Source organism: Micrasema longulum, unplaced genomic scaffold, assembly GCF_059751315.1.
Source record: "Micrasema longulum isolate JH-2025_06_02 unplaced genomic scaffold, ASM5975131v1 h1tg000266l, whole genome shotgun sequence".
NCBI lineage: Eukaryota > Metazoa > Arthropoda > Insecta > Trichoptera > Brachycentridae > Micrasema > Micrasema longulum.
The window spans coordinates 1-122,736 of NW_028277470.1; the positions used below are offsets into that span (position 1 = coordinate 1).

At 30.8% G+C, this 122,736-nt stretch overlaps 1 long non-coding RNA gene across 1 annotated transcript; it reads right to left on the bottom strand.

The window, feature by feature from the left end:
- Positions 1-43,214: 43,214 nt before the first annotated feature.
- LOC148283046 (uncharacterized) lies at positions 43,215-110,146 on the bottom strand. Its single transcript, XR_015821946.1, has 3 exons — positions 110,000-110,146; positions 74,589-74,798; positions 43,215-45,213 (listed from the first exon to the last, which is right to left on the bottom strand). It is a non-coding gene; the product is annotated as an uncharacterized LOC148283046 (long non-coding RNA).
- Between the last annotated feature and the right edge of the window lie 12,590 nt (positions 110,147-122,736).

Genomic DNA, 122,736 nt, shown 5'->3' on the forward strand with positions numbered 1-122,736 from the left:
TATTACTATGAAGGACATAGGCTGTTGTGATATAAGTAAATACAGTTTTTGCTACCATTTGTGTTTGCAATACGGTCATGAGGATAAATGAAAGTATCCGACAAAGGCCCTCCGTGTAATTTGTCAAACTTATTGTGAAAGGGGCAGTGAAAGTAGTAGAGTTAAATTCAACTAAAATTGCCATATATAAAATTGAATATTTAAATATCGATATATTAGTAAATATACAGAAATGCACCAATGTTTGCGGATAATGGTTTGATAATGATTTTGACCTACGGAATGTTGAAATAAGACAGCGGATACACAAGTGGAAACGAAATTATGGATGGTACACCTACATTCAATTAGATACTTACCATGCGCGGTCCTCCCATAGAACGCACGGAACCATTGCTTCTCCTAAATAATAGTTTAATAGCCCCAAAAATATGTAATAAGTATGGTGATTAATAAGTATGGTGATTAATAAGTATGGTGATTGAACTCTTAATTATTTAGTACCTAGCGTTTTTAATTTATTGCCAAAAGAACTTAAATTTAACACACAATGTAACAAGAGCAAAACAGGAAAGTGGCTACTCAATCAAAAGTGTATATTTGAATAGTTTTAAAACTAGCTTATGTGTACATATTTTATTTTTATTTTTTTAAATATTTTCTTTCTTGTATTTGGGGAAAAAAATAAAGAAAAAAAAACCAGTTTATTTATAACTATATAACTGATCTCTTCGGCTGTTAATTATAGATGTAAATTTATTGTTTTTTATAAATTTAGGTAATATGATAAAAGTTAGTATTAAAATAAATCTCCACCAACAAGCCACAGAAAGTGGCATGGTGGGATTTTTGTTTTAAAAAAAATAAAAAAATAATTCATGTATCAAAAGTGTACAAATGTATATCAATGTAAATAAAAATATTTTTTTTTGTCAAATAATGTTTAAAATATATTATGTTTCATAAATTACAAGAAAATTTTATCTATTTTAGTTTCACTGCATTTTATAATAAAATGTAATATGACGCCACAAAATACTTTGCAGCTATTTATAGTACCTAGGTAGTATCTTGTAAAGTTGGTTGATTTGTTATTACAATTTATTAGATATGTAAAGTTATTATTATTATTTCTGATCATATGTGTAAAGTATTCAATTTGTTTTTGATTTCTTAGGGGCAGTGCATATTATTATGTACCAATTACCGATATCTATATTGCTTCCTAGTCAGAAACCCCACCGTACGTGTGTTACCTACCTACTACCTAGATACCTATATAATTTAAAAATTAATATTCATTATTGCATTTCGCATTTTTTATTTTTTTTTTTGTCAATTTTACATTTTTATTGTTTTATCTTATGCCAGTATTTTTCTAATTGAAGTTCATGGAAGAAAAATAATTTTATGGCGCAATATATTGTATAATATCTATTAGAAAGAATTTCATGGTGTATCTAATATTTTATGTCATGCGTTTCTAATAAGTAACTTGATTCCGGAAAGCGCCAACGTTCAAGAGGACACAACTTGATTTTTTTACTTTATAATTATTTTTGATTGTTAATTTTCAAAGATGTACACAAATCCCTACAAATAGTAATAATTATCGTTAATATCTGAGGAATTTAATTTTTCGTTTTCAAGTATTTTCCAAAAGATATTTTAAAAAACCTAACTGAAAATCCAAATCGTTAATGATACCTATCCCTGTAGGCTGATGAAAATTGAGGATACTCGTATGATACGATTTTTCCATTTTAAAACGCCGTTCTTTCAAAATCATGCTATTAAAAAATAAATTACCCACAGTAAATGAACATTAAAAAAAAATTATTATTTTCCGTTTTATTTAACTTTTATTTAATTTCACAATACGCCCAAGGGACATTTACAATATATACAGGTAGTGGTGACCAACTGAAATAAGATTTTCAACCGAAACCGAGTTTCGGCTTCTGCTATTGTTTCGGCTGAAACCGAAACTTATTTAAATAAGTTAGGAATCACTTCAAAACGCCCACAATCAGTCGTTTTTATTGATAAACAGGAGATCATTAAAAAAAGTGTTAAATAGAATACATAAATATAAATTTAATCATTAAATTAGTTCATTTTTAGCGCTTTTTGATTCGTTGTTTGTTGTTACGTTATACAGCGTGTATGGTAAACCTTGTCATATCTAAAACTGTCCCCGAAAACCTTCCGAAAAACCCTGTCACGTCACATTAAAAAAATAATTTAGATTCGTAGGTTTTCACGGCCTTCAGAATACAGATAGTGTTTTTCTGGGTTATTATGCCGTGTTTGTGGGCTTTGTATTGCCGACGTTTCGGAGCACATTGCAGTGTCCATCTTCAGGGCTGAATGTCTGTCTGTCCCATTCAGCCCTGAAGATGGACACTGCAATGTGCTCCGAAACGTCGGCAATACAAAGCCCACAAACACGGCATAATAACCCAGAAAAACACTATCTGTAAATAATTTAGAATCGACAATGTTTTGATTATGTCCAAATGTTTGCAGACAGACTGGATTTCTTCCCTGGGTAGTTATTTAGATCTAAATTTGTTGCAACAGAATCTCACCCGCATGATAAAGGTTTTTATTTATTTATTTTATTTTTTATTTTGTTTATTAAGAAAAACAACAGCAATACAAAGAAATATACACAACATAATAAAAAAAACATAAAATAAAGCCAAATCAGTTTTTCACATAAATACAATTATAAAAATCCTGTTCAGTTAAATATAATTTATAGAAGTGCATGTGTGCGAGTTTTTTTTTGTGTGTGAGGATGCGTGTGTAAAAAAGTGGAGTGTGGTTTTGGTAGGTATGTGAATATGTGTGTGATTGTATATGGGTGTGAGGGTAGGTTTAAGGACAGGGTAAGTGTGTATTTGATATGAGTGAATAGAAACAATTTAAAATTATAATGTAAAAATATAAATATATATTTTTTTATAACGAAACATAATTTTTATCAAATAATAGTTTTTTAATTTTGGTTTTAAAAGTGAGTTTACTGTAATTAAATATGTCTATGTTATTGAAAAATAAATTATAATTACGCGTCAAGCGAATCAGAGGAGAGTTCTGAGCATAGTTGGTGCGAACTGTGGGTACATGGAAAAGAGATAGATTCGTGTGACGGGTGCGGTAGCTAGGTACGTTAAGGGCCAACTCAGAAACCAGAACAGGACTATCAAGACGTCCATTAAGAATGTCATGTAAAATACCCATACCTAATAACAAACGACGATCCTCAAGACTAAGTATATTATGTTTATGACAAGAAGTTTTATAGTTAAGGTCCGTAAATCTGGATCTCCAATTGAGATGTCTCAAAAATGTTTTCTGAATATTTTCAAGCTCTATCTCTTTAGTTCTTTTACTTCACAAAAGTCAGCAGACGGAAGAGTTGAGGAAATGTGGATGCTTAAACAAAGGCAGAATGGTGAATGTTACACAGTGTGTAAGGTGGCCACTCAAACCAGCCAATGACAGGTCATAAGCCCTGAAAATGCCTAAACTGTCATATTCTCTTCTCAAAAATGTTTTCCTTTTCTGTTGCAACAAATTTAGAATCGTTTTCAAACAAAAAAATAATAATTTTAAAACCGAATGGTTGCTTACTTCTGCAGGGGTAAGCAATCATTTGGTTTTTTTAAATTTTGACACGCTTCGAAATTTAAAAAAAAAAATGTTTATGTCATCTTGCTCATATTGATCATTACGTTCATTACGTTTTCGCATGTGACAGGGTTTGCCATACACGCTGTAAATAATATAACTTATGTATATATTATGTAACAGTTCTCCAATGTATGCTATAGGTATTTATTAACTATAAAAGAATTACAAAAACATGAAATATTTTAGAACTACTAACTGTAGTCCACAAATCACAAAATCAGTCTAGTTTAAATATTTTGTGAATGGCAATACAATAACTAATTATTTGAATGGACAACAATCGTATATCTCTAACTGTGCTAATGATATAAATGAATGGTTACCTTATCATGTAACGTATCAGTTCATGATTTACCTTTTCGTTCTAATTCTCAAGACACTCTCTTAATACCCATCCACAATTTCTCTTTCTTCTCTAACTCATATAGTGTCCATGCGGCTCGACTGTGGAATCATCTCCCATCCACCATCAAAGATGTTACTACAGTATCTCTGTTTAAATCACGTCTGAAGAAACATCTCATTTCTCTTCCTTAATCTCTCCTCTTTTCTCCTTTCCTCTTTCTTCCCTTTTCCCATTAAGTAATAGTTTTGATTTAAGGTAATTTATAAACAAATATGTTTATTCTTATTTTTATATATCTTTAGCTTTTAAATCTTTATTTTCTATTGAATATGTTTATTGGTTGGTTGGAAGAAATTGCCATTTGGTAATAAGCCCGCCTATGTACAAATAATATTATGTACAAAAAGTTAAATAAATAAATAGATCACATACATTTTATTTACGCCTAAAAATAAATTGGTATTCGTTTTATTTTGGGACATTTAATATATTTTTTAATAAATATATATATTTGGGAAACATACGTAAAAAAAACACATTTAAAAAGCCTGTTTGTAAAAAATATTTAAAACGGTGGTGGAAATATTCGAAACTTCTGTTCTGTTTGACTCGTGCGGATGCTAATAATGTAATCCGACACATCCCGACCGCAGGTTTTGCTGAACCGAAGTTTCGGACAATTTCTGAACGAAACTGAAATCCCGGCCGAAACTAGCCGAAAGCAAAACTTTGGTCGGTTACTAATAGGTAGGTATATTTATATTGTATATGATTCATATAACCGAATATAAAAACTGTTTTCCTCGGGAGGCAAAATTGATAGTAAATAGTGGATTTTTGGTGCCGGTCCTGATGTGTGGGAGCGAAGTATGGAATTGGAAAAACAAGAATGAAAGTAGGCTGAATGCTGTCGAAATGCGATCTCTCAGGTGAATATGCGATAAAACAATGTAATGAAATTTCGAGATCCGTGCACTATGTATGGCTGAAATAAGCGCTATCGACATGTCAAAAGTCAGAATAATCGGCGTGCGTGCATGAGAAGATGTATGAATGTAGAGGAAGCGAGGTCTATGTCCAAAGACAGAGTGATATGGTTTTATATTCTCTCTGCCTACCTTTACGGAGAAACGGCGTGACGGTTTGTTTTCCTTTTTTGTTTTTGACCTACAGATTAGGTACGCCTCTTGAAAATTAGACTCAACTCAAATACCAACACTGGTAAACATACAAAGGCAAAGTCTTTAAGTAAAATTTGTTCTAATGATGTTTTTTGATGTTTACTCAGTGAAAACCAAATGCCGCCAATATAACGCCTGCATAACACCTATTCTCTCACATGGATGCGAATCGTGGCACCTCACTAGGGCCCAAAACAGCAAAATTCTGAGTTTTGAGAATAGGTGTCTCAGAAGAATCTTGGGTGTGGGGTAGTTTGACTTTGTGAGGAATGAAGTAATAAGAGAACGGACGCAGCAAACCCTGGTGACAACTGTCGTCAATCTGTCTGTCTCTAGGTCATATACTGCGAATACCTCCTGAGAGCCGTATCTACGCTTGCCTAGTTTACAAGGCATCCGGTTCTCGACGTCCTGGACGTCCACTGCTACTGTTCGTCGGCAGTTTGTGTCAGAACTTCGGGACGAGGACCTGATTTGGGAGGACGCAAAGGAGTTGGCAGCCAATAGAGATGCATGGAGGCTTTTTGTGGATACCATATGCTCCAACTAGGAAGCGGACATGAAATGATTATGAATGATGTTTTTTTTATGTATATACGAGTATTTTATCATGTAAACAATAAATTAAAATAAATAAAAAAGTACGAAATCAATAAGTGTTATTCTAGAAATTAATATCTGAATATTTTAGAGTTTTCTTCGCACAGCTTATTATATTTCAGCAAGAACGAATATAAATAAAATTAAAATAAAATTATATATTATATTTACTTCTACGATATCACAATTGCAAAAGATGATTGTAAAAGAAAATTGCAAAGACGCATAAACTCCATTTTATCATCCGTCATAAAACTTGTGCGTCATATAACCCCCCATTCGCCATTGGTCGAGAGGCTATCAATGGTAAAACTACCCTTCGAGAATGTCAACCTCCATCAAACTGGGGTTAGCCTTCCTTATTTCATTTCCCTGAGAAGGGATGGTAAAAATACATATAAAACTTCTTCCCAAATTACTTATTCCCACACTAAGCAACCCCCGTAAATGTCCTGAAATTTTACGACCGTAATCCTGTACATTGAAAGAGGTTATTGCGATTTTCATACTCATCGCATATGTCGTCAATATTACTCCACGAGTGTGAAAAAGACGGAGTTCGTTACAAATTTTGTTTCGCTGTGGAAGGGAATTTCTTTCATACAATTTATTTTATCTCGATACGCGGAGTACAATATGTCTGCGTACACAGCTAAATGTACAGCAGTAAAAACGAGTTTTATTAGTACCTACCCTTAGTAATTCGCCCTTCTAGGGGATGATCGTTATAGGTCCCTGAAATTTAGGGTGTTGGGAGTTGTTTGTAATATTTATAGAAAAAACGTTATAAGTATAAATACAGAAAAAACACGTTATAACGATTTGCAGTTATGATGTAACAACTTATATTTATATATAAGTTATTAATTTAAAATACTTGGTACACTTTCACTTATTTGTTCAACCAATTAGAGCTTTCACCTTCTAATGGGCATCTTCAGACTGGTGAATATTATACAGTTAAAGGATAATTTATATAAAACCAAATATTATCTCATTCTATTATCGTAGGTACATTTAAAAATAAGTTGAAAGTGATAAAATACGCAATATTTCAATGGAACAGATTGGGACAAATTATTGAAACAGGTGTAGATACTGTAAGAGAGGATTCTATTCTATCAAAAACATTTATTGTTTTATTACAATGTACTGGGTCTAACTCAGGGGACTAATAAGGGTGAGTTTTTTAATTATATCTGTTGATTTATTAAAATTCTTTTGCTTTTATTTTTTATCCTATTTATTACTAAAATTTCTAATCTATCTAACTTTGGACCTTTATGTCCTACATGTCAAATTTTTATGTTTTTTGATTGGTCAGAATTATGTTTAAACTCATTTAAATGAGATGTACACAAATGTGCACAAAAACAAGTAAACGGAAGTGCACCAAGTATTTTTAATTAATAACTTAAATGTAAATATAAGTTATTACATCATTACAATGGAATTTATTCAAGAAAAAAAAGATTTGCAGTTAGTTTTCATATTTATTTGTAATTAGCTTTTACCCGCTACTTCGCTCACTTGGCATTAGGGAGAAATTATTTAGAGGATTAATTAGTTTTGTCGTTTATCAATAAGAATTTTCCCGATGGAATGATATATTTTATCGGGATTAAAAGTAGCTTGATATTCCAAAAACCGCTATGAAAGAAATACGATGATCTGTTAGTTTGTGATGACGTAGCGTCCTTATTATGTTCACAAATCCAAAATACAAAGCTAAAATGAAAAGCAAATCAAACTAACCATAGATAAAGCAAGTTAATTACTTTCAATTTGATTCTTTTTGACATCCCACCTTTTTTCCCCTTTTTAGGGCTTTCTACCAAAACATGATAACATCGGCCGAAAACAAGTTGTATTGATATATAATACAAATTATAATAAACATATCTAATAACAACACAAGCAGGAAGGAATTACAATATTTAAATTATTGAAAAAGCATATAAAATGTTAGGTTTTATTATACGCGTATCTCAGCCTTTTAAAAATGATCTAACAATAAAAAATCTTTATTATAGTTATGTAAGAACCCATCTTGAATTTGCGTCTATCATTTGGAATCCATAATACATTACTTATATTGACAGGCTGGAGAAAGTACAAAACAAATTTTTTAAACATTTGAATTTCCGATGCTCTCTTATATTTCCAAATCATGACTTATCTGCACGTTTTCACAAACTGATTAACCTTGAAAAAAGGAGAACATCAATAGACCTCACATTCCTTTACAAAATTATTAACAGTCTAGCTGATTCGTCCCAGCTCCTAAATAAAATTCAAATTAACTGTCCATCACGTGCCCTACGAAAGCACCCAACCTTTCGAATACCTAGTGTCAATACGAACTATTTGTCAGAATTCGTTTTTACACAGATCGTGTTCCACTTTTAACAGCTTTTTTAACCATCTAGATATCTATCATACAGGATTACAATTATTTAAAAATAGTGTATTGAAAACTTTTGAATAAAACTCCCGTTAATCCCCTTTTCTCTTACATCACTTCAATTTACATGCATTAATATTATTATTATAAATCAAATTTCTCTTTTGAAATTTGTATTACTACTAAAATCGCTTTAATGAAATTTTATCGACTTCTCTTGGTTTAAAATTTTCTCTATATTGCTTTTTCAAATTTTAAAGATTACTTGCTATACTTGTTATTCTTTCGTTATTCATTCTTTTTTCTCTGCTACATTGGCATGTATTTATACTTTTAAACTACTTTTGATTACTTATATTATATATGTATATAAAATCAATATATTGCTGCTCTTACTATAATGTGTCATTAATTTTGAAGATGTTTTTTAAATTGACTTAAACTTATTGTCTTATATTTCACTTAAAGATTCTTCTCATCGTTTCTTTGAATTCCTTAAAATATGTATGTGTATATTTATGTTTTTCCTTTTTTTTTAAAAATGTTATTACTATTTTATTTTATTTTTACATCTGAGCATGTTTTTCATTCTTTATTTAAATTCTTAACTTTTAATTACTCTTACAAATTTTCTTCATTTATAATATTATTTCCATTTGTAAATACTCACTACAAACTACAAACTTTAAAATATTTTTTTCACTTAAATTTTAATTTTTAACAACTTTCATTTTTTTTTTCCTTATCTTTTTTATACTTTCATAATTGACCTTACATATTATTGCTTTATAATATGGAAACTTCACTGGTCCATTAGAGTTAAGACTAATTGTTTAAAATATTAAACTTTTTAACTGTACTGTATGTTTCCTAAATAAAAGAAAATAAAAATAATAAAAAAATAATGTATATATGAACACAAACAATCCCACCTTACCACCAACTTATTTTTGGATAATGTTGCTCTTTGTTACTACATTCCTCTAGAATTAAGAATAGTCCAGAAATCGCATACGCGTCTCAAACAGAAGGCGACTAAACTACTAGAGTAGGTTTACGTTTTGACCCATAGTTTCTTCGTAGACGTCGCTCAGTACGCAACTCCCGATTTTAATTCAACTATGCCGGGTTGTGTCGTTTTAAAGTGTAGAAATACTGCTGGGATCTTAAGCTAGGGTTTCCTAGGACAGCGGTGCCCGTATTTTAACGGCCGTAGTGAACGGCGATGCGGTGGATAACCGTCGTAACGGTGACTAGAGTGTGGTTTCCTAGAAAAACGGTGTTATCAACACCATTTAACACCGTTTTATGTGTAAGTAGCAAATACATTACTTCAAAATTGAGTTATTTTTCCATCTGTCAGATTGTCAAAGAAAACAAAATAGACATTTCGTTAGTGTTGCCAGGGTAGTAATTTTTTACCCTACTTTGATCATCTAACGAGAGAAAATTGGATCTCGGATTAAATAACGCCGTGGTGGACATTTGACCGACATTATCTTTAAAACAACAAATATTATTTAACATGATATAAAAATATCCGTTTTATGTCAAATAAAATTTGGTTTATATTTTAAGTTCTAAGTTCGTTAATTCAATTACTCTTATTAAATGACCCTTTACTTATCTTCTTTGTTGTGTCAATCAATATTTCCGCGTCCACAATAATTTTTTTGCGAAATCAACAAATTATTTTTTTTACCTTACATTTGTGTTATGATTATATTTTTTCCCATCTTGCAACATTACGCGGCGACTTTGAGAATGCGAGCGGCGATAGTGGGGGGATTTTCGGACACAGTTTGATGTATCAAAATTTGATTCTACGCTCCTTCTGGACTATTTTTAATTCTATGTATATTCCATTATTTTTGTGTATTTCTTAATTTTCGGGTTGAAAGGTAAGTGACTTGTTTTACTTCACGTCTCTCCGGCTATCTCTGTACCAATCGTCAACAAGTCAATCGGTCGCTCCGACGAGACGTGAAGGACATACAAACAAACAAACAAACACACTTTCGCATTTATAATATTAGTATGGATAGTGGCCCTTTTATAGGTCTTGTCGGGTATATAGATCTGGTGGCTTTCAAAAATAATTACAAGGCTTTATAAAGTTATAAAATCTTTTCAGCGAAATGATTATATCCAATCAATTTTATTCCAGTCGGTGAAGAATTTTCTGACCACTTTCCCTTAATCCAATGAAGGCGGTATAAAAAAGGAGATGAGGGATGGGGATAAAGGGTTTTTTTTATACCTACCCACATATAATGTGATTCTGGATTACCTTCTTTTAGCACAAAGATCCCGAAGCTACCATTTTACAAAAAGCTTCTTCGGGTAGCTTTTCTCGTTCGGCAATGAGCTATTATTTTTCCTTGCATGTGGACACCGCCAAAGAGACTCGGAAGTCCCCAGATGCAGTATGCGGTGGGAAAGCTGTAAGATTGTATAAATATTCGAGATACCTATAAATAGAAAAAATAAGCGGGATCGATGAGTGGATCAAGCCAAATAGGTAAAAATTTGTGTCATGATTGTGAAATTTTGTCTACAAGTCTATATGTTATTATTATATTTTTATGATTATTTTAGTTTATATTGCTTATTATCTTTACGATGATAATAAGGTTAATTAGATTAATTACGTGTTTATTATTTTATTATGTTAACTATGTTAAATAACTAATTTAAGGCATTTTTCATTATAATTATTGTTAAATGTTTCCCTCGGCACGGGACACCCCACCCCAGTGAGGGAACATTTTTATGTATAAAAAATAATTTAAAAAATGTAAATGTATAAATAAATAAAATAAAACAAGGATAGGTCCTAGTATTCACCATTGGAATAGTAAAAAAAAGACTTTGTCTAATTTAAGCTCTTTTCATGCAAAAATTCACACAAAAATATAATATAAAACTAGAATAAAAATAAATACTAGACAACAAATTAGAATACCTATTATTAATATTATAAACATTGACTTTCTGGTTAAATTTGTGTTCCAGTCCTGGGACTATGAAATATTCTAGTGTAAAACACCTTTATAAATAAATATTACAAGCCAACCATGTCGGGAATTGAACTTTCATGGTAGCAAACGTTCGCTATAATAAATTCTTCTTGTATCTGGCGTATTCTCGTATTTTCTCCCTGGATTATGGCACTGGAGCAGTGCTTTTTTTAGACACTAGATTTTTTCTATTGGCCTGTCTATTGTTTTGTTTTTTGATAAATTGTTTCTTATGGTAGTTAAGACCATTAAAAAACATACAAATATTTCCATTCTAATACTTGTTCTTTAAAAAAACAATCAAAGTGGTTTAGTTTTAGGGTGCGAAAAATGGGACAGCAAAACGGCGTTTTTGTCAGTTTTAGTGAGGCATAATTAGTCCGACATGCAGTTGTCTTTTTCATTCTGTATCGGAAAAGCATTTGCGATCGAGTGAGTAAATCAAATAACTAACCATCAAAATTCTCAGCCACTATTCCTCTTAAGCGTCTTATCACCTTACCTTCCACGTAACAAAAACGATCCAGATCCGCTGTGATTGCCCTACCAATGCAGTGGTGCGGATAGGAAAATTACGATGACGACTAAAAGTATTATGCACAGTTCCATTTTTGTTCAGCCAGAAGTTTATGGTATCTAAGTCATTTGGATGTTGAATACGAACTTTTTTGGTACATAAAAATGGCATTGTTATTTTTCTATCTCAAACAATAACATATTTATTGCGGATTAGTGAACACAATGCTGTTGTGAAAATACGGGGTAGGTGGAATTACTCAAACAATAAAAAACAACCCATTCACAGAAACTTGTTTTTTTCATTATTATTCAAACAAGCAAAAAACGATCGTTGTTATTTTCTGACAAAGGAAATCGCGTTTTTTATGTGCTAGGATAAACATTTATGTCGGTCTCGTTATATCGGAAGAATTCGCCATGCTAGGCGAAAAGCTTCGAGGCGTAAAACCGATCATCTTGACTGGCATAAGATGGTCAAGATACGCTGCGGATAAGACAATGATGATGAAGGAATTAACGCAAAACTTCAATTTTTGGGACCAAGTTGGAAATAATTCAATATTGGGAAAATGGAAATCTATATTTATTTTTTAACTTGTGGTGAAGCGGGATTCGAACCTCTGACATCTGGATCCATGAGTCTGTGATACTAGCCACGGGACCATAACTCGGTTCGGTCCATAATAATTGTATTTCTAATTAGTTGGATAAGTTTTATGTGACATGGATTTCGATAGAAAAATAAAGTTACCTTGCATGTTTATTTAAAAAGGGGGCTCAGTGGTTTTTTGTCAATAGACTGTCTAATTTTATTTTTTTTTTTACTAATTTTTACTAATTAACTATTAAACTTATTTTTTGTCAGGCCAATTAAAAAAAAATTATTATGCATCGCATGCATTTTTTAAGGTTTTCTAATTTTGAAATTACTCCTCCCGCGTGGGTACAAGTTGTCGTCGGTGAGTTGTCCTGACACTCCTGACTGATGAGTTGGTCTCCCGGAAACCGGAAATCTATCATAATCATCGGTTGATTCGGAAGAACTTTTGATGAAGTTTAAAGAAGCTAATTTTTATTAAAATCTGTATATTTACATCGTCAGACTGAATGTCAGTCACGACGAAACTGGGTGACTGGGAAAAATTATAAATAAAAGTGGAATAAAACACCAAGAAATGTCAGTAAAAAAACGCTTCTTTTACAAATTGACCTATCAAATTTAAACAGCAGTCATGTTAACTTGATTTGGCTATGGTGAAAAATGTTGAGGCAACTGGGCCCCGATTACAATGGGAAATTAACAATTATCTTCAATTTTATCTTTAAAGTAAAATTAAGTTTTCTGTATGAAAAGCAGAATACGAATACAATGTTTTCATCTAAGCATGTTCAATCATAGGTTACCGACGAAGATACTTTAAATGTTTATGCAAATATACTCATTTTAGTACACAAACATCGGTTTTTTTTTTTACATACAGTCGAAGATAACTCTGTTAACTTCCCATTGCAATCGGAGCTCTGATCTGATTCCCTAGACGACCAGACGCCCTAGACTATACGACGCCTAGGCAAATTATGTTATTTTTTGCGGCAATTTCTATATAAAATGGTACATTTTGTCTAATGGTCTTAACTAATCTGAAAGAGAAGCAATAAATCACACAATTTCCGTCTTCTGGATAAACTTTCCAAATCAAGTGTACCTACCAAACATTAAAATGTCATAGCTTAAAATTTCAAACGGAATAGACAGCTTTAAATAGTAAACATTTCCCCCGTAACTCATATCTCGGGCTAGTCAAAACCTTGGACAAGTACTTCGGATTCGAGGGCTAATGTAAATTATTATGAATTGAAAATTATTACGCACGTGTGTAGCAACAAAACAAGACTTAAAAGCGCTGATTATGCAATAGAAAAATCAATTTTTTGGCGTAGTTTGATATTCTTTTAACAAATAATAAAAGCCACTAAACTGTGTGTTGGTTTTTCAAATACACAGGTTTTTAAAACAAAAATTTAATAGAAATTACATACAAACATTTCCTTTTTTTTCTTAATGTAACATGGCGTTTCAGTTCCGCTCCGTCTGGATATTTTTAGCACGGCATTTTAAAAGTTAAAGGATTTTTATTTCAAGAAATATTTTCTGTTATTATTTATTACTACCGTACATTCACGGAGACTGGACCGCTGCGCTGTGCACGCGCAAACCACGAGCCCACTGCGTGATATTGCATGATTGGCTTACTTCACATTACTGAAAAAATCTACACGGCATGATAAAATACAATACAGTGCATCGATATTTATAATTTACCAATTATTTAATGCCTGGCAAACGCAATAAGCAGTATACCATGAAACCGACTAATCTCCAGTCGATTTCCTTTTGCAGATTTTTTACCTGAGAGTACTCGCTAAATGTAAATGATGGTTTTGATAAAATATCATTCAAATCTCCTTTGTTAAGTTTGACTATATTTGAATTGGTTGTGGTCCCGTGGCTAGTGTTGCGGACTCACGGATCAGAGGTCCGAGTTTTGAACCCCATTCTAACCCAACTTAATTTCTATCTTCTAATAGTTAGTTATTTATAACTCGTTGAAAATGGTCACCAAAATTGAAATGTTTGGGTAAATTATAAAAACGCTAATATTTTTTTTTAAATATACATATATATACTAACCGGGGCATTTTTATTGATATTTTAATTAAAGCCATTAACTTTGAAGTTTTATAATATGGTGAAGTTGATATATTTCGTCTGTCTTTATATAAATATAGGTTAAGTATTTAAAAGGTTATAAATTAATTTGAATAAAATTTCTTAATATTGTTCTTTATTTACTATTTTGTTTTCTCATGTATCTCTATAATAATGTGTAAACTTATATGTATGTGTGTATGTTTTCATATGTAAATTCATTAAATATTTTTCTTTGTACCCTATACCTATGTTGGTACATTTCCTGATTTTTACTTATTATTGTATCTTTTAGCTTTTCTTATGTTATCTTTAATTTTAGCTTAATTTACATACTTATGTTTCACTGCTGCACTTGAATGTAATTTTTAATATACGTAAAAGCCCGTAGGGAGTGTAAATTAATAAATTAAAAAATAAAAAAAACGTAAAATATATATATTATCTAATTTAAATAGGTACTAACGAATCGAATAAATGTCAATCCACTATAATTTTACCGTGCCGTTTAGATTAAGATGATATGTGTGAAATAGGCTATTCTCCTTTGGGTATCACGCGGCTGGTTTGTTTATTTGAAAATTCTTGTAATAATGAACAGACTTTAGAAAATAATTTTAAGTGATATTTTAATCAAACCAAAAGGTTAAACTACAAAATTTGTCTTACTGTAAACAGAGTCGTTCGGGTGATGTTTCACAATTTTATCATAAATTGTATATTAGCGGGCTTATTGCCAAATGGCAATTTCTTCCAACTAACCAATAAAACAAAAGTTTTATTTATATAATTTAAGTTACAAAACGTATTCAATAGAAAAAAAACAATAAGCGAAATATATGAAATATAATATTTGACAATATTTGTATATAAATTACCTTAAATCGATATTTGTACTTAACGGGTATCTCGTATTTAACTCTTGCGTGGCTGTGACGTCACACTAGTCGACATAGGACACAAGACTTGATATATCTCTCCTATTTTTTGAAATGCTGAACTTGTATTTTTTGTAACCGTCAAAAGGACATTTTCACACCGGATTTGAAAAGTAAAATTTGTATAACTATGCTGGTTGTTAATACAAAACACATTTATCTTTGCTAGGCGAAGAATGAATGTCCGCTAATTCGTCAACACATCTGCATAAGAGAGAGCACGAGACAGAACTCATAACAAGGAAAACAGAGACACTGTTCTTTGGCGGATTTTGTGTAATGTGTAAACATATTAAGTCTTCAGTCGGTTGATGACAGGGCTAAATTATATGTTTATTTACATAAATTATGAAAAAGGAGTTACAAAAAAGTATACCTGCATGTTTTTTTTCTTTCAAATGTCTGAACTTCATAATATTCCATATTTTACTAGTGGTATCATGATGTAACATCACCGCGAGCGAAAGGATTATTTACCACAGTCTTTTAAGGGTTGAAACGGCGATCTACATCTAACAACGCAACCTTGTCACTGGTGAAAATTATGGACCAAAGTGGAAAAATACAGCATTTTTGTTATCATGAAACTCCGGTAGAGACACTTAAACCATTAAACGAAACTACATTATTATTTGTAAGGCATTTTCTTTTTGTAAATCTTTCTATAAATATTACTCCAGGAAGATAATTTTAGTGGGCAGACGCCATCGGGCTATAAATTTGGAAAGTATATCGTATTATTAATGGGTCGTTCTCGCAAATATTTGCAATCAACTTTATCAAACTTTCCTCGAAAGGCACCCCACAGGATCGTAAAGTATATGATTTTTTGTCAATTTTATTACGAAAATTCTCATTAGCTATCTCATACAAACAGCCCGAAATGAGCTTTTTATGTTTATTGGGAACGTGTTTCCGGAAATTTGAGTTTTATTACAAAGGGCGGAAACCTTTAATTCTTTCGCGATATTGTATCTATAAAGATAAGTGTTCGGTTTGTACATATATATTGTATATAATTCATTTTGCAAAAACATCCGAGTAAAATGCAAATAACGATGGCCGTGAAAAACTTTTTGTGCAGTGATACTTTGCGTTTTTTGTTTATTGGCCAGAATTGTTTACTAAGATAAACTTCTGTGTCCAGGTGGATGAAAAATACCGTTCTATATGAGAAATAGAACCAGAACCCTTAAACGAGTGTTTTCTACTTGATGGCTGTTCTCAGGTAAAAATATTGAATATGGAATTAGAGTGGAGCTAAGTCCGCCTCATTTTGTAGTAGTTAGTTCTTTCGCCTACCATTTTTAAAGTCCTGGTTTCAATTCCTGGCAGGGTGAACGCTAAATATTGCTTTTAAAGGTTGATTACCCTGCAATATTTTATTGCTCCTGGACTGGCATCTGAAACGTGTGACCGATCACCTTACCACCATGTGATAGAAGATCGAAATACGTTGCATACTCGTTTATTCATTTTGATATTTTTTTTATTATTTTCATTTTTTATTTGTATATCATATAACACAAAGTATTTTACAATTAAAATACGTTGAATTACATTCCCAGGAGTTACATCAACTCAATTCGGGACATAAATAATATTAACATTTAAAAAATAACACATAATGAGAACAACAAAGAAACAAAGCAAGTTTAGCACCTTTATAACTAAATATAGCCCTACAATATATACGCAAAAAACCTTTTCTTACACAAGCAGAATAAATATATTAAAAAAACGCTTTTAAGAATAAAAAAAAATAGTGAATCTGCTAAGGGAGATAAGGCCATTAACATCACTTGCCATGCAGATGATGCTGCCATAGTGATAATGAGAACATATCCATCTCAGTTAGGAAACATCTGGATGCCAAAGAAATGTCATATAGTACAACGAACACATGATTATTGAAAACATAATTCGGATATACAAAACGTGTGTCAGACCAAATCAAGGTGTATTCAACAGAGATGAGAATAGATAGAGAGAAAATAAAAAATACGAAAAACCAAGTAGAAAAACTAAATAGAAAAACTAAATAGAAAAACCCAATAACTGCTCAGAACGTCAGAGATGAAAGTACTAAAGGCAATTGCAGGGAAACCTAAAAGAGGCAGAATCCAGAGTCAAGAAGAATATATTTTTTAGTACACATTTTTGACCAACTCTTCTTTTTACCAGACTTTTTTTTTATGGTTGAAAGACATTGCTTTTAGCAAAAAGTTCGTCAAAGTACTTATTCTTTGTCCTTAAAGATTTAAATAAATATTCAAAAACACATAAAAATATCTAATAAACATGTCACCTTGAGCTATATCGGGAAATGTCTACTTTAGTATTTGTTTTGCTTATTATTTTCTTACTTGAAGCCAATTACAGGAGGAATGTACTTTGTCTAAGGAAAGGGACCATTGATATTGCATAGATTTATATACTATTAAGCGTGTTGTCCAGATGCCCTTTGAAATATATGTATGTTCATGTAACAATATTTAATATTGCTATTATTTAATTATGTACGTGCTTCCACTTTCCATTATGTTGTATCCCAACTCAACACAGCGGCCTTGGCCTCATAGAGTTTGGGATACGTTATTATTGTATTTTTTGTAATGTGTATGTATTTGTGTGAATAAATAAATAAATGTAAATAGATTTAGTTGAAGAGAAGACAATTAATATATAAATATCGCACCTACGTCTCATATCGGCACGTAACGCGTCGGCGTCGGCGTCGGTTACGGTCAGGTCGGTGCAAAGCGTCGGTCTGACGCAGTCGGTGAGAAAATTCGCCAATAGATTATTTTTTTTATTTTTTTTACACACCAATTAGATTTTTAGGCAAACACAGAAAATGAAATCTTTTATACGTATCTTTAATCACAGCATTGGGTACTCAAACTCGTTTTGTATAATTATTTCATATATGTACCTAAGTTAAATGAATGCATTATATAAAATATATAGGTAAGTCTGATATCTGAGGCAAGTATAATTTTTTAGATAGTTTGGTCAGGTAGAACGAATGGACGACGAAAGAATGGTAAAACAAGTACATATGTTGAAAATGAACGGTAACGTGAGACGAGGACGACCAAAGAATACGTGGCATGATCAGATAAACCAAAATCTTAAGTCTGGTCATGTCAAAAGCAGACAGAACCGAAGGGCATGTATGACAAGATGTATGAATGTGAAAGAAGCTAGGAATGTATGCCAGGATAGACGTAGGTAAGTAAAATAAAATATTATTTTGTATTATTGAAAAAAAAAGATAAATATTCTTTGGAAATTACATTGATTAATTGATTTAAGGATTTTAGTAATTAGCTTTTTCTTGAAACTAGTTTATTGCGGTTTGGAAGAAATTGTTGTATTCAATTCTGTAATGAAATGAACAAAGATAATAAAAAGTACAGTCAGGAATACAATATATATATAAGAAAGAAGTAAAAAATTACATCTATAATTTTTCTTTATGTAACACTGATTGAAAACATCGTTAATATCTTTTTTGTAATTTATATATGTTATTTTAAAAACATTATTGATTAAAATAAAATAATCTATTGTAAGACGTCACTCCCCAATATGTACTCAAGAATTGTTTATTTCTTTTACGTAATGGGAAACGTTAATGTAAATATATGTATTTGATTAATGAAAAAAATTGTATTTAGTTGTAATATTGTATTTTAATTTGTTATTAATAAATAAAAAAATACAAAAAAATAAGCCTTTGTGTATTATTATCATAAACAAATTTTTATAATACTAATATGTATGTAATATATCTTAAGTTAGCTTATATTACAATAACATTATTTTTGGAATATAATGTCTAGTCTAGTTCTCGTAAGACTGTCCCGGTTTTGACGGAATTATGTTTTTCTGTGAGTCACTTTGTGGTTATACTTTGTTATACTTTATTCTTCCGTTTTCAGCTGAACCTTTTATTGTAATATGGATTCTTTAATTTCCCTAGATAAGAAAAATCAGCCCTTTATTTATTAACACCGCGCTGTTTCGTTAAGACGATTGCGTAATATTTAACTGCCTACTTTTGTACTGTAAATACTATAAAATATACCCATAACTGTGTTTTTCTCCATTAATGATGGTTGTTGGAAAACAACGCTTTATGTTTAGAAACATATTTAAGAAGATGAGAACACGAGATCCCTATATTTCAAAAACCAAGGCAATATCAGAATTGTTCCTACAAATTGGTATCGGAGTTGTCACAACAAAATAAAACTATGTATGAGTATTAAAAATCGCATAGCATTACTCCTATGAATAAAAAAAGACAGAAGACAAAAACTATTTATTGATCTGACGTATCAGGGTTAAAAATATTTATTATAGAGAGGGTACGGGGCGTGACGATGCGCAACTCATGGGTTCTTCAGTTAGTTGTTAATAATTATAATATAATAGTATATTAACAAAAATAACAATGACTTTATCTACTACATACACACTTAGGTAATAGATTTTTCTGGATCATGTCTAGTCTGCCTAACTAGGTACAACCTGTTTTAAGGCAGACATTTTTATGCAAAAATAAACAATAACATTATTACCTACTAGTTAATTTATTATACAGTTATATTTATTTATTTAACTTTTTGCACATAATGTTATTTGTACATTGCCGGGCTTATTGCCAAATGGCAGTTTCTTCAAACCAATCAATAAAATAAAAGTTTTATTTTTATAATTCAAGTCACAGAACATATTTAGTAGAAAAAAGAAAAAAAAAAGCAAAAGTTACATAAAAATAAAAATAAACGTATTGGTTTATAAATTACCTTAAATCGAAACTATTACTCAATGGGAAGAAGGAAAAAAGAGGAAATAGGAAAAAAGGAAAGGAGGAGAGAATAAGGAAGAGAAAGGAGATGTTTCTTCAGACGTGATTTAAACAGAGATAATGTAGTAACATCTTTGATGGTGGATGGGAGATGATTCCACAGTCGAGCCGCACGGACACTATATGAGTAAGAGAAAAAAGAGGAATTGTGGATGGGTATTAAGAGAGTGCCTTGAGAATTAGAACGAAGAGGTAAACCATGAACTGATAAGCGTTGAAATTTTTCACGCAGGTACATAGGAGCGTTAGGACAATATCAATTTATATCATTTATTATTTAAGAATGTATTTTGAGTAAATTTTCCGATTTTTCTCGACCCAAACCCAGTAAACAATTAAAAAAAATTGAATCCGGGTCATGGTCTTGCAATATTTGGGTAACATATTCAATATTTCGGGGTCCAGAAACCTGAAAGTTCTTTGTCCGAATTCACAGTTTGTGATAGACCCCATGACCCATCCTCTAGTTTGACTTCTGGTAGTGTGGGAGTGTTCCTTTTGGGATTTAGTAGAATAATTTGCTTTCACAAACATTATTATTCTAAAAATATATAATTGCCTTATATCTAAGATCTCAAATTCCTCAAATAACTTGATGCTGGGGCACCTAAATAGCTTTTTGAAAAATATTTTAACTATAAAATTTTTATTTTTTAACTTCACAAACGTCAACAGATGGAAGAATCTGTTAAAAAGAGATGTTAGGAGATGTTAGGAAGAGATGTTATAAATATGGGCAGAATGGTGAATGTAGCACAGTGGCCACATAAACCAGCCAATGACAGGTCATACGAAAAGCTCTCGAATGGTTATTAAAAAAACCACCAGAGAGATGGGTTATTGCAAAAATATTATCAGATTGTCGTTCGGGCGTTCAAGCTATAACCGATACTCGGTCGGTAAATCCATTCATTGTAGATATTCAGAGTAAAATAAAGCATCTAAAAATAAAAGGGGTGAACATTCAAATATGCTGGATAAGAGGACATGCTGGTATCGTAGGAAATGAGAGAGCGGATAAACGAGCAAGAGCCGCAACTTGTAAAAGAACGGCACCTTTCTTCTCAGAATTTCCCCTTAGCTTTGCTAAACGCTGTATTAAACAAAATACGCAGCAGCGTTGGGAGGATCATTACCGCGCTTCTTCTACAGGTAAAATCACTAAAATGTTTTTCCCAACGCTGGCTGATGCAGCAAACTTCCGTCATCATCACCAAAGTACTTTCGAAACGACCCAAATTTTTACCGGACACGGAGTTATGAGAAGTTATCTATATAGGTTTAAATTAAGAAATGATGACTATTGTCCATGCGATGATATTTCTTCACAGAGTATCGAACATCTGTTATTTCAGTGCCCATTTTTCAGTTTGCAACGGCATAATCTTGAAGCAGAATGCCGGAAAGATGGAATATCCTTAACATATATCCACACTGTAGTTAAAAGTAGTTATCACGCGCCATTGTTCTTGAACTTTGCAACAATGGTGATTGGACTCATAAAGGTAATAAACCAAAATCAGTGATCGAACATCCCATTTCCAAGACAAACAAAAACGATTTTTTCCGAGTACCTTAGCCTTGTACATGACACGTCAGGCTACTAAATACAGGGGTCCAAATATAAAAAAATATGTCAATATTAACAGCTCCCTAGGGGGTTGAATCCAGTCCTTGTCTACAAAAAATTGTACAAACTCAAAACATTGATAATCCGTTTTAATTTTGGCATCTAGTAGGTATACATTTTCTTATAATTTAGGTACCATTTTTTTGTAAGCAAGAGTTTTTTAAGTCTGCAATACACCTAACATGTCAGAAACTAAATATATATATTAATGTGTCTTATAGGCCTATGAGGTATCATATTTATTTTAGATATATTAATATATCAAGTAATAAGTCAAATTCGCACATCAACCTAATTTTTTGTTTTGAACACCATGTTGTAAACAGGACATAAATTATATTGTTTTGGTATTTGTTACAATCAATATAGTGTAAAGTTTCCACAAACCAAGTTTTGTAAAATTTACATCGAAATGAAACGTAAAAATTGCGTTTTTCAAAAAAAAAAATATAAAAGCGCCATTTATTAATAATTAGTTTCATATTTTCGTTTAGAGTCACCTTAATAATCGTTGCAAGCAATTATCATACTTAAGTAGGTTCCCCTCTTTTTCGATCAGTACCTTTTTTTCAGAAATAAAATTAAGGATAGGAAATTGCTTTTATATATGGCGTACATAAAAGTTAACCGCCATTTCGGAAAATTTAAGTTTCTCCGATATCGAATTACGATATTCCCACAGTAAACTTCGTAAGGGTGACATGTTATATAAGGGTGGGCTAGAATTATTTATGGCAAGAGATAGTGGAGAGAGGTTTCGTTTCGCCCTCCAATAAAACTCTTCATAGCGGATCGGCCATTGCAAAAGGGGCGGACATTTTGTTAACAGACCCTCGCACGTGGGAGAAATGCCCAAAATAAAGAAGGGTATTATTTGCACTCAATATTTCTGTGGTTTAGATCTAAAAGGGCCAATGACAGATTCAATTATTATCTTGCTAACGTTTTGTATAGAATCGATGTCAATTGAACAAATTATAAAACTATTTTATATACTCATACGTATGTGGTAATGTTTTTTTATTGATAATCGTTATCAAATACGTCAAATAGTTCGTTATAACGCCACAAAGTGGCTGAAAAACTACACTCCTGTAATATTTCAATTTACGAAATTGGAGCTTTTTAATCCAAGCCACAGATAAATACTTAATACTGGATGGAAAATATTAGATAGCACAGATTTTACTTGATAAATATTGACTTTTCAAAGAAATTTAACAGAATGATATTGTCGTTTATTTTGCTATCGGAAAAACACACCTAGGTATCCTTTAAACTATTTAGGTAGTTAGATTAAAGAAGGAGCCATCTGTAATTTTTTTGTTTTTTTGGTTTTCAACAGTTTTAATAAAACAGTTCAATAAAAACACATAGAAAGAAAAACGACACCAATATTTAAAAAGGTAATTAATTTTATTGAAAACCGGACAAAACACTAAAATATTTTAGTGTGTAGATTGAATTAAAGTCTTATTTCAGCTCTCATAAACATTTTTGAAAATTACAAATGGTCACTTCTGCCACCTGACTACCAAATTATTGTAGTCATGAGGAATGCACTTTTAAACTACCTTCATTAATCATCGCCGTTGGGAATCTTGAGCTGTATTTTGAAAAATTACAAATTAGGTAGGTACATACTCGATTATCGGTAAACTCGTGAAATTATCGTAATGTTCTTGGTTGCTAATGTTCTTTGTTGCATTTTTTGTTGCTAGTATTTCATTTTTGTACTTTCTCTCACATTGACCTAAATATTAATATTTTTAGTCATTAAGATAATATAAACACAAAGCGCACACTGCATAACAATTCATAATCGCTATCGGAATAATATGAAAGACCACGAAAACCCAATTAATTAAATATTTTTATTTTAATCTGTCAGAGGCCCAAGGTTGGCTTTCCGGGAACTTGTTTCTTATTTTTAACACCGTTTTTTCCGACTAACTGAAAGTGGCTTCAAGTTAAATGTAAGTATGGGAAATCATTCTCACGAGAGCATTAAAAATTCAAAAAATGCATCACAATTCTGTACTCACCAAATGTATACAATAACCATAGTTACCAAAACAAATAAATCTTTTTCTTATTCTATTTATATTTTGTAATATCAATTCATTCAAAATGAACTTGAATGAGTAATAAACAAAGAAGAGACCTCCACTGACACTAAAACTTTACACCATAACTTTTATAAAACATACCCTGTGGTTATTTAAATCAATCAAATTAAAAACTGAGAACTGCACCTGGCGTTTCATAAATAGTTTTGTAAATATTCGTAAACGGTAATAAATTCATCACGTTAGTAACACGTCCAAATATTGGACGTTTCTGTTGCACGGCTCATTTAGAAATAAGTCGAGGCGTGGTAAAACCAGAAATCTGTAAAATCACAAGCATCCTGAATACTTTTATTTCCTCATTCTGTTAACATTTTAATGGATCTATAAAATTAAGTTCCATTCAATACTAACTGCGTGTCTTAAGCCATAAAACATAAAAGGTCGAGCATAGATAGATCTATGAAAACATCCGAAGTCTTTTGCCTAAAACGGATAGCCACTCAAAATTTAATTTAAAAATAAATCAACTTCCTTTCCTTAATAACAAAGATACTCGCTATGGTAATAAGTATATAAATATGTATCATGGGGTGGTGGAAGAAAGGGTTTAAATGAGTATATATTTTTTTAACTAAATAGCTGGCAAACAAATGACTTAAAAAAAAAAAAAACGAAAATACTAAACTTACTTATAAGCCCAGGCAAATTAGACCAAAAAAAGGTGAGAGAGAGAAAAAAGTCTGGAGTTTTGAAACTTAGCATGATTGTTTGTTGGTATCTACTGCATAACATACTAAAAGTACCCAAGGGTGGGGTGTCCGCTAAGGAGGGGGGGAGGGAAAAAATGGGGGGTGGATATCGGGTAACGATGGAACACTGGAGCCCCTATCAACAAAGGACCATGAACACATTTTTTTAGATATGTGCGTCTGGTTTTGGAGGACGAAGTGGGTGTCGAAAAAGCGGGAAGTCATAATATTAAGTAGAGTAATATTATTATTGTATTTTCAAAAAGTATGGTTAATTTCAAAACTATATTCTGAAAAAAAAGGATTCTATTTTAAAATTCAATTGATACATATTGAATGAATAATGTGCAACGAGACCCTTATAACACGATACACCACAAAATGCAGTGAATATGAGGTAATGTCAATAATCAAACAAGGTAGGTATGACAATACGCGCACGTTAGTTCAAAATGAACAAACAAATACATATTATATGCACCTACATAAAATGTTAACAAGAATAACCTATAAGTTTGATATAAATGATTCGAATGATAAAAATCAGGTGTCACAAACAATTATATAATTTATATTATGTCATAATCTAAAAACACGAACGACTTTTGCTCGGAAAAATTTCTCTTCTATGGTCCCAAGAGTGTTCAAGGTCCTGAATGAACATATTAAGTTCATGAAAACTTTAGAACAAAAGAGTTATATAAAAAAATTGCAACCGTTGGAAAAAAAATTAGCCCACCGTTTACTGATTATTTCAAATCCGTGTACAATGCATCTCACGATTCTTTCACATTTTTGCAGCCGAATACCGTGAGCCCAAGTATAGGTAGATTTACTCTTTTATCGTCTAGTATTCTCAAAAAATGCAAATCATTGAATATCAGGAAGGGTGCTGGCCTAGATGGCCTATCTCCTCTTTTTATAAAAAATGGGTCCGAATCTTTGTGTCTAACACTTTATAACATATTTAATAAATCTATTGATTCCGGTATTTTACCATTATTATGGAAAACTGCACACAATGTCGTCTCTCCAATATTTAGGATGTCAGAAACTATAGACCAATTGCAAAATTGTCATGCCTTAATTAAAGTAGGTATAAAGTGATATTTTTAATTGAATCGGAATTCACTTCGTAACACTTCATTATAAATTATTATGAAAATAAAATGTTAACACTCTCTTAGTCGAGCGATGTCTTCCCACACATTAAATCTTAGACTTACTTATTGCAACTTCCACTTATGTGCTAAATTTTAAGAAATAAATTCGACTTAATGTTCTGCCCATGTTTTCATATCTGTACTTAAGATAACCATCCATTCATATGCCAACACCTTAGATAAGAATAAAACCCCCCTGCTCTAAGTTTCACTGATTAATCTGTTTATTTTTTGTTTAGATTCGATGACATTGTGAACAATATTCTGTGTTCATTATATTAGTTTTATATCACCCGTCGATGGGAGGAGTGCTCTCCCGAAACTATAGTTGTGTTCTTGTAAAATAATAAAATGGTGTAACACTGATAACAAAGTTTTATTTTCATAATAAGGTATAAAGTGTTTTATTAATAATAAGTTTAAAAACAAAAGTCTAGTAATAATATAGGTATGTGTGACCGGGCGGGTAAAGAATATAGTTCTGTGTGTAAAATAGAACCAGAACTCTGAACGAATGTTTTCGAATTTAAAACATGCCATTATAGTTTATAGGTATATGTAAATAGCTTGATACCAAAGTTAAATTTACTAGTTAGGAAATATAAAACACAATCGTTTCTGTGAATGATTTTTTTTTAGTATACAGTATTCATATTGATTTTCTTAATCATCGTATTCTTGGTGAATCCGGCGAGGCAATACTCCATAATAGTTTTTTTTCCACTTCATTGTTAAAATTTAACGATCTTTTGTTAACAAAAAAGGGTAAATGAATATGTACGTAAAAAAGGCTTTATTCACGGGAAGCTCACATTCGGCACCTACTTTTTTGTTGATCTAAAATAATATAAGACGTGAGTTCAAAATTTTAGAAGTATTTGTAAGAAAATTTAAATGTATAGTGCCTAAACGTATTTCATCGGAAATACTTCAATAAACTTATTTTGAGCAAAAGATTTACAGCTTTGGTTGGCGCATTAGCTTACCATCCCAAATACTTGTCAGCAGATGGGAAATAAAAGATATGGAGGGGAGTTATGAAAAATACATCACTACACCTACATTAATTGATAAAAAACCTTTCTTTGATATATTCTTGCAACAGGCGGGAATCGAACCCGCGACGCCAGCTTCATGGATAATCGTCTTACCAACCGCGCCACGGCGCCTGTCGGCGTGAGTGAGTGAAATATTGGTTTTGAACTTGGAGTAATAAGATGCTTCTGGCTTCTAGAGTCGCCTATACGGACAAAAACCATTCTACGATTTTTGACTAAGAAGTTACCTAAAGTTTACAGCAATACAACGGGCCGTAGTTACTCGGGTCGAGAGTTGCAAGCGCAAACCAAAACCGTCCTTTATACATTTGTTAAACTAAAACCAAACTAAAAATTTGGAACGCTTTTGTTCAATGTAATATAGCCAAAAGGCTTCTCTAGTGAATTATTACTGTGAGGTTTAAAAAAAAATCATCTTATAGTCTCGTGGTTAGTATCGTAGACTCACAGATCAAAGGTCCGAGGTTCACCCTCCCCTCTACAATAAATTGACTTCTATTTTCTAATAGTGAGTTATTTACAACTCGTTGAAAAAGTTCACCAAAATTGAAATATTCGGGTAAATCATAAAAACTCAAATGTATCTTTCAAAAAAATGTTTCTAGAGTTTTAGACTGCAATGTTTCACTGTCCCTAGACTGACACTTGAAGCATGAGACTGATCATCTTGCCTTGCGTAACAGACAATCAAGATGCTATGTTCCGAGGCAGTGCCCTATGCACCTCTGGGTGCGGAAAGGGAAATGATGATGACATATACCTAAGATGCACCTTCAAAGGGACCTTTTAATTCACAGTAACATAACGAACGTTAGGATATTCTTGAATATTTATTTATATTTCTAACTTTATCATAAAATTATTAAATATGTAGGTAATCCTAAACGCAAGTAGATAAGTAAAACGGGTTTAAATTTGAAAAATACTTTTACGGATCTTTGTGACTCACATCTTAAAATCCCTGGCCATGTTTGTTGAATGATTTATGTATATTTTAAGTATAAAAGTAGACATTTTAAATGTTGTCAAATTACAAACATGGTTGGAATAGTCATATATAATCCGCGGTTAAGGCTTTCTCAACAATGCGTTTATAAATGTGATTTATTCCTGTGAAATAAATACGAAAGTGTCATGATATCACAATAATGTGTACAGTACGAGTATATTAATATTTCATACTCGATTTTTTAAAAAATATTTTTATTTTTAAGCACTCTTTATACCACATATGTATATGTAAATGGCAGAAATGCCGAATATAAATAAACAAATAAATAAAATAAATAAAATAAATAAAATGAATAAAATGAATAAAATGAATAAAATGAATAAAATGAATAAAATGAATCAAATGAATAAAATGAATAAAATGAATAAAATGAATAAAATGAATAAAATGAATAAAATGAATAAAATGAATAAAATGAATAAAATGAATAAAATGAATAAAATGAATAAAATGAATAAAATGAATAAAATGAATAAAATGAATAAAATGAATAAAATGAATATAATGAATAAAATGAATAAAATGAATAAAATGAATAAAATGAATAAAATGAATAAAATGAATAAAATGAATAAAATGAATAAAATGAATAAAATGAATAAAATGAATAAAATGAATAAAATGAATAAAATGAATAAAATGAATAAAATGAATCAAATGAATCAAATGAATAAAATGAATCAAATGAATAAAATGAATAAAATGAATAAAATGAAAAAAAATAAAAAAAAATGAAATAAATGAAATAAAAGGAAAAAAATGAAATAAATGAAATAAATGAAATAAATGAAATAAATGAAATAAATGAAATAAATGAAATAAATGAAATAAATGAAATAAATGAAATAAATGAAATAAATGAAATAAATGAAATAAATGAAATAAATGAAATAAATGAAATAAATGAAATAAATGAAATAAATGAAATAAATGAAATAAATGAAATAAATGAAATAAATGAAATAAATGAAATAAATGAAATAAATGAAATAAATGAAATAAATGAAATAAATGAAATAAATGAAATAAATGAAATAAATGAAATAAATGAAATAAATGAAATAAATGAAATAAATGAAATAAATGAAATAAATGAAATAAATGAAATAAATGAAATAAATGAAATAAATGAAATAAATGAAATAAATGAAATAAATGAAATAAATGAAATAAATGAAATAAATGAAATAAATGAAATAAATGAAATAAATGAAATAAATGAAATAAATGAAATAAATGAAATAAATGAAATAAATGAAATAAATGAAATAAATGAAATAAATGAAATAAATGAAATAAATGAAATAAATGAAATAAATGAAATAAATGAAATAAATTAAATAAATTAAATAAAATAAATAAATGAAATAAAATAAATAAATGTATATACTGGTAAGTAAAAGTTAATCGATATCTTTATTAGGAGAATTTAAAATATTTTTATTCAAAACGATATACGTAAATATACTAAGATTTATTATAATGCGCCTTGGTTACAAAAAATTATTTCAATTAGCAAGAAAAATAATTTAGCAAGTAGGAAAATTCACGAATGTGGGAATCATGATTTAACAGATGGAAAAATAGAAAAAGATGTTGAAGAGAAAGAGAATGCGAGAAACAAAATGAACGACGCACTAAGTACAGTAATAGGGAAATATCACATACTACGAATACCGACAAAAATATGATGGATTTAGAATAATTCATTGTACTTTCAAAATCAATATGGATATTTTGATATACGCCACTAGAAAACTACGACATGTTTGACCTTGATAGTTGTGATGTCAAGATTCGTGACAATGTTTTTAACAAATTTGAATGGTCGGGAACAAAAAAACATGAATCGTTACGTATTAAGCTAGGGTTTCCTAGGACAGCGGTGCCCGTAGTTTAACGGCCGTAGTGAACGGTGATGCAGTGGACAGCCGTCGTAACGGTGACTAGAGTGTGGTTTCCTAGGAAAACGGTATTATCAACACCATTTAACACCGTTTACCTCGGAAACCACTCTCTAGTCGACGTTACGACGGCTGTCCACTGCATCACCGTTCACTACGGCCGTTAAACTACGGGCACCGCTGTCCTAGGAAACCCTAGCTTTAGGGGCGTGGCCAATGGAATCACCGTTTTTGCGGGAATTCAAAATTACAAATTTAAAAATGTTCATGCAAATATACTGACCGTGTCAGTTTTTCTTTATAGATAGTCGAATATAACTCTGTTAACTTTGTAATCGGGGCCCTGTTATTCTTCCTACGGACTTACTCTTAAATATGAGGAAAAAATCAAATAAAAAACTAATTTCTGGTTGTAGATCACTATTTCAATAAACTTTGGTATTCTATTTGCCAAGAATCTCTAATTCGAAGTTCTTCAAAAACCTGGAATCTCAAAATAACTTACGTACTTTCCACTACTCCAGGAGGTGAACAAACAAACCTAGTGCAGATTTACAACTCAAGAATTCAGATTTAAAGGCTTAATTGTCATTCATTTTTTTTAATTCTCGCAGTAATAAATAGCAAGGACCAGCGGGTTCATTGTGTTTATTACATCTGGCCGGCAATAAATCATTAACCCCTTTTCTGCAACCGGCAACTTTGTGGCATTTAAAATATGTTTGCAATAAAATAAACTACAACCTTAACATATCCAAATGCAATAAATACCAACCCATGTGAATATTCCTTCTTTGCAATTCTATGTAAATCAACGTATATACACTGGAGCTTCTTTTAAAATGAGGGATACGTTCGACACAGTACCGTACCATATATTATATACCCCATCGCCGTCAGAATAGGGAAACTAAGATCGAGGGTGACGTACAAATTAACTTTATGCGGTATATCAGGGCCAGACCACGCAACTTCAGAGGAACATTCCTCATGGAAAACTTTTTAAAAATCCTAATCATTTTTTTTTCATAAAATTGACTTTTTTATAATTTTTTTTGGGATTTAAAAATGGAGAAAATCTTCTATGTATCAGACTAACGTCCCTTCTACAAACCTCTCCCTCTCCCCTACCCAGCTGCTTTACTAGTCCGCGTTCGGTGCGTATCGTTTCGTTGGTCAAAAACGATTTTAATCGTTTTATTTTTTGAATAAAAATCCTATTTTCCAAAAAAAATATTAGGATATTTTTTAAATTGCACGATAAAAAACGCTCCTCTAAAGTTTTGTGGTATGTCCCTGAAAAACCGTGTATTTACTGAGTCACACTGACGATGATAGAGAGTTGAAACCTGTAAATGCAAATTCTAAATAACGCGAACCTTTTGTACACAAAGAATCATTTTTAAAAAAGTTCAAAATTAAGTTATTAATTAATTTTGAATTAAGGTTAATTAACCATTAATTTTAGCTTAAAACTTGTTTTTGCAATGTTCGGATCTGAAAAGAGGCCGCAAGACCATTAAAACGGATCCGGGTGTGAGAACCGTGTAAACAAAAACCTTGTAAAAATATCTAGTACAAAAAAAAACAATTCTGGGTAGGTTTCTTTGCATAAAAATCAGTATTCATGAAAACTGTAAACAAAATTGATTTGCCTTTTTATAAACAGGTCGTCAATATTTTTTCTGATAATAATTGTTATAGAATGCATGTCTATGGATCTATATATCTTTCTTTTAAACTATTGATTTAAAGTTCATATTTTTTTATGAATCAATAACATTTTTTTATTATCGTGTATTCTTACTATTAATTGTATTATTTTTATGAATGTACGTATATAATTATATACCGTGCACTTTAGGCATTTGTATTTTTTTTTACAACTTTTAAGTATAATCTTGAACTTATGTTTGAGCACCCGATGACAAATTGCTTGAAAAGCGGTTTGTCGGGAATACTATTTTTTATGATTTAAAAAAAATTCTTTCTGAATATTCTATTTCTGAATTAGGACTAGTATGAAAAAAAACATGAAGTGTTAAAAACATTTAGACGTGGTCCAAGAATAAAACCTTTAGCGACGCAAGAACTTACACATAGGATAATTTTATATTGAAGGGTTGTAGGTACTGTCCTCGCTAGCTATAAATTCATCTAGGCAGTGGAATTAGGAGGCGCGCGCAGCTTTCCTTCCTTAAATGGGGTGATAATTTCGGAATAAGGGACGATCAATAAATAAATGAAACTCTCTTCACGACTGCTATCCTTTTAAGCTTATTTTTTTCTTGATTTACCTAATTATAAAGCTTTCTGGTGAAAGAATTTTACTAATAAAACGAATAACAATTAAAATTACATAAAAAATTGAGATCGCTAAAATCGCTTTTATTTTGTTTGGAAAAATTGACATAGGTAGGTTTCAAATGTACCTAGGTACGTATAGAAAACGTTTTACTTGCATAATATCCTTACAAATTTATAAACATCTAGATGAACTGATAATAAAATGTCACTCACATTACATTTTTGGACGTACAAATAATATTTATTATGTTTTTTCGATTAAAATAAAGAATATTTAAAACCTTAACGTATAAATCTCCAAAGATGTTAAAATATTGAATAGGTACTTACATACATTATTATGTAAGATGAATATGTATGTGTTAACATTATTTATGAAATAATTATGTAAAAAAGCTGTGTTATTTAAATTTTGAAAATAAGCTTGCTTATATTCCCCTTTTATTTTCTCATATAATCAATCTTAGCTTTGCCGCAAACCAATTCATCTTAAAGGATTGAAACCAGAGAGAGAGATAAGAAATCGCAAACCAGCGGTTTATTATCAAAAACGTTTACTTATCAACCAATTTTTAAACATATCCCATAAATATTCACAATATGAAAAAATAAATATATAGCCAGGAGAAAGATAAGAATTTATAAAGCATGCGTAAGATCAATAATGACCTATAGCATTTTAAAAAAGGCAGACACAGTCAGAATCAAACAAGTATTAAGGACTTCTGAAATGAAGACACTAAAAATGTACTAATAACAGAGATAAGTGGTGTTGAGAATATGGTAATATGAATTAGATAGTGAAGGAGGGACAAATAAAGTCATAAACAAATAATGTACACCACCAGAGTCTTTTTTATTGCACCATATAATCTTACAATCTTATATAGAATCGTCCTAGTGGAAAACCTCCCAAAATATGGAAAACAGCTGGAAATTTACATCACAGGTGGAAATTCACAACCCTCTGGAAAATAGAGCACGTAGGACTGTAGCAAGGAAAAATAAAAAGAAGATCATAAATTAGATAGACAAACTTAACTTTACGATTATTGGGAACAAAACAATTAAAATTTTATTTTAAATTCTGCTATTTTGAGATTCAGATATCAAACAAAAAACGGCTTATAACCTTTAAAATTTTTTTAGGCCCAGGATATTCTATGTTGTAATTTAAAATTACAACATAGAATATCCAGGCTTAAAAACAATCGCAGATACCAATGGATTTCATTGGTATGGAAAATTTATTATTTTATTTATTTGCATACATACGTTTGCTATACATTATTTGAGACATAAGTCCCAACTCCATGGGACTAAAAGTCTTGTGTTGAGATGAGATAAGTTGACACAGACAAATGAGTAATCACCACAAATATAGGATCAGAAACATAAAAAATATTTTGTTTTTAAATCCATATATTTAAATACATATATATATGGCACATCAATATGGTAAACAGTCAACTCAAACATTCAGAAAATCATCAAGGAGTTTCCTACTCAAATCCCTCCCATTAAGGAAAATCCAGTCTTTAACTACTTTCTTTAAAATAGTTGATTCAATATTTCATTGCGTTTTCTTATTTACTATCCGAAGCATGCGACAATTATTCATCCTGCCTAACAGTTATGCAAAGTAGTGCTTTTCATAAAAACTTTTCAAGGAAGATTACATAAATATTTTTGTAGGTAGGAAAATAATTTGTTGAAATTTTGTAATAAATAATCATAATACCTACTACTGTAAGTAGAGAGGATAAAACGCCACATGCGTCTTTCCTGATTTACATACACCAGCTTTATCCATATTCGCGCATTTTATAATGTTCAATATTGTCTCTGTTTTTAGTCATTTATATAATTGTTTGGTTTTCCGGAGCAGGATTCTTCTTCTATTTTGACAGGAGTCTCTTTATGTACTTTTTGTCTTTTTCAATATGTATGTACGTCTTAAATTTTAGTTTGTGATGTGTGTATTCTTTTAAATAAATTATTTTAATTGAATAGAATTTGACATGAAATGACTAGCTTAATATGTAAACATAACTCAAAATTCAATTGATCCTCAATTTAAGGTAGGTACTCGTTAAATATTCAAACGTTATTTTATAAAAAATATCTCGCGTGCTAAATGTTGATGATTTCTGGCTTTTGTGATAACTCAAGCCCCTCTTTGTATTTTATTCGTTCTTTGTAAAAATAGTTCTGCACGAGTGTAAATGTTTCAAGGAAATGCCGCTAGATGGTCGGTAAAAGTAAAAAAATGGTTTTATTATTTTCAGGGTTCGAGTCTTTGCTTTCAGTAAGCTTATAGCGCTTTTCCCTAGATGGTGCTTTGTAAAGCTCCGGCGGGTTCCAAAGAACTTAGTGATTGATACCAAAAATGTTTACGGGCTATATTTTTTAATACTATACACATTGTTAAAAATGTACGATATGCATTTTTTATTCTTGAGATCTAAATATACATACTTATGTAGTAGATACTACAGCAAGGATAGCGTTTTATTTAAGTATAAATCTAGTTAGATGTTTTGTCTACAAAATCGTATGCACTGCATTTTGTAATTACCAACCGTATTATATGGGACTCATTGTACATCATTCATTCAATATGTACTATATTATTTTAATTTAATTTTAAAATACAATGCTATTTTCAGAAAACGTTCTTTAATTTATTTAAAATACAATCAAAGCATCATAATATTACGTCTTATCTAAAATATTTATAAAAAGTTTTCGAATGTTGGTATACACGTTTAAAAAAAATCAAACTTTTTACCCGGATTTCTCCTTTACCCTACCCGTTATAAATACACGTTTTTAAATAATTATTTTAGCACCCTCCCTCGATCATTCACATACGCACATACATCCTCACATTCACATACACCCTCACATTCACATACATACAAATGAATACGAGCGTCGCACAAATACAAACTCAACTCTCTCCGTGTGAAAATATTATACTTATTAGATAAACAGTGAATTTTTTAACTAGCTCTGGTATCGTTAATATATTTCCATATATTTTTTATATACATGCTGTGAAAATCCCGAAATAAAAAGGTTAGCACTTTGGGCTACTAATTAAAATGACAGGTATTTCTGTTTATGCTACTGTTTTTTAGCAAAACATAACAGTTCTCTTGAATGATACATTTTTAAATTTTATTATTGATTTCATTTTATATTATTGATTTTATTAAATTTATAAACACGAAAAAATAAAAAAAATTGATATGAATAAGTCACTCAGATACAAAATAATATTAAAATCCCTAAATTCCACACAAGTCATGGTCAAAATAGGTTTGTCTTCAAAGGAGTCAAAAAGTACAATAATCTCCCCAATGAACTAAAAACTATTAAAACTAATATATCTAAATTCAAAGTAAATCTAAATAAATTTTTAAAAAAACTAAGGTGCACTGCAGTTTGTGAATTTTCCTGTGTATTAGATATTTTCTTATGGATAAAAGAAATCTAAAATTAAAAATTATTTATTTTTTAAAAAATACATATTTTTAGGCTTTTAAGGCAGTGTTCATGTGGGTAAATAATAAATAATTCATTAAATTGTTAAATAAAAAGCAAGGTAAAATAATGTGTTTTAATGGAATTGGAATGGAAAAAAACCCACTTCCTTTTCTAATAAATGTCTTCTTCTTTTAAAAAAGCTAGCGATAGATGTTTTTACTAAAATTATGGGCAATTTATTTTATTTCTGTCAAGCTTATGCATAACTATAATGCTGGCAAGGTACAGATAAATATGTTATTTTAGTAAATTATGTAACAAGAATATTATGGAGCGAAAAAACTACGTTTGAGAGACAACGTATGTTTATAAATACTTGTATAATACTTATGAAATTCCCACTTAGGTAGGTCTATTTTTTTTACAAGTGTATCGTTTTGGGTAGGTTGATTCTGGATCGAAACTCTGTATAATATATAAAGGGGATAATAATTTTACAGCTGAAACAGCAACTTAAGATTCTTTTTACATCTAAAAAGTAACACTTGAGGATTATGGCTTCTCGTTTACGTTCTAAAACTGCCATAAATTTCAAAATTTATGGCTATTGAAGCGATATTTCAAAAACAGATGGTGCCAAAATCTAAGTGGGGAGATTAAAACGAGAAGAAATCAGAAATAAGGATTTTGAAAGGAAAGTTGTATTTAAATACTTAATAATATTATACTGAGACCAAAAAAAAATTACGAGACTTATTTTAAAACCGAATTGCATACATATGATTCAATATCATATTTGGTATATACATAAATGATTAGAAGGGAAAAAAAAAACTGGTTGAAACAAATTAGCATAGAAAAAATTTTAAAATATATTTTTATAAAATGCCAAAACAAAACGCTTTACAATCTGTTTTAGAGGATGTTATTCTTGTAAAGAGGACTTTGAAATCAATTTTGTTTATGTTTTACATTAGTTTTTCATACTGAAATAATTATTTTTCTTCCACTTTCCATTTTGTTGTATCCCAACTGAACGCTGGGCTTTAAGTCTCGTTGAGTTTGGGAAACGTTACTATTTGATTTTAAAATTTTATGATTTTAATGTTTATTTTAATTATTTGTATATTTATGTTTATTGACTACGCCTTTGTGGAATTTTCATTTTATTCCATTTTTTATATGCTTTGTAATGTCAATATATCTGTGGGAGTCATAGTCCATTGATCAATAATTTCATCTGAAATATCGGGCAACGACCGATGAAGAATGTAATTATTTTATATTGAGATGAATACATTATATTCTGCAAGATTAACAGAACTGCCCATAAAACGTCCATCTACATAAGAACAACGTCCTACAGTACATTCACTTCATGGAGAAATGAAGAACAAATGAAAGCGGCCTATAAAGAGACCACGAGGCGTGGTAACGCTCAGTCAGTTCAAGCAAGTCAATCCAAAGAGACAACCTAAAGAGTCAGCTCAACCAAGTCAGCTCAACGCAGTTACTCAGTTCCAGGATGTAGTCCAAATTCAGTCAGTTCAACTCCTCATGGCCGTTACGCTCGAGCTCCACAGCAAAGTGTCGTTTCTTATTCGCCATGTAATAAATACGCGTTAAACATCAACCTCTTATCTTCTGTCAATCTCCAACTGCGGTACGAGCTCGAACCCCCAACCACCAGAAATCCTACATATCTGTGTCTTGGGTCTGAAAGGGAAAATGTCAAAGTTCGTTTTTCCTTGCCAAAATTGTGTAGAGGGTTGATGTCAATTGAAAAATATACAGATATAACTATAAATACATACATTTGTAATAGCGTTTTTTTTAAATAATAATTTCAATCACTTTAAACAGTTTATTATAACATTACCCGGAAGAATGACTAGACAGGTGCCACCGTTTTGCAGCAATAATTCACGGACAGAGTTTACTTGAAATGCCGTATTGAACAGACTTCATGAACTCGGCAATAGTTATTCCCACGTATCGGATATATTTAGCGTAGGGTATTGTACCTATAAAACAAACCTTTTGAACTTTTTGAAGATGGTGTATGGTAATTATATTTATTTATTTATGCATTTCATAATATATACAATTTTTTATTCACTGTGCCCAGCTGTATGAAACAGTACTTATTATTTTCTTGTTATATTACTTTAAAATATTTTATTATTTAATTAGATTTTTAGATTTATTCTTGAATTGTTTTAACTTTCTGCTGAATATGTTGCATAATTTTTAGGTTAATTTTGTAAAATATAAATCTTGTATTATGTTTAGGTTTAATTATTTTAATAAATTTTGGGAAAAAGGAAATTTATGTTTTAAAAAAAATATATGTATTAAGCCAAATATGTTAGTATTGTAAATTTTTGTTAAAGGCAGATTTGCCGTTTATGTTAATAAAATAAAAATAAAATTACAAAATAGCAGTAAATTTATTATCCGCGTATGTAATGTTGTAACTTACGACATTGGCCCTTTTAGGCCCAAGCCACAGATATATACGTAAGAAAAAATCAATAAATGTAATATATATATATTTGAATATATATATATACATAAAAAAATAGGCGTCAACCTGAGAATAGCTATTGAGTCGGAAACACTCTTCCAGAATTGTGGTTCTATTTCACTCATTGTATTCTCAATCAAACAGATAACCATGGATTGAGTATAAACTTGCACCTATTAATAACAACACTAATATAGGTTTTATACAAAATATCACATAAGGCACATTAAAACCACAATAGATTATTATCTACTTAAGTTAAAATGCACACTTAATATTTATATTCAGTCAGATAAAGTTGATTAATATTCGTCTAATTCGAAATGCTGCGGGCATTATAGACTTTAAAAATGAGCCTATTCATTTTAAAGTGTTGAACAATGCTGACTAATAAAAAGCATGAAATAATACATATATACCACTCTAATTCAAATTTAACTAACCTTATCTAATGTGACTTGAAACATTATTAACAGATAAAATTGATTACAAACGATTAAATTAAGATAGTTTGGTTTTACAATTTAAAATATAGACTATTATTGTTACCAATTCTCGTATGGGTTCAATAGCGCATACATGTATACTTAATTAATTTATTATATATGAACACTTTATATACTTACATTGAAGGTTCATATACATGTAACTGCGGGTATAAGGCAATTTCTTCCCACTTACCCAGACCCTTTTCCTTAAAAAAAATATGTAAAATATAAGCATATTGCTAACACATGTTTTCAATACTAAACAGCACTATTTGAACGAATGATATTTCTCGTGTTCAATGTTGACCTTTGCATAGATTAAAATTATCAATAAATCTAATGATGCTACAATGTCCGTACAATGTTTGAATATTTGGACTGAGCAGTATGACTATCATAATCCATTGGATGTACTATACCTAGACTTTGAAAAAGCATTCGATCGTGTTCCAATTAAACGACTAGTCCAGAAGTTGGAGCACTTGGGTATCCGTGGTAAACTACCAAGATGGATTGAAGCTTTCTTGAATAGCCTATCTTTCAAGTAAAAATAGGCAACATCTTATCTACAGAACATAACGTACTTAGCGGCGTTCCGCAAAGTTCAGTTCCTGGCCCGACATTCTTTATCCTATACATTAATGATCTCAAAATAGTCACAAAATCTCAATTGAGTATCTTTGCAGATGACAATAAACTGTTTGCAAACCCCCTTCTATACTCTGGACAACTACTTCAGGATTTGGGCCACATTAATGAATGGACCAAAAACTGCCTAATCTCGCCAAACGCTGAAAAATGGACCGTTATTGAAAAAGAGGCAGCTCGGGTTCAGGTTCTCCTGCGGCATCGAACGTGTCCAAGCCAGGGCCACCGCCACACCCTCAAAACGCTCATTATAGAAGGCTGCTGCGCACGTTCTAGTACTTCTATGTTAGTAATGAAATCGAACTACCTTATTTCTAACATTCTCCTCAAGCACTTACTCGCAAAACTCAGGTGTTTGGTGTTCAAATAAATAAATAAATATTATTTTGTATTGTAGAGAGAACGATAGTATTCTTAAAATTCTTCTATAGCACTTGAGTTAGTTAACTCATGACTTTGAGTATTTATGAACAATGAACATAGGTTTTTTTTTATCGCTGCAGAAGGAAAATATCCGAGTAGGAACCCTAAACGAAATAAAAAAAGTACCAACAATATTGAATTTAATTGCTTTCCAGTTAAAAAGCAGTAAGAAGTTGATTCCACTTATGAATATCAAGTTTCATTGTATGCTTAGCGGTTCTTTGAAATTTTATAACATCATAAATCTCTTCAAATCTGACAAAACACTCGCGCAAAGAAAGATCCATTGGCATTGCATGTCTCTCAGCAGTAGGCAGTGTGAAGACGAGCATGTTCATAGCAATTGGAACCGTTTTATCAGCGCAATACCAAGGCATTAAAAGACTCCCGCCCGCCATATTATCTGAAACTGATTCAAGTAGCTTCTACGTACCTGAAAAGTAGTCATGTAAAATTTTCACGGCATACGTAATTTAGTCGCACCACAAAAAGTTAAGTTATATAATTGTTGCGTTTACGGCAAAATGGGTTAAATTAGTAGTTTTATATTACCTTTTCCATACAATCTACTTTCTTTTCTTTGACAAATACGAAATAATAATTTAAATTTAACCCTTTCTTTACTTGGCATTTTGGTGTAATGAGGAACTTCAGCCCGTCGGGAAATTGGATACAAAAAAAAATTCTTGGCGCGGCAAAAATTAGAGCATTAAATTTTACGACAAAGTTTCTTGGAAATCTACGAAAAAATAATAAAAAATATTTTAATAAAAAATAACAACTTAGAACGACGTCACTAGTTCATGTAAATCAACCAATAATAAAAGATCTGTGAAAGATATCCGGTTTGCTTACCGTAAACGGACCAATCGGCAGAACTGACAGAGAATAAACGGAGTAGAACCTCAGACGTCACATGCTGAGTATTTTTAGAAATATATAGCTTTAAATATACGATATATAAAAATTGAAAAAAAAATTGACGTAGCCGATTAACAAATATATATATTTTTTAAAACCACCGAACTTCCCCATTGGCCCTTATTTGTTGCATTAAATTTACTGTCTCATTATTTTTCCTATGGTTTATATTTGTTATTACAATGCTATTGCATACACAAAGAACCATAACATGAACATAAAAATAAACAACGAAACTCTTAAAGAACCAGAACATGTGACTTACCTAGGACTCACAATGGACAGACAATTAAAATGGACAAAACACATAGACGGACTCACTAAAGTAATGGCATCACTACATAGCCTCTTCTACAAGATTAAAGATTTTATACCAAGAAAGGAAAAAATTATGATGTACGAAGCCTGTGTCAAAAAAAAAATTGAGTTACATGATCGCCTTCTGGGGAACTGGTAACAAGACAGACATAACAAGAATACGAAGACAACAAAATAAAATTCTTAAACTGACATACAACCTACCCTATCTGACCTCTACGACTGAACTGTACAAAAAAACACACCAGTTTGACATAAACTACTTGACTAAAATTGAGACCTTAAAAATTGTGCACAAAATAACACTGGGAAACATACAAGACGACGACATAATATTAGTCAAAAATGATGACATACACAAATATAACACCAGACAACAACAACACTATCATATTGAAAATGCGAAGACAAACACAGGACAGTCAAAAATACTACATAATGGACTTAAACACTACAACGACTTACCTTACCACTTGAAAACTTTTACTGGAGACAAATTTAAAATCAATCTGAAAAAGCACATGATGACTGAACTAACTAGACTAGACGAGACATAAAATGACTGGACAATATAAAATTTCTAATGTAACCCTAACGGGTTTTTTAAAGTTGTAAATAAATAAAAAAATATATATATAAATATATATATATTGCGTTTCTCTATTGATATTCATTTATATTTCGAACTGCATTTTTTTATTTATTTACATACATAAGGTTATTGTAATTATTTAAGACAATAAGTCCCAACTCCATGGGACTAAAAGTCCTGTGTAGAGATGGGACGAGCAATTATATGACACGTGAGTATATCACCATAAACAAAGGATTAGAAACAAAAAATAATCTTAAAAAATATTTTTTTAAACATATATATAGCACATCAATATGGTAAATAGTATACTCAAGCATTTGGAAAATCATCAAGGAGTTTCCTACTCAAATCCCTCACACAAAAATCCTGTCCTAAACTCCTTTCTTGAAACTATTTTTTTTCCTCGAGAGCTTAATACTTTCTTCCAAAATATTGAACACTCTCGGTGCCATAAATGAGAGATGTCTCTGAGCAAAAGTCGTACGGGTTTTGGGTATGACATAATTCATGCTCTGGGAAAACCTCGTACGGACATTCTGCTAAGACCTCTCCTTATTGTTTGACCAGAACTGTGTAAGTGGAAATAACAGGCAATAATAGAAATAATAGGTAATAATAAAAATACTATATTTAGTTTTTAATTTTTTTATTTATAATGTGACCAACATCGTTAGACAGGTGGGTAGTAATGAATTTTTTCATTATATTATATTATACAAAAGTAAAAGCGGGAGTTGTCAACCATAATTTTATTTATATATGGGAATAAACGAGTATATTACTTGCTACAGAGCTTTTTCATTTTCATATGCCTCCATGTTGATTTTAATTTAAGCCTAACGTCTTTGTTAATGATATTTGGGTAACTGTGTATGTCAATTGCCTGTTTTATTATTCCTGCACCGTAGTTTTTAGGGTTATGCAGAATCAGCAGATTAATAAACCTACTCTGACTTGGAGAAAAAATACTTTCTTAATACTTTATAGTGACTGTTAAAAGGTAATAAGTAAATGTATTAAATATAATATAAAAGTGTGGAAAATAAACTTGTCCTAAAAAATTGTGTCCCACTGAAAAGTCTTAAGACTCATCAACATTATCATCCCCTTTCTGAGCACTGCATTTTTACAACAAACGCAGCGTATCTTGATCATTTTTTGTTACATGAGGGCAAAATTATCAGTCTTACGCTTCAGGTACCAGTTCAGGGACTATTTTTACTACATTAAAAAAAATTTACACCCCAACATTCCAGGAGAACCAATTACAACACAAAATTTGCAGGCTTGAAAAAAATCAAATTTATTTTTGTGTTCTCACCGGGAATCGAACCCGGAACCTTCCGTGCTTAAGTCAAGTGTTTTAACTACTACACCACGGAGACCGCCAATTACCCACCCGGAAGCCGTTTTTAGACTCAGTAGGTTATTAATTTTCAAAAAAAAAACGCTGTTCTGCAGCGGTCCTATGTAGCGGTCAGTGTAGGTTGAAATAAATTATTTGGTCCCAGGTGGGCAACATTATAGAGGTAGGTTACCAAAAATCAATAAGCAAATTGTTAAGGTTAAGAAGAATAATGCAGATAACCAAATAAAGTACCTACAAACAACTTACCATTCACCAGTTTCGCTCAATCGGCAAGAACATGAGAATTTTCCAAAAAATAAGATTATGTTGTATAAATTTAACTGTATGAACGGAATCAAAAACGTTATTTATAAAATACCTTACTGTAAAATGGAACAAATGTGACTTAAAGATTGAAACTGAAATCAGCCAATTATAGGGCATAAGCTCCGTAAATGCCTAGACTTCCATGTTTCCTTTTAAAAATATTTTCCCTCCCTGTTGCAACAAATTTAGAATATTTTCTTATTGAATAAGTAAAAGAAAACATATAAGTTTTTCAATGTTTTTTAATTAAGCGCTTTTATTAGTTTGTAGTATAAATCAGTAAAATAGCTATGCGGGGAGAGTTAGTTTGGTTAATATTTGTTCTTTATACCAATCTCAGACATTTCAGCAAATGATAGGGCTCCGTACGAATTCCACTTTCTCAAGCATTGGCTATAAAAAACTAATGAAACTCAAAGATAACAAAGGCAAGGGAGCGACTCCGACGAATGAATTTATACGAAATGTTACAATGTCTAGATTCTCAAACCGATTTTGTTCAATGTATTCATAAAAAGAAATAACAACGTTATTCCTATTTTGTTTTGAATTTATACTTTAGGAGGGTCTTTTCCCGTTTTTTTTTAAAATTTTTAAATGAGTAATAAAATACTATGGCAACAGTATTCATATTTTTTTCGTGAGACGTCGGATAAATTATCTACAAAGGTTTAAAATATGCAAATTTTGAATTATTCAAAAATAAGACGTTTCGTGACTTGTGGGACAAACGGCACGTATGACGTTTTATTGTCAAACTTGTACGGTATGTTTATTAGAAGCGCAGTCAGTGGTCATAACGAGTGACGTCAACATGACGTGAAGCCAACAGGGTGTTTTCACAAGTCGCAAATAACGTTAAAAATATTATATATATTTAGAGCTGATTTTTACAATTCTAATGATAAATCCATCAATGTTTTCAAAACGAGTTTTTAGTTTAAAATTTCTGGTTAAAATGGGCACTGCAAAACGGCTCTCAGTTGCCATCACGTCATTTTGACGTCACGCGTTACGACCGCCGACTGGGCTTCTAATAACTTCTAACGTAACATTGCGTACAAGTTTGGCGCCAAAACGTCACACGTGCCGTTTGTCCCACGGGGCGCATAAGGTCTCGTTTTCGGGTAATTCAAAATATGAAAATTTGTCCGACGTAGCACGAAAAAAATGCTTATACCATTCCCGTCGTAATTTTTTGCTTATTTGAAAATAAAAATAATAAAAAACGCGAAAAGACCCCACTGTGAGCCATTTTGTATGTGCTCATTTGTAAACCGGAAAATTATAATTGAAAACTAGTTTTGATTACATTGATAGTTATATCATTAGAATCGTAAAAATTCGTCTCTAAATACATATGAAATATAATTTTAACATAATAACCCTATTCTCCTAAAAATGTTCTACGAGCCGCGCAGGTTAACGCCCTGTACCATTTCTATATCTCTCTTTAATCCGCTCCTCTTGTCTGAGGATGATGATCACGCCTGACTTCAGGCATTGCTCGTCTGTGGACAGTATCCCTTCATCCTGATGTTAATGTTGTTGTTGTTTACCCATACATGTGTGTATTAACAGTCTTGCAGTTGAAGTTTAAAAAAATATTTAATATTCCAAAATAAAACGAATACCAATTTATTTTTAGGCGTAAATAAAAGGTATGTGATCTATTACCATGTCTTAAGTATTATGTAGAGATATCTAACTAATTTGTCATTTTTATTTGATATTCATTTCCATGTATTTCGTGCTCTGTGATTGAAGAACCTGACTTCTGCGTGGGAGTAGAAGGGGCAATCTTGGGAGGTTGGTTGCTGCTTGCAAGGAGATATTTTGGCTTATCCCTGTCGTAAAATGGAGATCCCCACCCTCTCCTCCCTGCTCGTATATAATCTGCACACTCCAGCAAAGCTCCCTCAGCCATCAGGGCTGCCAAAAAAGTTAGATTTAAATATCACATAAAACATTCTAAAACAAGACAAGGACAATCAAGACAAAGAATGATATCGAGTTCGCCATCATGAGGTTCCATGTTTGATTCCTGGCAGGGTTGAAACGTAACATTGATATATGTAGTTGGTGGGCTAACATTGCAGTACATCAATTTTTATTCCGCCATACACTTTGTGGAATAATATTTTAAATATAAAATAAATAATACATTTTGTTAATAAACTACAACAGGGATGGCAAACATTTTAGAGAAGGGAATATGAAAGTCTATTTAACTTCACTAAAATCAACAGATGAAAGAATCGAAGAAATATGGATGATCAAACATAGCCAAAATGGTAAATGTTACACAGTGTGTAAAGTGGCCACTTAAACCATCTAATGACAGGTCATAAGCTTTGTAAATTCCTAAACTTCCATATTCTCTTCTCTAAAATGTTTTCCATCCCCGTTGTAGTTTGTTAATCTTAATGACTCCCTAGGGGGTAAAATCCAATATTTTGTCTACATACATTTGGACAAACTCAAAATATTGTAAAAAAAATTGAACTTTTACGCCACAGACGAGTTTAATGTTAAACAATAAAAGTTTCGGGTGTTCAGAATTACCCAGCATCGGGTGAAAATATGAAATTAAAGTTCGTTCTACATTTTTATTTATATTTGCACTTTTAAATTGTTGTGTTCTTATTAATATTAAACTCGAGTGTAGTGTAAAAATAAAAATTGTTTGCTTTATTGTAAATTTCAGTATTTCACTGCACTCATATAAGCAACCAAATCTAAACCAATCACCTTAACATAAAGTCATGATCAAATAAGCTATAATCTCAGTAACAATTCAGCGCCCTATGCACCACTATAAAGGTGTACAGGCAAATAAAAATGATATTTTAATTTGGTATAAATACGTTTTCTTTATAAATAAAACGTCTAAAGACAGTAAGCCAAATCAATTGTAACTTATGAAAAAATATATTAATACTATATAGGCTTGATATGCCCTACCCTGTTTTTACTAAAGCAATAAAGTATGGGGGTTGCCAACAGTCTGAGTTTTGGTTATACCATGAACGTGGTGCTTTGAATTTACGACTAAAGTCTACATAGCGATATACAAACAAAGCTCTGCGCAGAGGAGGGAGCTTTAAAATAAAGCTCTTTAAAACTTTCCTTGATAAGAATACATGTATATTTGGCGGTACAACATTATAGGTGTCTATAGGGTTAAGGCATGGTTGTTAAAAGAGAAGGTACTTTAGGTAAAATTTATGGTTTATACGTATAAATGTGGCATTTATTTAAGGTGTTGGATCGAATCAATAAAAAATATTATTGTGGGTTTTTGAATTTTATGAATTATTAATTAAAAACAACGTGACAAAAGTTATAACGTTGTTTTTGAAGTTAAAGACTTATACACATGATTGTTAAAGTTTTTGCGGTTTTATTTTGAATATTTACTATCTATTGTGAACAAAAAGTCGATTTCCAACGTTGACGATGCTTGAAATGAGGTTCGATTCATTTTCTTTCTCATATTTGCTCAAAATAAAAAGCCATGAAAATATTTTGAATAATGCACGGTTAATATTTTGTTTTTACATCGGTTCATTTCAATTTGAATATCTACTTTAGTATGTTTTCGTGTGAAGAATGATTATATGGAATTTCGACTGACCTGAAAGTTTTGTTGCATAAATTAAGTTTTGGGCTTGCATAAATAAAATATTTCACTTACATTTTCGCGTGGAGTTTATTATTAACTGAATTAAGGAAAAATAGGATGTAATGAATGCTAACAATACTGTCTGAATGTAACCGTAATATATAAATTTAATGTACTTACGTTAATGTTGAAATTTGTTAACTATGTCGTATTGGAACAACCGAAACCAGCGCTGGACGAACAGAGTCTGAATTTAGTTATGTAGCTGCTGGTGACGCGTTGCGTTAGTGCGTTGGCAGGCCCATACTACCTACCTCTCAATATATGCGTTAGTTTTATTATGATTATACAAAAGTCATCTTGTGTTTCCAGGTTTGTCACATCTTTTTTTTAAATTCGTTACAAAGATTTTTACGTTTTTTATCTATGCTAATCCAATAATCATATTTAGTTACAATTTGTTGTCATTTTGGTACCACCTACAAAAGAAAAAAAAGACAGGACACTAGTATGTAACAGTTTTTGAAAAAAGTCATTAAACGACCTAGACAATGTAGGAAAGCTGAAAATGACAACCTATGTCATACGATCATTGTATTTATTTAGTTTATCACTTTTTAGTCCAATAAGAACAAAGTCATGTAGTGAGTTAGGATAAATAGAAAAGAAATACAATAAGTATTAGAATTAAATTATTGGAATAAATAAAATAACTCTTAATATTTAACTAGCTATAAATATTTAAATTTGTTGCAACAAAGAGAGAAAACACTTTTAAGAAGGGAATATGGAAGAATAGGCATTTACAGAGCTTATGAGCAGTCATTGGCTTGTTTAAGTGGCCACTTACACACTGTGTAACATTCACCATTCTGCCTTTGTTTGAATATCCACATTTCCTAAACTCTTCCATCTGTTGACTTTTGTGAAGTTGCAACTCTTTATGGCAACAAATTTAAATAAGAATAACTCCCTAGGGAGGAAATCCAGCCAGTCTGCAAGCATTCCGACATACTCAAAACATTGTAGATTTTAATATTTACAATAGCTAGAATATATTTTTTTACACATTGCTAAACTTGATGGAATAAAAATAATAACAAAAGCCACCTTTTTGACTAAAGCATTGTGATAATTATGACTTTCATTTACATTTAAATAAACGTAGGAAAAATAAAAAACGTAGCTAATAGAATCTTTCGTGTTTTTTTTATTTAAAAAAAAAAATTATTTGGAAGTTCAACAAGAATAAATAAAATACATACATTTTTTAAGTAAGCATAACTAACGTTCTTTACATATATTCTCAATTATAGAACTCCACCATCTTTCATAAATTATATAAAATAAGAGTGTAAAATCAATTTAAGTAATAATAAAGATTAAGTTTAGTGAAAGATAAGAATAAAAATTGAGTTTAAGAAATAAAATTGAGTTAAAAAAAGAGTGTTTAAAAAAAAGAAAATAAATCAAAAGTTATAAAAGCAATTATAATCTTGAAATATTTATATTAATTATATTAATTAATAATAGGTTAGAAGCAGAAATTTGCATCAGTAAAACATCAATTTTCTCACACATATATTATTTTTTTGAAGTTTTACCGAGATAGCATATGGCTTTATTTGTTTATTTATTAACGCTTAAAGGGCTTTTACATATACAGAGATTATTAAACTATTTACAAATTTAAAAATACATTTTAAAATGAAAAAATACCTACACATATACAAAAAACAAATTAAAGTACCAGAAAGATAGGTACAAAAACATCGCATAGAATACCGTTACAAAGACAATCTATTGTTACTGTATTTTTTGTGTATTGCGATAGTATTATTTATGTAGATTAAAAATGACGTAGAAAATAGTACCAGCACGGCATAGAGTACCTGTGTATATTTTTGTAATTGCACTCACCTATTTTATATTTTCCACATTATTTAAAAGAATATTGCAAACCTACAAATTAATATGGCTTGATATTAGACGGTACAAAGGTTATATATACATTAATTATATAAGTATTAAAAATATGACAATAGTACTCATCAATTGGCATATTTGTGTACATAAATTAATACACAAACCAAGATAACAATTTTCATTTCCCGCAAACTCTAAATATTTACGTTTTATTACATACCTACGTATGGGGGGAGTTTGAGGCCCTTTTAATAAAATGTTATACGCCCAATCCACCCTACGAAAACTTCTTTAATAGAGGGTGGCCGAGGCATTCCAAAAGGTTATATCCGTTTCCTCCGACACGTTCCCTTACTTAGCTTTATATTTTATTTTGCACCGAGGGATGTGATACAATGAGAAACTTTACGCATAAAAATGCTTGAGCTTAGAATCTACTAACTAGAAAGTAGATGATAAAATAATTTTATGCCCGGGGAAATTTACACCCTGCTTTTAGAGCTTATTAATTTCGAATGAAAGTAAATACTTAATTTAATGTATTTTTTTAAAATATATAAAGTAGGTAGATGCTTATTATTTATTAATTTATTGAGTTGCAGTTTGTTTTGTAGAACTGCATTAACTTTAATATGTAATCAAATACTGATTTGAATCTATGCAAGTGTGTATTTTCTTAAAAAAATATATAAAAAATAAGTAGATAAAGTGGAAGAGCCGAAAACTTTAAAAATTAAACCGTTAATGATATTTATTTATTAACATATTACAACAGAGATGAAGAACATTTTAGAGAAGGTAATATAAAGGTCTAGGCGTCTACAGGGCTTACGACCTGTCATTGGCTGGTTTGAGTGGCCACTTTACACACAGTGTAACATTCACCATTCTGCCCATATTTGAACACCTATATTCCTTCGATTCTCTCATCTGTTGATGTTTGTGAAGTTAAAGAGCTTTAATCTTCATCTCTTTTGTAATATGTTAATATTAACAGCTCCCCAGGAAGTTGAATCCAGTCCATGTCTACGAAAAATTTGACAAACTCAAAATATTGTTGATATTGAATTAGATTGAAATAAAACGATGTAAACAAATTGATTAAAATATTAATATTTATTAAACTTAAGAATTTTGATTTATGTACCAAGATAAATATGATATTGGGCCTCCTGGCCTGTTGTGGTGCAAAAAAGAAATTAATAATATTTTTTTTTTAAATAGACTTATTTATTAATATAGTTACATGAAATGACAAATGTTTTTTTCTCTATCAAAATCTACTTTTATATAATTAGTTAATCTTAAAACTGTAACTTTTCAAAGAGACAAGCTCTTAAACATAAAGAGTGGCTTACACCGTTACAGTTATTTAGTAGATTTGAAGTTATATAATTTCAAATAAAAAAAATAGTATTTCAAACAATGATAATAGTCCAGAAACCGCATATGCACATCAAACTAAAGTCAACAAAACTACTCATAAATGAGTAGTTTTACGTTTTGGCTATTAGTTACACTGTAGATGTTGCTTAGTACGCAACTACCGATTCAAATTTAATTCTGCCGTGTTGTGACGTTTGTAACTGTCAAAATACGGCTGCGATTAAAAGAGAATGGGGTGGGATCATTTTTCAGGTGTAAGTAGCGAATTTACAAATAGTATCATTTAAGAATTCTATTATTTTACCATCAGTTCATTATTAAAAAAAACACGGTAGATATTTTGTTAGTATTTTCAGGGTGGTCAATTTTTTTTCGCGACTTTCTATTAATAAACGTAATATTTAATGATATTAATTTACTTAATTACTAAATGATTATTTAATTCTTTTTTACATTTGCCTCATAAAAGTACCTGTTTTTTTATAGTCCAGTCAGTAAAATATTTGTTGTGGTAAAACATAACATAATAATACGCAAAATTATCTTATATTTGTGTTATGATGATAAGTTGTTCGCAGTCTGGTAACATTGCGCGGCCACTTCACGCATGCGCGCAGTTAGGAAGTCAGATTTTTGGACACAGTGCGATGTATGCAAACATGATTCTATGCGCCTTCTGGTATATTATAATTCTATGATTACAAATGTTATTTGATGTTACAAATATACACACACATACATGTACACACATATATATGCAAACATACATACATACATATACACAGTCAGATTTTAAAAATTTATTAAACTAATCAGATCAAAAAATAATATTTTGTAATTTTAATAAACATCATATTTAATAAATAACCAATGGCAACGATGGAATACTGGTGCTGGTAGGAATCGAGGTAATAGCAGCCCAGGATCAGGACACTGAAATAGACATACAAAAGGTGGTATGTGTATGACATAGATTTTTTATTTTTGTTTTTTTTAATTTGATTTGATTTTTTAATACCTACGTACTACGTATTCTGTCTTATTTTCTAAACGTATGTTATGTTTACACCTCTTTGAATTTGTAATATTCGGCTGGGTACTGCACAACCCGCCCTATCATGCTGGAATGAAAATAAGCATTATTATAAATATATTTAATGCGGCCATCTTGTACTTACATATTTATTGTAAGTATTTATTATTTTTTCTACCCTAACCAGACCAACTCTCCCTCTAAGTCACAGAACACCCTTCCATTTGTATCTTTTCAATTCATTAGAGTAATTGATATCGGTCAACCCCATATCACAATAATTATTTATAGGGGTAAGGGGTATGATACGCAGTTATAACTATATATGTTTACATACCTATAATAATTATTAAAAGTGTCCTTACTAACACCCTATCAATACCTAAAACATATAACCCTCCTACGCGTTATTGAATAATAATAATATTATGTATCTTAATTATAAATTTATTAGAAACATTTTTTTTTAAATGTTATTTGTCAAAAAAAAATTCAAATTGTATTAAACGTATTTTATCTAAAATAAAATTTTGTGTAGTTAATTTTGTAGCATTTATCATCATTACCGTTCCCTTTTTATACCTAATGGTGTATAGGGCACTGCATTGATACATCAAGCGCAACGTTTCTTGATCATTTCTGTTACGTGAACGTAAGATGATCAGTCTTAGGCTTTTCAGGTGCCAGTCCAGGGACTATGAAATATTCTAATGTAAAAAACCTTTGAAAATAAATGTTTCATGTCAACCATTAGTATTAAACAGTTTTTAGCAAAAGAAAATATTGAAAAAATATGTTTTATGTAGGTACTGAATAATATATTTTTTTTTTAAAGTTCTTTCACCAAAAAACTTGTGAAATATATTATTCGGCTGGGAATATCCCAGTGAGGAATACATAATAAACTATTTGGAATACATAATAAATAATAATCAAGTATTTTACTTATTACAATTCTCAAAACTCATTATTTTTTTAACACCTAATTAGTTTTTTTAATATTATTTCAGGTATTCATTTATATTATTAACGGTTAAATAATATGGAGGTTGAATGATATATTTTTACGACAAAGATACATCAGTTGATCCTTACTACTTTACATAAAAAACTATTGATAGTATATATATATTTTTTGTATTTGGACCCCTGTATTTGCCTTACGTGTCATGAACAAGGCTAAGGTACTCGGAAAAATCTTTTTTGTTTTTCTTGGAAATGGGATGTTCGATCGCTGATTTTGGTTTATTATCTTTATAAGTCCAATCACCATTGTTGCAAAAGTCCAAGAACAATGGCGCGTGATAAATTAAAAATTTACACTAAAAATGTATTATGTAACTTAGTAGACATTATAATAATAAATATGTACATCTCCCCTCCCCTCCTTATCCTCTCTTCAAGCATTTTAGTCCTTATCCCGCCCAATTTACAGTAACTTAATGTTCTTAAAATAAATATTTAAAAAATCTTTGATTATTGAGTACATGAAAATAACATTTTTAAATGTATAAATTGTATGTATTTATTTGATATGTAATATATTTTCTTTACTAACTTTGTATACTATGTGGAAATCTGTTATTAGTTCTGAGTTTATACACTATATCTGTTTGTTTACTGAAAATATGTATGTAGAACTGTTGATTTCCCAAATAAAATAAAATAACTACTCTTAACTACAGTGTGGATATCTGTTAAAGATAATTTATCTTTCCTGCATTCTGTTCAAGATTATGGCGATGTAAACGGAAAAATAGGCACTGAAATAACAGATGTTCGATACTCTGTGCAGAAATATCATCGCATGGACAAAAGTCATATTTCCTTAATTTAAACCTATATGGCTAACTTCTCATAGCTCAGTGTCCGGTAAAAATTTGAGTCGTTTGGAAAGTACTTTGGTGATGACGACGGAAGTTTGCTGTATAATACAGTCTAATGTAAAGACAGGGGTACAAACCCCTTTTAAATATGTAAGTAATAGATAGTTTGTTGTAAGATGGATAAATTAAAGGATTTAATTAACGTAGTTATCCAGAAAGCACCCAGTCTATAATTTTGAAAAAAAAATGTTGGTATCGAGTGCAGTAAAGTTGATTCTATGTTCTGCTAAAAACAGTCAGGCCGCTTTCATACAAAAAACTGTAATAATCTCCTAAAAATAGTGCTAATCACAAACTCAATTTGTTGAAAACACCCGCAGCACTAGAAAAATCTTACGGTGTGGATGCTGATGGGAAGAATAATGCCTCCAGAAAACTAGTTCTCGTTAATAAATTAAAATTGGTAAATAAATTCATTCATTTGAAAATAATAAAAACATGTTTTAATAAATAATTAAATATTAGATCTGGCGGTTCTCTGCAAAATGCATATTTATGGTTGCATGGTCAGCCAGACTTCTTTAATACATAATTAAATTACTAAGTAATCTAAAATAACAAATCAATTGAGTGATTCGTCACAATAAAGTACACTAATATAAATATTAAGTAATTTCAATACATAATGACCCAGCATACCTACATCAGAGTATTACTAGAGCTGGCTGTTTATTAGGTGGTGTGGTCAGTCAGACTTTATCGTCATGAAATCAAAACTGGTCAAATAAAACAATTTTTTTTTGTATTATAAAGAAAACAAATGTTTTTGTTTAAACTTGTTATTTAAAATTGTGTTCTGTTAAAATATGTCCATGTACTTATAATTTTCTCAAACTAAACGGTTTGGGTAGGTAGGAAAAAAATTCCTCAAGGCAATATACCCGGCCCTTGTATGTAAAATTGTATATGTATGTAAAGTGTAAAATAAATAAATGAATGCATTATTTTTCATTTTCTCGCATTGGAGAAACAAGGTTCTATGTAGGTAGGTTCATCATTTTCTTGAGACATGAAAGATTGAAATGAAGACATTATTTTATCTAATATTTTTTATTAATATTGTCTTAATAAACTTAATAATAATTAAGGATTTCGCTTTTCATTAAAATTTTGATGCAGAAAGAACCGATTTTTAAATCTAAATATAATAAAAGTTAAATGTAAAAAAACATATTTTGTTTGATAGAACCTTGTTTCCCAAATGCTGCGATGTGTCAAAGTAAAAAAAACATTTCACTTGTTGTGATTGTCCACTCTTTCCACAAAAGTGCTATTATCTCAGTTTTACTTTTCCTATAGCTGGCTGCTTTCTGCATAACTACGTTCAATTGTAATTTTGACTTACATAAGGGTAGGTAAATGAAACTCGTACACTAATTAAATTTTCTATGATAATTCAGCATTACATATAGTATATTACACATAGAATTAGAAATAGTCCAGAAACCGCATACGCGTATCAGACAGAAGGTGATTAAACCACCCCTAAAGGAGTAGTTTTACGTTTTGACCCATTAGTTTCTTTGTAGACATCACTCAGTACGCAACTCCCGATTTGAATTCAACTATGCCATGTTGTGTCGTTTTAAAGTGTAGAAATACTGCTGGGATAAAAAAGAAACAGGATAGGGTTCACATTTCATGAGTCACAAATGCATGTGTAAGTAGGAATGCTTAAAATTATTTTTTTTCCATTTGTCTGATTGTCAAAGAAAACAAAATGGACATTTTGTTAGTGTCGCCAGGGTAGTCAATTTTTTTACGCTACTTTGCTCATCATTTATTGTTTAAAATATCCGCTTTTTGTAAAATAAGATTTATTACATTTTGTATGTTCAAAGTTTTTTAATTCGATTACTCTTATTAAATTACCATTTCTTTATCTACTCTTTTGTGTCAATGCCTCCGCATGTAAAATAAAATTTTAGAGAACCTTAGAAAATATATATATTTATCTTACATTTGTGTTATGATTATATTTTTCGCGATCTGGCAACATTACGCGGTGACTTCACGTATGTGCGCGGTGAAAGTGGGGCAAAGTGGGGGGTTTTTTGGACACAGTCCGATGCATTCAAATATGATTCTACGCTCCTTCTGGACTATTCTTAATTCTATGATATTACCATTGCGTTTAATTTTGATACACCTTTTAAAAACAGGTTATGAACAGTTTATTTGAAACATGAATTATTTCAACAAATTTAGTGCTTATCTTACTGGGGTCGGCAAATCAACACTGCACTCATTTGGTTGAATTCAATAATAAGAAGGCATTAAAATATTATCGCGTCAGACGTGGCCCATTATTCTAAAAGCGCGTTCTCATTACATTATCAACATTGTTAAATATTATACAGATATGCTGGTAGGTAATCACATAAAGTCACAGGGTTAGACCGTGAAAATTCTAAGGATCGGTCAACCGGTGCTTTCCGCGCGCCTCCTAACAATGGTTGCACATAGGTTTTTTTTATTAATTACAAGAATTTGGAATTGCGACTTGCGATTTGTGAATTTGTAAAGAATGAAAAATTAATGGTGACCTCCGCGGTGTAGTGGCTAAGATACTCAACCCGCACTTGGAAGGTTCCGGGTTCGATTTCCGGTTGGAAAAATTAGATTTTTATCAAGCCTGGGTGTTCTGCGCTGTAAATTATCACAGTAATTGGGCCTCCAAGCCTGTTGTGGTACAAAAAAGGAAAAACATTAATTTCAATTTACATATCACAACATGGCTTTGGAAACATTCATCGGTAACATTCTACGATCCCTCGCATATGTGAAACACAAAAAAAAAGTTTAATAGTCTTGATATATTTAACACTCCATACAATATGTATAGAAGAGAATTAAAAGGCTTGATTCATGCTCTTCATTCATAATTCATTAAATCATTTAATCAAATGCAATCTTCCACTCTTACTTTCCTTCAATCATCCTTTACCACTCCTTATCAATTTTCTTCTTTTCCTTTCCACTATCTCCTTGTTTTGTCCATATTTATCTTATTTTAATATATGGTATATTTATTTTTTATATAGTTTTAACTTTAAGGCGTCGTCGCTTTATTACAGTATTATTTAGTGAATACATATAATTGGATGGCAGGCCCAACTATGAATACATTTTATGTAGTTTTTTTTTTTTTTAATATTAATTTAACCTGTACATCTGTTTGTATTCGAAATAAAAAATTAAAAAATTCTGTAGGTGACAGAGAAAAGAGAAAGTTCAGTGGTTTAAAAAAAACAAATTGGTTATTAGACGACTAAGCCAAATTTTACTTTTTAAATTTTGATTTGTCGTATTATCAGCACGATGTTTTTAAAAGTTTTTTTTAATTACTCAGTTTTTTTTTAAAATTACTAGTCAGTTCTGCCGATTGGTCCTTTCCTTACCGTGAACCGGAAATATTTCACAACTCTCTTATTATTGGTTGATTCATGCTAACAAAGTCGTCGGTCGTTCAAAGGTGTTCGTTTTTTTCAATTATTTTTTTCGTACATTTTCAAGAAACTGCCGTAAAAATTTATGCTCTAATTTTTACAGCGCGTAAGAAAATATTTTTTGTATCGAATTTCCCGAAGGTCTGAAATTTCCGATTCCAAATACATATTTGAAAACAGGATAAAAAAAACGGCATGAAGTGCACCACTCATGTAATAAAAACCATATTGACCAGTGTTATTTTTCATTGCATTATTTTTAAGTGAAATCGTCGCTCAGTATTTATTTACCTTATATTGTTTTTCAATCATTCGTTCTTTTCAAATTTAATATTGTTACAGCTATTTGATATTTTTCTTGGATCGTCATGAGAACATCCCTCCTTTTAAGCGTTCCTGGTCTGGCCCTGAAACAATATGTAACGAACTGAAATAGTCGACCGTCGAGAGGGAGATAAGGTTTTACTGTAGGTCGAGTGCGCGAAGCAATTAAAAAGTTCCTTTATTACATTCGTTAACCTAATCTGTATGGAACAGGCAGAGTAGGCGGAATGGGAAACGGTGGACTTTTTACGACCACCCAACTTTTTGCCGGCCTACTCTTGTGATGTTTCAGCGGCCCGTTTTCTGCCTGAACTTAATTTTATTATTATAATAAGATTGGTTATTATTTTTACAAGGCAAACATTGTAGGCGTTCAAATTGGGGCCTGCTCCGTCAGCTGTATTGAAGGTTAGTAAATTGCAAACTAATTACAGTGTACCTATCATAAAACTGTGGCCTCTTGTAAACTTTGTACTAACATAGGTATTACAATTGAGATTAGTAAGGTTAGTAAAATCGCTAACTAATTAAAGTGTACCTATTATAAAATTGCGGCCTTTTGATAACTTTGTATTAAATCAAGAAATTACAATAGAGATGGAGAACATTTTAGAGAAGGGAATATAAACTCTAGGCATTTACAAGGTTTTTAAGCTGTCATTGGGTGGTTTAAGTCGTCACTTTATAAACTGTGTAACACTCACCATCTGTCTGTTTGAAACCCGTTATTAAATTTTCCCGTTTGACGATTTTTCGTAAAGTTATGACAGGTCATAAGCCCCGTAAATGTCTAGACTTTCATATTGCATTCTCTAAAATATTATTTATCTCCGTTGCAATGTGTTAATCTTTATTGTTCCCTAGGGGGTGAAATCAAGTATTTGTTTACAAGCATTTAACCAAACTCAAAATATTGTTTTATAAACAAATATACATAAATAGTTCAAAGTTTAAAGTTACTGTAATATTAGTATCATTTAGCCTCTTTGAAAATAAACAGAAACAATAATAAACTAAACTAGGTATAGAATACACACTACATAAACACCACATCTTATACACATCACTCCATACACCTCACTCCACGCACTACATTTCATACTCACAACAATAAAAACACGATCGCTAGTGAATTCACACAAAGCTGGGAGTTTTACTCAATTCTGACCTATCTCTTGACGCTCAAATTAGTAGAACGATAAGTTCATGCTTCTACCAGCTGAGACAAATTAAATGCATACGCAAAAATTTGCCGGTTGATGCCGCCCGTCAATTAATAAATGCGTTTGTAGTGTCTAGAGTCGATTATTGTAATGGTATCTATGCAGGTCTACCAATGAACAAAATGACTCGCCTACAATCTGTATTGAATGCCGCAGCGAGACTTATTTTCGGAATCTCTAAGTTCAGTCATATCACTCCACTACTTCGGGAACTACACTGGCTACGTTTTCCACAGAGGGTCGAATACAAACTCTGTTGGCTTATGTATAAGTCACTGCACAACTCGGCTCCGGAATATCTAAGGGAACTATGCATTCCAGATGAACTAGCTGACAGGCGTCTCACGCTTAGATCAGCTACGTCTACGGCGAGAGGAAAAGTTATTATACCTCTACGCAAACAGCGCACTAAATTTGGTGAGCGCGCATTTGCGGTCGCAGGCCCTATGGCATGGAATGCTCTCCCAGCAGAGGTGCGAGGCTGTGAAAGTGAAGTGATGTTTCGGAAAAAACTTAAAACCCACTTGTTCTCTAAATCATTTGAATAAATCCGTAGCACGTGACAACAAAATAAGTTATTTTAATCAAATTACAAATTTAAAGCTTCAATTAAATTAACTTAACAGTAGAATCACCATGTAAAGCGCCCTTGAGGTATTTTATTACGAAAATGGCGCTATATAAGTTATCCACAATAAATAAAGCACAAATTTTTCTTACATCTTGTTGTACTGTTAGATAGTTGTTTCATATATTGTGTTGTGTACGTAATTGGTGCTGTGTTAGGTTTATTTTTTGTTCGTAATATTGTCTAGATTTATATTAACATAGCACTGTGTGCACAACATTAAATTTAAACAAATAAACAAATAAAAATGTAGGTCCAAGAAGAAGATTGGAATATATACGAGTATGTATCAGGCACGTTCCGTCCATGGACACTGCGGATGCGGCGCATCCCTTGAAAATATGAAAATACTGTGTATTTTACTAAAAAAACATTATATATACAAAATAAAATCAACACAAATGTATTTGTTACTGAGAACGTTTGGGTGCCAGCGATTCTAGTAATGTTTTCATTATACATTCCCAGATCAGCTACGTATGCGTATTTTCTATTTCAACGTACGCGTACGTACTGAATATCTAGGTATCTTGTCCTTGATAGTATTCGTTATATACGCGGGATGCTTCTTTTCGAGTTGCGCCTAGTTCTCATAGTAAATGTCTGAATTTTCGCGCACGCGCTTTGGCTTCATGGCGTTTTAGATTTCTCGTACGAGACTCTGAGTGATAAGAGCATCCAATTTGTATAATGCAAAGAAAAAATAACCCTTATAACTTTTAGCATTAAGTTTAAAGTGGCATATTATTGGCATTTGGCCCAAATTTAAGAACGACTATCTCGGGTCTTGTTCAATGGATAACTTAGATAGCGTATAATATGATTCCTTAAGCGCACCTTGTTGAAGTGATTATTTGCAATATTTAATTTAATTTTACTTAAAATTTAAGTAAAACTTTTCAGCTATACAAATTATTTTTTTATCAAACGCCTATTCAATCCTAAGATTTATTAAATTAAAATTTTAATTTTTATAAATGAACAATTACGACGTAACTGTTTGATGTGTAAGTTTTATAATAATGTAAGTACGTATGTCTACGATCTTATCTACTAAAAGTAAGAACACGATAAAAAAAAATTGCATCCCTACTGATAAAAGTCATCGCACGCGCCTGGTACATATATATATATGTTTCCTAGTGGTGCCTAGTATTAAGGTGAAATAATTCAGTCTCTTAAAAAATGTATTTCACCTGCACAGATAAAGATTACAGCTTTTTAATTTCACATAACATAACAGATGAAATAATGAAATAAATATGGGTTTTTAAACTCTAGCGAAGGGTAAATATTACACTTTTGACCGAATAAAGCACAACCGAAATCAAGTGAGGGTTATCACAAGAACCCGCCCAGGGCACTGCATTGAACAAACATCTTGCTAGAATGAACCTTTCCAAAACTAGATGTATGTTCTAGCAGTGCAGGTGAGAAAACACCCATACACATTATAGGTTAATGTCATGCTTTGCATCATAAAAGGACCTCATTCTCGGGGGACCACTGGTTAATCCTGAGGATGTTAAAAAGCTCGCCCCCGACCTAATAGCCCGATACTTTACGGATCTGGGCTTGGAGGGGGAGATTTAGCAAAATGTAAACTCTCGCTTTCCACACAGTGGCCAGGCTCTTTATAGACCTGGGTTTGGAGGGCGAGCACTATTCACGGGGACTAGTCACAATAGATCTTTACTGGTCGTAGTGACGTCAGGGCTTGCAAAGCACTGACCCCCTCCCACTAAGACGAGAATAGAATAGAATTTTACACAGTGTGTAAAGTGGTTACTTAACCAACGCAATGACAGTTCATTAGCCTTGGAAATTCCTAGACTTATATATTCCCTTCAATTTCTTTCATGAATAATATAAACAAGTTGGTACATTACATTTCATAACATTTAAAGCCTACCTAATTTTTTTTTTTAAGTAAACAAAATATAAGATAGACACTACTTGTCAAAGAAATAGGAGAATCCTGCTCCAGAAAACCCCTTCAGAGACATGAAACAGATCAACATCCAGAGCGAAGTTGTTCAGCATAGCAGTAGTCTTTCCAACAGGCAAAACTATCGGTGGGACGATCCATTGAAATACGAAACAATCTTTGTTGACGCTTCCTTAGATAATTATCAGAAATATACAACCAATGCTTATAACGATCTCAGGATTACCGACCATACCACGCAACAATCGATAAAAATTTCGGCTTCTCCTGAAGAGTTTTAAGTGGTTTCCTCTCCACGTGAGCAGATGCTAAGAAGTTCCTGATTAGCCCACATTAATATATCCCTCCTGATCCCAATAGTTTAGATTAATTTTAAGATATTTAATTGCAGAAAAATCCACTTTTTGAAATATAAACCTTGTATATTATAAGCAAGGTAAATAATAAAGCAACTCCCATTTAATTTTTTTTTTTTTAAATCGATAAAAATGTAACACTTTCTTTCTAGTCTCTAAACTGTTCTAGCGACGCATACTCTGGAGAAATTCGGTCGTTTATATTCTTCATCTCTGTTGTAATACGTTATCTTCATATTTGCTCTGAAACGTAATCATATTTTTACGTTCATTTAAAACACAAACCAATTAAACGTGAGTTGTCGGTAGGAAACAAGTGCAGCGGCGTCAGGTAGAAAAGGACGGAAGCAAAATGATGAAAATAACCATAAAAAGTGCGCCATAAAACATTATCACGACTGGTAATGATAGATAATGATGATATTATGAGTATGGGTTGTGATACCTTCACTGTAGTGTACCTACGAGCACCGTTTTTCTTCAACATTGTTTTGAGTTTTTCCAAATGTTATCAGATTGGCTGGGTTTTCTCCCTAGACAGTTATTTAGATATACATTTGTTGCAACAGAGAGAGAAAAAATTTTTGAGAAGGGAATATGGAAGTCTAGGCATTTGCAGGCCTAATAACCTTATTTTTACCGCGCGTAAGAAAACACTTTTTATACCCAATTGGCTAAGGCCAATGCTAAGGCTAAGGCATTGAACTTCCTCATTAAATATAACTTTGTTGACTCCCCATTGTAATCGCGACCTGACGACAATAGGGTAGAACCATATATAAAATCAACATTTCCCTTCCACTCTGCTAGGAACAAAGCCTGGAGCTTAAAGCATGCAAGGCGAACTCCCAAACACTACACTACAAGGCGGGCTTATCTCCCATCGATTAACGTTTTTCTAGAATTTTACCTAAGAGTAGACGTTGAATCGAAAATACGCGTCCGGCGGTGCTATTCTGAACCGCTCTCGCGGCCGTAGAAAACACTTATCTCGCAAATTTACATACAAAATATTTTTTTACGGAATAAATAAAAAATAGTTTATTATTAAAATATAACTATTTGCAAGTTATCGGGAAAGATAATCTATACCTTTAAATAAAAATGTACATTTTTGTACGTAAAAAATGATTTTACTTTATAAACAATTGACGATAACTCTTTTGACTTTCCATTATAATCGTGACCCAGCGTTCTAGTTCTATTTTAAGGACTGAACTGTATTTTTCATCCGCCTGTATACAGACAATATTATACTTATTGCAAATAACAAACCATGTATTCAAATTATGAAATTAGTTAAATATCTGTAATGTCTGAATATTTTTACTATTCTGTAATCTGCCTGTTTAAATAGGTACTTACTTTCGTTTTGGTAATATCTATAAATATTATATAAAACGAGGTACCTAGATGCAAAATAATAAACTTTTCAAAAGATTCCAGAGAAACTTAACGATCTGGAAGAAAGAGATTCAACCTTTAGGGATAAAATAACCAGAAACAAAAATAATGGGAAACGAGATTTTACGACCTCCAAAAGTCTGGGAAGAAGAAAATAGGGGTGAGTCAAGATGGTGGGGTGGGAACCAATAAAACGCTAAGTTTGTATGGAAAGTTTCCCTAGAAATGTACTTAACTTGATGGAAATTAATGCTTTATTTATCAATTTCGTTAGCATGCTAAATAAATGGAGATAGAGTAGCATGTTAACCGCTATTGCTAATGCCAAAATTAATAATATTTGAGGAATGTTTTCTCATTAAAAAGTATTTGGTCCCCTAGATTTTCTACATCTCTTTTCAAATCCACAGCGATAATGCTTATTATTCCATCACCATAAGTACCTACCTATTGAATACATATGCCATTTTGAAAACGCCCGCAACATTTCAACTATAGTCAGGGTCTACGTTCAAGGCGTACGGAACACATGCAGTAGTATGTTGAGGCGTTGTCCAATAATTGAGTTTAGATAAAAATCACCTGGTCATTACTTATATTCTTGAATATTGAGGCGTCACTTTATCTCGAAACTTAACCGGGCAGCGTCGAAACACATTACCGCATTCCTTTCGTAGGTAATACGAAATACGAGTTCCTTCATCGATGGTGATTGGTAGTTTTTTACTATAGGTTTGAATGTCGAATGGAGCTTCTCACTACTATCCGTGGCCCTGTTATAGGTCCTGTCGGATATACAGATCTGGTGGCTTCTAAAAAGAATTTCAAGGCTTTTAAAAAGTTTTGTAATCATTTCGGCGAATTGATCATGTCCAATCAATTTAATCCCAGTCAGTGAAGAATTCACTTCCCTCTCTTCTCAATCCAATGAACTACACATTATGTACTTCTGGATTACTTTCTTTCAGCACAAAGATGCTAAGGCTACCAGATTTCAGAGAGCTCCTTCGGGCAGCTTTTCTCGTTTGACAACGAGCAAAAACGGTGGGTAAGCTGCTATGGGTTTGAATATTAAAGGTAAGACTGATCATCTTACCTTCACGAATCTATCAAATAAAAGAGGTAAGGCGCATTTGCTGTTCACGTACAGTTTTCCATGCATTATTGGCATTAGGTGTGAATAATTAAGTGATTATAAACGGTTTTTGATTGGCGAAAGCGATGAAATAATTACGTACTATTGAAAATTGCAACCAAAAAATTGTTTATTACAACACCAAAAGGCTATGACCGCCCCTCTATGGACGCGGAACCACCGTGCTCTGAGCTGATCATGTTGCTCGTAGCTAAGACGATAGATGGCCGACACGCCTCCTGTGCTGGTACCCCGCTCTCGGACTTCTTACAGAAACCCCGGAAGACCCCAGCTCCGCTGGAGAAATAATATTGTGAAGCATTTGGGAACAGCATGGATGTAAATGGCCCAAGATTGTTTGTCATGGAGAATGATAGAGTAGGCCTACGTTCAGGAGTGGACGGCTACAGGCTGAAGAAGAAGAAATCGACAGTTTTCCTTAAAATCTTAGGTTTGATAACAGTTTTTTTTATTATATAAAGTTTGATTATTGATACATTCACATTAACATTTCACTTTTTTTTTTGCACCACAACAGGCCAGGTGGCCCTAATTACAGTGGTGAATTACATCACAGAGCACCCAGGCTTGAGAAAAATCACATTAAAATTTTTGTGTTCTCACCGGGAATCGAACCCGGAACCTTCCGTGCGTGAGTCAAGCGTCTTGACCACTACACCACGGAGGCCGCCAATACATAGGTACGTACTCATAATACATTCAAATCGCACCGCAGGAATAACAGTGGCACAACCAAAAATAATATTTTTTTACAGGAGAGCAGTTACACATTCTTCAGCGGTATCAATAAACGAACATTCATTCCCAAAAAACAAAGACGCAACATAAAGTTTAACTTAGCAGAAATTTTTTTGATTCAAGGACTCAAAATAAACACGTAAATGTGTACACATACCGATACAAAATTCACGTGTTGGTAAATGATTTATCTTTAATATTTAATATTTTATGCGTGAAGGTACCTATCCATTAAATGATCCCTAAAACAAATTTAAAACTAGCAATACAAATAAAATAAGGATTAGTGTATTTGGCTACAAATAAATTTCACGTCACATGAAAACGTGTAGTCAATTCGAAGCTATCTTTTTATTTGGTGGCACGAAAAGTCGCAAGTCTCGAGTCGCGCCTTTTGTAGCTAAGTGGTTTGGGCCAGTCGCAACATTGTGAGTTAAGTGTTTTACGTTCCCGCCTTAAAGCTGCAGAACTCGTTTGGTCCGCGGGAGTGCTTATCAACCTCTCTCTCACATTTTACAATTGCTCGTAAATCATGTTGGGAGAATAATGTTGCCAGAACTTACCGCATGACCCTCGCTGCTCGGCGTAGATGGCTTCCAACCCCAGTGGTCATTAGGATCCTATTACTTGGGTACAACAAATTACAAAAAAAGGAAAAAGTAGTTAAGAAATTTGGAAAAATAAATTATTCCTTTTCCGTGTCTCGTGGTACATAGGGCACTCCATTCGTAAACCAAGCACAGCGTATCTTAATCATTGTTGTTGCACGAAAGATGTAAGTCCTACGCAAAAGGTGTATCAATCCAAGAATAAAATAAAATATTCTTGAATAAAAATACATTTTAAAATAAATATTTCACGTTAAATATGTCAAGAATCGAACCCGAGTCCTTCTGCACGGTAGCCAAATGCGTTGACCACAAGAGTAACAAAAAATCATGTCCGGATGGATAAAAAATGCTGATTTGCGTGTTAAAAAAAAACTAGCCTCTTGAATGAGTGTTACCGACTCCTTGTCGAAAGTCAATAAGCCCGTGGGTTAGTGGTTAGCGCATTTTTCTATCATGGTTAAGGACTCGGGTTTGATTCCTAGAAAGTTCAAAATATTATAATGTTTGTTTTTAATGTGGTTTAACACTGCAAGACTATATAGTTATGTACCTCAAAGGACAACTCACGCGAGTCACATTGAACGAAATGTTTAGGAAACAAGATTTCATGTTTATGCGATTTTCAAAAGATATTTTTTTAGCCAAATTATGAAATTTCAAACTAAAAAGATTTTTCAATGTTAGATAATGATCATTTTGATAATTAAAGTACATGTTAAAATAGCGTATCTGAAACTAAAAATCTTTTTTAAACTATTTTAACTTTAAAAAGTTTAAAAAGTTTAAAAAGTTCAAAACGGCAAATAGTGCACTCCTGTGTTTTATCCTATAAGGAACAGAGTTTTGTTTTATTTGGTGACCATTTTTAAAACATAAAATTAAATTTCCCCCTATTTTATTCAATCTCCTTTTCTGTGTCCAGGCGGTTAAAAAATACATTTACATTTCTTAAATTCCTTTAATTTTTATGAAGTTACAGAGCCGAAACTTTTTTAAATGGTGGTAAAATTCATCTGACTGAATTATTTCACTTACTCGGCAACGCATGAAAATATACTTCATTTTTTATAATTAAGGGAATGCATTTCTCTTAACTGTTCTCCATCTCTGTTGTAATACGTTTATCTTAATAACGCCCTTCTTTTTCCTTATTTTATTTTACCTCTCACCGATGAAGGTTGGATATTATCTTGGCAATTAACAACTCTCCAAGGGGGGAAATTCAGTTCTTGTCTATACACATTTGGACAAACGTAAACCATTCTCAAATAAACAATGGAGTTTAAGATTTAATTGGGTTGTGGTCCCGTGGCTAGTGTCTCAGACTCACAGACCAAAGGTCCGTGGTTCGAATCCCACTCTACCCCAACTTGATTCCATTTTCTAATAGTGAGTTATTTACAACTCGTTGAAAATGCCCTCAAAATTAAATATTTGGGTAATTCATGAGAACGCAAATATTTCTTTTTAAAACCTGAATATTAACTAAATATGCAAGACTTTATTTGGGTTACTAAATTACGAATGCGGTCACACAACATGAAATATGTAGCCCAGAAAAATTCGCGAGTTAACTTTTATCAAGTTACGAAACTCCACTGGATTCGGCTCACAGAGGGAGGGATGTCTAAAGGATCTACATCTTCAAGAACTTCGCTTGTCCACCATTTTGAAATGGGGGCCATCTTGTGAAGGCATCAGGGGAAACTTTAATTAAGAACAAAAACATTGGGTCGGTATTTAAATAGTTTTGATAAAAATGAAAGCGGATGTAAGTAATATTGTAATTGTATTGTGAACATGTTTATTTTAATAACAATAATGTGCAAGTAGGTAGGATAAATACATTCAAAAAATACAATAAATAAATTTAAAATTGCTTAATTTATTCCCCTTATATATAGTACCCAAAGTGCTATTTACAGTAGCTTTTTATAAATCTATGTGAGATGATTATTATCTTTTTTAATGTCTGTCTATTAAATTACCTACTTTATCTATCTGAAAGCAATAAAAAATCAGATGTCTTTAATTGACGCAAATTGATAAGATAAAATTTATCAATTACGTAAATAAAGAAAAACGAAATACCATCACATTAATTTATGTAGCTGATTACGAATATGATTCATCACTAAGGAAAATGGCTAAATGGCTTGAAGCAAATAAGCTACTACTAAATGTAGGCAAAATAAAATTTATGGTAATGGGTAAGAAACGCTGTTTTAACAGTGAACAGAGTGTTGAATTAGATGGAGAGGCATTTGAAAAGGTTCCTACCGTGTGTTATCTAAGTAGAGAACGTATTATAAGCTTTATAATTTTGATACAATCGTTACCATATTTTTTGTCTCATTCGGAGTTTATATTTTAAGAATATTATAAAAAAATAATTTTAAGTTATAAAATGTGTTTTTTTCGGGGACTCGTGTGGTGGATAAGGCACATGAGATGGAGGGGATTTGCTTTGTTAAAAGGTTTTAATGGTCTCATGCTATACTTGGCTCATCTGGTCGGTGGATGTTCAGATGGGTGCTTCGCCCCCCGGAACTTCTCCATCACATGTTAAAAGCATAAAATATCTAGGGGTTTGGATTGTTTCTAAGTTATCTTTTACAAAAAACTCAGACTATACTATTAAGAAAATTGCAAAGATAGTATCTCTATTATGAAGGATAAAGGAATAAACTTGACCTTAAAACCTCTCTGCCGATATTAAAAAGTATTATAGTTCTCCACATCGAAAATTGCTTCAGTATTTTATATTTAAGTAATGAGGGAGATCTAAAGAGACCCCAAATAATACAAAACAAAAAGACGAGAATAATATTAAGATGCGGTAGACGCACGAAAGTTAAGAAAATAATTCAACTTCTAGATATAATGAAAATTGTTTAATGAATCAAATTCAATGTTGCCAATAAAATTAACAAAATGACTTAAGAAATCGTTCAGAGATATTTCTATAACAAACTAAAAAATAATGAGTTCTTTCATAACTATGCAACAAGAAGATCCAAAAATAAAAGACTGGAAAATATATCAAAAGCAATGTAGCAGAACTGATTTATGTACACGGGAAGTTACTTGAGGAAATGTCAGAAATCATAAAAAATGAAAAAAGTGTGATGAAATTTAAATAGTATATTTGGAAAAAATATTAGGTTGTAAATAGTGAATATAAGTTAATATAAGTGTACACATAACAGAACAGTTTGAATATTATAAATTAGGATTGTAAGTGTACAATAGTAATAAATAATGTTAGAATAAATATAGATGTAAATATTGTGTTGTTAATATTATATTAGACTATGTCTATAATATAACTAAATAAAATATATTTTTCTATATTTTAAAACCAATATTTTTTAAAAAGGTGAAATAAAAATTGAACGCAATATTTTTGTACTTCGAAGTTCAGTCATTCGCTTCTTTGTTACATACCGGTTAAGCCTTTCAGTAATAGTAATTACTTTAAACTGATTGAACTTTGAATGTATTCAATATTAGGTTTAAGACAGAGGAACGCAGGTATATCATCTCACCTGCGATATTAATGAGTAGGCACGAGCACATTTTATTACTAGGGCAAATATTAATAGGTGTCTACGACAATAAATGCACGTAAGCGTAAGCTTATTACTAAACAATGATTATTATTCAATCGGCGGCGGCGTTCGTAATAACAACTTGCATATATCGTACGTATATTTAAAAGAATGAGAATTTGGAAAAAAATTGCAGGATACCAAGGCCAACTAAAATTGTATTTCAGTATAATTATAATAATTTTTTTATAATTTTAAAATATAATTTATAATAATTTCAGTATAAAAAAAACAGGCAATCTACATACTTTATAAATAAACATGATTTTTTTTATATGCCTACCAAATACATTATTAGTTAATTAAACAATGTTTTAAGTAAATCCAAATGCTTGCAGACTGGCTGGATTTCCTCCCTAGGGAGTTTTTTAGATTTCAATTTGTTGCAACAGAAAGGGAAACCCTTTTTAGGTATGTCTCTGTTGCAACAATGTTGTTGAATTTAATGCTGCCTTCAATATTCAATATTCAATGTCTATTTTTCTTTCATTTGAATTATTCATTATTTTTAAATCTGTAATTTTCTTCATTTAGGTTTTTAGTTTTTGGAATTCGAATTGTTAGTTGTTAATTTTTATTTTTTTATTTTATTTATATTAATTTTATTTTATCTTATTATGGTTTTAAATTTTTTAAGTTGTTCATAAATATTTTTGTGTTTTATTTCTGTTATTTTTTTACTTTTATTACAATAAAGTACTATAATTGTTATTATAATGTAGTATAGTGTATGTATATATTATACATGTAGCTTTGGAACAGATATTTTTGTAGTGAAGCGGCAACGATTATTTTCTTGCAATTCAATTGAATATCAAATACTTATTTTGTTTCATTTTGTATTGTATGTATTTACTTTATTTTTGCCAATAAATGCCATATTTCGGGACTGAACCTGAACAAACAGAGATCTAAATAACTCCCCAGGGAGTAAATCCAGCGAGTCTGCAAACGTTTGCATAGACTCAAAGCATTGTTGAATAAACTAACTGGTAAATAAGGAAGTATAAAAATTGGTAAATTGTTTTTAGGCGTTGCCAAGTATGTGAATTGGTTCACCCGGATAAATCTCACCCACAACAGATGGAAGTGTTGATAATATACGGATGTTTAAGCATAGACAGAATGATGAATGTTACAGAGTGTGTAAAGTGGCCACTTAAACCAACCAATGACAGGTCATAAGCCCTGTTAATGTCTAGACTTCCATATTCCCTTCTCAAAAATGTTTTCCTTCTCTGTTGCAATAAATTAAGATCATTGTAATACATATCATGATAATATATGAACAATAAAATTCTATTAGTAATTATTATGTTGTCTTACTTTTTATAACCGCAAAAAACTTTTTTAAATGTTTTTTACAAATACTGACTAAAAAAGAAATGTTGTCCTCTTGGTAATATCGCGAACCCCGTATCAGGAGGGCCCAGGTTCAAATCCTACTTTGCTAAAACTTATTTCCCACTTTCTAACACGGTTATTTACCAATAAAAAAATGGCAACAAAACTAAAATACTAAAAGTGATGAAATCGGTAGACATAGAGAAGTCGGTAAATGGTTATATACAAATATTTAGTAAAATGTTTGACCACAAAGTTATTGCTTTAAATATTAATAACATGTATAAAACTAAAATATTTGGATAAAAAAAAAACACGCATATACATATTTTTAAAGCAATCATAGTATAAAAAATAGCAAATGTTTTTTTTTGGGAAACGTTATAAATCAATCATTGTGAAAGTTAAGTTATCTGTGCTTTTAAACTCGACTTAGTTGCCAGATAGGTACAGTGCGTTCAAATGTTTAATGGTTTATTTGTAATTAAATTGTTAATTTTTTTTTTAATGAGAGTGCTTGTCGGTGAAATTAGTAAACACACATTTTTTAGTGGTGGAAAATGTCTGCTACGTACACATAAGCAAAGGCCAAATATTTCGTCGTGAGCGTTGAACAACGACGTATGTGCGGAAAATGCTACATGCGGCCGGGACAAGATGCTAAACCAGCCGAGACAAATTAATGGAACCGGGACAATCTCCAATCCCGGTCAAACTGGTAAGTATAGTACCGTTTACATGTCGAAAGGCAGTCGAATTTTACCTCATACAAACATATTCCCGTATTTTCTCCCTGGGTTATAGCACTAGTGCAACGTTTTTTTTACATACTACAGATATTTACCATTGCCATGTATCTTACTTTTGCTTTTTTGATAAATTGTCTCTAATAGGAGCTAGAACCATCCAAAAACCCAAAAAGCGCCCAGTTTTGTATGCCGTCTTCGCACTTACAGAATATTTAATATTATAAATAATTTTGAAAAACGGAAAAAGTATCGATGCAGTAAATATCATTCTGAGTTCGGTTCGGTTCAGTTTTGAGAAACACCGAAACGTCGATTTTAGCTAAGCGAAATCAATCCGACGTGCAGTTGTCTTTTTTTCACAGTATCAGGGAGTCATTTGCGATAGAGTGACAGAAAAAGAATGTTCAAATACCAATTAATCGAAATTTCCTGACACCGCATGTCCTTTTAAGATGGTCGATATTTCCTTTGTTTTCATTAATTACCTACACCAAGTTTCATTATAAACAATTTTAAATCATTTCAACATTTTCCTTGGTTGCTTCGAGTCCTTTCAAATTGGATTACCGAATGAAGTAGGTACGTCGATTTATTCGGCTCCCGAAAACTTTTTATGACGGTTCCTGAGGAGTGTGCTGTTGAGAGCTTTTACGTTTATTAAATAAGTTTGGCCATCGTCATTATGATTGTTATTATTATCCGCCATTAATCCTGCAACATTAATGGCTGGCAAAGAATTATTCCGAAGCGAGTCGAGGCGTTTATGGTCTATCTAGTTTCATTGAGAGTTTTATGTCACTCCCGTGCTGGGGTTTAAAAACTCATTCTTTTCATGCAGTCAATAGAAGGAACAACTACCGGAACTTGGTGCTTCTAGAACCTTTCAAATAGAAAGGTACATGAACCCATGTATCTAATGCGAGAGAGACAAACAGAGCTTCGATGAAAGTTTTTAAGGATGGTATCTACATACTTAGGTTACTGAATAAGTTAAAATATAAATAAACTTATCATAAATATTGACGATATTCGTAATAAGATATTTCTTGATATGATTTCTTTCGTTGTAAGGTTAAGTCCTTGGCCATAGTACCGAGCGTTTTGCGGGGGCGGTGAACTCAAACACAAAGTGTTGTGTCAAGAACTTAAGTTGTCATATGAAAATGATATTGATTATTAACCTTTTTTTAATATGTATAATATTTTGGGTACGTTGTTCAAAAATAAATGTATCTTTATAATATTCATATATGTCTCTATAGGAAAAACAAACGCTTTTACCTTTTACAGTCAATTTAACATACATCACAATTATCTGAGAGAGCTCTTCCAACCTATTTCACAACACGGACTATTTCTTCTTTCTAGTAACGAGAGAACCCTTTTAATACCCTGTCATCGCTCTAATTTTCTTGCCTCCTCTTTCACAGTAGTAGCCGCTTGATTGTGGAATAATCTACCCACTAATGTTAAAGACGCCCCTTCTTTATTTTCATTTAAGTCAAGATTGAAATGACACTATCTAAATATTTAAATTAATCCATTTATCCTTCCTTTTTCTTTCCCATCCCCTCTCCTCTCTTCATAGTATAGTGTTATTTTTTATATTCGTAGTATATTGTGAATTTTTAATATATTTTTTATTTTGTTAATCTTTGTTTTTAATATTTGTATGAAATTGTAAGATTCAATATGTCCATGTATTTGTAGTTTTCTCAAACTGAACGGTTTAGGTAAGTAGGAAGAAATTGCCTTAAGGCAATATGCCCGCCCTTTTATGTACATATCTTGTATATGTATATAAAGTGTTAAATAAATAAAATAAATAAACATGTAGATAACGATTAATTTTATTTTTTACCTACAAATGAGCGTGTAGTGCTACAATATGTCCATAAAGTAGTTATTCTTTATTATCGCAGATTTTTTTTAAATTATCAGGTGATTATTATATGAAGTGTTTTGTCAAATTTTACTAATGAGGATCTTTTAAAAAAACCGCTTTAAATAATATAAACTACATGTTTTTATTTTTCTTATACCCCATCAGCTGTCTCCGACGAGACGTTGGCCATCATTATTCTCCCTCTCCATTGTTGATCTTTACATTGTTGAACAAATAAAACATTTTCCCTTTTTGTCAAAACGTTAAAGGATTCTAGTACGAGTATGTAGGTGCTTTGGTTGGAATATCGACTAATGAACTTCCTAACAAGCTAAAATTTACTCACTTTGTAAATAAATTCCATCTATGAGATGCGCTTTCGTTTAGCACTTAATTAGCACAAATATTCTAACACCAATTTGAGTTTATTTCATAACAAGACACTTATTTTGTCATAATGTAATTATTCCGGCACTTCTTTCATTAAAAACGAAACAATACCTACACTCTTTGACATGTCATGTTTATAAAATGTATTACTTAATTATTGTTCTTTAGTAAATATGATACATATATACTCCATTAGACCAAATGTAACACGATATTTTATTCTCAAAATATTTTTCTTAAAAAACATTCGCGTTATAACCCGAATATATTCGGGAAATAAGATGAGTGATTTTTTTCCTTTATTCCTGCTCCAAATAGTTTGCTTTATATTCGAGACCGCGTTATATTCAGGCTGATATGGTATAAACAATATTATTATATTAAAAATAATACCGGGGTCCATGTAAGAATGGAAAAATACAGGAATTATCTTCAATCAATTAAAAAGTAAAATCGAATTTTCTGTTACAAAAATTGCAATATGTTAAACTACAGGTAATCATCACATATACTTCAAACACATTTACCTGGATACATATTTTCGTACAGATAATTTGATTTTACTTGATAGACAACTGACGATTACGCTTTATTCTCGTCACAATCGGGGCCCCGAACTAATTATTATAAATAAATTTAATTGCGTATATTTAAGAAAAGTAGATTGACTGTAAATGATCAATTATTGCTGAATTTTTATACGTATATGAGTGAATAAAAATGTTTGGGTACATCGGTAGGTATTGCATACACACTATAGGTATTAAATAAATAAAAATAAAATTTTGATAAATTCCTTTTTTAGGTGGCCATCTTAATTATTTATTTCATTAAGGTAATACTTTTAAAATAAAATTAATACCTTAATCACTTAACAAACTAAATTAGTAAGCAATAATACTTTTCATGAGGTGGCAAATTCAAAACTGTTATATAATGATTAAGAAAATGTAATACTCACAGATTTCATTCGCGTTTGTCAATAATTAGTTATTAGAAAAATGCGAGTAAAAATTCTTAGGCACGTACCTATATCAAATAATTCAATGCAAAAATAAAAATCCAAAAGTAAATAAGTTCTCCAAAACGAAAGCCATTTTCAGGAGAGGTGTACAAGTTTGGATTTTGTCTAAGGGAAGAGACCATTTTAGGATACTGCAGCGAGACATTGCATAGATTTATATATATTATAGTACTACCTATTAAGCGTGTTGTCCGGATGTATATTGAAATTTCTATTTACTTAATAATTTTTACATATAGTATTCTTTAATAATATGCTTGCTTCCACTTTCTGTTATGTTGTATCTCAACTCAACACAGGGCTCTTGGCCTCATAGTAAGGGATACGTATAATTATTTTTTTAATATGTATCTTTGTTTGAATAAACAAATATAAATAAAATAAAAATTATTAACACAAATAGAAAATTAACGCGTAGTAAAAAATCAAACCACGTATAAAATTTGTTATAAATATACTTTTAAAACACAAGCAAAACAGACCAAAAATCTAAATCAAAAACCGAGAGAAAAAAAAACACTTTAACATAGGAAATATAATAGAAAAGTTACGAGTAGTTTAACAAATACATATGTATTAGATATATATTCTCTATATTTATTAGAACTTACCTAAGTTATGTAGAATCGAAGAACCGGTTTGAATCATTCCTCAAGAGTTACAGTTGGAAGAATAGCCATAAAATCATATCTTAGTATTAATAACAGCCAGCCATTTGAATACATAAATTACATCAGTCCTCTCTGCGGGATGGCTGGTGGTCGAGTAGTTATAATGAAGGTGTTGTTCATTGCGGATGCTAAAATCGAGTCCCGAGTCACCTACAAATAAAGAAAAAAATGTGGCTTTACTTGATGAGAACGTAATGTTATCTTCTTTATTACTTATAAATTTATAACTGAAGAGATTAGTTTGAAAAAAGTAAGATTAAAAGTAAGATTATTAAGTAGGTATAAATTGAAAAATAATGCTCAGTCAAAAATATCTACCAATAATAAATTTAGGGTGGTTTTTAATATGTAATAGTAAAATTGTATTCAAAGGCATTTGTTAATATATTTGTGGTATTAACTTTTATTTATTTATGCTTATGAAGTTAGTTTATTACATCTTGAGAACTAATATATACTTTTAACAACATTACATTTTTTATAAAAAAATTTCAAGAACGTATTTTTTAATTTATTTGAAATATTTCCAAACTTTCTATTTCCTTTGTTTCTTCAGGTAACTCAGTGTACAGCTTCAATCCCTAAACTACGAGAAATAAAAAAACTTTGAAAAAACCTTTCTTTCAAACATTCAGTATTCTACCAACTATAATGTAAATACTGGTAGGTACTGAATTGTTCTATTACTGAGCAAATATATGGGTAATATTATTTTACGTTTAACCACATCAATTTTTTTTTCTTCATATATACGTAAAAATATGGATATAGTCGTAAGTAATTAGAATTTAAATATTCATTTTGAGAGATTCTTTAAAGCCCCCAACGGTTTTTTAGATTGATAAATAGTCGACAGGTCAGATTTGATTCCCGATTCGATAAAACCAGCCAACTGCGTCGATGGAATTTCAGAGGAATAAAAACTACAATAATTAATTAATCGAATGAAACTAATATTATTAACTGACGTGACGCTTGGCGATGGCATCTGGGACCAGTGATGGTAAACATGGCGATTTATTTGGTAAGGTATCCAAAATGAAACACTCTTATTTTTTTTTATATATGTGACGCGTTTCGTCTTGTTAGGATATCATTAAACTGGCTTAAATATTTACAAAGTATCCCTATATACGAATAATAATTGCCGTTTAATGATATAGGTGTACTAAAGTGCTAATAGTTAATGGGGGTATTTAACAAGTATTGAACTGTTAGCACTGTTATACACCTATATAATCAATCAGTAATTATTGTAAGCGTATAAGGGTACTTTTTAAATATTTAAGTCAGTTAAATAATGTCCTAAGAAAACGAAACGCGTCACGTATATTAAAAAAAATAATCGAATTAAATCTAATAAAGTGTTTTATTTTGGATACCTTACCAAATTTTATAATAGAATTCTACCAATTATCTGCATAGTGCATACTGCATTTTTTTATACGTATACAGTATTATATCTGTACTTTTTTATTTGAATATTAATTAAAACCTTTGTTCGAGCACCCGATGACAAACTATTATTGAATATACATATGAAATACACATGAATATACATGAATAACAATATTTGAGTTTGTCCAAATGTTTGTAGACAAAATACTGGATTTCACCCCCTCGGGAGTCAATTAGATGAACAAATTACAACAATTGTAAATTCCTAGACTTATTCCATATATGCCATATTCCCTTTTTAAGGTATTCTCCATCTCTGTTGTAATTTGTTAATATTATTGAAAATTTTATCAAGACAAAACATGTTTTAATACTTTGCTTTCTTCATAATGTATTAATATTGTAATAATGGGTATATTTTATTGAATAAAGACTACAAAAAAAATTAAATATTTATATATTTTTTGCTTAGCACGGGCTATGTTCAATTTCAATATCATTTCTTTGAAAATTTGATTTGTGCTATGGTAGATGTCAATAAAAAATATTAATCAATAAACATATCAGATATAAAACAATACTACCTATTTTGATAAATTCACAAAAGGTATGGTAAATTATTTCGATTTTAAGAAGTCATAAATAAAACTCAAAAATTATAACTTGTTTAACATCATAAGCTTTCTTTTAAGTACCTATCAAGTTATATCAATTTTATTTCAATGTGTGGCCTTATTTTTATTAAAATAATGTGCATTGCTAAAATTTTAAATTCAATAAGTGAATAAAATATTTGATTTTAGCTATGTTTCCTTACGTGGTTTGTATAAATTAAAACGCACGCGGTTGGCATTCACTCAAATTAGCAGGTTCCTTTAGAAATTGCTATTAAAAATTGATTATTAATTTCCAATGTTAATGCTTATTATTCCATCACTATCTGGAACTATCAAAAGTTTGTTAGACGGGGCGGGCGCCGGAAATTTAAGCGGGAACCATTGAACGCGGAGCCTCGCCATTGGTCGGATTAACTCAGCGTCGGCAGCCATGACCGTGCGCTTGACAGCTGGAATGAAATATTATTGTATCGAAGAACAGTTGCCGACGGAAATACAAAAAATGGAACGAAAAAATACGTGTGTCTTGTGGTAGTTTAAATTTAAAATCACTGGTGTTTAAAATGCGGACATTTTTAAATAGACACAACCTACTTAAAGTTCTCTTATGTAGATAGGTATTTATTTTTTCAATGGTGTTAAGCAGATATTATACCTATTCTAATGTTATTTTTAATATTTTATTACTATGTTATTATTATTTAATATTATTCTTTGACACCTCAACATACCTAAAAACCCAATTGCAGTAACAAATTTTAGCACAAAACACCCAAGCTTGAAAAATATCACATTTAATTTATGTGTTCTCACCGGAAATCGAACCATTAGCCTTCTGCATATAAGTTGAGCGACCCAGGCACTACACCACGGAGGCCGCTCAAAAACTTTGAAAAAAAATATTATTTACAAAATATTATATTTTTAAAAATCCTTGCCATATCTATCTTTTATGCATCCTTTTATGTAATTTATTATTTTATTTGTGTACTTCTTCAATTTTACATCATATTTTATCTCATTTATTATTTTATAACTGCGTTTAAATTTTAAATCTCCTTTTAAATGCTAATTTGAAAAATGAGAAAATTGTAAAAATCAAAGTGCATAAAAAATGGGTTTTTGATAAGAATATCTGAAAAGTATTAATTGTATAAGAACGGCAAAGCCGACCCGGGTAAGGCAGTTTGTGTGACTATCTAACAAAAATAATAAAAAATATGTATGTGTACTTACTAAGCATGAAACCTACTGTAAACGTATATAAATTATATGAATTTTTGTAAAAAATATGTAGGGTTTCTTTCACAAGTTGGTAACTAAAAAATTTTATAAAATGACATGTCAATCATTTTTTAAAAAGTAAATAATAGTATTTCATGTTTTATAAATACTAAAAATTATATTTTATAATACTCAACTGGCAATTTTATTTAAATCGTTGATTTGGGATGAGTTTTTCTTACTTTAAAAGTGCAATATTTTACATCTAGTAAAATGTAGTTACCATCTTGTGCCAGAACCGGACGGAATTAAATCAACTGCTCCACAAGTGTATAGCTAATGTAAGGCTTTTGTTATTTTCATTGAGTGTTTTGTAATATAAATAATATAGATAAACATAAATACCTTGTTTTTAAAACTGTCTGAATATTTGTTAAATATCTTCGTTTTTTTAAGTTAGTCTTCTTTGTTTATTCTCAAATGTAATTAATTTTAAAAAAAATTGTTAAGTGTCCTCGGCACGGGAAACCCCAGTGAGGTCACATTATTTTTATTATTAATTATAATTTGCAAGCAGAAAATATGAATAAATAAAAATAAATAAATATGTGACTATAAAAAGAAAAATTAAATCGACGGCCTCTGAGGTGTAACGGCGAAGATAATTGATTTATGCACGGAGGGTTCCGAGTTTGATTCCTTGTGAGATCTCAAACCTAGGTGTTCTGTGTTGTAATTCTGTAGACTTTTTGGTGAAGCTTTTCACACCAATATTATAATTACATTTAGGGGATTAGCCACTCTTTTTCTCCGTAATATATGCCATTTTTATAGTAAGGAATATTTATGTTTTATTGTAGAAATTAACAAACTTAACTGCTTACTTAATATGTTTACATGTGTATTTCCTTCTGAGTTACTCTGTCGTATTCTCTCTGTGTACTTTTCTCACATTTTAAATAATAAATATTGCTTAATTCCAAATCCAATCCAATAACTAACCTTTTGGAAAATAAATTGTCTTTCAAACTACTTGTAATTATAACTTATGTTAGTAAATATAAGTATTTAATCACTTACCGACTTTTTTATGTGTACCGGTTTCAAGACGTACTCGTCTCTTCGTCAGGACACTCATTACACCAACATGCAAATACTAAAATACACTGTCATCTTTATTTTAGTATTAAATATACTGTATGTTAGCATTTGCACATTATTACTCCTTCATCTTTTTTATGCAAATACTAAAATACATTTAGTTTACTGTATTTTAATATTTGCATGATGGTGTTGTGATTGACCTGACAAAAAGACGGGTAAGTCTTGAAACCGGTAAACAAAAAAATTCGGTAAGTGGTTATATACTAATATTTACTAACATTATTTAAAATATTTGACCACAATAAGGCTTTGAACATAAATAATAGTTGCTATTATATTTGTATTGTCTGTCTTGTAATAAAATACTCACTGGATATTTTTTCTCTCAAACTTGTAAGAAACAGTGTTAAATTTGAAAATATTGTAAAATATTTACTAGTTCCGAAGATGCCTAGCAAGGCAAAAGCGATTGTTGGTCAAATAAAATAAAATAAAACTAACCCGAAGAGTTCCAATTATCAATTGTATCGAAATAATTTTTATAGTGCCTACCTGCCTAAAAGTAATAACTATTACTTGCTGTTTAATGTACTTACAGTCTCGCTAGTTCAAAGGTGACTCATGCTGCTGAACCTTTAATTGTTTTAGCTTGACTTATCTAATTAAAACAGTCCCAAGTCTTATCTTTGTACAGATAAGTAGTACCTATTCACCTACCTATCTTTTTCATTAACTATCATGATACCAACATCAATATTATTTTAGGTTGTCGCGATCATGCTGGGTGATTAAGCTTATGAAATACTCTAAAGTCATCACATTCCCCTATCACCATCTGGTGGTGCAAAGAGCACTGCATTTGTCCGGAAAATAGAACCAGAATCCCGGACGAACGTCTTTGACTCGATAAGTGGGGAAAAGTCCGCCTTGTAGTATGTTGTGAGCGTATTCGCCTTGCATGCTTGAGGCCCTGGTTTGACATGAAGTATTTATTTATAAAGCGGTTGACACTACAATATTTCAAAGTTTTTAGATTGGAAATTGAGGCGTAAGACTGATCACCCTACTTTTCTGTAACAGATGAGCGATATGCGCTGCATTTAGTGTAGTTTAACCATTGGGTGCGGACAGAGGTATGATGATACATCACGTATGTACGCTGTTCATTTTTAAACTCCTTATGCCTAGTTTTAAAAAATGAAAATAATTATAATGATTTTCAAAAGATCTCCTTTTATAACGCACGAATGTTTTTTTTTATCGTTCGAGGTACGTACTGGTTTCTAATTAGTATTTCTACTGATTAAATGACTAGTCAAAATAAGTATTTCATCAAGGTAGAAATAGTACTTTTGTTTAAAATTAATTTTTTATTTTTTTTTTACAATATACATAAGAGGTGAAATAGAGTTTTCAAAAATAAAGGATAATTACATAGCAATGAAATACATATAAACAGTAAAAATAGTGAACAAAAAAATCCCACAAATGCATGGCCTCTTCGTGGGTATACAAGAAATGTTTATGAATTTTTGCTCCCATAATAAATAGTCAGGTGTAATATTTTTTGTAATATAAGAAAGAGGAATGAAAACATTCTGTAAAAGATTATAAGGTACATTCTTATTTTATAGTTATTAAAAAGGAAATAAAAAATATTTAAAAAAACATAAAAATATTCCTTATTATTAAAGGGCAACAAAATATATCATAGAAAAAAAAGTTTATATCTTTAGTTTGAATCCAGGATAGTGCGTGTTTTTTAAAAGAAAGAAAATTTTGAAAGTTTGGGATCAATGAAAAATTATCAGAATTTTTTTTTTTTTAAATTTTGTGCCTTTAAAATATGCATGTCTCTGTGCTCGCCTCGTTTTACAATGTGGTATTTTTAACACAAAATTTCTTCTTTGACTTGATCCATTTGAGTTACTTGTAAATACATATTGGTTCTTAAATATGTATTTTAAACATTGAAAACAATATATTTGTCTTATATCTAAGTTTAGTTTCTTGGAACAATTGTAAAGAGGGGAAATTGCGATTTTTGTGAAGCATTATTTTTAAGATAAATTTTTGAACAGTTTCTAATAGTTTAATATGGTTGTTATAACCTCCCCCCCATCCAATTAGAAAGATAAATAAGCTTTATTTTACCGTGCACCTCTAACGTCAAAATAATAATAATTATATTAACGGTTATAGCTAAGTGCCTAATAAGTCGTTTAACTTATTAAGGTGCACGTGTTAATTAATAGGTAAGGCGCTATAGAGTCAGTAGGAGTATACTCAACTATGTCGGTATAAAAACTAATGAAACATCGATAAACCTATGTATGGGTATATTTCAATTAAATTTGATTAGTTTCGACGCAAAAATCATCATCAGTCGCCAAATAAGGATGATTATAATTATTCTGCATTGATTAAATGTTGGAAGGAAACATTTCTTGAAAAATAGCATCACTGATAAGTTTAAAGTGTTGATCGGATCCCATAATACAAGTTTTAATTCGATTTCCTCACCATTAGAAATATTTGGAAAACAATAGGTTTGTTTTTTTAACTTAACTAGCTTAAAAAATATATTAAATTCATAGATCTAATATTTCAATACGTACACGATTTTTTCAAATCAATGTTTAGTGATTGTGTACATTGGCAAAATATCTGTTTCACAAATAGAACACTGTTTATGTTTTCAAAATGTCCCAAGTAATATCATTATTTAATTCTGTAGAAGTTTTCTTTTTTCTTGGGCAGTATTCTTTTTGGTGGCAAGTTACATTTATCTGATTAGTGAATAAGCAAAATTGCACGTACAATTCAAATCATGTTTTTCTGGACTACCAATAAATTGTATGATCGATACATTCAAAAGTTTGAATCAGTTTATAAAATACTCGAAGACAACATAACCCTTGTAAACAAAATTGTCAACCCTCCTATAACGCGATTAATTCATACCGCGTTATATACAAACCGTGCTACAAGAGACCCTGAATGAATAATGATAACAATTGTTACAACAGAGAGGGTAAACATTAATAAGAAGAAAGTATGGAAGTCTAGGCATTTACTGGGTATATGACCTGACATTGTCTTATTTAAGTGACCACTTTACACAGTGAATTCTTTCACAATTCTTATCAGATTATTCGTTCCGCGTTATATAAAACCACTGTCGCGTTGTATGGAAACCGTGCTATAATATTCAACCGCTTAGCTCGGAATTAATACAAATCAGATTATTCGGAGCGCGTCATATACAAACGACGCTAAGTAAATTTCAGATATAATGAAATTGTAGATAAATCAGACTGATTTGTTTTGCATTACATTTACGTGTTTTTTTTTTTTTATATATTTGGACCCCTGTATTTAGTAGCCTTACGTGTCATGTGCAAGGCTAAGGTACTCAGAAAATCGTTTTTGTTTGTCTTGGAAATGAGATGTTCGATCACTGATTTTGGTTTATTACCTTTATGAGTCCAATCATTATTGTTGCAAAGTTCAAGAACAATGGCGCGTGATAACTACTTTTAACTACAGTGTGGATTAAGGATATTCCATCTGTCCTGCATACTACTTCAAGATTATGTCGTTGTAAACTGAAAAATGGGCACTGAAATAACAGAGGTTCGATACTCTGTGAATACATTTACGTATTAAAAATTTCAATCTTAAAGTCGAAGTTTTGAAGAATACGTTTAATAAATAAAATTAATTGTAAACAAACATATTAAAAATGGCAAGAAATATTTGTAATTTTACATATTTCAGAGTATGTCTATTAAATATGATAAACAGTTCAAATAATAAAATCATAAACCAAAAAATGTTTCTAACAAAAAATCTAGATTAAAAAACATTGGTTGCTTTTCATTTGTTACCACAGTGATATATTATTGGCCTCACCCTTTTTTTTAAATGGGCAGAAAATCTATTCTTCTAGTTATACTCGTATTTATGGAAATTCCCTGATTGCACATAAATTACATTTGTACTTAGATTAACGTATTAGAAAATCTTTTCAAGTCTTTTACCGCGCTGAATGTTGTCTTGTATGACAAACGTGTTATAATAGAAGAGTTGTTCGCAATTTTCCCTTTGCGTTATATGGATACTGCGTTATAGGAATACCTCTTTATGGGAGGGTTAACTATTTCTGAAAATATATAAAGACCACAAGACTTCTTTTTTAAATGGTTTTTCAACGATACGTATTTTTGAAGTTATTTATTTATTTATTATACGGCACAAGTACCTTTTAAAATATAATGAGTGAAAAATATTTAAACATGGGTATTAAAAGAAAAAGAAAAATGAAAAGAAAAATATATATACACAGGGGTAGGCGCTCAAAGTGTTACCAACTTAAAGCTGTTGTAGCAACCAAACAGCTGATGACAGTGCGCTCATGTTTTGACGCGTGACAGTATGTTATATTGTAAATAATTCTATCGAAGCATATTTTTACGTTACAGTTAAAAATAGTTATCGAAATGGAATTCAAACTCAACAGTGTTATTGCTGTGTATTTGGCTGGAAAATCTCCAGCCATTATATATGATCTACGACATTTCAATGTGAACGAAATATTTGTGTCGGACCATTTCACGATACAATGATACTGGTGACAAACACAAAAACAGCAAAATCGGCAAGAATTCAACGTAATCCACGACAAAGCGCAGTTTAATTGGCAAAAATCTCAATGTGTCCGCTCGTAGCATGGGGCGCATATTGAAAAATGAACAACGATTGAAGATTGAGTGTTTTGTGGTGTTATGTTTGTCTTTTTTTCTAATGACTTCGTGTTACGTTTTTCTCCTATTAAAAAATTATGGCGTACTTTGGAGATCGCAATACTTACGCCTTGTTCAAGAAACAGCACTTTTATTTTATTAAGAAAATAAGCCGAACTTCATATTATTTTGTTTTCGCTAAAGAATCTTGCAGGTGTGTATAAAATAACATTTCAACTTAGTACACAACATCTTTAAACGAATTCAAGACAATCGTCGATATACTTTCGCTATTTTTACAGCGGATAAACGCTTTACATAAAATATAAAATGTACTATAATGTGTAAAATATAATAAATATAAAATGTACTATTCCGCCCAATAAACACTTAACAGCAAAGCTACACAAGTCTAATATTAAAACACCAACACCGACCCCTGAAAATGCTATCGTTCTCAGAAAAAATACTACAAAGTAAGTCAATATTGAAAAAATGATGAAACACAGACCTATCATTTACCTATAAGCACTACAGATAATTATAAAATGATTTACGGTCTTATAATCTTTTTTATTTGTTATGTTCCTTTGATTGTCTTTTTTTTATAATTATATAAAGTTAATGAATGCATTTGTTAGAAGTACATCTAGAATGTATTAGAATAAAAGTATAATTTATTTTATTTTATTCGCTGTGAATGTTGTTTTATTTGTTGTTATTTTGATTTATTGGAAAAAAATTCAAAACTACGATTTGAGTTTGTATTCAGTGTACGGTTCGAAAGAGAAAGCTTTTTAAAAATCTTAATCACGCAATAACGCATGCATATTTCAATTTCCAAATGTGTGTAACAATGCAATATTATTATTACTTCTAAAGAAAAGAGAATATAATGAATATTGTTTATAACTGCTGATAAGGTTTTAAGGACACAATGGCAGGTGCCTTTTAAAAATGTTATATCCCTTTAAGCTCTGACTTGCGGATTTGCAATGTATTTGATACTTCGAAAACAACTCAGAATATTTCAAATGAATTTGTAACACCAAAAATCTTGTATTGATTTCACTTTATTCTCCGAAGTGAGGATAAAATGTCTGCTAAAAAGTGAAACTTTGTCGGATCCTTTTATACGTAAACAAAAAGTTTTTTTCAAAACAGCCCTGTCCATTGCTGTAGCATTTAACCCAGTTTTACATATTTATTGGGGCATATTATCCTTCCAAAAATATGCAAAACCCTTCGACCGTTTGAAAGAGGGTGTTTTGTTTAGTCCTTTATCGCGCGTTTTTTTGTTTTATGACTTGCGTGCGCCTTCCGTTCAAACATATTCAGATTTACTCGGAACGAACGCAGCAAAAAATCCTTTGCATATTTAACCAGGACTCACTATAAACAAAAGCTTCTGTTAAAACACAATGTTCAGAAAACAACAATAAGTTGTCTAAAAAGTGCAAAATATTAATGAGGACACCATTTCCAGTCTATTCGGCTTGAAATTTGAAACTAAAGCATTCCAAAAACAAGATATTTTTTATTTTATCAGACAATTTAAAAAAATTAAAACTAAAATAAAAATTTATCTTAAAAACTGCGGATTTATTTTAATCAACACCACTTATTTTTAATATAGGTACCTACAAAGAAGGCAAGCTACATGAAAAAAAAACCGAATTATTATATTTAATATCTTCTAAAGAGGTTTGGACAATACCTACAATTTTTTCTTTGTTTATATTTTGCTCAAATATTTTCAAATTTAAGTTTTATATCTAATTTTAAAGGGATGAAAAATTATATGGAGGCTTGAATGTAAAAAGCTACCAAGCCACATATAGCAACTTTACAGAAGAGTCAATTAAAGTTATTTTTTCTGTTGAATAAAAAGTCTCTTATTTAAATTATGTCGGAACGACGCCAAAATAATACGTGTGAATGACATTATTTTACTAATGAAAAAAAACAAAAAAGACTTTAATTGTCTCTTCTGTAAAAATCCAACATGTCGCTTGGTAACTTTTCCTTTCCTCCGTCGATATAAATAAAATGATTCTAAATGTATCTTAGGTAGCAAAATAAGTTTCTTTACTAAGATCTAACGAAAATTCGTGACATAAAGTATTATTTGTTTACATTTATTTATTTAAATCTCGAAGTAAAAAGAATGTCAGTGCTTTTGCCTGCCATTCAAGAGGCCTCGGGTTCGAGTCCCGACATGGTTGACATGAAATATTGATTTTAAATGCTGTTTGCACAGAAGAATATTTCATAGTCCCTGGACTGGTACCTGACGCGTAAGACTGATCATCTTACCTTCATGTAATAAAAATGATCAAGATACGCTGCAATTGGTGTACCAATACAGTGCCCTATGCATTATTAGGTGCGGAAAGGAAATGATATTGCTAAAGCAATATTCTCCTGCCAACCAAAAAACAGATTGATCGAAATAAGAGTTGTTCTTTGTATTAAAAAACAAAATATGTATTAATAGATGCATACATAGAAAAAACTATTTGATTAAAAATAACAGCCCATTTCTCAATGGGGAAATAATGCTTGTGCTTATAAATTTAAATAAAAATACATTATGTTATATGTATGAAAGAATTAGGAATGTGGAATCAAGTGAGTTTCGAAAAAAAGAAGAAGAGGAACCACAAAAGAAAAGGAATAAAAAATATGTTAAAATAATTACAAAATAAAGGGGGGTTAAGGTTTTCAGGATGTTTTAGGCGTTTCTTAAAGGTGGCCAGAGAAAGTGCATTAGCTCATTCCAAAGTCTAGCACCTTAGACAGAAAAGGAGTAGCTGAAAAATGATGTGCTATGTCGCAAGGAATGGAAAGTGTTCTCCCTTGAGAAGCGCGAAAGAAGCGAAACACGATTAACATAAAGATAAATGAAATTCTCAGCAAGATGTTTTGGAGCTCAAGAGTTGTGAAGAGTATTATAAAGAAATGAGAGAGATTGGAAGTTTATACGCTGATTGAAACAAAACTACTTGAGTTTAGAGCAAAAGAGTGATACCATGTCATATTTTTTTGAGAATGGAAATAAAGTGTCTGCTCTGCAAACGCTCCAGGCGATATATTGGCATCAATATAGCAAATATTATTAACATTTCACAGAGAAGACAATGCAATAGATTAATGTAAAATTTTATGTATTTTGTTACTATCTAAAACATCTTTAAATGAATAAAGCTGAAATTCACCTAATAAACGTAATTTTAATTGCGCTGAAACTTTCAGAAACTTTACTGAAAGCTTTTAACTGACATTTGATTTTGACCCTTGAACAAGATTTGAATAAAAACAATATACTAAATAAACTAAAATACTTTAAAAACACATTTGCCAAATAACAAACTTGAGTTTTTTTCTTCCTTCATCATCATCATCATTCCCTTTCCGCACCTAATAGTGCATAGGGCACTGCATTGGTACGCCAATCGCAGCGTATCATGATAATTTTTGTGACATGAAGGTAAGGTGATTAGTCTTATGCTTCAGATACCAGTCCAGAGACTATGAAATATTCTAGTGTAAAAGCACCCCTTTAAATAATATTTCATATTAACCATGTCGAGAATCATACCCGAGACAACTTGCATGGTAGGCTAATGCACTGACCATTACACCACAAGGCCAACATTTTTACCAGGTAGATACTATGAAACGAAAAAAGGCAAATAGATTATAATGATTAAAAATTAAAACAAGCTAGTGGAAAATAGCACAAGGTGTTCTAGGTTCCTACAATCCCTAATTTATTCCCCCAAGTAACACACAAGTTACGCACCTAAATAGGCAAGAGATACTTACCCTAGAAAGGGACTGTTTACCATAAATGGGCTAAAATTATGATTGAGTTTTACCAAGTGTTAGTTTTGTAATTAAAGTTACCATTAAATTCTTATTGTTATACTGCTTCAGCGCTAGCGCCTAAATTACGGCCGCACTAATGTGTCACGTAACTTAAAGCTATTTAACAACAGTTAAGTACATTATACTGCTTTATAGGTAAACATATTAACTATAAATAATTAGTTATTAAATTGATTTTACTTTACGGTGAGTGGTGCTACCAATTTATTAATAAAAGTATTTGGTACCCGCAATTTATTTTTCACGAAATTCTGTATTCTTAACATATTCTTTTACAGAGTTTTTTACTAGAAATAAATTAATAAATGTTAGTCCCGATAAACTTTTTTCAAGCAATTTGTCATCAGGTGATAAAACATATTATGTTAAAGAGAAAACGGATACAAATGTGAAAAGTGCAAATAACAACAATTACAAAAATAATACAATAGTGTACTCGTACAATAGTAAGAAAATCAATATAATTATTATTTCAGTCCGAGGCATATTGGGTATTGTGTTCATGTTTACTACAGTTTTTTTCAAGTTTTAATTCTTCGTCTACAATTACATCAGTGGCTAATTTATGAATAAATTTTAAGGATTCTAGTTTAAATAGTTCAGTTACATTTCATTGTTTAGTTTGTTTAAAAAGTTCTTTAGTTGCTGTTAGATAGGGTAGGTCATATACTAACATAAATATTTTATTTTGCTGTCTTTGTAGTCTGTTAATGTTATTTTGATTTCCTGTTTCCTATAGTATTCGCATATAACATATTTTAGTTTTTACATAGGTTTCATACATGATTTTTTTTCCTTTTTTGAAAGTTTTTAATTTTAAAAAAATAACTTGAAAATGTACATACACATTAAAAAGTTTGAAAGAAAGACAAATCCCTTGACATGCCTTTTATAACTTCAATATATTTATGTTAATCAGAAGAAAAAAGATCTCTCTCCTGAATCATTACGCCAAATAAATACTACATGGCCGTTTTTTTATGCTGAAAAAACTGATAGAAATCCGAAAAACACAAAATATAGAATACTTATTTATTTTTTGTTCGCGTAAACTGATATGTACGATTTAAATATTGTACATTTAGATCAATTTAAACATGTTTATTTCTCAGAAGGCGAACGCAAAGAAGGTAGTTAATGACTATCGTGCTAACAAACAAGTCTGAAATATCCCGAGGCAAATCCAAAGTACCTATTAGATTATTTTTATTAAGAAATAAAATGACGAATGAAATAATATGACAGTAATGAGACATTAAGTACCTTCTCTTTGATACAGGTTTACAGGGTCCACGAAGGTACCGAAAATGTTTCAATGCCTAATGAAATGTAGGTATTTTAAAAGTAATTATTTCCAAAGTAAAAACCAATAGAACAGAATAAACGCGGATAAATATTTCGACACAGGTTTTTAAATTGGACTTAATCTAAAAAACATATTTTAAGCATACTATTGGAAGTGAAATTATCGAAAAAAGATTTAGCTCTAAAAATCGATTAGGTCACACCTTTGAAATTTGCTTGCAAAAGCTTAAAAAGCATATAAAAAAATGGAAATCAGTAGAAAAGTAAATGTCACATTGTAACCAATCAAGGACTTGATATATTTCCTCTAAATTTGTTGAATCTTTCCCCTTTCCCCTTTGAATGATTTACCAACGATTTGTTGTTAGATAATTAAGTTGGATCATGTCAGTAAGATTTTTTTTTGTTTTCATGAGTTTAACTTACAGAATATTTGTTTTGAAAATCAACAGTGAGAGAAATAAAAAAAAAACTTTAATTTACCCTTACTTTACGTTATCCTAACATATAAAATAGTCAAGAAACGCCTCAAACATTACCACTATATATATCCTTAAAACAGAATCCTCTCCTAATTTTTTAACTAAAAAAATATAATTTTATTCGTCCTTCTCTTTCCTGGTTCTTCTTTCTGCTGACTTCTTTACTATATGGTTACTTCTATCTATAACTTGCCGCGCCCTACCCTGCCTAGTAGTAAATATCAAATAATTCGTTAAATCCCTTATTTTTTTTAGAACAAAGGACTCCATCATCAATGGGGACGAATAAACCATGTAAGATAAAAAACAAAATAAATATAAAATTACTGTTTTATGAGAAAAGCGTTTTTAGAGAAAATAATAAAGGAACGTTTAGGACTTATTGATAGATTTATTTTCTCAGGCAACGAAAAGTTTATTTATGACTTAAGTCTCACATAATTTTAGATTACCGTAAGCATGAGAACATTTTGGCATCCGCGTTTTTGAAAAGTACATGTCACGAGAAACTGGATTGTATTTCAAAATAAAACCCCGAAAGGCATGCTTGTTGAATACCTAAGTCATAATTTATTTAACTTGAGTACTAATAGGCATATAATTTACGACGTTATATTTAAATACTAACTTATATACATATTTTAAGCTACGTAATGCTTATATCTTCCAACACAAAAAAACGCCTCGACCTTAATAGATGAAAATAATATTTATGAATTTGCGTAAAACACTTTTAGTTATACATCGACCGGTTTCATATCATCAGAACTTTTGCTAGATCAGGTTGCCCAAACTATTTTCCGAAGAACTCTAGTGTTCCACGGAGCCTAAATATAGTCGATCAATTTAGTTCATTATGAAAGTATTTGATCCTATTCTAAATATAAATGATTTTAAAAATTTACGTTGCACCGATTCAATCCGCGTTTTATCAATATTATAATTAAGAGACCATATTATAGAATTCAATTCAGGCAAGCACCTAAAAAATGAGTTTTACAATGTAATTGCAGTTTTCGAGCTTTTTAATGGCTTAGATATTCGTAAAATAAATCCCCAGACTTTGGACCCTTTCTTGGAAATGTGATGGTTGAATTTAAGTTTGTTTTCAAAAAGAATCCCAAGATCTCGAATTGTCTCGACGTTTATTAAAATTGTTTTGTCTATTGAATAATTGAAAACGATTTTATTTATTTTTCTTGTAAATTTAATTAACATACATTTATATATGTCGTTTTCATGACATCAAGATAATAAAGAATATAGGTCATTTTGTAGTTTATGACAGTCATCAATTGATTATTTAGATACTTGTATATGTAAAAATTCAGCTAACCAGGTGCCTGATATAAAAAAAAAATGCAATTCAAGTACTCAAAATCATCAACGTCGTCAAGAGTTTTATTCACTCATACTTTGATGTGAAATGGTTTTATTAATAATAATTTCAATTACATTTTTATTTATATTTTTACCACCACTAATTACTGAACATAAAAATAAGCCATGTGTTCCGTTAAAATATTCGGATTCGCAAAGTGTTTGGTTGCTGACAAACTTCGGGAAACTGTGATTTAGATTATAAAATGTTGTAAAGAAATAACAGAAGAATAAAAGAAAGAGAGAGGAAGAAAAATCATAACTGTTATTTGTAATTTTTGTTTGCAAACTATTTTATTTATTTTAAAAGCAACTCTTTATTTTAAAAGTCTTCTCGGAGTTCAACGTATAAAACAACCGGAATACTTTTAGAAGAGGACTTGACGTTAAATGTAATGTTTTTTTATAAATTTACATGGATAGCATAATATACCTCTTCTACTATCTTTCCGGATTTTTTCGTATTTGTTTATTTTTTATTATTATTGAATAATAAAAAAACAAATCTAGAATTTTATAATTCATAGCATTTTTTTTTCTTCTTGCTTTTCAACCAATTTCAGTCATCTTGCTTTAGCTCTATTGATCTTCCCTCCCCTAGCAGTTTGCAGAGGGTGAAGTTCATCCCTAGATTGTTATTCCTTCTCCTTCCCGCTTCTCCTTGCTTTTACACCCTTACCTACACCCGGCCATCAACCCCCGTACTTCGAAGGAAATTTGTAGTGGGGAGCGGGGAGAAGGGAGAGGCATATGGCCGACACAAACCTTCCAACCTTTCTTATACCCCTGATACAGGCATAGCGCATGCTCAGTTTGTATTTTTAAATTGAAGGTACGCATTTTGAAATATGTAGCTAAATATTTAACAGAAATGTGACATTTCGTTGATTTAACACTAACGATTAGTAAGATGTAATTTTAAATGATATTTTTACATTTTAGATATCGAATATGTAAAAATAAATAGAAGTCTTATATTTTTTTTCCAATGTAACTTTTGAACTCGTCTGCTCTGGAAGATGTAAGATTTTCTTTAAACGAGTTTCTTGAAGGTCTTAAACAATACCATTGTATTTTAAAATAATGTAATATTGAACATATTTCCACATGAAATATGATGTGGTTAGTCTTAGTACTTTAAACCATGGTTTTCCATTCAATTCTGGGACATTGACTGTCATTTTGAGGTTAAGTCATAACTTCTATGAGAACTTGCCCACCCAGCACATACATATATTATTTAGAAACTATCGAAACGAAATACATTATGTCTATAAATAGATATTATGTATTTCAGAGCTCGGATGTATACATAGAGAAAGTAGGTAGAAAAATAAAATAAAATCAGTGATAAATGTATACGAAACAAAAACACATAAGAACCGACAAAAACATAAAAATATGGTTTTTCCTTCGGCACTGTAATTAAAAAGAAAATCTAGAATACGAAAATTGGATTGTCTTTAAAGGAAACCGTTTTTTTTGTTGGTATTAAATATGAAATATTAATATATTTTCAAAAGATCTTTTAATTTCAGGTTACCGACAAAGATAATTCAAATTCATTGAAATATGCCTATGCACGGTTTTTCAGCGCCAGACCGCGAAACTTCAGAGGAACATTCCTCATGGTAAGCTCAAAAAAATTCCAAATAATCTTTTCCAAAAATAATTTAAAAAATAAAACAAAAAAACTGTAATCTCAAAATGTAGTCAATCCTTAATTTCTCGGACAAGCAGTCACTCCACAAACCCCTACCCTTTTCCTACCCAGCCGCTTCCCCTGTCCGCGTCTGGTGCATATCGCTTCGTTGGTCAAATACGTTTTTAAAGCATTTTTTTGTCGGGGGGGGGGGGTTGGGGTTTGCGGAAGGGACGCTTGTCCGAGAAATGAAAGATTTACTCCATTTTGAGATCATAATTATTATTTTTTTTTTTTAATGATTTTTTGGAAAAAAATATGAGGATTTTTTTTAAGCCTACCATGAGTAATGTTCCTCTGAAGTTTCACGGTCTGGCCCTGAAAAATCATGTATTTATATACACAGAAAATTCGACATTACTTTAAAGATAACTCTGTTAACTATCGACTGTGATAGAGGCCCAGGTGCTTATGAAAAAGTACGTTTTGCGGAAAAAATTAAATACGTACTAATTATCTACACAGTTTTCTTATTTTTTTACGTTTGTAAGTTAGGTAATTTAAGTAATTTTTTTCTCTCTATTCTCTAATCGAAGTATTATTATTAAGAGTTTAATAATTGTAAAACATAGCTTCAAACCATAATGGAATACGCCGTATTGTATAATTATACCATTATTTAACATGAATGGTTGAATCCCAATATATCTCTAATGTCACTGGGACATAAGTACTAAGATTAATTTCTGTAATCATCTATGATTTAATAAACTTTCTTGAAAATCTAAAACCTAAAAATTGGTGCAGTATGTTTTCTAAAACTCGCCAAACAATAAAATTAAAGATGACGGTGAAAACCTTCTTTTGTTTTAAGAAAAACCTACAATAGGGAAATATCACATGCACACAAAACCAATATGGATTTTGTGGAGAAATGTTTTCATGAATAAATTTTAACATAAGTCTCTTTAAAAACGTGACATGTTTGGCCTTGACAAGTGTGATGTTAAGATTCGTGACGATGTTATTTTTAAATTTAAGCGGACTCGAAAAAAGTTTAAAATTGAACCAAATCGTGACGGATTAGGGGCGCGGCCAAGGCAATGAACCGTTTTCGCAGGAATTCAAAATCATACAATAACAACAACAAACCATCACGCCGTTTCCCCGTAAGGGTAGGCAGAGAGGATAGAACGTCACAACACTCTATCTTTGCATACAGATCTCGCTTCCTCCACATTCATACATCTTCTCATGCACGCGCGCCGATTATTCCGACATTTGACATGTCCATCTTCAAGTATTTGTTAGATTTGGTCATGCCATGTCTTTCTCGGTTTCCCTCTATTTCTGCATCCATCAACATTCGCATTGTAAATATTCTTAGCCGTTCTTTCGCTGTACATTCGTTCTAGATGTCCGAACCAGCGCTGGGCTCCTTTCTTGATTTTGTCGATAATGCTCGTCTCAGCCTTACATAATGTACGGATCTCAACATTTGTGCATCTATCGTACATAGTTTTACTACACATTTGCCTGAAGGATCGCATTTCGACAGCATTTAGCTTACTTTCATCCCTATTTTTCCAAGTCTTCATATTTCGCTCCCATACATCAGGGACGGGACCAGGACTCCGTTGTGATCTGCCAATATGGCCACTTGTGACAAACATTTATTTGCCAAGGTCAATTTAAGTACGCCATAAATTACAAAATAACCTTCATTCTACTTAAACGTTAAAAAAAAAAATTTACTTGACAGTATTTCACACTTTATTTCAATTACAAAAGTTAAGTTTAATTTAATTGAAAATCGTTAATAAAATCGCGATATTTCCCTATTAAGGGATCAATTTGAATAGATACATTAAAAAATCGTTTTTATAATAGAGTATCAAAGAAGAAGGATTTTTGTATTAATTTTTTTTTTCGGATAAGATACGCCAAAGAAAGAATGTGGCTATGTAAGAGAAGTATATTGAATCTCCCGTGAGTCGTTAATATGTCAGGAATGACGCGATAATTCCTTATAAATTATTGAACCATAAATAAGCTCGGCTCGAATAAATTTTCACTATCTGACAGTTATGTTAAAGGAGGACAAGTCTTTAAGCTCGTATAATGAGGAGATCGCTTCAAAATAAAACCACGGCGAGAGAAACAAGACAAAATGGCGCTTTCGTTATAGAACATCTAGTGGCCTTAATTGGATGGTGTGTGGGTACAGCCGTACAGCTTTATGCCGTCTATACTGACATGGTATAAAATGCTTATATTCATTTATTTTTAACACACAAATGCATTGTACGTCCGTGGGTTTGCTACCGAACGGATAATTTTAATAACGATCTAAATTAAATTTAAAACACAAAAAAGTTATCGTCTTATCAAAGTTATCCAAGGTCTTATTTTAAGTTCGAACTAGAATTCAATGTCATTCAATTCTTTATTCTTGTAGAAAAACCCATGAAGAAAACAACAAATCAAAATTTAAAAACTCGACTTTAAGAACTTGTTTCTTAAGAGAGGAAGTTGATAGGTAAATGCCTTTGGGTTTTCCTACACAACATTTTTGGGGTAGATTTTATTTTAATATCACAAATAAATAAACTAGATAATATTAATGTAATAAAAATGAAAGCGCAGTGCCATTAAAATCTAAAATTATACGTTTTCGTTATGTAAGTTTTTAAACATATTGCTGTTTATATTTATAATTTCGGTATTGATTCGACACTTAGGCGACTTATGAAGAAATTGGAGGTTACGTTCATGAATTCAAACGGTAATTTCCATTACTTCTTTCATAAAATTTACCGTACCAAGGATCAAATAAAGAGTCCCGATTGAATCCACTGGCTAATCGCAATAATAACCTCTATATTATAATACCCGACAGTCGTAAATCGTTCAAGTTTTGTGGTGATTACATTAGGTATATTTATGCCGTTTGTATCAGGGCTAACTTTTATTATGAGGGCTGTTATTGTATTCCCAAAATTCCGAGAGATTAGTACAACAATATGACTTAATGGATCACGGTACAGTCTAGACCTCTAGACAGTCAATGCCCTTCAATTAGAGGGAAATATTCATTTCGAATAATAAATCTATATCTATTTACTTATGACTTTAATTATTTTATTAAGTAAAATATAATTAAGCGGCAGAATATTTAAGAGTGACGTATTAAATCAAAAGAAAAAATATTTGGTACAAACATACCCATTTAAATAGTATGTAAGTTTTAATCCGCACTAACCGAACCACGTAAATATCAAGTGATTCCTAAAATAAGTGAGATTAAGATACTTAACTACAATTAGATAAACTTTTAAGTTTTAGAATTATGTAGGTGCAAATTTCTTATACCGGGTTTGCACGGTGATAACATGCGATTTTTCTCAGGCTTGGGTGTAATTTACCGAAGTAAAGGGACCTTTTGGCCTGTTATAGTGTAAAAAAAATAAATAAATATAATGTTTATGTGTGCCGTTTATACAATAAATTAATGTGAATTAAAAAGGAATTATTTCACACCCATCTAATGAAGAAATTCCAAAGACAATCCAAAAGTCTACGCTGATTTATAAAAAAAAAATAGCTAGGTATGTTGATTTAATTAACCGCTTTACTTTTGTATCTTATATTGATTTATGATTAATCAACCAATTAATTTACCAAGAAAACTTACGAAATACGCATGTGTATTTATTTGAAGTACCGAAAAAGTTGACAAATAAGTAGTTTTATAAATTATAGGAAAAACTTTTTGATATTCTGTTGCGAAATGTTATACAGATAGAGTATTAAAAAAATATAAGTTAGTTATTATAAAATCTGAATATTTGGTTTATTTTAAAATTTAAGAAAAATACCAGAAATTAAATATAGATGCAGATATAGTATTTTGTTTGAATAAAATAAGTGTTTTATTATACTTACAACATAAACGCAAAATTATGCGTTTATTTCTGAAAAATATTATGTATGGGTAAAACTTTTTAATTTATTATATAAATAAAACACGAGTGATACTTTAATCCACAAATTTGGAATATCCAGTGACCGGTTTCATCGCTTTCACGACATCTTCGAGACTGGTATATTTATTAAAGAGTTAAATGTATTTATACAGAACAGAGGTAAGGATAGATAATTCAAAGTTATATGTAAGTAAATTAAATAAAGTTTTTTTTATCTTAAGGATCATTATCAACAAATTTTCTTTGGGTTAACTAATGAATTGATATAATGCTATTTTAATGAGTTTAAGTATTTTATTTTATTTTTGGTGTCCCATGCTTCGTGAGTGTGGTTTTGTAAATAATGATTTCTGAAAAACAAATAATAAATTACAATGAACTTCCATCAAGAATTTTCACTTACAAACTTAAATGTTTAAGGGTAAAACGTTTATGAAGCAAAAAAAGTTCAAACTTAAGGAAAAAACTTATAAGAATTTATAAATGAACCATATAGGCATAAAATGTTATAATTAGAGCACATATAAAAATGCCTTTATTTATGTGGGTCCTACTTAAAGATTTAAAATAAATAAATAATAAACAATTTTTACGTAAATATTTCCGGTTTCAGTAAATTTTCTAGTAACAGCTTAATTATCTACTAACTTTATGACACGAGTTGTTACCATAGGTTTAATAGGATATAAAAATGCATAAATCTTTTCTACCTAGGACTTAAATTGCTGGGAAAAAAATACTTAATATGTTTTACCACTACTTACACGTAATTCAGTGGATTAAATACCTTATACATTGTAAAATCAGCTGCTAAAGTGTCTACAAGTCTAGACCATTAATCGACGAAAGTGTCAACTGAATTATTACACATCGCGCTATTTATTGTAGCACATTATGTCATGAAATGTAATACATTATGTCATTTAGTACCCAATAAAATCAATAGTAACAATGTAACCAAGGAGCATGCGCAGGCACAAAGACGCGATCTTTCATTTCTCTCGATTCACATAACTTCCAAATGGGCTTTTTAAAATCCATAAAAACAAATTTACACAATGACCGAAACGGCAGAAGGAGCTTTCGTGATCCACGTGTAATACATTGCAAACATCGTTAAACTACCTATAACGCAATATGACTTAACTGGCGAAACGCATAAATAGGTACTAAACATTAATTATAACAATGAATGAAATGAACAACAATGTAAAATTTCAGCTAAAAATTATACGTAAAAATGTTAGGTATTGACTGTTTATTACTTTTTGTTTTTAGTATGATTTATAACCAAAATCATCTAGAAAATTTGAAATGTGTACTTTTTATTAGAAGAAATTGTTTATTAATGATGTTTTTTATTTACAGCGTCCCTTTGATTTAATTTTATGAAACTTTATTATCTTTTACAAAAAGTTTAATTTGGTACCTTGTTTTTTTTTTAAGTTATAGGTCCTTGTTTGCTTTATTTTGGTAGTGATTTATTGCAACAAATAATAAAATGAAGAAAAAAAAATGGAATCACTTGCAAAAAAAATGAAACTTTTGTTATCAGCGATAATTTGATGCAATTAGTTTTCTACCATTGATAAATAATATCTAATACTCTTATTTAGGTACGAATCTTTTCACAAATACGTTGCTAATAGTCTTTAATTTTCATTTTATAGTATTTTAGATCATAGATTCCGTCTTTGTGTAACTGCAAAATTATTATTAAATATGTACATTATCTTTTGATATTTTAAGCATTTTTTTCGCGAAAAAAACATAGTCTTAATCAAATTTATGTTGATAACAAAAGAACAAATAAAATACCTACTCAACACGGAAAAAAAACATAAATTATTTATGGAAACAGTATTTTATAACGCATTATTTTACAGGCCCTCTATTGAAAAGACTACACCCCTGAAAGAAAAAGCATGGCGTACCTAACCTTACCTTTGTGAGTGGTGAGACTCGATATGGTATCAGTAGAACGAGGGATGTCTGGAAGGAAAATAATCTATCAAGACTACAAAATTTAGTGGTGCGTAAATTACACCTCTTCCCGGTCTCGAAGACCCGTCCCGAAAAAGAAAACTCCACAAATCAAATGCCGTTCAATCCACGCCCTAAAAACTAAGAACCCAAAGCATTTTAAGCGACTTAATACATTTTCGATATAATAAAACAGCCTGTTTTTACATCGGTGCGGCACGCTGAATTTTGAAGTCGTACCGCTCGGGACAAGTTTAGTTCTGTATGAAGGTGGATGGATTTTATAAGGAAATTTATGACCGGGACCCAAAAAGGTTCGCGATTGAATTCTCTTACAAGGTGGGAGGAAATATACAATATATTATGTGCTTGAGATATGTTTTATACGTTAAATCCATACCCGCATATATTTTGTTAGTGTCTGTAAAAAATATTTTGCAGAATTTTGACGAAGGAACGTTCTTACCAGTACAGGTATTTGCTAGGTAGGTACATTTAGATATGTATATTTTGAATGATGTTTATATTGATCCATATGTTTAAAAAAAGGAATACAAGCGCCTTCAATTGAAGGTCTGGCGTTAATGAATCTAGGTGATATGTGAAGTTGCAACTTGTTGAAGTTATTTTTCGTTGAAAGCCTTTCTTATGAATTTTGAATACTGATGAATTTTTTGGAAAAAATGTTTTATCAAGGAAACTTATACCATTGTGTAGATCTTTTACGTTAAAAATACTTTAAAGTAGACAACGTCAGCCCCTCATTTGCTTACCTAAAATTAAATATTTTTTTAGGAATTTCTTTTCTGAAATTAAACATTATTGGAAACGAAAAAAATTGTTAGGTAGGTACTTCTTAAACGTTTACTCCATTGCGCATTGGTAAAAATTTAATTGCTATCCCGATAATGCATTTTTTGTTGGTAGTAAGATAACGATCAGTATCTTATTAGTTCTTGGTTTAGTGCAAATATAGAAATGCATCAATTTTAATATTTTTCTTAATGAAAAATGCATAAAAAATGGACTGTAGCGGCACTGGTACCTGACATCTACATTCTCGTTATAGGTGTGGAAATTTTTCTAACAATACCTATCAGCATTTTATGAAATAATAAATAAACAAAGATAACAATTCTTGTTAAAAATAAACAAAAATTTAATATCTTTATTTTGCGTGTGAATCTCGATACAAACACAACACCGGTTATAATTCGGTTTATGTACCTACTCCATTTTTTATTTTCATTTTAATGAAGTTCTCAGATCGGTTATAATTCACCGTGTATTCCGGCTTTGTGTCTCAAAATGGGAGTGTCGGCGATATCGGAAAAAATGCCGATCCTATTATATAAATTAAGAAATTTACGACCATATTTCGGTATGACGGCCGCGTTTAAGGATAAGAAACCCATTTACGGAATGAAAGAGAAAAAATGGAACCCGAAATGAAGTTAAAGTCCACCCTTCTCGGTGGAGTCACATAAATTTTCCAGATTTAAGTCGACATGTCCGAGATCGACCAAAGATGGCGGATAATTTATTTAAAAATATGGATATGTTTTTTGGGCGGGTAGTAAAATGAGAAAAAACGTCTGGAATTCCAACGCTAACGGAGGTTCGGTTTTAACCAAGTATCAGCTTACTCGTGTGTTGTGTTTGTATGTATCTATCCACCTATCTTATGTCAGGCAGATGTACGATTAGGTGTTTAATAACCAGTGGTGGTTCAAATAACATTTTAGTGGGAAAAAACATACGAGTGACAGAGATAAAGATATAAATAAATTCGAAATTTTCTGTTCATTCTTTTGAAAACTTATTAGTAGCTTACTACTTATCTTGTATACTGAAATTCTTGAAAGTTTTTAACCGTAAAGAACGTGTAACGTTCGATTCGTATGATGACTCTTCCTTTTTCCATAATCCGACTTCTCTCACCAAACGAAGAACTGTTCCTGACGCGTGCTTCTTATTCAAGATCTTAAATAATATAATTGAAAGTACTTGTTTCCTGGAAAGCATCAATCTAAACTGCCGTACCAGATTTACCAGACAAGTCAAATTTTTTTACAATCCTGTACCATCCAATAACTTCGCTAAAATTTTCTTCATTAACTGTAGCTGCACAGAATAAAACATAATTTGTTTCTCCCTTGATATATTTTATTCCAAACTTTCTCATTGAAATATATTTATATATTAGAACTACTTTAATTAAATATATATGTATCATTATCACGTTATTCTCCTATCTCTAATCTCTTTGGGCATTTTTAGGGTAATCTCCTCAACAGGATTCCTCCTTTTTCCTATTTATCCTAATGTTTTCTTATCCATTCCATCACTCCTAACGCTTTGGGAACAAAAAGGCAGCAATATTATATGGGCCCGAGGGTATATAACCTTATCCCAGATGCATGGAAATGTGGTGGGATTGCCAGGCTGTGGAAGGTGTTGACTGCATTTTTAATCCATATTGGTCGGAGGAAGTCAGAGAAATTGTTGTCCGATGTAGAAGGACGTAAGCTGATTTCTTGTTTTACCAGTACGACTTAAAACTTAGGATATAGAGATTTTGGTATTATTTATGTTTTCTCTGGATATTTATTGTTTACTTTTAAGACTGAAAAAGCACACATAATGATAAAACTGTAATTACTTTTTAATATTATTATAAAATACATAATTTACTGCCTTAGAAGCTATCCCCAATTAGGCAGTTTTGATGAACCAACAGCAAAAATAAAAAATATATTTGTTTACTTTTACTACTTAATTAATTTGTTGTTTAAATAATGACTTGTAAATTGCTGTAATAAATATGTAAAAAATAAATAAATAAGAAGAAACATTATTATTAAATTTAACTCTTTCGTTTGATATTTTTAAAATATTTTTATATACTCATACATATTTTTAATCTGTTCATTAGTATGTCTACAAAAAGTATTATATAGTCGCGAAAAACTTTAATTGGACTCATATATTATGTTATAATATGAATTGTTTATTAATTTTCAGTTGTTTTTCCAAATAAAAAAAAAGTTTTTTACTGCGGTAACGAATAATTGATACGACAATTTTAATATTATGATAATCAAAAAAAAAAAATATTTTTTTGACGAAATATTTAGGCAGTTTCTACAAATGAATATTGTATTTGAGTGGAATTGATTTGAATAAATATTTTTTTTACACAAAAATAACCTACACGTTTTAAGAAAATGTATAAAAATTAGATCTGCATTGTAATTAAAACGTTATACGTAATTGTGTAAGCCCTGTAATTGCCTAGACTTCCATATTTCCTTCTCAAAAATGTTTTCCCTCTCTGTTGAACTAAATTTAGAGATGTATACCATTAATTTTTTTTAGAGGATTGATGTAGGTACTTTTAAACTTTTATGTTATTTCAGATTTTATTATTTCTCTGAAATGAAGTGAATAATAATTTCGTGTTTTCCACAACGAAAAATATCACAAACATGCGCATTGCCATACCTGCACTTCGATCAATACAATTTTTCGATTGATAAATGTTTCAAGAGAAGGAAAATCTCTTTAAAAAGAAGTTGTTATAAGAGGCATTTAAAACGGTAACATTTTGAGAAAAAATATCTATGTGATTTAGTTTAGGATTTCTTAAAAAATTGGGACACATTGGAAATATTGCTGCTAATGATTTTCAAGTTTTTTAAAAATCTATAAATATATATTTTTCAATTTGATTACTACAGGTTGATAGATGAGTTTGAATATTAATGTAGTTTAGAAAAATGACAAACTCTACAAAAATTTTTTACTACTGCACTGTACTGAACCGACAAAGTATTCGAGTCTGAATTGTTCAGCCATGCATGCACATGACTTTACCCAATAAATGTCACAGACAAGTCAATCTTTTACGATCTTTTATATACTTTATGAACCGAATTCAATACCTACGCTCCAACCAAAATAGAAGTACATAATAAAAACTATATACTTCTTGTAGTATTAAAAAAATGCTGACGTGGGTCCGAAAAGTTTAAGACCAAGTCCATGTACAATAAAGAATAAACAGATATTACTTATGTTAGAAAAACGTATCTAATGAAAGATTTAAATTTATTTATTTATTTTTATTTATTTATTTTCACCTTTTATAAAAAATACAATTTAACGTTCACTTTGCCCAGCTAACAAGGGTACATACCCCGTTCCAAGCTAGGCAATTTCATTGTAATAGATGATGATAGTTAACAAAGTAATAGAGAGCACAGACTAATAAAATATAAACTTACTAGTATACACATTTTGATACATATATACACACACATATATATATATATATATATATATATACACATATACAGACATATACATACACACACACACGGACACACACCCATGCGCATACATTCGTAAAACATAGACAATTTATTTTTAATTCGAAACTTCATGATTGGCATCTGCAAATATATATTTTCAAATTATTATTTCCTGAATTGATTTTTAATTTAATGCTTAATAGCCGTCAAAAAAGTAATTGCATTTCTCGATATTTAATCGCGTAAAGTGGCCACTTAAAGTAGTCAATAAATGGTCATAAGTCCTATAAGTGCCGAAAATTTCACATCACCTTTCCAAAAATGTTATCTTAGAAAATGCATTTTGTTTTGAAAACTCAGAAAATAATATATTTAATCAGCAATCGAATAAAAGTATGATAAGGAGGTCGAGAAAGGCGGCCTCCGTAAAGAGGCTTGATTCACAGACAAAAGGTTCCGGGTTCGATTCCCAGTGAGAAGACAAAAATTAAATGTGTTTTTTCTTAAGCCTGGGTGTTCTGTGCTTTAATTCGCTACTGTAATTGGGCCTCCTGGCCTGTTGTGGTGGAAAAAACTCCATTGAGCTAGACGCGAGACTATTTGCATTTTGCCCATAATTATCACATTAGCATTCTAATTATTAGCGCGTTGTTTTGTTATTAGAAATTTCATATAATGAATATTTATGTAGAATTTATTATTTCATTTTAGAATGAATTATATTATCAACATGTTTGAATATTTGTAGAAAAGTTCCCACTGGATTCATTTCGCTAGCGATATTATCAAGGTATAAGCTCTCTTATTGCATAAAAATCAACATCGATACTAATATTATAAATACGGAAATATGTTCATATGTTTGTTTGTGTTTTTTTCACGTCGCAATGGAGCGGCCGATTGACGTGACTTTTTCCATAGAAATAGTCGGAGAGATGAGAAATAAAATAAGCCGCCTATTTTTTATCCCGATATTAAAAAAGCAGACAATTTAATTAAATAAATAACAATGAGCAAGATTATTTGAAAATCAGTAGGCGGTAAGGTGGAATATCTATAATAATCTATTTGAAATTAATTCTTAAAAATTTATAATCGACTTGCTTTACCCATGGTTTGTTTGATTTGCGTTTCGTTTTAGTTTTGTAGTAGGACTTTGGATTACGATGCTGCGTCGCCGTGATGGTTGTAGGACCTGCAATCGATACAAGCTACTTTCTCTATGGAAAAAAATCATGTCATTCCGTGGGGAAAATTCTCATTAAAAAACAATAAAACGAATTAATTACCTAACTAACGTGGGTAAAAGCTAGTATATAGGTAGAAACATTGAAAACATGCGAATATTTAAACGTACCAACGCATACCTTATAATAACTGTTACACATTGTGTACACAAAATAGCCAAAAACCATTTAAAATACCTGTAATCTCTGTTGGAAGTTAATTTATTATTATAGGAGTTATTGAAAATTAAAACGAGATAGATACATTTTTACCTAAGAGTAATAATTTTCTAGAGAAGCCCTATTGCATAGAACAAAAACGTTCCAATTTTTGGTTTGGTTTTAATTTAGTTTTTAGTTTAACAACAAATGTACAATGAAAGGTTTCGGTTTGCGCTTGCGATTTTCAAACCAAGCATCTATGACCCGTTGTATTGCTGTAATTGTTAGCTAACTTCGTGGTCAATAATCATCGAATGGTTTTTGGAACCTGTATAAGGTTATTATTCTGAATTTTTAATAAATATTACGTAGCTATTTATCGATTGTTTATAATATCAGAATTAAAATCTACAAACAAAACGTTTTTATATTGCTTAGGTTCTTTTTTGCTAATAAATATTTTAAGAGAATGAGAACATAATATGAATCTGTGGGGGTAGATTTTCCACTCCGCGTAGTGAAAAATGTAAATATTTCATGAATTATTCTACGTATGGACGAGTATATGGAAGCACTGGCTTGATAGAGAGAAACAACCATATTTTTTTATTGGCCCACAAACAGCTCATTTCGCGGCCTTATTGCGTATATAAAAAGTGTTCAGCATCATAACTTCTGGCGGAATAAACGGCTTCATCAACCTGCAAGATATGGCTGCCGAAATACGACGACAACAGCCAAGGGTACCACCGTCAGGTACCCACTTACCTAGTACTTGCTCGGGGATATTAATTCTCCCCTGCCCCTGTCTCCCCCACCAGAAAGTAATAAAATGAAGTTAGAAAAAGGGGAGAGAAATATATCATTTTATGATTAAATTAAAAATTCTAAATAAAATGAAATACTAAAATAATAAAATAAATAAAACAACTTTGTTTTTAATAACTCTTTTTCTACCTACCGGTTTCAAAGTTTGGCTTGCTCACAGTAAAGCAACAAATTAAATATAATGTGTCAATTTTTATACATAAAATAATTAAGGGGATGAATAAAATAAAAACAATAATAAAATTTAATCAACAATGTCATACATATGAAACAAGAAGTAAAAAAAAGATAAGATTACCAATGAGGAAAAAAACAGAATCTCAAAATTCATTGTACAAGGGATTGAAGCTGCACAATGAGTTACTTAAAAAATATATAATTGAGAAATTTTGATAAAAAAAAATTGTAATATTATAAAAAGTTTATATTAGTTCTTAAAATGTTATAAACTAACTTAATAAAGCATAAATAAATGAATAAATAATAAAGCTATACAAGCTTCTTTATCAAGGTAAACTTAACTAATTTATTTATTTATATATCAACGGTTCAAAGAACGTTTTACAGTAAAAAGTTTTACATAAATAATCATAGCATTGAACAATTGATTATGAAATATATAATATGAAATAAAGTTGAACAATTAAAACGAAAAACAGCAAAAAAGTAAAAAAGAAACATAACATATCTTAGAAAACAAAATAAAAGATAACAATTTACGTGAGAAAATCTTAAGTTCTAAATACAAATATAACAAAGTAAAGTTGAGAATAATTTAACATAAACATAAAGTGGCTAGTATTTCGTAATAAGGTAATAATAAAAAAAGAAAAATAATGCTACAATAATACTTGATGAACAATACTTTATCGGAGCAATATGAAAACTTAAATAATCTTAATAACACCTTTATTTTATCAGTTGGTTGGAAGAAGTTGGAATTTTGAATTCTATCATATTTTATTTTATCGGTATGGAACTAATAAATCTATTTGTCTTGGAAGGATGGTAACGTGAAATGGTTAAATAAGACAGGAGTGGACTTAAGGAAATATTGTTTATTTAATATTTTTTCTTATTATGAATCTCTTTATTAATTTCAAAGATTTCCAAGCTGTCTAATTTTAATATTTTATTTTCTACTTCAATAACTTTTAATTCGGGGCCTTTTTAAAATTACGATTATTTTCTATCAGATAGTTTGCAAATTGAAAAAAAATTATTTAAGCACCTCAAGTGTTCTTTTACTAAAATATTAAAGTTTCTTTTAGTTTTTCAATGTAGATTGTTTCACAATCATTACAATAAAATATAATTGGTAGATGCGAGATTTATAATATTAAGCGACTTTGTTTTGGTGATTTTTTTACCATGTTTCTATATCATTAGTTGTGTAGAATGCAGATTTAATGTTTAATCGTAGGGAATTAGATAATTGTTTAGAAAAATTGACATTCATTAAAATAAAAATAAATAAGTGGTTAAAAACAAAGTTGTTTTATTTATTTTATTATAATGAATAACTACAAAGTTAGTGCTTCAAACATAAAATTTACATTAAAATAAAATACACTTATTAGCAACCAATATAATTAACAGACTATTTTATAAAACAAAGTTTTATGAATTACTTGAAAAAAAAAACCGATAAACATGTGTAAATTCGATGTTAAATTAATTGAAAGTACTAACAAAAAGCAATTAATATTTTACAATATGATGATATTTGTGTATAATACTATTAATTCTAATAAAAATATAATTTTTAAAAAAAATCACATTAAAGCCAACATTCATAATACCAGAAAAAAAGGTAAAAATCAAACTCCCATTTATGAAAAAGGCGGACTCAGAAAATTCAATTTTATATAAGGCAATAAAAAAATATTGTGATATCAGAAAAAACATTTTATGGAAGAAAAAAAATTATAATTTAAGCACAAGTTTTAAATGAAATATACGTACGTTTTTATTATACGAGCATTCATTAAAATCTGTTTTCAAAATTACGTTTTCAATTATTTTAAAACTTGTATTTGAATAAATGTGGGTTTAAATTAAAAATAATTGGACAGTTCAATTGATATATTTGACCAATTAGCGCTTTCACTCTCTAACGGACATCTTCATATTGTTGGAGGGTGAAAGTGCTAATTGTTCAAATAAATAAGTAGAAGTGTATCGAGTATTTTAAATTACATTTTATTTTTTTATTAATAAAAGATATAACACATAAATTATACATTATACTCCTAGGGCCCCGTTTACAACGGGAAGTTAACATTTATCTTTAATTTTATCAACAAAGTAAAATTAAATTTTCTGTATGAAAAACAGAATATGCTAAGAACTTTTTCTTCTAACATGTTCAATTATAGGTTGCCGACGAGGATGTTCATGCGAATATACTCATTTTAGTACACAAAAATCGGTTTTTCCTTATAGATAGTTGAAGATAACTGTATTAACTTCCCGTTGTAATCAGAGCCCTGGAGTAAAAAACGCTTTTTAGGGAAAGGAAAAAAAAACATTTTTGTGACACTATTTAATATCACTTAATGCAATTTAATAAATTAAGAAAACATATTTTAAACATAAAACGTAGTATTATACCCTATTTATAGAAATTATATTAATCATAATCGCTATCAATTGAAAAGATTCTAGCAATACAATTTAATTGCTACACTTTTTGATTAACTATACGAATTTTCGTTGTATATTTCATCGGGTCGTTTTTTAAATTGGGAATGGCTAATATTTTCCAGAGACTTTGCCAACATTCAATGAACGAAGATTTTTCGATTTATAGCTTTCATTCAGATATCTCGTACATTATTATATACTGTATTTTACCGACGATAAGACGCATATATTGATTTTTTGTTGAATTTTAAGAGTAAAATAGTGCGTCTTATGGTCCGAAGAATAAGGTAATTACAATGGAATCCCATAATTTTTTTATTGATGTTGTCATTCATTTTTTATATTGGAGCCTTGCTTTGCCATATTACTTATAAGAAAAAATATACATGTGATCAGCTTTTTTAGTTTTAATTTTTATCAATTTTAAAATTATAATTTATTTATTGGGATACATAAAAATACTTAACAACAAAAATTTACCTTGCCACAACACACCAATTTATTTATTTAAAGAGACGCATCAAACATTATTGTAAGTTAAAGTTTATTATTAATTACTAAAATTATGTAAGAAATCAATCTTTATTTTAATTTCCAATAATAGTAATATTTTAGGTGGACAAAAAACAAACGTTTTTCTGAGGTGCGTAATTTATATAAAAATATTCTCATGGGGTTTTTACTTGAACCGGCTATTATTTCCTCTGACATTTTACTGGCAAGGTTTTTCAGCAAGCTTACCATGACATAGTATCTAGAAACAAGTTTTTGCACTTTGATTGGGCTCTCACTCGTAGTTAGGTTGAACTTACTTGCTCTGTACCTGTGGTTAACATACAAACACATAAATACAGACAAATACAGACAGGTTTTGCTGCCGCTATGCATGCATACTCAGGTAGATATGTTAATACATCATATGATTTTATTACTAATATGATTTATACCTAACTAGTAATTATGTCAGTGATAAAATCACTCATAATCGAGTGATAGGGATCCTACTTAAATTATGTATTTTTAATAAAAAAATCCGTGTTGGATTGAATAAAAACACTTGCAATGCAGTAGTTGTATCAAGTACCTATACATTTCTATTTTTTACGAATAAATTAATTTTAACTAACCCCGTTTACCTACCCAATTTTTTGATAGGGAATGACCAGAGAATAGAGAATCAACGAAAAATTACGATCTCTCCCGTTTAAGTATAAATGATCGAAATCTGTGGTCTAAATACTAATTATTGTAAAAAATACCTACCCATGTAGAGTTAAGATGAGGATAAAAACGAAAAATGCTTATTTATTGTTTTAAAAGATACATATTTGTGCCTTCGATCTAAAAGAGCCAATGTCTTAAATTGAAATATTATAGAAGATAGATTTTTAATTGATTTCGTGACGCTATTATGCAATGTTTGACGTGTTTGGAACGAACATTATGAAATGTGTAAAAAATAAAAAAAACATCGACCCTCGACCCTCGACAAAAAACGTTTTTTTTTTTTTGATTCTCAATGTTTTTTTAATACGATAGTAAATTACTCGTATTATCCAAAGAAAATTGTTTTCTTTTGAATTAAAAATACAAAGACACTAAGATTTCTTTTATTTGACTTTAAGTTCTCCAGTCCCCTTCGAACAATGGGACTAATTTACCGACGAAACTTATTTATTTTATTTTTATTAACAATTATTAGGCACAAAGACATGGCTTATTGTGACAACCAGCAACGCTCCATTCCTGTGAACTCGCTTTTGACTCGCTGGAAAATCCGCGCTTAGTTGGGTAAAACATTCATAAACTTGTAAAACATTCATTAACATAGGTACGGTACATTCATATTACAAGAATATATATTTTTTACATAGATTTGGCATGCTGAGGCAAAAATCCATTAGCAAATACACTTATTACGCAATCAATATTGCATTTCGGATAACAGTACGAATCTTTTAATTTTTTTAATAGTTAGATGTCTTCATCACTACTATAATTAAGAGGATATGCGTCGGAGAGCATTTTAATGAATAGGTATTCAAACAAAGTTATTCGCTCTCGCAGATGCCTCCCCGATACTGTACGATTTTTGATTGTCCTGGCTCCCGTAAGGTACAATTAAAAAAAAAATGGGACGTGCCAATGGTAAATATACATATTTTGTAAAAAAATCATTGCTCTCGAACCATAATCCAGGGAGGAAATACGGGAATATTTTTGCATGAAGAAAAGTCAGACCCCGTTTTCTCTGGATTCCGCTTTTTAATAAGTAAACAAATTATACGGCTGTTTTTAAAACAACCTTTACGTAGATACAAGTCTAATTAATTTGATGGCATTTATCAAAAATAATATGAACATTAAGATTAACGTATCTTCAATATTGGGTACTATTATATGTAGTAGAGATGCTTACCACTATGGTTATTTGTGTACTAAGTTAGTACCAGACGCTTTCACACAAATCCGCTACGTTTTCACTACAACTGGAGCTTGTATCACAAACATTTGGTGAATATCAGAACTTTCACTAATTACGCGACCTGTCTAAAGGTGGACCAATCACTCAAGAAGCCGAAAATGAACTAAGACCGGTGTCAAGTTCCAAAGAATATAGTTATTGAAGGCGGCTGGTTTAGTGCCATCATTATGGTAGGCAAGGCAATATAAAGAGGTGAAACCGCATCTATTATTGGCTCTACGTGAAATTATGTAGGCCCAAGTTTACTGTACCTATTATGTTATATGAAAACAACTGCCTTGGGGTCCGGCAGTGTGTCGAGACGGCAAACGTCGAGTTTCGTCTAGGCCAACGAGACGTACAACGCACGGGCTTCAAATTTTCGTATTTATATTCTAGAACTTACAGCTATATATGTTTTTTTTACACATTAAACGCCCATATAGCTTTAATTTAAAGTTTATAAACAATAAAAGGTAACAGTTACACAAAGGTTTAAAAAATTAGTTAATAAAAACATGTTTAAAGAAATTAATAAAAATAATAATAAATTTCGACCATTTTTATAGCGCCGTTTTCGTAAGTAATCACTTCAAGGGCGCTGTGCATTATACTTAAATAAAAAAATAAGGTCTATCTACAAGCCAACTGTTAACTACTATTTACTAACGGACAAATTTTACAAATCATATAATACACATAATATGGTACTTCTAACAATTACATCTAAAAGGTAGCACTTTTAGTGTCAGGAAATGATTTCACAAATAAACAAGTTTTTAATTTTTTTCTGAAAGGGGATTCAGTTGCACAATTTCGAACTTCTGAAGGCAGAGCATTCCACGCCAAAGGTCCGGCTATTGCAAAAGCCCTATCGCCAAACTTGGAACTCCGGTTACGTGAATGAGGTTGTATCACCTTCCCTACAGCAGAACAGGAGAACAGGAGGCTGAGCGGAGAGTGAGGCGCCTATCTGCCAGCTCGCCCGGAACGCAGAGTTCCTTAAGGTTATGTAAAAATACGCTATTTGCTTTTTCTAAAGTGTAATTTAATATCTCAAAGAATAAAACCAAAGAAAATAAAAAATGCACGCACATATTTATATATACAAATATAGAAAGGTTAATTCTTTAATATAATAATTAAGTACAAAAGCAACAAAAAGTGGCTTGGTGGGATTTTAGTTTTAGTAAATAAATATAACAAGTGAATTTTTTTATTAAATTGTAAAAATGTAAAAGTATGCTATTAAATAAATAACCATAAATAAATAAGTAGCAAAAGAATTTTGTTGCACAGCCTTTGAAAAAATAATGCAGGTGTAATAATAATAATTAATTAAAAAAAATATTATTGAGGCTAAGCAAAACATCAAACCTAACAAATGTAGAGGATTTTGTATAGAAATTACCTATTATCCATGCATTGTATTAATATGACCTTTATTATAATAAAAAAATGTAGTTTTCACATGGGAAAAATGTATCGGTGGTTTTAAGATTGTGGTCAAATGTTAACGGCATTTTTTATTATTTAACTGGAAACTTCAAAACTCAACTCGACTACCAATAGCCTGCCTAATTTTACAGCACAATATAAAACTGAAATCGCGTGAGGTATGTTGATTTTGGTACGTCTCTCCTTGTGTATGGGACCAATTAGCGTCTCCCCCTCCGGCCCTGGCTCCCCTCCCGTGACGTCACCACAGGGACGAACTAGGCCAGTGACCTTGGCATTGACTATTGACATTGTAATTTTCAGCTGACTGCGGTTCAGACCACTTTTTAACACTAAAATGACGTCAATAATGTGCAGTTTATATTGAAAAACGCGTTAAATGACCGTAAAAGAATATTTATCGCTCATATTACGCGTACCTACTAGCGGTAACAGTAAAATAGTTAAAACAGTCATTCTGATTGCCATATTAATGTATTGGCAACACTTTCATTCGTAAAACTGAGGGTTTTAGAAGTAAACTAAGAAATCTCCACCAAAAAGGGAAAATAAGTTATTGATGTCAAAATAAACTATACATAAAAACCCACCTACCTAAATAAAAGCGTAATTAAAAACCGTCTCTAAATCTTGCAAAAACAGATTTCAACTATACCACCTCACACCGCAAAATCAGCGTTCTCCATTGAGTTAATAAAGCATAATTAGAAATCTCACAATTCTTTTTTTCAGTTTTTCGCAAATATCTCCGTAATCCCTTCCACGGAGATTTCCAAGTTTGCTTCTAAAAACCTCATTAAAAATTCTTCTTAAAGTAAGAATAAATGTTTTTTGTTTAAAAATTCAGCATATTTATGCTGATTTTAACTTTTCAAATGCGATCTGAAAATGTTTATTTAAACATTACATAAAATAAAACTTTCTTGATTTTAATAAATTAGAGACGTACATTAAGTCTTGTTTCCTATGTAGACCCGTGTTACACATAGCTGCACAAGAGTTAAGGGAGCGACGGTGGATCTGGCTTGGTCACATGCTACGGATGCTCCAGGAGAGTCTCAACCCAAGTTACTCATTTTCACACCTGCGAACTCCCGCTATCCTGGAAAGCCGTCATGACAATCTTTCGGCTTCGATCGACGGGAATAAGGGACGTGGGACCTAATTGGGTGGACGTGAGAGTGCTGGCTGGCTATTTCCCAGAGGCACCTGGTGATCTCCACTTAGAAGCAAATGTGGAAAAAGAAGAAAACCTCACCTAAATATTTTTTTTTATCTAGGTACATTACTTATCTTATACGAGTGGCACACAAGTAGGTAGGTATATTTTTCAATAATGATTCGAGTATGTCCAAATGTTTGCAGACAGGCTGGATTTGCTTCCTAGAGAGTTATTTCGTTGAATTTGTTGCAACAGAAAACATTTTTGAAAATGGAGTTTGGAAGTCTAGGCATTTTCAGGGCTTATGACTTGTCACTGAGTAGTTTTAACGGTCACTTTACACATTGTGTACAAATTTAGATCTTAATGGCATAGGCCATGCTTGTGTGGGATTTCGTTTTTATAAATTAAGTGATATCTATATTATGTATTAAAAAATGTAACAAATGTAAACAAAAAAAATATAAATAAATTAATTACTCCCTAGAGTGGAAGTCTAGAATGTCTACAAACATTTGGACACATTCAAAACGTTTTTAATCAAACTCACTGGTATCAGAAGGAGTAAAAATATTTTTTAAATATTTTCAGGCGTTGCCTGGTATGTGAATTGGTTCAGCCGGATGATACTCACACAAAAGTCAACATATGTAAGAGTTGAGGGAATGTGGATGTATAAAAATAGGCAGAATGGTGAATGTTACGCAGCGTGTTAAGTGGCCACTTAAACCAGCTAATGACGGGTCATAAGCCCAGTTAATGTCTAGACTTCCATATTCCATTTTCAAAAATAATTTCCTTCTCTGTTGCAGCAAATTGAGGTATATTTTTCTTCATTTACAAGTTCTGAACGCTATAAATATCTATACCTCTGCACATATGCAGTATAATAAACATTATCTAGACACATATATACAAATGTACGTAGAAATATACCATTACGTATACAATTTATGTGCATATATTTTCTTAAACGTGTGAGTATTTAATGTCTGTTTTAACTATTCCACCGATTCCTCAAGGTTTTCAATCCCAGTGAAATTAAAAAATATCATTATTTAAATTCAATGGCAAAAAAAAGCCAGCAGCAAAGAGTTTGTGTAGATAGATGGATCTTGACTTGAGTAGAATAATGATAAAAAAACTTTTTTTTTTTAGTAATAAAGAAATATTTGAGATCTTATAACTTACCCAAGTATTTCATTATGAGGGCCATTTTCAACGAGTTATAAATAACTCACTATTAGAAAATGGGAATCAAGTTGCGGTAGAGTGGGATTCGAGCTACAAACCTCTGATCTGTGAGTCCGAGACAGTAGCCACAGGACCACAACCCGAAATATATTTTTTAATTGAAATATGACTTATTGGATATATTAAAAGATCACTTTAATAATATACAAGTCATGTCTTGTCTGGTTAGCATATAGTCATCATATGATTTTTAGTTTTGATTTTTTATTTGTCACCAATATAATTTTTCAAGTAGTCAAGTAAATCATGTATATGTGTATGTATATGTGTATGAGTATGCGCATGGGTATATGTGTGTGTAAGTGTATGAATGTGTATATATATATATGTATATATATATATATTTATATCGTGGTTATATAAGTAAAAGTGACCATTTGCAAAAATGACGAAATTGAGATTATTGACTTTTTGACATCGTATTAGCATAATGCTTGACTGGTAAAAATGCCAAGTCGATCTGACACTCTAAAAAGAATTTAATTTTTAAAATATGTGACTATTTGATAGAAGCTCACAGATTTTTAACAAGTAAAACTGACCAACACACATAGTCACTTTTATTAGTAAATTTAAGATCCAAAGACTTGACCAATTAACAGTAAGTCAATTTTACTTGTAGGTGATTGTCACCAGTGAAGAGTTAGTAGTCAGTAGTTAGTAAGTTAGTATACGTTTTGTAGTTGACAGATACGGTTTTTTTTTTTAAAAGTTTATTAATAAAATTTATTCTTTAGATTATTACGTAAGACTACTTAATTATTTCTTCTTTTTCATTCATTTTGTATTTCTGTGTTTACTTAACCTAGATAAATAAAATAAAAATGGATTATTGAAATAAAAAATCCAAAAAACAAAATTTATAGTTATAAAACAAAATACTACCTCCCTTAATGAACGAAACAAAAATGATTATCTGCCAAATTTCATGACAAACTTTTCAGGTAAAATTGACTAAGTTTTTCAATTAATTTTTTTTATATAAAAGCGATTATGTTTTTAAAATATGTTGATACTTTAAATTAAAGTTCAAAGTATTGTTTATATAATGTATAATTACCAACCACCTACTTGGAAAATCTGATCTTTGAGAAGCAATTGAACTCTAGAAAAACACTAAAATGGCTCCCCTGAACATTATTGATTGTGTCACTTGGTCAATTTCTCTTGTATGCCCACGATATGTATGTGTCAATATGTCTATTCTAGTAAGTTTATATTTATTTGTCTGTTCTTTCTATTTACTTGTAAATTATAGTTATGTATAAAAATGCATTTGCCTAGCTCGGAATAGGAAATTACCCTTGTTAGCTGGGTAAAGTATACAAAAAATGTGTGTATGATAAATAAAAAATAATAAAAAAGTCATTACTGTGAAGTCCATTATACCTCAAGTGTTTTTGACTCTCCAGCATTTGTCTTTGTTTATTTAATGTGGTAGTATTTAGTATTGCTGTTGCTGGTATTATATTTGTAGACGTCAGCATTTTTGGTTACAGTTATGTCATCGTCTCATATGTGTCCCAATGCTTTTTTGCATTCTTAAAATAATTTAACAGGTACTCAAAAAATTGTGGAAACACCTGCACTTAAGGTGTTGACGCATTTTCATTTGATGTAAAATTAATATAACTTCAACAATGTTCGAGTATGTCCAAATGCTTGCAGACTGGGTGGATTTCCTTCCTTGGGAGCTATTCATGTTTAAATTTATTGCAACAGAGAGGGAAAACATTATTGAGAGGGGAATATGGAAGTCTAGGCATTTAAAAGGCTTATGACCTGTCATTGGCTGGTTTAAGTGGTCACTTTATACACTGTGTAACATTCACCATTCTGCCCATGTTTAAACATCCCCATTTTCTCAACTCTTTCATCTGTTGACTTTGTGAAGTAAAGGAGCTGAAACCTTTATCATGCGGGTGAGATTCATCCGGCTGAACCAAATCACCTATTAGGTAACGCCTGAAATCAATTTTCCAATTTTTATACTTCTTCTTTTACAAAAATATAAAACAAACGTGCCTGTTAAAAATCACTTATTTTTATTACGCAACCTTTACATACGCTGATTATAGTCGGTAAGTAGTTATGTACAAATATTAAATTACATTTAGTAAAATGTTTGACCAAAAAATTCATGCTTTAAATATTATATTAATAATATGAATATTACCTGACATAATAAACATATTTCGGCACTCGAGGAAAATTGGTTTCCTTGAGTTTGATTCTGATTTGATAATTGCACAGTGAATACTTTAAAATAGATGCTGGAATTTGTAATTTTTTCCGGAAAAACTCGAACGTTGTTCACACGGTGTTAATTGCGCAAACATCCTCCGAGGTTTGGCGAGCGATGGCTTCTGAGGGAATATATGAAATCAGGCCATAGAATTTATTCGTTTTTGTGTAAAAAAAGCTGTTATTGTTTTCAGCTAACTGAAGGAAGAGATATGAGAAAAATACATTGGAAAAATGTGTTAGTCATTAACACGTGTATTCAAGGATTTCATAACTGGCGACTGAAATCTGAGATATTTGTTTGCCCAAAATCTCAATGTATAACGGAAATTAATTGAAGAAACACTTTTATTGATCTAAACGGATTTCAGCAATTTTAGACGGTTTGGAATATATGTTACTTTATGGAGGTTCAAAATGTTCATCATGTATTTAAAGTCAAACTGGCTTGTTTTATCATACAATCAGTAAGGGGTTAAGTAGGGGAAGTTGTATATTAGTTTCATTTAATTGTTTTTGTATCCTTGGTATGCTTATCTTATTACCTATTCCCTATAAGGCGATCATGTAGCTCGGTGCGCTATTGATATAAGCCTGGTATATCAAGATTTAAAAAAAAAATGGTATGTGTACTTTAGTTATGTAGAAGCGGTTGTGTAATTTAAATAAATCAGGCATCTTTTTACGTTTTAAATTACAACTAGAAATATTTTTATTTAAATGTATTTTATAAATGAATTAGTTTGATATTATCTGGTCAGCCTCGAGCCGGGTATATTTTATGCCTGGTTTGCAGATGGTGCTAGCAGAGATGCGAATGCTTTCATGTTTGGAATCGCTATTTCAAAACCACTTCGAGAATTCAAATAATTATTCAACATGAAAGTAAATTATTATAATGGTAAAATGAGAGGATAGAGCGTGTTTACACAAAGCCGAGAAAGAGTGGTTGTTCAAAATGTAAATATCTTATACTTACTATTTGGAAGTCCAGTTATTAGTCTTTGGCTCTTATTTTATTTTATAAGGTAATTTAACTTCTTCTTCTTTTTATGGTTCCTCTCCTCGATGGAGTTTGGAAATCATCGTTGCGATTCTTACTTTATTGGCAGCTGCCCTGAACAAGGGCTGAGTGCTGCAATGGAACCAGTCGCGCAAGTTTTTAAGCCAAGAGATGCGCCTTCTACATGCACTGCGTCTCCCTTCAATCTTTCCCTGTAGAATGACTTGTAAAATTTTATATTTTTCGCCTATCATCACATGCCCAAAGTAATAACAAAGATACATAATTGAACGTAGTTATGCAGAAAGCAGCCAGTCCACAATTTAGAGAAAATGAGATATTGAAGTTATCGAGTGCAGTCAGGTCAATTCTATATTCTGCTAAAAACAGCTAGACCTCTTTTATACAAAAAACTGTTTTAACTACTTTCTGAAAATGATGTCGTTCACAAAAACGGCGATTCTCAATTTCCAGAAAACACCCACAGCACTAGAAAAATCTTACGGTACTTAAAAAAAATTAAAACTGGTCAAATACATAATTCGATTTTTGCTTGAAGTATAAAAAAAACGACCGTATTCAACGTTTATCATTTGTCAAAGTCAAAAACATTCCAACTGTTGTGTAGATTCGATTATTGACCATTTTCACAAAAGTGCTATTATCTCAGTTTCACTTTTCTATGGCTGGCTGCTTTCTGCATAACTGCGTTCAATTAAAAAACATATTATTTGTAGATATTCATCGATAAACTTCTACATGCAAATACCTATACCTGTCTTCAATTGCAGAGTTAAAATATTGTTAGTAAAACATTTGTATGTTTCCTCGTAAAAAAATATTGTTCAAAATAAGTTGTACGACCGTCTTTATATACTTTAAAAGTCAAATTGTTCATTCCGGTTTTTCCCTAAAAAATTTTCGCAAAATTTGGGAAAGGATCACGAAATATTGTTTGTTTCGCTATTTCTGCAGTAGATATATGTTACATTCCCGAAAAATGCGGGCCAAAGGTGTGTGGTATGTTGCATTGCCTGAAAACGAATGAAGTTTGAATATATTCCGATATCTAAGTGTTCTGAATACCGCATTTATTTATTGTTTATTAACGAGGTTGGTATCTTCTTTATCGTTTTGTATTTTATAGAGAAATTTTATATCGAAAAGAACACGGCGTTTTGTAAGGGAATTAAAATGAATTATTTCAAGTTGGAATTTTTTCTTTAAATTAAATATCACCTATTCATTAGTAGACAGATACAAGAAACGTTTCTTTGTAAGACAGTAATCAATTAAATCTGTCCACGGTATGCATGTCATAAAAAATATAAGTAAAAAATGGCACATACATATTATATAAGGTACATATATCGTTCTTCTGGATGATTTTTTTATAATTTTATCAAACTGCTGCCTATAAATTCATTGGTGAAATATCTATTCCATTTTTTTGCAATTTAAATATCGCTATAAAAATTAGCTCCGAAAAATATCAATTATCTATCGATCCAAATGTCGTTAAAATGATATTAATATTTATGACATGTGTTTTGAAAAGTAAGTACTCGTCCACAAGCTGCTGTGAAGCTTGTAATATTAATGGCTGTGTTTTATGGTGTTGGAATATGAGGGCCATAAACGTTTTAATCAGTTCTTAAAATGAATTGATTGCCTTATAATATTTTATAGACACCTACAAATTGGCAACGATGATATTCGGTAAAAGTAAAAAAGCATAAAAATTTATATGCATACATAATCGACCAATTAATAAGTTCTTAATTTTAATATTTTGTAAATATGTATGGGATAAATATCAACTCTATAACATAACCTAATACAAAGTACAGCAGTAAAATATGTAATAAACACGAATAAGTTCTAATACATAGTTTACTTCAGTTTAAAATGTTTTTTTATATAGGATTCATTTAATCATTTATAAACGTCAACAAAATCTAACTATATATTACAGTTCAACTAACGGTCAATTATACATAATAAACTAATGAATCCAAATCAACGTAATTACAATCAACAAATTAAAATCAATGAACACGAATCTATTGCCAAGGTGTCTTGTCCAGCAAATATTCTTCGACTCCATAGTAGCTATTTCCAAACAGCCTGTGCCTGAAAAAATCTTTAAAATTCCTTGTCGGCAAAACCTGAATTTCAAGAGGTACATTGTTCTAGAATTGTATGCAGTTTGAGTAAAAAAAAATGCAGTTTTGTAGTGGGCACAAACATTTGTTTATCTTTATTTCTTGTGTTGAACCAATGGAAATCTCTGTTCCGCTTAAAATCATCACTATGTTTGTGAACGTACATTATATTTTCGTATGTATATTGAAATACATAATTTATCAACCTAGTACTTTTAAATCATCAAATATATTTGTGCTGTTTGATTTGGATTATTCCTACATAAAAGAACAGTATTTTACGATAATTTATCACCATTTTGATGGCTTAATCAACGAGTGACCACCCCAGTTTCATAATACCAATACCAGCATGACACATAATCTGTTTAATGATTCTGTTGTTTTTAATCCAGAAAGCGTAACCAAAACATTTCTTGCGCCAATGTAATGTACCTAACTTAGAAATTGTAGTAAATTAATGCACCTTCAAAAATAAGATTGCTAAAATAAGACTAAAATATTTAGTGTTAAGAAGCACTTAATAAGGACTAGAAACCATGTCTGTAACATAGAAAAGTGGTCAGAAACTAAAATGTACGCAGCAATCCATGAAAAGGCAGATGCTCGGTATATGTCTAAGAGACAGATTGAAAAATTTAGAAAAAAGGCGCCGAACTGGAGTCGTGGATATCGTGGATCGTGCAGCAAAATTAAAATGGCAGTGGGCAGGACACTTAGCGAGGCAAAATGATGGGAGGTGGACACCCAGAATAATAAAGTGGAGACCATGGGCAAACAAAAGAAGTGTTGGAAGGCCACAGAAAAGTAAGGTCGATGACATTGCTCCGATAGCCGGTAAAACATGGATGATAAAAGCGGGTTATAGGAAGAAATAGAGACGTTAGAAGAGGCATTTATCCAGCAGTGGAGACAATAAGGCTGAAGATGAAGAAAAAATAGCACCTAAAATCACAGACCAATAATTTATAACATGTAAGTCTTAAAACCAGTTCATTCCTACCTAAGTATTTGAATCAATACAATGAAAATAAAAAAATGAAAAATCAATACAAGGAAATTTAAAAAATGTCTCCTTAATTTCATAATATTGACATCAATTGAGACGGGTTGTGGTCCCGCGGTTAGATCAAGAGGTCCGAGGTTCGAACCATCACAACTTGTATCCCATTTTATAACATGGTTATTTACGACTAAAAGAAAATGGCAGCAAAATTGGAATGTTTGGGTTAATCATATAAACGCTTTTTCTTATTCCATTTTCTTTCTTTGTTTATTTTAATGATTTCCATTGACGTTTTCGCTTTCATATTTAAATGTGAGCTGTAATATATTAAGTTTGTAGTATTCAAATAAGATCCCTGACCTAAAGATATCGGCGCTCTTCAAATAAAATTGTTTTGTCAACAAGTTTTTGTAGCTGTTAAAATAAGTGAAAGCGAAAAAACCCATAAACCCATTTAGAGCATTTTTTTGGCGGAATGTTGAATAACAAACAGGCCAAATCCCATTTAAACACATCCCTTCCTATTGTTTCCCCTTGCACCCTGATACGCGAAGCAAAAAGTGGCTACCGCTTTTACTACTTCGACTAATTTTCAACCCTTCACAAAGGATGGGGACGCTCGCAATGAAAACAAACGTTCTATATTCAAATAAGCAAAGCAATAAATATTTTAACTGTTGAAATTAGTTCAGGAGTATTATGCCCGCGTATGGAATATTCAATTCATACATTTTTGTACAAAATAAATTGATATTTTGAAGTTGAAAACCTAAGCCAGCAAAAATTTTTAGCTGGTCAGCAGGTCTTAGCTGCGATTCCTGGAAGGGTAGACGTAAAATATTTACTTAAACATTTAATTAAAAGATTTTTACGCCACGATATTTCATTATCCTTATACTGGCGCCTGAAGCGTAAGACTAGTCTCTACTACTCTACCTTCTCGTAATGTATGACGACAAAATACGCTGCATTTTGTATATCATTTAGTGCCATATCTACCATCTGGTGCGGATAGAGAGGGTATGATGACGATGTACAAAGTGATTTTCAACCTAAATCTGTTGCAACAGAAAGAGAAAACATTTTTGAGAAGAAAATATGGAAGCCTAGACATTTACTGGGTTTATGACCTGTCATTGGCAAGTTTAAGTGGCCATTTTACACACTGTGTAGTATTTACCATTCTGCCCATGTTTAAACATCCACATTTCCTCAAGTAGAACAGCTGAAACCTTAAACATGTGGGTGAGATTCATCCGGTTGAACCAATAGGCAACGCCTGAAAACAATTTTCTGATTGAAACTCATTTTTAGACTTGACCATTTTTTTAAATTACCTCCTGATTTGTGCACGTCACCGTTAAATCGTTAAACCACACATTCGTCTGAGATATCACATTTAGCACATAAACTAAGAAAATATGTACATCACTTTCTTACATGAATGGATTGCATTTGTATTGTGGATTGGTATTTCATATTTTTAAATTGTTGAGTGCAATGCCAAATTTGTGTTATCTTAGATGTAGCTAGTATACGAAAAAAGTGTGTATTGATTAATAACAGGTGTGCCAGTTTAGACTTAATATTTTATCAATGAAGTAATAAGTACCTTTACTATATTATATACCTATATATTAAGAACATGCCAAGCGCAATCGGTATAAATAAGCACTTTTATAGACATTTTTACAATAAGAAAAAACCGTTTAAATTATAACTTCCTAATAAAACAAATTACATTTTTACAACGGAAATTAAATTTCAAGATGGGTAATAAATGTTAATAGGGGAGTCTTTAAAACACCTAAAACTAATTTATCCATGCGTTTTGTCTAACAAAAATCCAAGGCAGAAAATACTTGTGGATATTTAATTTAAAATAGCTTTTTCCTGCGCTTTCGCTCACGTGGTAGGTATTAGGGAAAAAATAGTTTTATTTTTTTCCGATGAAACGATATATTCTTTGGGGCAGAAGGTAGCTTGTATTGATTGCCTGTACTCAACTATCCCTACGAAAAAAATACGACGCTCAGTTAGTCTATGGCGACGTCACATCGTTATTCTGAATTTCTATTATTCTAAAACGAAAAGCAAACCAATCTAACTATAGACAAAGCAAGTGAGTTTTAGACATTTAAAGAATTAATTTCAAATTAATTATTTTTGACTTCTCCCATCTTACCTTAAAAATGCATCTTAACTTAACCCATCTTAACTTAAAATAATGTTGCTCATTGTTGATATATCTTTATATTTTTATTCTATATTCTCTTCTGTAAAAGGTTCTTCATGTCTGTTGTAATATGTTATGAGGGCATTATAGTTATAAGTAGACAAATGATAATATTAATTAATTCAATTTCATTTTATTCAACCTTAAACCCCCGTGCTTGAAAA